Genomic DNA, 144,179 nt, shown 5'->3' with positions numbered 1-144,179 from the left:
AAGTGAGACCTACATGGAGGTTTTTGTTTCATGTTGCTACGACATTCCTATTGGAAGTTACAGGCAGTTTTGTCTGTGTTTTCTTCCTAGGGGGCGCTAGAGCGCAATTTTTAGTTTTGAGGTTAGTTTTTTTTTTAATTAAATCGCAATGTTTGCCAGTCCTGATGTTTGTGTCAAATTTGGTGAGTTGTGAAGCATATTAAGGGGGTCAAATTACAGATCAAAACTGCGGAATAATAATAAAGAAAGAAAGAAAGAATACAACGCTAGAAATTCAATAGGGTCCTCTGTCCCAAAAGGGACATTCGGTCCCTAATAATACTTGGTTAATATTTAAGTCACAAGATGCAAATTTAATATTGTTGGCAGTTTTGAGATGCTTTTTTTAGAGAGCTTTATGGGCAGAAAAGTGTACTCCCATTAGCTGGATTGTTAGCCACCTCATACTAACCATATTTTACGACTTAGAATGCATAAAAAAAAAGAGTAATATTTGTTGTTGTCTCACATGGGGATTTTAAATGATAGGCACAAATCCAAAAGGTGGACAGGTGGTTCAAAATAATTTTCAAAATATAAAACATTCTCATGCATTTTAATCCATCCATCCATTTTCTACCAAACATGTTCAATAAGTTGCGTTAATGGTAAGAAGTTATTTATTTATTATTGGTTAGTGTGGGGCTTGCCCTCCTGGGGGTTCTTCTGACCACCAAGCACCGACATGAGAGCCTGTTTCAGGGTTACAATATTGTTTTATTTTTCATTAAGTCTCTCAGTTGCTTTCCAGCAATTGTCTTTTTCTCTTTCGTTCTCGGTTGCGCTCTGAATCTAGCTCCAACCCCGTCTCTCCTCCTGGCTGCTGCTTATAACAAGGCCCAGGTGGGCCATCTACGCACCTGCCGCTGATTTCGAGGCTAGTCCTGGCACACCCCGCTTTGCTGCAGGCCTGAAGGCCACCCCCCCCCCCCCCACTTTACAGTTAGCTTCAGAATAACAATGTTATTACAAAGAATAAGATACCTATTATACTCTAGAAATGTTGGTCTTACTTAAAAATGCACGCGTTTAGTTGTGTTCAGTGCTAAAAAAATATATGGCTCTTAAGGAAATATCCATCCATTTTCTACCGCTTATTCCCTTTCGGGGTTGCGGGGGGGCGCTGGCGCCTATCTCAGCTACAATCGGGCGGAAGGCGGGGTACACCCTGGACAAGTCGCCACCTCATCGCAGGGCCAACACAGATAGACAGACAACATTCACACACTAGGGCCAATTTAGTGTTGCCAATCAACCTATCCCCAGGTGCATGTCTTTGGAAGTGGGAGGAAGCCGGAGTACCCGGAGGGAACCCACGCATTCACGGGGAGAACATGCAAACTCCACACAGGAAGATCCCGAGCCTGGATTTGAACCCAGGACTGCAGGAACTTCGTATTGTGAGGCAGACGCACTAACCCCTCTGCCACCGTGAAGCCTCTCACGGAAATACATTTTTAAATATTTGGCTTCTTGGCTCTCTCGGCCAAAAAGGTTCCGACCCCTGTGCTAGATCCTACTTTGAAGTTCTGTCTGACAAACCAAAACAAACAAAACAAACATTAACAGATCGATAAAAATCAGTAGCGAATAGCGAGCTGAATGTAGATAAATGGAGCGGAGTAGCGTTTCTTCTCTATAAATATACTCACGTAAAAGTAAAAGTATGTTGCATTAAAACTACTTTTAGAAGTACAATTTATCCCAAAATTGACTCAAGTAGATGTAACGGAGTAAATGTAGCGCATTACTACCCACCTCTGCCGAGCACCCACTGGCAGAAATGTGGGTGGGCACCTATGATGACAACTACACTTAGAAGACCTGCTTTCGGAGACCCTTGGACCCAACACCCAACATATGGATGCCACAGAGATCCATCCATCATCTTCCACTTATCCGAGGTCGGGTCGCGGGGGCAGCAGCCTAAGCAGGGAAGCCCAGACTTCCCTCTCCCCAGCCACTTCGTCTAGCTCTTCCCGGGGGATCCCGAGGCGTTCCCAGGCCAGCCGGGAGACATAGTCTTCCCAACGTGTCCTGGGTCTTCCCCGTGGCCTCCTACCAGCTGGACGTGCCCTAAACACATCCCTAGGGAGGCGTTCGGGTGGCATCCTGACCAGATGCCCGAACCACCTCATCTGGCTCCTCTCGATGTGGAGGAGCAGCGGCTTTAAGTTGAGCTCCTCCCGGATGGCAGAGCTTCTCACCCTATCTCTAAGGGAGAGCCAGGAAACTCATTTGGGCCGCTTGTACCCGTGATCTTATCCTTTCGGTCATGACCCAAAGCTCATGACCATAGGTGAGGATGGGAACGTAGATCAACCGGTAAATTGAGAGCTTTGCCTTCCGGCTCAGCTCCTTCTTCACCACAACGGATCGATACAACGTCCGCATTACTGAAGACGCCGCACCGATCCGCCTGTCGATCTCACGATCCACTCTTCCCTCACTCGTGAACAAGACTCCTAGGTACTTGAACTCCTCCACTTGGGGCAGGGTCTCCTCCCCAACCCACAGAGATACCATTTGTAAAACCATACGAAGAGAAAACAGTGGAACGCATCACCTCTTCTCCATTCTATCAGGAGGTTTTCTTTTTTTTTTTTGACGTGGACAGGAAAGTGGTAGCGGTGTGTGAAATGAGGTGCCGCTGCTCCGCTATGTGACATATTGGAGGCTGTCAGACGTCAGACAGGCAAAGTGACAGATTTGTGAATATGTGTCTGCAGTGGTGGCCTCTGGTTCCAAACAATCATTCCTTCCTGACTTACTTTATGGACATTGCATTTACTTCGCCCGCCTTCTGCATACGTGACAAAATGGCAGCGTGCTGATGCAAACATGTTAGAAGATCCATTTAGCAGCATGTTACTTCTTATCTAAGATCAGTCTAGCTTGGCACATCAATGCGATTTATGCTTTTTTTTTTTCTTTTCCAGCTACCCAGGCAAAATCATATTGTTGATGTAGCCTATATCGGCTGTACAAATTTACTTGACAAAAGTAAACTTTTTTTTTTTTCTACCGCTTGTCCCTTTCGGAGGTGGCGGGGGCTACTGGAGCCTCTCTCAGATCGTGTTGCCTTATTAGTATTTGACGTTGTTAAATGGATCTATATTATTTGGTGCGGTCGGGCCCGAGCAGGAGGGGATGGAAAGAGAAAAAGGAAGACCAAAGGGGAAATTGCGGGGACAAGACAGAGAGACAACAACGGCAAACAAAACAATAACAACATCAGCAAATAGGATATGTACAAATATGACGGTAAAGTGATAGCAAAAAAGCAGTTAGTGGACTAAATAATACAGAAATGACAATGAACATTATTACACTACAAATGGAGCGATATAAATACCAATAGAAATGGCACTATTGATAATGATAAATAATAACACTAAATACCTCTATTAACAACAAAGCAAGTGTTTCAAATGCAACAATACATATATGTAATTATAACTTGAAATGCAAAAGAAAGCAGATAAATGGAGATTGACGGAGACAAATATCTACATATATCCATATTTATAAGTTATTTATTTTCTTGAGTCATATTTAAAATAGCTAGTGTTACATCTTGTACTCTTTATCTCATGACCAATGGAACACTGTAGACTACTTTGAGCTTGGAATGCAGGAGTAGTAATACTCCTTCTTCCCATCTCTTTCTGTCTCCAGCTGAGGAAAACAATATTTATGTTTATTTGCACTGAAGGGTGGGGGCTATGGGCATATTGAAAAAGACAAGACTTCTGTAGTGCTGTTTTTAGGTTGGTCTCTCCAAAGCTTTGGAATAAATTGCAAAATACCTATTCTGTTCTGGGTTATCATTTAAAATACGCTTATTTGTCGTCAAAAGAACTTGGGATTGACCCGCAACTTAAATTCCCTTCGAGGAACATCTGGTCCAAACGCAACAAGGGGAAGAAAGATAAGCCAACTATATTAACCTTTTAGATTGTTATAGTAACAATAGGTTAAGCTTTGTCAGTGTGCCATGTGTTAACCAGTTTCACCCAATGGGAACAACGTTATTATATGTTTGATGAAACGTGATATCAATCATTCAATCAAAGTTTACTTTTATAGCCCTAAATCACAAGTGTCTGTATGTATGAGTGTATGTATATGTACATATATGTTTGTACAGTGAATGTATATGTACAGTATGTATGTATGTTTGTACAGTGAATGTATATGTACAGTATGTATGTATGTATGTATGTTTGTACAGTGAATGTGCACATGGATGTAGGAACTTTGAGTGTGTAGGTATGCACTTGTAGAGGGGGTCGTGGCCTGCGGGCCTGCAGTGGAACGGGGTGTGCCAGGACCGTCCTGGGAAGACAGTGACAGGTGCGTAGATGGCCCAGGTGGGCCTTGTCATCTAATCACCTGTCGCCCTTAATTAGCAGCAGCCAGAAGCTGAGAAGTAGGGGGAGCTGGAGTGAGAGGGAGTCTGACACAAAAGACAATTGCTGGAAAGCAACCCTTTAATTATTGCAAAATAAACGGGCTTTCATGTCAATGTTTGGTGGTCAAAAGAACCCCCTGGAATGCAACCTCCACAGTACTGTATTTGTGTATGTATATGGGAGCGTAGGTACCTATGTGTGCGCATATGTATGTGTGTATACCAGTAGAGGGGATACAGCTATTCTATATATTTAAGAGGAGACATATTATTGAAGACTACAGTCGTGGTCAAAAGTTTACATACACTTGTAAAGAACATAATGTCATGGCTGTGTAGAGTTTCCAATCATTTCTACAACTCTTATTTTTTTTGTGAGAGTGATTGGAGCACATAATTGTTGGTCACAAAAAACATTCATAAAGTTTGGTTCTTTTATGAATTTATTATGGGTCTACTGAAAATGTGAGCAAATCTGCTGGGTCAAAAGTATACATACAGCAATGTTAATATTTGCTTACATGTCTCACAGAACTTTCCTCCAGTAGGTATTATCTTTCTGCGATGAGGTGGCGACTTGTCCAGGGTGTACCCCGCCTTGCGCCAGATTGTAAATGAGTTAGGCACCAGCGCCCCCCCGCGACCCCAAAGGGAATAAGCGGTAGAAAATGGATGGATGGTATTATCTTTGTCCATGTGATGTCGGAAGAAACAGAAAATGAGCTGTTTGGCCACAATACCCAGCAATATGTTTGGAGGAGAAAAGGTGAGGCCTTTAATCCCGGGAACACCAGGCCTATTGTCAAGCATGGTGGTGGGAGTATTATATTCTGGGCCTGTCTTGCCAATGGAAGTGGTGCTTTACAGAGAGTAAATGGGACGATGAAAAAGGAGGATTACCTCCAAATTCTTCAGGACAACCTAAAATCATCAACACCGGAGTTTGGGTCTTGGGTGCAGTTGGGTGTTCCAGCAGGACAATTATCCCAAACACACATCAAAAGAGGTAAAGGAATGGCTAAATCAGGCAAGAATTAAGGTTTTAGAATGGCCATCCCAAAGTCTTGACTTAAACATGTGGACAATGCTGAAGAAACAAGTCCATGTCAGTAAACCGACATTTAGCTGAACTGTACCAATTTTGTCATGAGGAGTGGTCAAAAATTCAACCAGAAGCTTGTGGATGGCTAACAAAAGCACTTAATTGCAGTGAAACTTGTCAAGAAACATCCATCCATTTTCTACTGCTTGTCCCTTTTGGGTTACGGGGGGTGCTGGAGCCTATCTCAGCTGCATTTGGGCGGAAAACGGGGTACACCCTGGGCACAGGGGATAGTGCATGTTCCTCACAATATGAAGGTCCTGAGTAGTCCCGGGTTCAATCCCGGGTTCTGGATCTTTCTGTGTGGAATTCGCATGTTCTCCCCGTGAATGTGTGGGTTCCCTCCGGGTAATTAGGCTTCCTCCCGCCGCTAAAAACATGCCAAGGGACATGTAACCAAATATTAACATTGCTGTTAATATTGCATAGCTCGGTTGGTAGAGTGGCTGTGTCAGCAACTTGAGGGTTGCAGGTTCGATTCCCGCTTCCGCTATCCTAGTCACTGCCGTTGTGTCCTTGGGCAAGACACTTTACCCACCTGTTCCCAGTGCCCACCCACACTGGTTTAAATGTAACTTAGATATTGGGTTTCACTATGTAAAGCGCTTTGAGTCACTAGAGAAAAGCGCTATATAAATATAATTCACTTCACTTCACTTCACTGTAAGTCACATTTTCAGTAGACCCATAATAAATTCATAAAAGAACCAAACTTCATGAATGTTTTTTGTGACCAACAAGTATGTGCTCCAATCTCTCTTATCACAAAAAAATAAGAGTTGTAGAAATGATTGGAAACTCAAGACAGCCATGACATTATGTTCTTTACAAGTGTATGGAAACGTTTGACCACGACTGTATGTGGTGACTTGTCCAGGGTGTACTCTGCCTTCCGCAACAAGTGTAGCTTGAATTGGCTCGAACCCCCCCCCCCGCAAGCCCAAAACAGACAAGCGGTAGAAATTGGCTGGATGGATGGATGGACTTTTTAATTGCTTGTATACTAGTGGTGTAACAATAATCAGATTTGTCAAATACAGAGGTGTGCCCACATGTAACTTGGCATCTTTTCAGACACCCACAGCGCTTTACATCCATCCGTCCATTTTCTACCCCTTGTCCCGTTCGGGGTCGCTGGAACCTATCTCAGCTGCATTTGGGCGGGAGGTGGGTTGCGAGGCAGAGGCACTAACCCCTCTCCCGTCGTGCTGCCCAGTGCTTTACAAAGAAACCTATTGTTCTTCTACACACACTGGGGCTGGTAGACTACACCTGTAGCCACCGCTGCCCTGGATTTTAATGTTCCTGAGGTAACCATAAGGACTGTTATCAGTAAAAAAATAAATAAACGTTCAGTCCATTGTACAGCACCACATGTAATCTCTTCACTTTGTGCATTAGCACAGCATTGGCAAAAGTGAAAAGGAGGCACTTGCGGGCTTGTTTTCGCAGGTTTATCTGCTCTTAACCTTCGTCTTGTGTTAGGGTCGGCACCGACCCGTTTTAGTTTTTAAATGCATAAAAACACCACATACATTTATTTTTTTGCATCAAAGCTTTTTGACTTTGTCAGGAACCTCTTTGTCAACAAAATAAAACATTTTAATTTTTTTCAGTAAAATATAAAATGCTCTGGTAGAAATTATGCCCTTGGTGTTGTTAGGGTCGGTTTCGACCCGGTTACTTTGTCAGGAACCTCTTTGTCAACAAAATAAAACATTTTCATTTTTTTCACTAAATTATAAAATGCTCTGGTAGAAATTATGCCCTTGGTGTTGTTAGGGTCGGTTTCGACCCGGTTATAAAAATAAGATGATAAAGCCAAAACTGAACACACTGACAGCCAGCTCCTCTCCCAATCATGTGAGCTTTAGTGGATTCTCATTTTACCTTGTTATCCTGTACAAAAAGAAACAAAAGACGGACACTAAAAGTGTCACTTTTTGCCACTCTGATTTTGTTTTTTTATTAGTTTTGGAACTAGTAATCTATTTCTCTTGCTTTCATTTGCTTGATTGGTTGTTTGTTTGATGTTGGATTTCTGTTGCTGAAGAAAATATTTTTTAGCCTTTTTCTTGAAGTAAATATATATGGGTTGAAATTGACCCGTAACACCATAGATGTTACTATAGTTAAAATTCTTAAAATGAAAAAACAAACAAAACACATTTATTTAAGAGATGTGTTCTAATACCCCTTAGTAATAGTTAGGTAACACAACAACCTGTTTTTATTTATATGATTCTCTTGAGATTCGTTTTACCATTTTTAAAAATTTAAATTGAGGGGTATACTGACAAAATAAGGCCCAATGGCCCAAACCAAAAATATTAAAACCAATATTTTCAAGGATAAGGAAGCCTAACAAGGTAACCAAGAGATGAGAAACAAATTGGATGATAGGTAATTGTTTTTAGTGTACTTTACAGCTGATTTAAAACATGGGCCAAAACCGACCCGTTAACATAAGAGATGGTAACAGAAAGCTAACACAAGAGGAAGGTTAAGGGGATTTTATTAAAGTGCCTGTTACGCACACACACACACACACACACACACACACACACACACACACACACACATATATATTATTGTGTGTGCGTACGTACTGCAGACAAGAACGTAGACTGCAGTTCCGGTCAGCAGCTTGGGGCTGTGGGCCAACGAACTGACAAGTCCGAAAATCCAACCGAAGACCAGCAGCACCAAGCCAAGCGGCAATAGGATGACCACCGCCCTGTGCAGCTCTGCAAACACACATAAATCACAACAACACTGTAGGATTCCTATTTGTCGCCCGGTAGTGGACAAAACACACATGGAAATTACCAAATTAAAACACTGTAATAAACATGCCCAAAATGTGACTATAACTGTAATAATGGCTATTTGTTTGGGGTTTTATGGACACAGAACACAACGAGTAGACAGACCACAATATTGTGGAGCTGTGACAAACTCTTGAATTATGAGCTCAGGTCATGGCCAAAGATATAATTGTCTATTTATTGGACATGGATATATATATATATATATATATATATATATATATATACACACACATGTAGTCAATGTTGCACGTATGTGCACACACACGACATTCTTCAGTTCTTTGGTGTGTCGTCAGGGCCAGCAAGACCTTCTCTGCTGGCCTAACATAACCAGAAACCATGATCATAATTAAAGATAAAAAATGTTGATTTACTTTTCCTAAATATCTAAAAGTGATATTCTCTTCATGTCATATTATGCTCCTTCCAGGACTATTTTTTTTAGTTTGAGTTTGTATCCAATCAGAATTCAGCAAACTTATGTTGCCATGCTGTACTAAATCAGCCGGAGGCCTTCAGAATCTACAATGCGGGCGTCCGTGCACTGTAAGTGAATGGAGACATACAGTTGATAGACAATTGCGAAAGCCAATCAGATCACAAATTGTTGCCCACGTAGCCTGATGTTAAAGACCTACTGAAATGAGATTTTCTTATTTAAAACAGGGATAGCAGGTCCATTCTATGTGTCATACTTGATCATTTCGCAATATTGCCATATTTTTGCTGAAAGGATTTAGTAGAGAACATCGATGATAAAGTTCGCAACTTTTGGTCGCTAATTAGATTAGATTAGATAGTACTTTATTTATTCCGTCAGGAGAGTTCCTGCAGGAAAATTACAATTTTCAGCACAATCCCATTCAAGATCAGACAAACATTAAAGGGAGACAGAACAGGATCGCTGACGGGTCTGCCGGCTTCCAGCGCCCCTTACAAAAAAAAAAGATGAGATACAGGTAAACAAGGGGGGGAGAAAAAAAAAAGAAGATTAAAATAAAAAATAAAAAATCGGTCTTAGCCTGGGCCCTGGAGAGGGGGTGCAGACTGAGGCCAAGGGAAAAAAACAACAACTCATAGCCATAGTACACATCCCTCTTACATGTGTGTAAGAGGGAAACATCAAACATCAAAGAACACAGAGGACATTAAAGACATTAAAGCAGCAGATACAACCAGACACTTCTACATACAGCTATGAAAAAAAGTAAAAGAAACATATCCACTGTGGTGGCCTCTGCGCTGTTCCACGCCATCGTCCGCTGGGGTGGAGGGAGGATGGCCAGAGACAGGAGCAGACCCAACAAAGCAACCAAGACAGCCGACTCCACTCTCGGCCAGTGTCCAGTCCGCATGGATGAGTGATGATACGTCCAAGGAGACTGAGGTGTCCGACACCTAATAAAAAAGCCTTGCCTTTACCGGAAGTAGCGGACGATGTGCGCGTGACGTCACGGGTTGTAGGGCTCCTCACATCCTCACATTGTTTATAATCATAGCCTCCAGCAGCAAAAGCTATTCGGACCAAGAAAGCGACAATTTCCACATTAATTTGAGCAAGGATGAAAGATTTGTGGATGAGGAAAGTTAGAGTGAAGCACAAAAAAAAAAAAAAAAAAAAGGCGACTGCTCCAGGCGGCGGCAGTGGGACCGTTTCAGATGTAATTAGACATATTTGCTAGAATATTTCTGGAAGATCCCTTATCTAAGCAGATAAGGGATTCTACAGAAATATTTTAGCAAATATGTCTAATTACATACCTGCAAAGTCGGATGCCGTACACCCAGTGCTCAGAGAAGCCAAGCTCACAGCCCTTTTTTGAGCTGCAGGAGGAAGTCCCATAATCCACTGATGTCTCCGGTAAGACTTAATATCACAATTTTCCCATCCAAAAACATGCTGGTTTGATGTAGAGAAACATGTTCGCTTGACCGCTCTGTGTTAAAGCTTCACAACAAACAAAGAAACACAGACTGTGTCTCGGTGCTAAAGACAGCTGCAATACACCACTTTCCACCAACAGCATTGTTCTTTATATAGTCTCCATTATTAATTGAACAAATTGCAAAAGATTCAGCAACACAGATGTCCAAATTACTGTGTAATTACGCGATGAAAAGAGACGACTTTTAGCCGTAAGTGGTGCTGGGCTAATATGTCCCCAATAACGTCACAAACACGCATCATCATTCCGCGACGTTTTCAACAGGAAACTGCGGGAAATATAAAATTGCAATTTAGTAAACTAAAAGGGGCGTATTGGCATGTGTTGCAATGTTAATATTTCATCATTGATATATAAACTATCAGACTGCGTGGTCGCTAGTAGTGGGTTTCAGTAGGCCTTTAAGATTTACCATGGTCATCAAAAATGGTAATGAACAAACAGATTTAGTCTTTTCTTGACATGTTCAGCTAAAGACCATTATTAACCCATCAAACACTGCAATATGTTAGCATGGCCATTTTCAAAGGACATCTAAAGAGAAACTGCACCTTGTCAGATAATGCCGGCCAACCCTCCGAGACGAGGGCTACTACTGGCTTATACGGCGTTGAACAGTGAGTTGAAATATTTAATTTTTTCACTTTTAATGTGTTTTTTTTGCTATTTTGATTTTGACAGTACCACATAAGATATGTTGTAATTGCTGATGAGTTTTAATTTAATGCGCCAATAAATAACCCGTTTTGTACACTGTTGAGGTGATTCAAAGTACAGTATGGCGTAAATTAGAGATCTCCGATAATATCGGATTGCCAATATTATCGGGCGATAAATGCTCTAAAATGTAATATCGGAAATTATCGGTATCTGTTTCAAAAATCAAAATTAATGACTTTTTAAAACGCCGCTGTGTACACGGACGTAGGGAGAAGTACAGAGTGCCATCCATCCATCATCTTCCGCTTATCCGAGGTCGGGTCGCGGGGGCAGCAGCCTAAGCAGGGAAGCCCAGACTTCCCTATCTACAGCCACTTCGTCTAGCTCTTCCCGGGGGATCCCGAGGCGTTCCCAGGCCAGCCGGGAGACATAGTCTTCCCAACGTGTCCTGGGTCTTCCCCGTGGCCTCCTACCAGCTGGACGTGCCCTAAACACATCCCTAGGGAGGCGTTCGGGTGGCATCCTGACCAGATGCCCGAACCACCTCATCTGGCTCCTCTCGATGTGAAGGAGCAGCGGCTTTACTTTGAGTTCCTCCCGGATGGCAGAGCTTCTCACCCTATCTCTAAGGGAGAGCCAGGAAACTCATTTCGGCCGCTTGTACCCGTGATCTTATCCTTTCGGTCATGACCCAAAGCTCATGACCATAGGTGAGGATGGGAACGTAGATCGACCGGTAAATTGAGAGCTTTGCCTTCCGGCTCAGCTCCTTCTTCACCACAACGGATCGATACAACGTCCGCATTACTGAAGACGCCGCACAGAGTACAGTACAGAGTGCCAATACACCTTAAAAGGCACTGCCTTTGCGTGCCGGCCCAATCACATAATATCTACGGCTATTCACACACGCAAGTGAATGCAAGGCATACTTGGTCAACAGCCATACAGGTCACACTGCTTATTTCCATATAAACAACTTAAACACTGTTACAAATATGTGCCACACTGTGAACCCACACCAAACAAAACTGAAACATTTCGGGAGAACATCCGCATCGTAACACAATATAACAAATACCCAGGCCCCCTTGCAGCACTAACTCTTACGAGACACTAAAATATACAACCCCCGCCTCCCCCTTTATTTCGGAATCGGTAATTGGATTTTGATTTGATTTTTATTAAGAATCCCCATTAGTCGGTTGCCACAACAACCCACTAGTCTTTCTGGGGTCCACAACTCAACACAATTACAAGTAAAAGCATATAATTACAACAACACATCCATCCATCCATCCATTTTCTACAGCTTATTCCCTTTTTTGGGGTCGCGGGGGGCGCTGGCGCCTATCTCAGCTACAATCGGGCGGAAGGCGGGGTACACCCTGGACAAGTCGCCACCTCAACGCAGGGCCAACACAGGTAGACAGACAACATTCACACACTAGGGCCAATTTAGTGTTGCCAATCAACCTATCCCCAGGTGCATGTCTTTGGAAGTGGGAGGAAGCCGGAGTACCCGGAGGGAACCCACGCAGTCACGGGGAGAACATGCAAACTCCACACAGGAAGATCCCGAGCCTGGATTTGAACCCAGGACTGCAGGAACTTCGTATTGGGAGGCAGACGCACTAACCCCTCTGCCACCGTGAAGCCCTACAACACAATACAGACAAAAATAAAAAAAATAAAAGCATCAATAAGAAAACCGGCAAACAATTTACAGTCACAGAATAATAATTACCATATAAATATAACTAATTTAAAAGACTCAGATAAAATATGACTTTTGTTTTTAAAAAACTGTTTACTTTCAATGCCGGTAAGAATTAGAGGCAGGTTATTCTAGAGCGACACAGATCTATAAATAAAGATTTCCGCAAATCATTTTTCCTGGGACGAGGGAGTACAATATGCCTCTCACTGGACGCCCTGGTATTGTGATTAATAATACCAGGGCATCCAGTAATAATAATTAAGTTATTAAGAGTTGGACAATATTGTAATATCGGATATCGGCAAAAAAGCCATTATCTGACATCTCTAGCGAAAATATGTTTATGTATAGTATTTCTCCAGCAATGGTCATGTGATGACATCAATTAGGGTATTTTGAGAGGTAATTATTTAAGCCGGACATCCCTGAAGGCCTAGGTGGGAAACGCACGGCCCGCCACTCCATTTACATCAGGGGTCTCAAACTCAATTTACCTGGGAGCCTCTGGATGCAGAAACCGGGTGAGGCTGGGCCGCAAGAAAACATTTCTTAAAAAAATCTAACATGCACTTTTTAAATAATTCACCTTCTATGAATGGCTAGCATTGCTAGGGCGGGAAAGCCAACCCTCACGATTTTTCCGGGAGACTCCTGAATTTCAGTGCACCTCCCGACAATCTACCGGTGCAACCTATTTACCGAATTTGTCCCAATTTTCACCCGGCCGACATTATTAAGGGCTGCCGTGACTGCACTGCCTTTAACACGTCTTCTACACCAGTGGTTCTCAACCTTTTTTCAGTAATGTACCCCCTGTGAACATTTTTTTAATCCAAGTACCCCCTAATCAGAGCAAAGCATTTTTGTTTGGAAATAAAGAGATAAAGAAGTAAAATACAGCACTATGTCATCAGTTTTTGATTTATTAAATTGTATAACAGTGCAAAATATTGCTCATTTGTAGTGGTCTTTCTTGAACTATTTCGAAAAAAAGATATAAAAATAACTAGAAACTTGTTGAAAAATAAACAAGTGATTCAATTATAAATAAACATTTCTACACATAGAAGTAATCATCAACTTAAAGTGCCCTCTTTGGGGATTGTAATAGAGATCCATCTGGTTTCATGAAACATTTCTTCACAAAAAATAAATCTTTAACATCAATATTTATGGAACATGTCCACAAAAAAATCTAGCTGTCAACCGACGCAAGTAGGGAGGGTGGGGGCGTTGGTGGTAGCGGGGGGGGTGTGTATATTGTAGCCCGGAAGAGTTAGGGCTGCATGGGATTCTGGGTATTCGTTCTGTTGTGTTTATGTTGTATTACGGTGCGGATGTTCTCCTGAAGTGTGTTTGTCATTCTTGTTTGGTATGGGTTCACAGTCTGGCAAATATTTGTAACATTGTTAAAGTTTTTTTTTTACGGCCACCCTCAGTGTGACCTGTGTAGCTGTTGATCAAATATGTCTTGCAACATCACACGTGGGTACTGCACAGCCAGATGCAACAAATAAATGGGCTTGCACGCTGTCTGTATAGGATGTAGAGGCCGCTAAAAGCAGCGCCATTATGGCACCCCATGAGTATTATTGATTGGGTAAAAATCGGCAGGGTTTTCTAGAGAATGGATGCCTTGAAATTAAGGGGACTCCCGGGAAAATTGGGAACGTTGGCAAGTATGACGCTGTCAAGCTCTGTTCATATTAAACTCGTGGGCCGCACCTACATTAAATTGTCATATCAAAGTGCGGGCTGCAAAAAAACGTCTCGCCGGCCACAATTGGCCCACGGGCCGCATGTTTGAGACCCCTGAGTTACATAGAAATTTATAAAATCTTGGTGCTATTGTCCGGTCATTTTCTTTGTTTTTGTTAGATGAAATATGCGAAAACTACACGGAATCGTATCTGGTGGAGGGGCCGGCACAGACGCAACACAATAACGTTTTAAATGTTGGTGCTGATTCGAATGAAGACGCAGAATTATTGTCCATCGGGACCAAGTGGAAAATGAGCAATCTCTCAGCATTTGAAAACCATGCAGTGTGTCGCCAATGTCTTCATTTGAAATAAAAAACAAACAAACCACAAAAAAAAAACACCACCAAAGCAAAGCAAGGAAAAGCAAACAGATTTGTCAGCTATGACAATTCTTTGGCGTGGATTTGCCATCATTGGTCACGCTCATCACTGTCATCAGGATTGCCGTACGTTTCCAAGCACTAAATTAGTCTGCATGATTTCTCGTATAATTTGATTTCTTCTATTTTTACACAAACAGTTTCTGCTAGGGGTGTGGGAAAATAATATATTCGAATTTGAATCACGATTATTACGTTGTGCGATTCAGAATCGATTCTCATTTTGTAAAAAATTTACTTTTTTTTTTTTTTTTAATCAATCCAACAAAACAATACACAGCAATACCATAACAATGCGATCCAATTCCAAAACCAAACCTGACCCAGCAACACGCAGAACTGCAATAAACACAGCAATTGAGGAGACACAAACATGACACAGAACAAACCAAAGGTATTGATACAAAAATGAATATCATCAACAACAGTATCAATATTAGTTATAATTTCAGCATACCAGTTTTTAAAAATCCCTCATTGATATTATTAGACATTTATAAAAATAATAAAAAAGAACAATAGTGTCACAGTGGCTTACACTTGCATCGCATCTCATAAGTTTGACCACACACTGTGTCCAATATTTTCACAAAGATAAAATAAGTCATATTTTTGGTTCGTTTAATAGTTAAAACAAATTTACATTATTGCAATCAGTTGATAAAACATTGTCCTTTACAATTAAAAAAGCTTATTAAGAAAAATCTACTACTCTGCTAGCATGTCAGCAGACTGGGGTAGATCCTGCTGAAATCCTATGTATTGAATGAACAGAGAATCGTTTTGAATCGAGAATCGCGTTGAATCGAAAAAAAAAAAAAATCGACTTAAAATCGAATCGCGACCCCAAAAATCGATATTGAATCGAATCGTGAGACACCCAAAGATTCGCAGCCCTAGTTTCCATGCTGTGTCTCTAATGTGACTGTTGGCCACTAGGCGGCGATTGTGGACTTGCTTGTCTATGTCGTAAGTAGAAAAAGCTATGTAATAGCTGTAAAACTAAAAGTAAATATGCAGTAAATTATTTTCAATTTGCTGGTTCATATTCTAAATTGGCCCTAGTGTGTGAATGTGAGTGTGAATGTTGTCTGTCTATCTGTGTTGGCCCTGCGATGAGGTGGCGACTTGTCCAGGGTGTACCCCGCCTTCCGCCCGATTGTAGCTGAGATAGGCACCAGCGCCCCCCGCGACCCCAAAAGGGAATAAGCGGTAGAAAATGGATGGATGGATATTCTAATGTTTTCTGAATTGTTTAATAAACAGTACGAATAATGTTCTTGCTTGTGGATGATTTCAACAAATGAGATCAAAGCAAAAATGCTATTCTGATGTGGTCTACTACTATTTATTATTTTTATCTGATGATCATGATGATGGCGACTGATCTCTTCACTAGCTGATCAATGTAGTTGTCGTTCTCTGCAGGTGTTTTCTTGTTCTACTTTGTTGAACTGAGTTGGATATAATTTTACTTGGGACGGCGTGGCGCAGTGGGAGAGTGGCCGTGCGCAACCCGAAGGTCACTGGTTCAAATCCCACCTAGAACCAACCTCGTCATGTCTGTTGTGTCCTGAGCAAGACACTTCACCCTTGCTCCTGATGGGTGCTGGTTGGCGCCTTGCATGGCAGCTCCCTCCATCAGTGTGTGAATGTGTGTGTGAATGGGTAAATGTGGAAGTAGTGTCAAAGCGCTTTGAGTACCTTGAATGTAGAAAAGCGCTATACAAGTACAACCCATTTATTTATTTAACTGCTACACCAGACCTGGGCAAAGTAAGGCCCGGGGGCCACATGCGGCCTGTTGAGCTTTTAAATCCGGCCCGCCGGATATTCCCAAATATTTTTTTACATCTTTAAGATGGAAAGTGTAGCTGCCATTATGATGTGCAGTCATGTTTTCTAATGACCGTAAATCTTTAACTATACTAAGTATTTCAATGCTTGGAATCTGCGCTTAAGAATGATATACTAGTTACTATGTGTGGGGAGGCGCAGCCGACGGGCCGACGGCGGGGCACGCTGCAGCCCTGCCCAAGATGGCGGCGAGGAGGTGGAGAATGCGGATGAGCGGAGAGGCGGGGCGTGCCGGGAGCGACGCACAATCAAATTCAGGTGCGTAGATCACGCACCGGCACACAATTGACATTTCTCCTCTGGCTGTATAAAAGGGGAGAAGGAGGAGGGGTCATGGCAGAAGGAGTAGGAGAACCAGCAGCAGAACAAAGAAGTTGGGAAAAGCTATGCTGCGACAGAGATGGCAAGAATGTGTGGATATCCTGCGACACTCAAAGCAGATGCATTTCCAACGATAAAGTCAACGAAATCCCAAAGGTGACTTTTGTTGATGTTATTGACTTATGCGGAGTGTGCTAATCAGACATATTTGGTCACGGCATGACTGCAAGCTAATCGACGCTAACATGCTATTTAGGCTAGCTGTATGTACATATTGCATCATTATGCCTCATTTGTTGCTATATTTGCATCCAGCCTTTCCCTCCACCCACATTTAATGCCAAACAAACACATACAAATCGTTGGTTAGAAGGTGATCGCCGAATTCGTCCGCGCTTCCTCCAGTGCCGCTGTCTGTCGTGATATGACTCAACAGCTTCGGTTTCTACTTTAATTTTGTTGTCGGTACCTGCCTCCACACTCCAACCATCAGTTTAAATACATGCGTAATCTGTTGAATCGCTTGCGCCGCTGAAATCCGAGTCTGAATCCGAGCTACTATGCTATACCTTTCTGTACTATCCGCCATGTTTGTTTCTGGTGGCGTCACGCAGTGACGTCACAGGCAAATGGACGGGTGGCTATAGCGATGCTGTAAATCAGGCACTTTGAAGCCGTTTTTCGGGATATTGTGTGATGGGTAAAATTTTGGAAAAAAACTAGAAAAATAAAATAAGCCACTGGGAACTGATTTTTATTGGTTTTAACCCTTCAGAAATTGTGATAATGTTCCACTTTAAGGCCCACTTGTCTACTGATTAACACAATATAGACATATTTCCTTGCCCTTATGTGGGCCTACCAAGGATGTCGTAGTGGTTTGTGTTGTGGTTTGTGCAGCCCTTTGAGACACTAGTGATTTAGGGCTACATAAGTAAACTGATTGATTGATATAATTTCTACTCTGTATTATTTATATTGTGTATACAAGTGATTATCAAACTGGGGTACATGTACCACTAATGCGGGGGTCAGCAACCGGCGGCTCTAGAGCCACATGCAGCTCCATGGACCTTTTTTAGAGATGTGTGAAAATGGAAAAAGATGAAGAAAAATACATATTTCATGTTTCAATATATTTTCTGTAGTTGAACAAACATGACACAAACCTTCCTAATGGTTATAAATCCCACTGTTTGCTATACATGCTTCATTGATGAGAGTATTTGGACAGCCCCGTTTTGTCCTACTAATTTCAACGATCCTTGAACTCATCGTAGTTTCTTTACATGTACAACTTTCTCCGACGCTGCCACAGAAAGGCGTGTTTTATGCCACTCCTTTGTCTCAATTTGTCCATTACATGTTTTATGCTGTACGTGAATGCACAAATGTGAGCTTTATTGATTTTATTAATTCGAGTGCTTATCAGGCATATTTGATCAATCCATGACTGCAAGCTAATCGATGCTAGCATGCTATTTAGGCTAGCTGTATGTACATATTGCATCATTATGCCTCGTTTGTAGGTACAATATATTTTGATTGATTGAAACTTTTATTAGTAGATTGTACAATACAATACATACTCTGTACAATTGACCACTAAATGGTAACACCCGAAAAAGTTTTTCAACTTGTTTAAGTCGGGGTCCACGTAAATTAATTCATGGGAGCCCATTTAATTTCCTTTACTCATGTCCTCTGTGTACATACACAATATCTGTATGTACTATAGTTGTTTGTGTGTCACATTGTTCCAGACCACAGCAAACGTTACCCAGCCTGCAAACATTGTAATAAATCTATCAGAAGGCAGCCTGCCGTTTCCTTAAACTTGGAAACACACACATCTTTGGCCAGTCTGAGCCAATAATTTCCAGGAGTTATGGCATCCTGTGAGAAGCCTCCATTTTACTAATGTTTTCCAATGTTGCAAAAATGTGTACAATAAAAATTAAAATACAATATTCCTGTCGACGAAGATTTGCGTCAGCCTTTGATAGTAGGCTAATATAGACACTTATATTATAACACTTATACAAGGCTTTTAATTTTTTCCGGCTCCAGACAAGTTTTTGTTTTGTATTTTTGGTCCAATATGGCTCTTTCAAAATTTTGGCTTGCCGACCCCCCCCCCACTGATGGTATGCGGGCTCCATCTAGTGGTAAGGCATATAATTACTTGACTAAAGTACGGTGTTGTATTTTCCTATCTTCGAACACAGTGTTACTGTTCAAACTGTGTGTAATGTAACAGTGAATAAAAATATTAAAACATTAAATAAAACCTCTGCCTTGTTTTTAATTAATATTTAACCCTACTACGCTGCTGTATTTTAGTGTTTGTCATTATGGTGGTACTTGAAGAGTGACGGAGTTGGATATCAACATATATCCATATTCAAGAGTTATTTCTTTCTTTCTGTAGTCGTGTTTGAAAGCAGCTGAAGTGGTGGGCATGTGTACACCTTGGGCCTGGAATGTGACTATTAACCATAACACCCTTCTTATCTCAAATGTCCCAGGCTTAGGAGGGTGAGGATAGGGGGGCGAGTGGCGTAGTGTAAAAGGCAAGACTTCCGTAGTATTAGCAGATCAACTTGGGCAATGCGATTTAAAAGGTGTTGTGAAATAGATTGGTCTCTCAAAGCTTTGGAATAAAAGGTCAAAATAGCTATTCTGTCTGGGATTCGTTTAAAACCAGCTTATATGTCATCAAAAGAACCTAGGGGGTGACCAGTAGCTTAAATTTCCAATGAGAAGAGGAAGATCTGGTGGAAACGCAAAAAGAGCCAAGTGGTTTCCTAGGAAGTACTTGGTGAAAAAAGTTTCAGACCCACTGCTGTATACTAAAAAGTTGTATAATATATGTTTATAGATTCTATACAACTGCTGGGATGGGCTGGCGCCATGTCACGCATTTAAAGCATCTTCTTTGAGAACATCCTGACCCTTAGTAAACAGATATGTTTTCATTTCATCATAAGCTTTAAAAATATTGACTTATTTCAGCTTCTATATCTCTTAATTTGTATGCTTGTTGGCGCAAACAGCTCCCCACCCATCGACTTGTTCTTCTTTGCCTGTGAATAATGTAGCAAAGACTGCAGGCATCCCAGTCCTCCAAGGAGATTGGTGCACTGATAACTTACTACATGCCAGAGACAACTGCTTTATAATCGAGGTGCTTTCACCCAATGTTTCAGAAGCCAAAAGTATTTCCAATGGTGAGTGTTTTAATTTAGTGCATGGAAAGGTACTGGCTGATTGGCTGTAAAGTCAATCATTTTGTGTATGTGGTACAGGGATGGGGAATAAAACACTTGATTGTAAATGTTGATTAATGAGTGTCTGGAGTGCAGCACTTAGCTGCAGAAGCACTGTTGCTTCAGTCTCAACCGGTTTGATTGGTAGGTCGTGAGTTTAAACCCCGGCCGAGTCATACCAAAGACTATACAAAACGGGACCCATTGCCTCCCTGCTTGGTACTTAGCATCAAGGGTTGGAATTGGGGCTTAAAATCACCAAAATGATTCCTGAGCGCGGCCACTGCTGCTGCTCACTACTCCCCTCACCTCCCAGGGGGTGGAAAAAGGGGATGGGTTAAATGCAGAGTAATTTCACCCTACCTAGTGTATGTGTGCCTATCAGTGGTATTTTAAATTGTAGGTCAACATTATGAAAATCTTAGCTTTACAGTACAGTCAAAGTTCAACATAACACGGTCGTTGGGGTCGATGTAATACCGATTGTGTTATCTGGTACATCTACAATGGGGGAAAAAAGTATTTAGTCAGCCACCGATTGTGCAAGTTCTCCCACTTAAAATGATGACAGAGGTCTGTAATTTTTATCATAGGTACACTTCAACTGTGAGAGACAGAATGTGGAAAAATAATCCAGGAATTCACATTGTAGGAATTTTAAAGAATTTATTTGTAAATTATTGTGGAAAATAAGTATTTGGTCAAGCGTTCAAAGCTCTCACTGATGGAAGGAGGTTTTGGCTCAAAATCTCACGATACATGGCCCCATTCATTCTTTCCTTAACACGGATCAACGGTCCTGTCCCCTAAGCAGAAAAACAGCCCCAAAGCATGATGTTTCCACCCCCATGCTTCACAGTAGGTGTGGTGTTCTTGGGATGCAACTCAGTATTGTTCTTCCTCCAAAGACGACGAGTTGGGTTTGTACCAAAAAGTTCTATTTTGGTTTCATCTGACCACATGACATTCTCCCAATGCTCTGCTGTATCATACATGTATCCATTTTGGTATAAACTCAACTTGTCGGTCTGATAGCAGTTTTCTAAACAGGACTTTCAATCGAAGCAGGAGGTAATAAAGGAAGATCTCCATCGAGACAGAGGGACTTTTAAAACTGAAAAAAGATAAGGAAGACGTCTATAAACAAGTTATCAATGCTTTTGATCATAAGGGGCTGGCACGGACTTCAGTTATAAGTAAAGGTAAGACCATAATAACTTTTTTTTATTAAAAGGGAACATTATCACATTTTTGAAGGGTTAAAACCAATAAAAATCAGTTCCCAGTGGCTTATTTTATTTTTCAAAGTTTTTTTCAAAATTTTACCAATCATGGAATATCCCGAAAAAAGGCTTTAAAGTGCCCGATTTTTGCTATCTGTGAAGCCACCGTCCATTTTCCTGTGGCGTCATCCAGTGATGCCAATACAAACAAACATGGCGGATAGCACAGCAAGATATAGCGACATTAGCTCGGATTCAGACTCGGATTTCAGCGGCTTAAGCGATTCAACAGATTACGCATGTATTGAAACGGATGGATGGAGTATGGAGGCAGATAGCGAAAACAAAATTGAAGAAGAAACTGAAGCTATTGAGCGAATAGCTATTGACGGTATTCGGCGATCGCCTTCTAACCAACGATTGAGTGTCGCAGGATATCCATACATCTCTGTGCCATGTCTGCCTTAGCATCGCCGGTAAAATGTGCAGAAGCAACTTAAATCTGTCGCTTTGTAAGTGTTTGTTTGGCATTAAATGTGGGTGGAGGGAAAGGCTGGATGCAAATATAGCTACAAATGTACATACAGCTAGCCTAAATAGCATGTTAGCATCGATTAGCTGGCAGTCATGCCGCGACCAAATATGTCTGATTAGCACATAAGTCAATAACAACAAAACTCACCTTTGTGATTTCGTTGACTTTATCGTTGGAAACGCATCTGCAGGATATCCATACATCTCTGTGCCATGTCTGCCTTAGCATCGCCGGTAAAATGTGCAGACCAAACGATCGGGACATTCGCATTTTGTGACACTGGAGCAACTTAAATCAGTCGATTGGTAAGTGTTTGTTTGGCATTAAATGTGGGTGGAGGGAAAGGCTGGATGCAAATATAGCGACAAACGTACATACAGCTAGCCTAAATAGCATGTTAGCATCGATTAGCTGGCCGTCATGCCGCGACCAAAAATGTCTGATTAGCACATAAGTCAATAACATCAACAAAACTCACCTTTGTGATTTCGTTGACTTTATCGTTGGAAACGCATCTGCAGGATATCCATACATCTCTGTGCCATGTCTGGCTTAGCATCGCCGGTAAAATGTGCAGACCAAACGATCGGGACATTCGCATTTTGTGACACTGGAGCAACTTAAATCCTTCGATTGGTAAGTGTTTGTTTGGCATTAAATGTGGGTGGAGGGAAAGGCTGGATGCAAATATAGCTACAAATGTACATACAGCTAGTCTAAATAGCATGTTAGCATCGATTGTGCTAATCGATGCACATTCCACGTAAGACAACTTGAATCCGTCCCTGATCGTGGTGTTACACCCTCCGACAACACACCGACGCGGCATGATGTCTCCACGGTACGGAAAACAGTCGAAAAAATGGAAAATAACAGAGCTGATTTGACTTGGTGTTTGTAATGTGTTTGACAAAATGGCGGATTGACTACATATGGGACGTCACGAGTGCAAATAATAGAAAGTCGTTTAATTCGCCAAAATTCACCCATTTAGAGTTTGGAAATCGGTTTAGAAAATATATGGTCTTTTTTCTGCAACATCAAGGTAAATATTGACGCTTACATAGGTCTGGTGATAATGTTCCCCCTTAAATGTGCTTTTCGTGATAGTATCCTTACATCACACTCAAATTTTTACCGCGTGCCTTTGGTAAGCGCAGGAGTGAGAAGAGGTTTTAAATTAATTAGCGCCCCGACGGAAATTCAAGGAAATACGGTAATCTCTATTTTGCGTTAATTCATTTGTCGCGGTCACGTTTGGAACCAATTAACAGCGATAAATGAGAGACGACTATTATTTTGGGGCAAAGTCATCCTGGTTTATCATTATTTGGCTGACGGCTGTATTCCACTGACGCGGTTTTACTTTTTTTTTTTTTTTTAGCACTCAAACATCCAACAAGCTGGCGATACAAAACAAGCACTCACCAAGAAGGTGCCTCTCCGCCTTGGACAGGGCCGACATATTCGCCGTGAAAGACGGGATGACGGACGTCCTGTTTGCTGTTGGAATCATCAAAAGAAAAAAGGTTAAAAAGTCACGCACTTGTAGAATTTTAAAACAAAAATTAAAGCAGAAGGATGACATGCCGAACACCAATCAGCATTTTTATCCTCACTTCGAGAAGGATGAAAAGGTTGATTTTTAGTACTTTTATTGGATTGAAATGACATTCAAAGGTTACACCTGGCAGAAAAAAAAGGCTACCTTTAAGGCAAACTCTTTCCACTGAGGGCCGCACTCTGAAAAATCAAAGCAAGCGGGGGCCATTTTGATATTTTATTTTATTTTAAAAAACAACACAATATATGTATAAAAAAATATACATTTAGGCCTCCCCTCAGTCCCCATAGGATTTTGGTCAAAAAATATTAAAAATGTGTCATTATTCAGTATTATTATTTTTCAAGTTTTAAAAGGTTCTCAACCTTTTTTCAGTGATGTACCCCCTGTGAACATTTTTTTTTTTAATTCAAGTACCCCCTAATCAGAGAAAAGCATTTTTGGTTGAAAACAAAGACATAAAGAAGTAAAATACGTGTATGTCATCAGTTTCTCATTTATTAAATTGTATAACAGTGCACAATATTGCTCATTTGTAGTGGTCTTTCCTCAACTATTTGGAAAAAAAAGATATAAAAATAACTAAAAACTTGTTGAAAAATAAAAATGAGATTCAATTATAAACAAAGATTTCTACACATAGAAGTAATCATCAACTTAAAGTGCCCTCTTTCGGGATTGCATCAGAGATCCATCTGGATTCATGAACTTCATTCAAAACATTAAACATAAATTTTCATGGAACATTTCCACCCAAAAATCTAGCTGTCAACACTGAATATTGCATTGTTGCAATTTGATTTCACAGTTTATGACCTTATTCATATTTTGTTGAAGTATTATTCAATAAATAAATGTATAAAGTATTCTTGAATTGTTGTTATTCTTAGAATATTTAAAAAAAATCTCACGTACCCCTTGGCATACCTTCAAGAACCCCCAGGGGTACGCGTACCCCCAATTGAGAACCACTGCTCTAGATCAACATTAGGTCATTCTGTCAATATAACATTTTTAAAGATTGAAGTTGCATGCTCTTTTTGTCAAAGAAAATCCAGTTTTTTATGGAAAAAACACAAAATATGCAATATTTTCACCCAATAATATTTTCAAGTGGAATATTTGAGATTATATAAGAATTGGAGCTTTAAAAAGGTCAATTACTCATAACACCTGTTCTGCCCTCACTGTATGTGTTGAGGTTATTGAGCTTGGCAGACAACTTACAACAAATCCAGGACGTTCTAATAAAGTTCCAAAGCAGATGAATCCATTTAGGCTCTTTATTAGGGTCCTTGGCCCATGGCAAAGGACTCCACAGGAGTCCTTTGCCTTGGGCCAAGGACCCTATTGAAACTGCTGTGTTTTATTATTATTCCGCATCTACGCGCTGTAATTTGACCCCCTTAACATGCTTCAAAACTCACCAAATTTGACACACACGTCGGTATAGCAAACCTTCCCAACATATTAACCAACCAATCCCCCAAAATGAAAATTGCGCTCTAGCGCCCCCTAGGAAAAAATTACAGACAAAACTGCATGTAACTTGTGTTAGGAATGTCATAGCGACATGAAACAAAAACTCCTATGTAGGTATCTGACTTAGACCCAATTTTCATACACTCATTTCTTTCAGCAAAAATCTACAGGAAGTTGGCAAAAACCCCTTCAAAATAAAATTTTCGCAAAAAAAATGCAATTTTTGCCTCTTCGCGCTGTAATTTGACCCCTTTAAAATGCTTCAAAAGTCACCAAACTTGGCGCACACATAAGGACTGGCGAATATTGCGATCTAATGAAAAAACCAAACCCCAAAACTCAGAATTGCGCTCTAGCGCTATTTTTGAATTAAACACTGAAAAAACTGCTCCTAGGAAGAAAACACATACAAAATTGCTTGTAACTTCCGGTAAGAATCTCGGAGAGACATGAAACAAAAACCTCTATGTAGGTCTCGCTTAGACCTATATTTCATAGATTGACAACCCCCGACAAAAATCAACAGGAAGTTTGCAATCCCCCCTTCAAAACAAAAGTTTTGTAAAAACCGGTCACCTTTCTTCAAACATTATCTCCTCTGAGTACGTTTGTTGTTTTGGCTTCAAACTCGCACAGGAGAGAGATTGAACCCTTCTGATTAAAAGTAATGAACACAGTTTTGATAAGTTCTTAGGTTTTGATTTTACGCGCCTTCAAAGAACCCCTGTGCAAAGTCTCCTAAAAAATGTCATTTTTGCCTCTTTGAGCCGTTATTTGACCCCCTTAAAATGCTTCTAAACTCACCAAACTTGACACACACATCAGGTCTGGCAAAAATTGTGATCTGATGAAAAAAAAACCTAACCTCAAAACTCAAAATTGCGCTCTACCGCCCCCCTAGGAATACAACACGGACAAACTGCTCCTAGGAAGAAAACACAGACAAAACTGCTTGTAACTTCCAGTAGGAATGTCAGAGAGACATGAAACAAAAACCACTATGTAGGTCTGACTTAGACCGACATTTGAATAATTAACATACTTTGGCAAAAATCAACAGGAAGCTTGATATTTTCACTTCAATACAACAACTGCATTACTTTCACAATGCATTAAATAGTGGCAGCAAGGTGTCTGCTACCGTGGGGCCTGGGGGCAGCAGCCCAAGGCGCGCTCGCAGTTTCGCACCCTAATTTGACCCCCTTAACATGCTTCAAAACTCACCAAATTTGACACAGACATCGGTATGGAGCGGCAGACCAACTTAAGCAACCAAACCCCAAAAATGAAAATTGCGCGCTAGCGCCCCCTAGGAAGAGACAAAAAACAGACTGCTTGTAACTTCCGTTAAGAATGTCGTAGGGACATGAAACAAAAACCTCTATGTAGGTCTGACTTAGACCTACATTTCCAATGAAACACTTCTATACCTAAAATCAACAGGAAGTTGACAAAAACCCCTTCAAAACAAAATTTTTGCAAAAAATGCCTTTTTTGCCTCTTTGAACTGATATTTGACCCCCTTAAAATGCTTCAAAGTGCCAGTTAAAGCTATACTATGCCAAGCGAAAGCCATTTATCAACAACATCCAGAAACGCCAATCTGTAATTTGACCCCCTTAACATGCTTCAAAACTCACCTAATTTTACACACACATCAGGACTGGTGAAAATTGCCATCCAATAAAAAACCAAACCCCAAAAATGAAAATTGTGCTCTAGCTCCCCCTAGGAAAAAAAACTGACAAAAATGCTTGTAAATTCTGTTAGGAATGTCGTCACGTGATGAAACAAAAACTTCTATGTAGGTCTGACTAAGATCGGGACTCGGGACACGGCGGCAGCGGCCAAAGGCGGACCCGACCAACGCTGCTTGCAGCTTTAATTTATTATTATTATTGTAAAACTGAAATACACACAATGACAATGTATAAGCTGTATGATTCAATTAACAAACTGAAATGTAATGCACAATATGTAAACATTAGCTTTACACAAACATACAGCATTACTACAAACAAATACTGTTGAGTGTTGAAACTATTTCGATGGTGGAAATATGCGACCGGCAGCCATTTTAAATCCTCAAACATTCATTGAAATAGTGCACAAAAATCGTTTTTCAATACACATCTTACTATCAAATTTAGCCACTTTCCCCCTTAGTATTGAGTTACATAAACAAGTTAAACAGTTTACTTACAGACTCATCTTTACCAGGGCTTGTAAGAGTTAACATAACTCGTCTAATTCTCAATGTTTGTGAACTGAACTAACATCGTAAACCGGAAGTGCCTAAACTAAACCGGAAGTGCCAAACTAATGACACGCAGTATTTCCCATCGCCACAAGGTGTCAGTAATAGTCCACAATCAAACGGGCATAACACCATTGATTTTATTTTTATTTTTGGCAATGACACTTATAAACAAATCACTTTGACATTATTGGGATCCAAAAGGGTCCTACTCATTGAAGTGTTTAAAAAAATTAAATATATATTTTTTACTGTTTACTTTTAACACAATAATCTCGAGATCACCTTCAGATCTATCCGTCAATTATAAGTTGTATTGTTGTTTGTATATGGGAAACACAAAATTTCTCAAAGTGGAATATTTGATTTGAGCCTTGAATAGGTCAATAATTCATAATGGCATAGATTTTGATTCATTATTATGTTTTAAAGAAAGAAACAGCCTGCATGGCAGCTTTGTGTTATTAGAGTCAACATTGCAATATTTTCTTGTTACATTACACTTTTTATGTTTTAATTTTTTTTTTCCCAATCGTATTTTTGAACTGGGCCGTTAAAAAATTACCTGCGGGCCGCACTTTGGACACCCCTGCTTTAATGTTTGAAGGCCAATTCAGTCCTATATTTTCAGCACTGACAAGCACGATGACATGCTGTGTGTTCTCTGCAGCCAAAGCCTATAGATGCTCCTTCCAGATGATTTCACATGGACAATATTTTCTGCAGCCATCTGAGTGCACACTTGGATCGAAATTGGTTTCTCGATCGCAGATTAAACTCATCCCTGCTTAAAGGCCTACTGAAACCCACTACTACCGACCACGCAGTTTGATAGTTTATATATCAATGATGACATCTTAACATTGAAACACATGCCAATACTAAATTTACTAAATTGCAATTTTAAATTTCCCGCAAAGTATCCTCTTGAAAACGTCGCGGTATGATGTCCGCATGACATTTTGATCCAGCACCGATCACAGTTATAAGTCATCTGCTTTAATCGCATAATTACACAGTATTCCGGACATCTGTGTTGCTGAATCTTTTGCAATTTGTTCAATTAATAATGGAGACGTCAAAGAAGAATGACGTAGGTGGGAAGCGGTGTATTGCGGCCGCCTTTAGCAACACAAACACAGCCGGTGTTTCCTTGTTTACATTCGGCTCTTATCGGAGACATGAGCGGAGAGTTTGCGTCGTTCGTTCCTGCTGCAGCTGTGGACTCTCTTGCCACCGACCGTCGGATGCTTTTACTCCGTGCAGGGAAAAAAAAAAAAAAATCTCAGCCCTGCCGAGAAACGTGGCTTCCCTCTGAGACACTGGCGGTCACCACACCCCTCCGACTTTCAGGTACGACTATATAATCTCACTAAAACACTAGTAACACAATAAGCAGAGAAGGGATTTTCCAGAATTATCCTAGTAAATGTGTCTAATAACATCTGAATCGCTCCCACTGCCCTCGTCTTTTTATTTTCTTTTTTTCTAGTCCTTCACTGTCACTTTCCTCATCCACGAATCTTTCATCCTCGCTCAAATTAATGGGGAAATCGTCGCTTTCTTGGTCCGAATCGCTCTCGCTGCTGGTGGCCATGATTGTAAACAATGTGAGGATGTGAGGAGCTCCACAACCCGTGACGTCACGCGCACATCGTCTACTATTCCGGTACAGGCAAGGCTTTTTTTATTAGCGACCAAAAGTTGCGAACTTTATCGTCGATGTTCTCTACTAAAGCCTTTCAGCAAAAATATGGCAATATCGCGAAATGATCAAGTATGACACATAGAATGGACCTGCTATCCCTGTTTGAATAAGTCTGATAGTTTATATATCAATGATAAAATATTAACATTGCAACACATGCCAATACTAAATTTACTAAATTGCTATTTTAAATTTCCCGCAAAGTATCCTCTTGAAAACGTCGCGGTATGATGACGCGTATGACGAGTGCTCATGACATTTTGTTCGAGCACCGTTCCCAGCTATAAGTCGTCTCTTTTCATCGCATGAATCCACAGTATTATGGACGTCTGTGTTGCTGAATCTTTTGCAATTTGTTCAATTAACAATGGAGACGTCAAAGAAGAAAGACGTAGGTAGGAAGCGGTGTATTGCGGCCGCCTTTAGCAACACAAACACAGCCGGTGTTTCCTTGTTTACATTCGGCTCTTATTGGAGACATGAGCAGAGAGTTTGCGTCGTTCCTGCTGCAGCTGTGGACTCTCGTGCCACCGACCGTCGGATGCTTTTACTCCGTGCAGGGGAAAAAAAAATTAAATCTCAGCCCGGCTGCCTTGCCTCGCCGAGAAACGTGGCTTCCCTCTGAGACATTGGCGGTCACCAGACCCCTCCGACTTTCAGGTACGACTATATAATCTCACTAAAACACTAGTAACACAATAAGCAGATAAGGGATTTTCCAGAATTATCCTAGTAAATGTGTCTAATAAAATATGAATCGCTCCCACTGCCCTCGTCTTTTTTTCTAGTCCTTCACTGTCACTTTCCTCACCCACAAATCTTTCATCCTCGCCCAAATTAATGGGGAAATTGTCGCTTTTTCGGTCCGAATCGCTCTCGCTGCTGGTGGCCATGATTGTAAACAATGTTCAGATGTGAGGAGCTCCACAACCCGTGACGTCACGTGCACATCGTCTGCTACTTCCGGTACAGGCAAGGTTTTTTTTATTAGCGACCAAAAGTTGCGAACTTTATCGTCGATGTTCTCTACTGAATCCTTTCAGGAAAAATACGGCAATATCTCAAAATGATCAAGTATGACACATAGAATGGACCTGCTAGCCCTGTTTAAAAAAGTCTGATGGTTTATATATCAAGGATGAAATATTAACATTGCAACACATGCCAATACTAAATTGACTAAATTGCTATTTTAAATTTCCCGCAAAGTATCCTCTTGAAAACGTCGCGGTATGATGACGCGCGCTCATGACATTTTGATCCAGCACCGATCACAGCTATAAGTCGTCTGCTTTAATCGCATAATTACACAGTATTCCGGACATCTGTGTTGCTGAATCTTTTGCAATTTGTTCAATTAACAATGGAGACGTCAAAGAAGAAAGACGTAGGTAGGAAGCGGTGTATTGCGGCCGCCTTTAGCAACACAAACACAGCCGGTGTTTCCTTGTTTACATTCGGCTCTTATTGGAGACATGAGCAGAGAGTTTGCGTCGTTCCTGCTGCAGCTGTGGACTCTCGTGCCACCGACCGTCGGATGCTTTTACTCCGTGCAGGGGAAAAAAAAATTAAATCTCAGCCCGGCTGCCTTGCCTCGCCGAGAAACGTGGCTTCCCTCTGAGACATTGGCGGTCACCAGACCCCTCCGACTTTCAGGTACGACTATATAATCTCACTAAAACACTAGTAACACAATAAGCAGATAAGGGATTTTCCAGAATTATCCTAGTAAATGTGTCTAATAAAATATGAATCGCTCCCACTGCCCTCGTCTTTTTTTCTAGTCCTTCACTGTCACTTTCCTCACCCACAAATCTTTCATCCTCGCCCAAATTAATGGGGAAATTGTCGCTTTTTCGGTCCGAATCGCTCTCGCTGCTGGTGGCCATGATTGTAAACAATGTTCAGATGTGAGGAGCTCCACAACCCGTGACGTCACGTGCACATCGTCTGCTACTTCCGGTACAGGCAAGGTTTTTTTTATTAGCGACCAAAAGTTGCGAACTTTATCGTCGATGTTCTCTACTGAATCCTTTCAGGAAAAATACGGCAATATCTCAAAATGATCAAGTATGACACATAGAATGGACCTGCTAGCCCTGTTTAAAAAAGTCTGATGGTTTATATATCAAGGATGAAATATTAACATTGCAACACATGCCAATACTAAATTGACTAAATTGCTATTTTAAATTTCCCGCAAAGTATCCTCTTGAAAACGTCGCGGTATGATGTGCGCATGACATTTTGATCCAGCACCGATCACAGCTATAAGTCGTCTGCTTTAATCGCATAATTACACAGTATTCCGGACATCTGTGTTGCTGAATCTTTTGCAATTTGTTCAATTAATAATGGAGACGTCAAAGAAGAAAGATGTAGGTGGGAAGCGGTGTATTGCGGCCGCCTTTAGCAACACAAACACAGCCGGTGTTTCCTTGTTTACATTTGGCTCTTATCGGAGACATGAGCGGAGAGTTTGCGTCGTTCCTGCTGCAGCTGTGGACTCTCTTGCCACCGACCGTCGGATGCTTTTACTCCGTGCAGGGAAAAATAAAATAAAATCTCAGCCCGGCTGCCTTGCCTCGTCGAGAAACGTGGCTTCCCTCGGAGACACTGGCGGTCACCACACCCCTCCGACTTTCAGGTACGACTATATAATCTCACTAAAACAACAATCAGATAAGGGAGTTTCCAGAATTATCCTAGTAAATGTGTCTAATAAAATATGAATCGCTCCCACTGCCCTTGTCTTTTTTTTTCTTTTTTCTAGTTTTTCACTGTCACTTTCCTCATCCACAAATCTTTCATCCTCGCTCAAATCAATGGGGAAATCGTCGCTTTTTCGGTCCGAATCGCTCTCGCTGCTGGTGGCCATGATTGTAAAACAATGTGAGGATGTGAGCACAACCCGTGACGTCACGCGCACATCGTCTGCTATTCCGGTACAGGCAAGGCTTTTTTTATTAGCGACCAAAAGTTGCGAACTTTATCGTCGATGTTCTCTACTAAATCCTTTCAGCAAAAATATGGCAATATCGCGAAATGATCAAGTATGACACATAGAATGGACCTGCCAGCCCTGTTTAAATAAGAAAATCTCATTTCAGTAGGCCTTTAAGCTTTGAAGGCCAAGTCAGTCCTATATTGTCAGCACTGACACTCACAATGACATGCTGTGTGTTCTCTGCAGGCAAAGCCCATAGATGCTCCTTCCAGATGATTTCACATGAACAATATTTTCTGCAGCCATCTGAGTGCACACTTGGATCGAAATTAGTTTCTCAAGTGCGGATTAAACTCATGCATGCTTAATTTCAACTGGAACTAATCGCCCCCCTCTGAGCCCCTGGACCAGTTCAAAGTGGTGCATATGGGTGTGGGCAGCAATTGCAATGAAGATGCACAATGCCATGCAATTAATGTTGTTTGCATCTTAACAGCAACATGAATAAGTTCAATTAGAACGCACAAACCTTCATTGATCGTCCACAGTCCGGAGTGGGAACTCAGGTCCTGGGAGTTGGGCTTCTTCACGTCAATGATGTACCAGTAATCAGTTCCAATTGATACGGCGAGGAGGCAAAAGCTGAGCAAAGCTGTAAAGCCCGCAGAGAGAATCACCAAGCTGTAACTCATTATGCAAATCACTGTAATTGCCGTTATATTCCCAACATTTCCCTTTGGTAAATATAAGAAATGCAATTCTGCCCTCCACAAAGCCCTCACTTAAAAACACTCCGTTTGTGAAATTCTGAGTTAAAAAAAAAACACTTTTCCTCGCAAAATTAGAGAAAATAGAGGCGTCTGTGCTGCCGGCAGGTGACACACACACAGCAGGGTGAACAGCGCCTGTAAAGAAGGAGTGTCAAGCGCCGGGAAAGAAACAGCTACTTTTGCCGTTGTGCCCTTCAAAGTAAAAGCCCGATTATTAGCCGGAGTTTATTTTATAAACTCTGCTGACGGGTTCATGTGGTAAATTAATCTTCGTGTTTCTAAAGCAAGTGAATGTTTATTTCCACGCTTCAATCAAATATTCAATTTTCCTCGCAAAATTAGAGAAAATAGAGGCGTCTGTGCTGCCGGCAGGTGACACACACACAGCAGGGTGAACAGCGCCTGTAAAGAAGGAGTGTCAAGCGCCGGGAAAGAAACAGCTACTTTTGCCGTTGTGCCCTTCAAAGTAAAAGCCCGATTATTAGCCGGAGTTTATTTTGTAAACCCTGCCGGCGGGTTCATGGGGTAAATTAATCGTCGTGTTTCTAAAGCAAGTGAATGTTTATTTCTACGCTTCAATTAAACATTCAACTGACTATTTTCTTGTAGTTGAATGTACAGTACCTTGAATTGATTAACGTGGATTCTGACTTAAACAAGTTGAAAAACTTATTCGGGTGTTACCATAATTCAGTACCGGAATATGTACTGAAGTGTGTAATCTACTAATAAAAGTATCAATTAATCAAAATAGAGAATACTGTACATTAATGTACAGGGGGTCACCAACGCGGTGCCCGCTGGTCTGTTCTAAAAATAGCTCAAATAGCAGCACTTACCAGTGAGCTGCCTCAATTTTTTTTAATTGTATTAATTTACTAGCAAGCTGGTCTCGCTTTGCTCGACATTTTTAATTCTAAGAGAGACAAAACTCAAATAGAATTTGAAAATCCAAGAAAATATTTTAAAGACTTGGTCTTCACTTGTTTAAATAAATTCAGTTATTTTTTTTACTTTGCTTCTTATAACTTTCAGAAAGACAATTTTAGAGAAAAAATACAACCGTAAAAATGATTGTCGGATTTTTAAACACATATACCTTTTTACCTTTTAAATTCCTTTCTCTTCTTTCATGACAATTTAAATCAATGTTCAAGTATTTTTTTTTTTATTGTAAAGAATAATAAATACATTTTGATTTAATTCTTCATTTCAGCTCCTGTTTTTTCGACGAAGAATATTTGTGAAATATTTCTTCAAAATTATCATGAGTAAAATTCCCCAAAAATTATTCTGTCAAATCTAGAAAATCTGTAGAATCAAATTTAAATCTTATTTCAAAGTCTTTTGAATTTCTTTTAAAAATGTTGTTCTGGAAAATCTAGAAGAAATAATGATTTGTCTTTGTTAGAAATATAGCTTGGTCCAATTTGTTATATATTCTTACAAAGCGCATATTGGATTTTAACCTATTTAAAACATGTCATTAAAATTCTAAAATTAATCTTAATCAACAAAAATTACTAATGATGCTCCATTTTTTAAATTTATTATTATTTCAAAAAGATTCGAATTAACTAGTTTTTCTCTTCATTTTTTTCGGTTGAATTTTGAATTTTAAAGAGTCAAAATTAAAGATAAACTATGTTTCAATATTTAATTTTCATTTTTTTTCGTGTTTTCTCCTGTTTTAAACCGTTCAATTGAGTGTTTTTTTTTTCATCATTTATTCTCTTCAAAAATCATTCCGTAAAAGTAAAAAAAATGTACGACGGAATGACGGACAGAAATACCCATTTTTATATATATATATAGATTTATTTATTAAAGGTAAATCGAGCAATTTGGCAATTTCTGGCAATTTATTTAAGTGTGTATCAAACTGGTAGCCCTTTCCATTAATCAGTACCCAGGAAGTAGCTCTTGGTTTCAAAAAGGTTGGTGACCCCTGCTCTAAAGCAAGTGAATGTTTATTTCTACGCTTCAATTAAATATCCAACCGACTATTTTCTTGTAGTTTAACGTACAGTAAAGAATACTGTACACTAATGTACAGTATTCTCTTTTACACGTTTTTAGCTACCTGGCATACCGGACGTTAACTTACCGGCTTGCTATTAAATGCAAGTGAAGAATTTTTTTTTTTTTTGAAGGAGACACATGATTCCACTGCCCAAATGTCAGCCAGTTATGTCGTTTTACGTCAGTATTTTTGCGGGACTGGTGAGGTGAGTATCTTAACTTTGAATTAAAACTCGTAACATTACTGTATTAATGCATTCTTGCCAACCTTGAGACCTCCAATTTCGGGAGCTGGGGGGCGTGGTCAGGGGCGTGGTTAAAAGGGGAGGAGTATATTTACAGCTATATTCACCAAGTCAAGTATTTCATACAAATATATATATATATATATATATATATATATATATGTAGGTGTGGGAAAAATCACAAGACTACTTCATCTCTACAGAACTGTTTCATGAGGGGTTCCCTCAATCATCAGGAGGTTCTCAACGGGGGGTGCTTACAAACATCAGTCGTTTACCAAGCAAAGGTAACACGCAAGGACATTAGCACATCCGACAAGTACGTAGGATTAACCGAAGGAGCGTTTAAGGCCAGATGGAATAATCACAGGGCCTCCTTTAGAAACCAGACTTTGCGGAATTCTACAGCACTCAGCAAACACATTTGGAACCTCAAAGACAATAATGTTGAATATTCAATAACATGGCAAATTCTTGCATCCAGCACACATTACAACAGTGGTAATAAAAGATGCAACCTATGCTTAAAAGAGAAACTGTTTAATATATATCATCCAGACCTATCATCCCTCAACAAGCACGGTGAAATAATTTCAACATGCCGCCACAGACGGAAACACCTCCTAGGTAACACATGAGCCAATCACCACACCCTACGCCTGCCTGTACCCACCCACTCTGTGCCCTATACAAACCATTGTATGTGAATAGAGTTTTAGTCTGGATAATCCAATTAAAACATATATATATATATATATATATATATATATATATATATATATATATATATATATATATATATATATATATATACATATATATATATATATATATATATATATATATATATATATATATATAAGAAATACTTGACTTTCAGTGAATTCTAGCTTTTTATATATATATATATATATATATATATATATATATATATATATATATATATATATGGGCTTCACGGTGGGAGAGGGGTTAGTGCGTCTGCCTCACAATACGAAGGTCCTGCAGTCCTGGGTTCAAATCCAGGCTCGGGATCTTTCTGTGTGGAGTTTGCATGTTCTCCCCGTGAATGCGTGGGTTCCCTCCGGGTACTCCGGCTTCCTCCCACTTCCAAAGACATGCACCTGGGGATAGGTTGATTGGCAACACTAAATTGGCCCTAGTGTGTGAATGTTGTCTGTCTATCTGTGTTGGCCCTGCAATGAGGTGGCGACTTGTCCAGGGTGTACCCCGCCTTCCGCCCGATTGTAGCTGAGATAGGCGCCAGCGCCCCCCGCGACCCCGAAAGGGAATAAGCGGTAGAAGATGGATGGATATATATATATTCATATATTTATACATATTTATATTTCCGTGTTCATTTATTTACACATTTACACACACATAACACTCATCTACTCATTGAGTTAAGGGTTGAATTGTCCATCCTTGTTTTTCAAACCATATGCATGTACAGTAGATGGCAGTATTGTCTTGTCAAAGAGTGTCACAACATTGCTGTTTACGGCAGATAGACTGCTTTACGGTAGATGAAAACGGACTGCTGTTGTTATGTGTTGTTACCGCGCTGGGAGGACGTTAATGGAACTGCCTAACAATAAACCCACATAAGAAACCAAGAACTCGCCCTCGATCATTCTATAGTTATAACGTCATTGGGCAGACATGCTGTTTATATTGTGGGAAAACGGACATGAAAACAGGCTGTTGACACGTCACTCAGGTCCGTAAGTTACCCAAGCCATGGGCACTAATGCACCCCCATACCATCACAGATGCTGGCTTTTGAACTTTACGTCGAAAACTGTCTGGATGGTTCGCTTCCCCTTTGGTCCGGATGACACCATGTCAATTATTTCCAAAAACAATTTGAAATGTGGTCTCGTCAGACCACAGAACACAGAACACTTTTCCACTTTGCATCAGTCCATCTTAGATCATCTCGGGCCCAGAGTAGCCGGTGGCGTTTCTGGATGTTGTTGATAAATGGCTTTTGCTGTGCATCGTATAGATATAACTTGACCTTACAGATGTAGTGACGAACTGTATTTAGTGACAGTGGTTTTCTGAAGTGTTCCTGAGCCCATGTGGTGATATCCTTTAGAGATTGATGTCGGTTTTTAATACAGTGGGATACTGAGGGATCGAAGGTCACGGTCATTTAATGTTGGTTACGTGGAGTGATTTCTCCAGATTCTCTGAACCGTTTAATGATATTATGGACCGTAGATGTTGAAATCCCTAAATTTCTTGCAATTGCACTTTGAGAAACGTTGTTCTTAAACTGTTTGACTATTTGCTCGTGCAGTTGTGGACAAAGGGGTGTACCTCGCCCCATCTTTGTTTGTGAAAGACTGAGCATTTTTTGGGAAGCTGTTTTTATACCCAATCATGGCACCCACCTGTTCCCAATTAGCCTGCACACCTGTGGGATGTTCCAAATAAGTGTTTGATGAGCATTCCTCAACTTAATCAGTATTTATTGCCACCTTTCCCAACTTCTTTGTCACGTGTTGCTGGCATCAAATTCTAAAGGTAATGATTATTTGCACGAAAAAAATAATGTTGATCAGTTTGAACATCAAATATGTTGTCTTTTAGCAAATTCAACTAAATATGGGTTGAAAATGATTTGCAAATCATTGTATTCCGTTTATATTTACATCGAACACAATTTCCCAACTCATATGGAAACGGGGTTTGTACTACCATAATGACCAATATTAAAACACAATATAGTAGTAGGCTTAAGTATTCATTAAACACAAGGAGGATGTTTTATTTAACAAGTATTATTAATATTTTTTTTAGAATGGATCCTCACCTGACCTTTGAGGCTCACATAAAACAACTGTGCAAGACCTCCTTCTACCACCTCAGGAACATTTGCAAAACTCCGCCCCTCACTCACTCTGTCCGATGCCAAAGAAGCTCGTCCACACCTTTGTCCCCTCCAGGCTCGACTACTGCAACTCACTTCTTGTCGGGATCCCCAGCAAGAACATCCAGAAGCTGCAGTACTTAAAAAATAGTGCTGCTAGGTTCCCGATGAGAGTGAGGAAATACGACCGCATCACACCGGTTCTCAAATCCCTTCACTGTCTTCCTGTTCCACTCAGGAGTGAATACAAAGTCTTCCTACTAACTCACCGGTGCCTCCATGGAAGTGCCTCCCTCTACCTCAAAGAACTGCTCACTCCCAAATACTCCGCACCGGATAGGCTAACCTCCTACAAACTCAAGAGGACAAAGCTCCGAACTATGGGAGACTGGCTTTCTGCTCCGCCGCTCGCAGTTTGTGAAACGCTCTCCCTGACCACCTGAGGGCACCACAGACGGTGGACGATTTTAAAAAACGCTCGAAAACCCTTCTTTTCAATTAAGCCTTTTTTTTAAATATATGTGTGCTAGTTTTAGCTATTAGGCTGTTTTATTTTTTCGTTTTTTTACTATTTATTTTACTTGTTGAGGGCAGCTATTTGTGGTTCTAGCGTTGTTTTTTTAATGCACTGAGGCCCTTTGAGGTTGTCAAATTTGAGGTTGACAAGAAGTCCTTCATACTGACAGCCATCAGACTGTATAATGCATATGTTTTTCTTTTGACTGTACATGTGATGTAAATGTATAACATGTTTATATTATTCACACGTGAATAATGCTGCATAATAGATTGTTTTTTATATTATTCACATGTAAAAAATACCCAAGTGTTTATTGTGTATTGTGGGCGAACTGTGGTGCGGAATTTCCCTCAGGATTCTATTCTATTTGTTCAATGTGAAGTGCTTTTACCAATAAAATCTATTATTATTATTATTATTATTATTATTATTATTATTATTATTATTATTATTATTATTATTATTATTATTATTATTATTATTATTATTATTATTATTATTGTGGCAGTTTAGCTCGGTTGGTAGAGTGGCCGTGCCAGCAACTTGAGGGTTGCAGGTTCGATTCCCGCTTCCGCCATCCTAGTCACTGCCGTTGTGTCCTTGGGCAAGACACTTTACCCACCTGCTCCCAGTGTCACCCACACTGGTTTGAATGTAACTTAGATATTGGGTTTCACTATGTAAAGCGCTTTGAGTCACTAGAGAAAAAGCGCTATATAAATATAATTCACTTCACTTCACTGTAACTTTACACACAGTTTGAACAATGTCAATGTGTTTAAATATGGGAAAATAAAACACTGTACTTTAAACAAGTAATTTTTTGGGGCATACCACTACATATAGACGGTGTACCATACCACGGTTTGAAAGTTACTATATTATGGCAATCTTGAATCGCACAAAAAAAAAAACTATGATTGCAGTGCAAACACACAAAGAGCAGTACTGCAAACTAGTGTTTTCCCAATACCAATATTTTGGTATCGGTACCAATATGTATTTCGATACTTTTCTGTGCTTTTCTAAATAAAGGGGACCACCATAAGGTGCATTATTGGCTTTAGTTCAACTAAAAAATGTTTGTTTCTTATTGCAAGTTCGCCCTCAAATAAAATAGTGAACATATGGGGGTGGATCGGCACTTTTTAGAGGTGGTATAGTACTGAATATGATTAATTAGTATCGCGGTACTATATCAATACCGGTACACCGTACAACCCGACTGCAAACACACAATATGCAAAATAAAGAGCAACTTTCGTTAAGCAAGCACAAGTGCCTTAAAACTGTAAAATTATACAAACCCCGTTTCCATATGAGTTGAGAAATTGCGTTAGATGTAAATATAAACAGAAAACAATGATTTGCAAATCCTTTTCAACCCATATTCAGTTGAATATGCTACAAAGACAACATATTTGATTTTAAAACTGATAAAAAATATTAATTAAAAAAAAAAAATCAATTAACTTTAGAATTTGATGCCAGCAACACGTGACAAAGAAGTTGGGAAAGGTGGCAATAAATACTGATAAAGTTTAGGAATGCTCATCAAACACTTATTTGGAAAATCCCACAGGTGTGCAGGCTAATTGGGAACAGGTGGGTGCCATAATTGGGTATGAAAGCAGCTTCCATGAAATGCTAAGTAATTCACAAACAAGGATGAGGCGAGGGTCACAAATTGTTCTGGAACAACATTTCTCAACGAGCTATTGCAAGGAATTTAGGGATTTTACCATCTACGGTCCGTAAAATCATCAAAAGGTTCAGAGAATCTGGAGAAATCACTGAACGTAAGCGATGATGTTACGGACCTTTGACCCCTCGGGTGGTACTGCATCAAAAACAGACATCAGTGTGTAAAGGATATCACCACATGAGCTCAGGAACAATTCATAAAACCACTGTCAGTAACTACTGTTGGTCGCTACATTTGTAAGTGCAAGTTAAAACTCTTCTATGCAAAACGAAAGCCATTTATCAACAACACCCAGGAACGCCGCCGGCTTCGCTGGGCCCGAGCTCATCTAAGATGGACTGATGCAAAGTGGAAAAGTGTTCTGTGGTCTGACGAGTCCACATTTCAAATTATATTTGGAAACTGTGGACGTGGTGTCCTCCGGAACAAAGAGGAAAATAACCATCCGGATTGTTATAGGCGCAAAGTTCAAAATCCAGCATCTGTGATGGTATGGGGGTGTATTAGTGCCCAAGGCATGGGTAACTTACACATCTGTGAAGGCACCAGTATTGCTGAATGGTCCATACAGGTTTTGGAGCAACATATGTTGTCATCCAAGCCACGTTATCATGGACGCCCCTGCTTATTTTAGCAAAACAATGCCAAGCCACGTGTTACAACAGCGTGGCTTCGTAGTAAAAGAGTGTGGATACTTTCCTGGCCCGCCTGCAGTCCAGACTTGTCTCCCATCAAAAATGTGTGGTGCATTATGAAGCGTAAAATACGACAGCAGAGACCCCGGACTGTTGAACGACTAAAGTCTACATAAAACAAGAATGGGAACGAATTCCACTTTCAAAGCTTCAACAATTAGTTTCCTCAGTTCCCAAACATTTGAGTGTTGTTAAAAGAAAAGATGATGTAACACAGTGGTGAACATGCCCTTTCCCAACTACTTTGGCACGTGTTGCAGCCATGAAATTCTAAATTAATTATTATTTGCAAAAAAAAATAAAGTTTATGAGTTTGAACATCAAATATCTTGTCTTTGTTGCGCATTCAACTGAATATGGGTTGAAAAGGATTTGCAAATCAATGTATTCTGTTTATATTTACATCTAAGACAATTTCCCAACTCATATGGAAACGGGGTTTGTACAATTTTACATGTATAATGACTTCAGTATAATGACAAAGTAGGGGCAACACAATTTCTTAAAGTAGACCTTATGGCGAGTCTAATATATTTAAAACAGTAAATTGTGGTCCTGATCTGGGGTTCATAAACTTTTTTCACCAATAACTACTTCAGAAAACACTTGGCTGTCCAAGTACCACTATAGTGACCAACATTGAAATACAGTAGCGGACGGAGCAGGCCTAAATCATCAAAACAATGCAGAGGTTTTAGTTTACATATGTTTTATAGTTTTGGCCACTGTAACATTACACACAGTTTGAACAGTAACACTGTGTTTAAATACTAACTGTTGGAGCATCCGTACAGCTAGTGGTACGCTGTGGAGGGGGGCGTGGTCTGTGTGTGTAAGGACCGGCCTTGAGGCCAGCGGCTGGTGAGTGGATTGCCCAGCTGGGACTGGCTATCTAATCACCCGTCGCCTTTATTAGCAGCAGCCGGTCCCGATACACGTTTTTGGCAACGGACACGCACGAGACCATGGCGGGAGGAAGAGTGAACCAGAGAAGTTGAAATGTCGCGGCGCAGACTGTTGCTAGGTGCTTTCAAACCAAAAGACTGAAATTTTGTAGAGGGAAGTACGGTCCTGGCATGTGTGCGCACACAATAAAACTCCCGGGCTACTGTGAGGATCTGTCGGCATCAGGGGGGACCCACGAGAGAAAGATGTTCACATACGCGTGTGACAGTTGAGAATCACTGGTCTAGATAATATGTATTGGATATGCTTTGGTCTAAATTTAGCTACGGAGCCTGAAGCATGTACAGAGAATGTCATAACCATGTCTACCATGAATTGATTAACGTGGACCCCGACTTAAACAAGTTGAAAAACTTATTCGGGTGTTACCATTTAGTGGTGAATTGTACGGAATATGTACTGAACTGTGCAATCTACTAATAAAAGTATCAATCAATCAATCAATCAAAAAACAGGAAGACACGGGGAAACCCGTACATATCAAAGAGCAGCTCGATTTCAAAAAGAGCGATAAAACAAAAGTAGCAAACAAAAGGACAAATTGATTTAATAAATAACGTGACAAAGTCGGACAAGCAGAAGTGTTTGTTTACTGCTTCTTCTTCTTCTATTTCCGTTTACAATATGTGCTGCGCATGTTAAAATAAAGTAGTCCGATTTAAGGTGTAATGCATGAAAATGCATGTCATTATCGGATCTATTTTCTTCAGGGTCCATGTACACAGTAAGATTCTAATCCGATTTTTATGATTCATGTACACGTGACTACAATATTTATCAGTCAGAAAAGTGAAAATCCTCTTGTCCCCTTTAAGTGTTATTATGAGAACAAACCTTTTTGTCAAAGTGGAAGGAGGCAGTCGTTTGTTAGGAAACAAACATTGCCTAGTTGGCGTTTAGAAGGTGCTTTTCAGAGCTAATTTATTCAGCCATTAGGGCGGCTTGGACCCGCTTTCCGCTCTTACCTAAAGACTCATCTTGTTTGGACAATTAAAGATGCGTGGAGCAGGAAGCTGCAAAGATAAACATGTCCTAGATTAGCTCGAAGCTGCTGTATGTCGCCGGCCGAAAATTAATTTCTTTGAACCAAAACATTGAAGAATAACATGATGGACTGGCTTGTGTTATCATTAATGGTTTAAAGCAGGGGTGTCAAACTCAAATACAGAGTGGGCCGAAATTTTAAACGGAACGAAGCCGCGGGCCAAGGTTGAACAAATTAACCTTTTAATAGGGAACCAAAAAAGTTTTGCATTAAATATTGAACAAGCAAGGCTTATATAACTTTAGTGACATGCAAAATCCAGTTTCAAATAATAATAAAAATAATAATTAAAAGAATATCAATGGCATCCATCCATCCATCCATTTTCTACCGCTTAATCCCTTTTTGGGGTCGCGGAGGGCGCTGGCGCCTATATCAGCTACAATCGGGGGGAAGGCGGGGTGCACCCTGGACAAGTCGCCACCTCATTATCAATGGCATATCAAATCAAATGTCAATAAAAATGTTATGTCTTTTTTACCTATTTGCAATCTTCTGAGGTAAATATCATTTTTTTTCCACAGGCTACTAATAGATTTGAAAATAAAATAACAATAATGAATGAACCAAACATTCAAGCCCTGAAGTAGCAAGAGAAAATGCATGAATAAAACGTTAATTATTGGTCAGTTTGCTGGACGTTTCCAGAAAGAGTTAGTGCTGCAAGGGATTCTGGGTATTTCTTCTGTTGTGTTACGGTGTGGATGTTCACCCGAAATGTGTTAGTCGTTCTTGTTTGGTGTGGGTTCACAGTGTGGCGCATATTTGTAACAGTGCTAAAGTTGTTTATACGGCCACCCTCAGTGTGACCTGTATGGCTGTGGACCAAGTATGGCTTGCATTCACTTGTGCGTGTGTTTAAAAGCCACAAATATTATGTGACACGCTGTTAGTATGGAGGAAAAGCGGACGTGACGACAGGTTGTAGAGAACGCTAAAGGCAGTGCCTTAAATGCACGCCCCCAATATTGTTGTCCAGGTGGAAATTGGTAGAAATTCGGGAGAATGGTTGCCCCGGGAGATTTTCGGGAGGGGCACTGAACTTCGGGAGTCTACCGGGAAAATTAGGAGGGTTGGTAAGTATGAGTATTAGCGGTGAATGCGGTGTTACAGCAGCACCGACGCTGTATAACACCGGCGGGCCAGCTCTAATGCTAAATTGATATTGCCTCAAGGGCCAAATTAAATTACACAGCGGGCAAGAGTTTGACACCCATGGTTTAAAAGAACTCCAAAAATGTCTATATTTCTTACAAATAAAAATTGAATTGAATTACCATGATCAATCAGGCAGGACAAGGTGACTGGCGTTCATTCCTGTCACTCACACGTACATGCCGGGATAAAATGATTACAGCACGAACAAAGGTTAAGCTTAGATTATGCCAACCCCTTAAAGGGGAACATTATCAGCAGACCTATGTAAGCGTCAATATATACCTTGATGTTGCAGAAAAAAGACGATATGTTTTTTTAACCAATTTCTGAACTCTAAAAGGGTGAATTTGGCGATTGAAACGCCTTTCAATTGTTCCCGAATGACCTTTCACCCGTGACGTCACAAAAGGAAGCAATCCGCCATTTTCTCAAACACATTACACACACAAGTCAAATCAGTCCTGTTATTGTCCGTTTTTCTGACTGTTTTCCCGTACCTTGAGGACATCATGCCTCGTCGGTGTGTTGTCGGAGGGTGTAACAACACAAACAGGAACGGATTCAAGTTGACTTACGTGGGTTGTGCTAATCAAACATATCAATGGTCACGGCATGCTAATCGATGCTAACATGCTATTTAGGCTAGCTGTATCTACATATTACATCATTATGCCTCATTTGTAGCTATATTTGCATCCAGCCTTTCCCTCAACCCACATTTAATGCTAAACAAACACATACCAATCGACAGATTCAAGTTGCACCAGTGGTCAAAAGATGCGAAAGTCCCTCGTTTGTTCTGATCTGTCGTAGCATCGCTACCCGCGATAGCAAGGGACCCTCTTCAAAACACGATCTTTCAAAATGATCGCTGCATAATACACTGTACTTTGTGTGTGTGGTCCAATCCAACCGTGTTCGCTTGGCCGCTCGGTTCCATAGTAAAGTTTCACCGTCATCTTTCGGGAATGTAAACAATGAAACACCGGCTGTGTTTGTGTTGCTGAAGGTGGCCGCAATATACCGCTTCCCACTTGCGGCTTTCTTCCTTGACGTCTCCATTAATAATTCAACAAATTGCAAAAGATTCAGCAACACAGAGTCCATAATACCGTGGAATTATGCGATGAAAAGAGACGACTTATAGCTGGGAACGGTGCTGGAACAAAATGTCCTCTACAATGCGTGACGTCACGTGCACGCGTGATCATACCGCGACGTTTCAGCAGGATACTTCCACGCGAAATTTAAAATTACAATTTAGTAAACTAAAAAGGCCGTATCGGCATGTGTTGCAATGTTAATATTTCATCATTGATATATAAACTATCAGACTGCGTGGTCGCTAGTAGTGGCTTTCAGTAGGCCTTTAAGCCATTTTCAAACAACTGTAGGATACTTTGAAACCAACCACGTGCATTTTTATGGATTTGTTGATGCCGTCTTATGGGAGTATGAACACTCAGCAAATTTATTCTGCAGGCTACAGCTTTACAAAACAAATCTCCCAAAAAGTCCTAAATTCAACTGAATCTCATGAAGAGTGAGCTGTGTTCAAAATCTAGTGAGTAAATCTCGAAAGTAGCATTTTTAGTGTTGCTTATTGAGTTTCCTTTCTGCTCTCAGACTGCCAGTTTGTCCTTCAATGACAGTTCTGTTGAGGAAAAAAAAAAAAAGCCAACGGCATCTTGATTCTGGATTGTGCTTGACTTATTTTGCCTGTCGGGATAACGGCGGGGTAACGATTGCAGAAGCGGAATCAGCAGCACGGCCAATCACTCAAACGCGATCTGGTAAACAAGAGGTAACTGCTGTGCTGTGCGCTGCTGGAAAGAGAAACAGGATAGCCACGGTTCAACAAATCCGTCTTGTGGTGAAAGCAGAAAAATACGGTAAAGAGAGAGGATTTGGACTTCATCCCGATCCATAGTGATCTTTCTAAAATAAACAAGCCCCGTCTTAGCAGTTCAGGTCATGAAGAAGTCATCCAAAGCCAAGGCGACAACAACAACAATGTTTAATTTGGAAGCAATGCATGATTTATACCCCGCTTGGAGCCAGCTTTAGAACTCCTGGGTTTGGCCGAGCTTCGGATGCTTCAAGGCTTCAGAGAAATCACATGGTTGGTCTTGCTGTTTTAGCAATCAGATAACGGAGGGGGAAAAAACAGGCCGCTCACTGCAGCCGCTCTTGCTTTTGTTCAAGGCTGAATGAAATTAATTGAGTATATTTAGGAAGATATATAAAAAAAAAAAACCTTCATAAATGCAATCAGGTCCGACAGACTTTAACATTATTAACTCTATGAGAAAACTAAAATGAAGTACGACCGCTCAGTATTGACGAGGTAATGATTCGGATAAGTTATGTTGATGTTAATATACATGTTGTCAGGGTAGGGTTGTTCTAATTCTTTAGGGTTGTGTCAGGTTCAGACATTGATGACATCTATTAAACAAGACAAGAAGCAAGGAAATAAACAGAGACAAAATTAAATTTTGCTCAATTTGAGGAGAAACGTGTGGACCTGTAACCTTTTACAGTGTCACCCACGCTCTAAGGAAAAAAGGTTCATTTCTCCTCTTTTATTTGGATATTCCCTGTTTACATATCAACAGATGTTTCTAAAGGAATGGGGGGGGGGGGGGGGGAGGGTTTGTAATCAATAATTGTTTTCGGTCACATTAACACAAAGAAAATGATGCCTCGGGCTTGGGCTAGTCCTGGATCGAGCTTGGGCAAGCCACTGCAGCCTCTCTTGCTTTTGTTCAAGGCTGAATGAAATTAATTGAGTATAATTAAGAAGAAAAAAAAACCCTTCATAAATGCAATCAGTGCTGACAGGCTTTAACATTCTTAACTCTATGAGAAAAGTAAAGTGAAGTACGACTTCTCAGTATTGACGGGGTAATGATTCGGATAGTTTATGTTGATTTAATGTACATGTTGTCAGGGTAAGGTTGTTGTAATTTTTTAGGTTTGTGTCAGGTTCAAACATCGATGACATCTATTAAACAAGACAAGAAACAAGGAAATAAACAGAGACAGAATTAATTTTTGCTCAATTTGAGGAGAAACATGTGGACCTGTAACCTTTTACAGTGTCACCCATGCTCTAAGGAAAAAAGGTTCATGTCTCCTCTTTTATTTGGATATTCCCTGTTTACATATCAACAGATGTTTCTAAACAGCCATTGTTTTCGGGCATATTAACACAAAAGAAAAAGATGCCTCGGGTTTGGACTGATCCTGGATCGAGCTTGGACAAGTCACTGCAGCCTCTCTTGCTTTTGTTCAAGGCTGACTGAAATTAATTGAGCATATTTAACAAAAAACAAAAAAAACCTTCATAGATGCAATCAGGTCCGACAGGCTTTAACATTCTTAACTCTATGAGAAAATTAAAATGAAGTACGACCTCTCAGTATTGACGGGGTAATGATTCAGATAGGTTATGTTGATTTAAATGTACATGTTGTCAGGGTAAGGTTCTTCTAATTTTTTAGGTTTGTGTCAGGTACAAACATCGATGACATCTATTAAACAAGACAAGAAGCAAGGAAATAAACAGAGACAAAATTAAATTTTGCTCAATTTGAGGAGAAACGTGTGGACCTGAAACCTTTTACAGTGTCACCCACGCTCTAAGGAAAACAGGTTCATGACTCCTCTTTTATTTGGATATTCCCTGTTTAGATATCAACAGATGTTTCTAAAGGAATGGGGGGAGGGGGGGAGGTGTAAACAGGTAAACAGCCATTGTTTTCGGTCACATTAACACGAAAGAAAAAGATGCTTCGGGCTTGGACTAGTCCTGGATCGAGCTTGGCCAGGTCACTGCAGCCTCTCTTTCTTTTGTTCAAGGCTGAATGAAGTTAATTGAGTATATATTAACAAAAAACAAAAAAACGTTCATAGATGCAATCAGGTCCGACAGGCTTTAACATTCTTAACTCTATGAGAAAATTAAAATGAAGTACGACCTCTCAGTATTGACGGGGTAATGATTCGGATAATTTATGTTGATGTTAATATACATGTTGTCAGGGTAAGGTTGTTCTAATATTTTAGGTTTGTGTCAGGTTCAAACATCGATGACATCTATTAAACAAGACAAGAATCAATGAAATAAACAGAGCCAAAATTCAATTTGGCTCAATTTGAGGAGAAACGTGTGGACCTGTAACCTTTTACAGTGTCACCCACGCACTAAGGAAAAAAGGTTCATGTCTCCTCTTTTATTTGGATATTCCCTGTTTACATATCAACAGATGTTTCTAAAGGAATGAGGGGGGGGGGGGGGGGTATGTAATCAGTAATTGTTTTCGGTCACATTAACACAAAAGAAAAAGATGCCTCGGGTTTGGACTGATCCTGGATCGAGCTTGGGCAAGCCACTGCAGCCTCTCTTGCTTGTGTTCAAGGCTGATTGAAATTAATTTAGTATAATTAAGAAAAAAACAAAACCCTTAAAGGCTTTAACATTCTTAACTCTTAGCCATTGTTTTCGGTTACATCAACACAAAATAAAAAGATGCCTGGGGCTTAGACTGGTCCTGGATCGAGCTTGGGCGGGTCTTTGATCAAAATAGATAACCCCTCCTGTCTCCTCCCATCGTACACATTGGAATTTTACAAGCCTTTGGCGTGGTACAACAAAAACAGCCTCTTGTCTGTTCACTGGGAAGTTAGAGACTGGAAAGCTTTTTGATAATTTACATACAACTTTTCTGACAGTTATTTTATTATTTCTTCAGTCAACAAAATAAACAAACAGTTGTACATTCATGAATTGAAAATGTTGCAGACCGAAAGGGTGTAGGCTGAAGTTGAACACTTATTGCGCCTAACCCTATAAACCATGTCAAATACAAGATGAGCGTCCTAAAAATATGAAATTTCCTTTGCACAACATATTATAAAATAAACCGTTTACACAACATAAACACCGGTCAATTACATACACAGTAAAGACATGTGAAATATCCTTGTACACGTGTTATACCTTCGTACCAATTATATACATACAATACACAAACAATTATACTTACATTATTATTTATATCCCACATTTAGTTTTTGATTAGCATCGATCATAGTATTAACTACTGTGTTGATTCAAGAGTGATATATTTTTCCAAGACATTGTTCTTGGAGAGTTTTTTAAATGTGTGAAAGGAACTGGAACAATTTAAGGAATGATCCAAACTGTTCCACAGATGACAGAAGCAACTTTTTAAGATTGTTTGCTTTCTGAAAGCAAACATAACAATAATACTGTTCTCTCCCACCAAGATAACTTTTCCACTTATCAATTTCAAGGCAGCATGCAGTTGAAAAATTTAATACTAAACAAACAGAAGACGATAGCTAAAAAGTGCTCTAAAAGCACAGGGGAAGCTATACACAGAAAAAGACTCAACTTGACGGACTAAAGAGGAACCAAAAACAGAACGCTGGACATGAGCAAAAAAGTCATGAAGAATGTAGAGCAGATGGCGTCCACAAAGTACTTCCGTACTTGACCTCAGTATGGAGGGAATAATCAACATACTCAACGATAGCTATGTGCGCATGGATACATTAAATCGGATTAAAAGCCTAACTGGAATAAAAATTCTTCATCTAAACATGCCATTTGTAATTTTCTGACCCGATCCACGGACTAAAATTTAATTCCGGTTTATGCCGAAAGTCATTCGGATTGCAGCGCATGAAAATACATCTTCTGAAATTCAATCAATCAATGAACGTTTATTTATATAGCCCTAAATCACAAATGTCTCAAAGGACTGTACAAACCACTACGACGACGACATCCCCGGAAGAACCCACAAAAGGGCAGGGAGAATTCACATCCAGTGGGACGCCAGTGACAATGCTGACTATGAGAAACCTTGGAGAGAACCTCAGATGTGGGCAACCCCCCCCCCAGGGGACCGAAAGCAATGGATGTCGAGCGGGTCTAACATGATACTGTGAAAGTTCAATCCATAGTGGCTCCAACACAGCCGCGAGAGTTCAGTTCAAAGCGGATCCAAGACAGCAGCGAGAGTCCCGTCCACAAGAAACCATCCCAAGCGGAGGCGGATCAGCAGCGTAGAGATGTCCCCAACCGATACACAGGCGAGCGGTCCATCCTGGGTCCCGATGAGCGGTCCATCCTGGGTCTCGACTCTGGACAGCCAGTACTTCATCCATGGTCATCGGGCCAGACCCCCTTCACAAGGGAGGGAGGGACATAGGAGAAAAAAGAAAAGAAGCGGCAGATCAACTGGTCTAAAAAGGAGGTCTATTTAAAGGCTAGAGTATACAAATGAGTTTTAAGGTGAGACTTAAATGCTTCTACTGAGGTAGCATCTCGAACTGTTGCCGGGAGGGCATTCCAGAGTACTGGAGCCCGAACGGAAAACGCTCTATAGCCCGCAGACTTTTTTTGGGCTTTAGGAATCACTAATAAGCCGGAGTCTTTTGAACGCAGATTTCTTGCCGGGACATATGGTACAATACAATCGGCAAGATAGGCAGGAGCTAGACCGTGTAGTATTTTATACGTAAGTAGTAAAACCTTAAAGTCACATCTTAAGTGCACAGGAAGCCAGTGCAGGTGAGCCAGTACAGGCGTAATGTGATCAAACTTTCTTGTTCTTGTCAAAAGTCTAGCAGCCGCATTTTGTACCAACTGTAATCTTTTAATGCTAGACATGGGGAGACCCGAAAATAATACGTTACAGTAATCGAGACGAGACGTAACAAACGCATGGATAATGATCTCGGCGTCTTTAGTGGACAAAATGGAGCGAATTTTAGCGATATTACGGAGATGAAAGAAGGCCGTTTTAGTAACGCTTTTAATGTGTGACTCAAAGGAGAGAGTTGGGTCGAAGATAATACCCAGATTTTTTACCGAGTCACCTTGTTTTATTATTTGGTTGTCAAATGTTAAAGTTGTATTATTAAATAGAGGTCGGTGTCTAGCAGGACCGATAATCAGCATTTCCGTTTTTTTGGCGTTGAGTTGCAAAAAATTACGGTGAGAATTATCTTTACTGCGCATGTCTTTGACGTCAGCTATCATCATCAACATCTGAGGTCACTCGAACAAGTATCACAATCCTCCTGGTAGGAGGATGCCTGTGCGGGACTTTGTTTAAAGGCCTACTGAAACCCACTACTACCAACCACGCAGTCTGATAGTTTATATATCAATGATGAAATATTAACATTGCAACACATGCCAATACGGCCCTTTTTAGTTGACTAAATTACAATTTTAAATTTCCCGCGAAGTGTCGTGTTGACGCGTGCGTTTGACGTCTCGGGTTGTCGCGGACATTATTTTCCAGCCCGATCCAAGCTATAAGTAGTCTGCTTTAATCGCATAATTAAACAGTATTCTGGACATCTGTGTTGCTGAATCTTTTGCAAATTGTTCAATTAATAATAGAGACGTCAAAGTAGAAAGATGGAGGTGGGAAGCTTTTAGCCTTTAGCCACACAAACAGAGCCGGTGTTTCCTTGTTTAGAATTCCCGGAGGTGAAGCTTTACTATGGATCCGAGCGGTCAAGCGAACATGGATCCCGACTACATGTCAACCGGCAGTTTTTGGTGAGAAAATTGTGGTAATAAGTCTGCTCTTACCGGAGATTCAGCGGGGCTTCTGTCCTGCTGCAGCTTCGTGACATAATACAGAGACTCTGGCGTGGGGACGATGTGGCCCGAGGGTCCCTGGTTCAATCCCCACTTAGTACCAACCTCGTCATGTCCGTTGTGTCCTGAGCAAGACACTTCACCCTTGCTCCTGATGAGTGCTGGTTAGCGCCTTGCATTACAGCTCCCTCCATCAGTGTTTGAATGTGTGTGTGAATGGGTGAATGCGGAAGTAGTGTCAAAGTGCTTTGAGTACCTTGAAGGTAGAAAAGTACAAGTACAACCCATTTACCATTTAGACCCGCTCGACATCCATTGCTTTCGGTCCCCTAGAGGGGGGGGGTTGCCCACATCTGAGGTCCTCTCCAAGGTTTCTCATAGTCAGCATTGTCACTGGCGTCCCACTGGATGTGAATTCTCCCTGCCCACTGGGTGTGAGTTTTCCTTGCCCTTTTGTGGGTTCTTCCGAGGATGTCGTAGTCGTAATGATTTGTGCAGTCCTTTGAGACATTTGTGATTTGGGGCTATATAAATAAACATTGATTGATTGATTGATTTAACCTATTTATCAACACACCCGTGGCCACACCCCTCCGACTTTAAGGTACTATTTAACTAACTAAAACACTATCAACACAATAGCAGATAAGGGATTTCCCAGAATTATCCTAATAAATGTGTCTAAAAACATCTGAATCGCTTGATTGATTGATACTTTTATTAGTAGATTGCACAGTACAGTACATATTCCGTACAATTGACCTCTAAATGGTAACTAAATGGCTCTTACTGCCTTCCCTTTTTTCTTTTTTTCTCTATGTCTTCACTCTGAATTTCCTCATCCACGAATCTTTCATCTTTGCTCAAATTAATGAGGAAATTGTCGCTTTCTCGGTCCGAATAGCTCTAGCTGCTGCTGGCTATGATTATAAACAATGTGAGGATGTGAGGAGCTCCACAACCCGTGACGTCACACGCACATCTTCTGCTACCTCCGGTAAAGGCAAGGCTTTTTTTATTAGCGACCTAAAGTTGCGAACTTTATCGTCGATGTTCTCTACTAAATCCTTTCAGCAAAAATATGGCAATATTGCGAAATGATCAAGTATGACACATAGAATGGACCTGCTAGCCCCGTTTAAATAAGAACATCTCATTTCAGTAGGTGCACAGACAGTCACCACACGATCCTTGACGGAATCAGGTCAGGGTCCAGTGGCACGGAGTCCAAGACGACGGGGGACCCTTTTCTGCTGCAGCCTTCCTCCGCCATCGCAGCCGCCGTGGTAGTTCCTAAATCTACCGTCTTTCGCCTGCTCCACCATTGAGGTCTTCACCGTATCCCAAGACCCCATAGAGGAGTCTCAACTGCCGGATGCACTTTAGCGTCATGCCCAGGACGTCAGCTATACTTTGGTGGTGTAAGGGGGACTACATTTAACAGTCTTGGAGTGACGCGATTGCTGCCCCCCCCCCCCCCCCCCCCATTCAGCATAGACAGAAGTAGTGTTTGAGTTCGTTGCTTTAAAACATGGGTGTCAAACTCTGGCCCGCCGTGTAATTTAATTTGGCCCTTGAGGCAATATCAAATTAGCATTAGAGCTGGCCCGCCGGTGTTATACAGCGTCGGTGCCGCTGTAACACCGCATTCACCGCTAATACTCATACTTGCCAACCCTCCTAATTTTCCCGGTAGACTCCCGAAGTTCAGTGCCCCTCCCGAAAATCTCCCGTGCCAACCATTCTCCCGAATTTCTACCGATTTCCACCTGGACAACTATATTGGGGGCGTGCATTTAAGGCACTGCCTTTAGCGTTCTCTACAACCTGTCGTCACGTCCGCTTTTCCTCCAAACTAACAGCGTGTCACATAATATTTGTGGCTTTTACACACACGCACAAGTGAATGCAAGGCATACTTGGTCAACAGCCATACAGGTCACACTGAGGGTGGCCGTATAAACAACTTTGGCACTGTTACAAGTATGCGCCACACTGTGAACCCACACCAAACAAGAATGACTAACACATTTCGGGTGAACATCCGCACCGTAACACAACAGAAGAAATACCCAGAACCCCTTGCAGCACTAACTTTTTCAGGAAACTTCCAGCAAACTGACCAATAATTAACGTTTTATTCATGCATTTGCTCTTGCTACTTCAAGGCTTGAATGTTTGCTTCATTCATTATTGTTATTTTATTTTCAAATGTATTATTAGCCTGTGGAAAAAATTTGATATTTACCTCAGAAGATTGCAAATAGAAAAAAATACATTGAAATTGTATTTGATATGCCATTGATATTCTTTTAATTATTATTATTATTATTATTATTTGAAACTGGATTTTGCATGTCACTAAAGTTATATAAGCCTTGCTTGTTCAATATTTTAATGCAAAACTTGTTTGGGTCCCTATTAAAAGGTTAATTTGCGCTTTGAGTACCTTGAAGGTAGAAAAGCGCTATACAAGTGCAACCCATTTATTTATTTATAACCTTGGCCCGCGGCTTTGTTCCATTTAAAATTTTGCCCCACTCTGTATTTGAGTTTGACACCCCTGCTTTAAAACGAGACTAGCAAAAAAAAAAACGTATAATCACCAACCTCCGTTGGAAAATAAACGGCTCACTCATCACAGACAAACTGAATGCGACAAATTGCTTTAACAGACTTTACTCAACCATCGCTTCCGCGTTGGTAAACAAACTGCCCTCACATTCCGGCCTCTACGGTGAACAGCACATCCAAGACTTTTACAAAAAAAAAAAAACGGGGTACGCAAGGATGACTTGAAGTTTGTCAAGGTTAGAATTGATGATGCGTTAAATAAAGAAACTCAGCTGGCTGCAGCCAAAAAAAGCCACGGGACATGATAACAGTCGCCCTGCAATGAGGTGGCGACGTGTCCAGGGTGTACCCTGCCTTCCGCCCGATTGTAGCTGAGATAGGCGCCAGTGCCCCCCGCGACCCCGAAAGGGAATAAGCGGTAGAAAATGGATGGATGGATGGATGATAACAGTCCCGACCAGATTTCTCAGAGACGGAGCTGTCAAGATTGCCCCAAAACTGTTACGTCTGTTTGGCATCGTGGTGCCGGGTTTGATTCCCTCGTGGATGCGTCAACAAGTGAACACAGCAAAGGTAAGATATGAACAATTTATTTAACGAAAAGGATCTATGAAACAAAACACTGGTGCTAATAAAAAGGCAAACCAAAGACGCCAGCATAAAAGCTAGGATATACAACAATGAGAACTAAAACTGGCACGTAGGCACATAAAAGAGTAAAACAAAACATCTAGCATGAGAGCTGGAATGAACAAATGGCTTAGCGTGAAAAGCTAGCGAGAATGTACATATGTGAAAGCAAATTAGAGTCTCAGAAAGAATGAACAGAAGAGGCTGGCTTATAAGAATGAAAATCAGCACCTCCAAGTCCGAGTCCATGGTTCTCGCCCGGAAAAGGGTGGAGTGCCATCTCCGGGTTGGGGAGGAGACCCTGCCCCAAGTGGAGGAGTTCAAGTACCTAGGAGTCTTGTTCACGAGTGGGGGAAGAGTGGATCGTGAGATCGACAGGCGGATCGGTGCGGCGTCTTCAGTAATGCGGACGTTGTACCGATCCGTTGTGGTAAAGAAGGAGCTGAGCCGGAAGGCAAAGCTCTCAATTTACCGGTCGATCTACGTTCCCATCCTCACCTATGGTCATAAGCTTTGGGTCATGACCGAAAGGATAAGATCACGGGTACAAGCGGCCGAAATGAGTTTCCAGGTCTCTCCCTTAGAGATAGGGTGAGAAGCTCTGCCATCCGGGAGGAACTCAAAGTAAAGCCGCTGCTCCTTCACATCGAGAGGAGCCAGATGAGGTGGTTCGGGCATCTGGTCAGGATGCCACCCGAACGCCTCCCTAGGGAGGTGTTTAGGGCACGTCCAACCGGTAGGAGGCCACGGGGAAGACCCAGGACACGTTGGGAAGACTATGTCTCCCGGCTGGCCTGGGAACGCCTCGTGATCCCCCGGGAAGAGCTAGACGAAGTGGCTGGGGAGAGGGAAGTCTGGGTTTCCCTGCTTAGGCTGTTGCCCCCGCGACCCGACCTCGGATAAGCGGAAGATGATGGATGGATGGCTGGCTTATAAAGGGAAGGTGATTAGCAGAGAACAGGTAACAGCTGAAACTAATAAATAACCATGGTGATGGACTAAATGGGGAATAAACGGATCAAACGGAGAATGAGAACAAAGATGGGAAAATAAAAAGTAATATGTGAAGATCCGAGTCACGGATCTTAACAAAAACAAATTAGACCCCTGGCAACTACCGCCCTGTTTCCATCCTTTGCTCCAGCTCAAAGGTTACAGAGAGGGTTAATATATCAGCAAATAGATAAGCAGCGTTCAAATGGCGAGCTCCTATTCGAATTTCAATCAGGATTCAGAAAATCCCATTCCACCGATACATGACTACATCAGGCGAGATATAGACATGGGCAAGTACTGTTCGACACAGTTAACTTCCCAATACTGTTAAAGGCCTACTGAAATGAGATTTTCTTATTCAAACGGGGATAGCAGGTCCATTCTATGTGTCATACTTGATCATTTCGCGATATTGCCATGTTTTTGCTGAAATAATTTAATAGAGAACATCGACGATACATTTTGCAACTTTTGGTGCTGATAAAAAAAAGACTTGCCTGTACCGGAAGTAGCAGACGATGTGCGTGTGACGTCACGGGTTGTGGAGCTTCTCACATCCTCACATTGTTTACAATCATGGCCACCAGCAGCATGAGCGATTCGGACCGAGAAAGCAACGATTTCCCCATGAATTTGAATGAAAGATTTGTGGATGAGGAAAGCGAGAGTGAAGGACTAGAAAAAAAAAAAAAATAGACGGCAGAGCGATTCAGATGTTATTAGACACATTTTCTAGGATAATTCTGGAAAATCCCTTATCTGCTTATTGTGTTGCTAGTGTTTTAGGGAGATTATATGGTCGTACATGTACAACCTGAAGGTCGGAGGGGTGTGGCCACGAGTGAGGTGACCGCCAGTGTCTCCGAGGGAGGCCACGTTTCTCGACGAGGCGAAGGCCGGGCTGAGATTTTTTTGTTTTCCCTCCTCCACGGTGTAAGTAGCCTACGGTCGGGGGCGGCCGGGGTTGGAGGAGGCAAGAGAGTAGCAGCTGCCTCTTTGACAGGTGCAGGAAGAACGACACAAGCTCTCCGCTCATGTCTACGGTAAGAGCCGACTTATTACCACCATTTTCTCACCGGAAACCTGCCGGTTGACATGTGGTAGTGAACCATGTTCGCTTGACCGCTCGGTTCCACTACTGTGGATGTCGTAGTGGTTTGTGCAGCCCTTTGAGACACGAGTGATTAAGGGCTATATAATTATACATTGATTGATCGATTGATTGATAAAGCTTCACCGCCATCTTTCGGGAATGTAAACAACGAAACACCGGCTGTGTTGGTGTTGCTCCCCACCTACAGCTTTCTTCTTTGACGTCTCCATTATTCATTGAACATATTGCAAAAGATTCAGCGACACAGATGTCCAGAATACCGTGGAATTATGCGATGAAAACGGACGACTTATAGCTGGGAACGGTGCTGGAACAAAATGTCCTCTACAGTGCGTCATCATACCGCGACGTTTTAGCACGATACTTCCGCGAGAAATTTTAAATTGCAATTTAGTAAACTAAACCGTATTGGCATGTGTTGCAATGTTAATATTTCATCATTGATATATAAATATTCAGACTGCGTGGTCGGTAGTAGTGGCTTTCAGTAGGCCTTTAAACAGATGAGAGATGGAAAAGCAGTCTGTAACAAGGTATGACATTTTCACCACAATTAAATCGCCCCCCATGCTGTGGGTCAGTTGAATTTTCACACGTTCAAACATTTCTCCGAGCGGTTTCACATCACACCGAGGTTGAGTTATTCGTCTCACTTTCTTGTTCATTTTCTACGCCCCGGTGCTTAGGCTGTATCATTTGGGAAGTGTGCTGGAGTCTGAATTGTCTGTGCTGAGACTCCAGTTTTGTTAATGGACTTCATCCTTTGGGCCAGTTGCTATGGGTATGTGGTCCGCGCTGTGATGGCCCCACTGGCCTTAACGCTGTTTGAATCCAGATTGGAAAAGGGAATTGGTGTCTTCCCCCACCGCGTTGTGTTGTGCTCCTGCAGACTCAGACCTTAATATTTACCACCTTTTTTTTTCCCCCCCCACTTTGCCATCCTTCATCTTGTAAAGCATTTACTATTAAAAAAAAAAAAAATCCTCTTTCTGTAATCTCTAACACAGGGATGTCCAAAGTGCAGCCCTGAATGTTTTAACGGCCCAACGGCACATTCTAAAAATACGAATTAAAAAAAATACTAAACATAACAAGTGGTAAAAAAAAAAGCAAAGAGGTGAAATTTAACAGGAAAATGTTGCAATTTTGACTCTAATAACACAAAGCTGCCATGCAGGCTGTTTCTTTCTTTGTTTGGCAAAAAAAAAAAACTTGATTTGGACCTCCGACCCTGCAGTGTGAATGTAGCTTTTGTGCATAAAATGCACAAACTATCTGTGAAATAAAGCAACAGCGATTAAACATTTGCATGAAAACTGATATTGTGTACTAAATATATTGGTGCATTTTAAAAATAATTACTAATTATTTCGTGTTTTCAGCGTGTTGTGTGGTTGTTATGTCCAGAAGAAGTCACTAAGTGCGAGACTCTTTTTAACTTTTAATGCCAATTTTGTGGTAACAAAAGGTTCAAATTCGACACATATCCTTTATTGTGCACACACGTCTTTTTCTCTCACACAACATTTCCCCATTCTCTGACAATCATCTTTCATGTCCAGGGTGAACCCCGCCTTCCGCCCGTATGCAGCTGAGATAGGCGCCAGCGCCCCCCGCGACCCCGAAAGGGAATAAGCGGTAGAAAATGGATGGATGGATGGATGGACATATCCTTTATTGTGCACGACTTTTTCTCTCACACAACACTTCCCCATTCTCTGACAATCATCTTTCATGTCCAGGGTGTACCCCGCCTTCCGCCCGATTGTAGCTGAGATAGGCGCCAGCGCCCCCCGCGACCCCGAAAGGGAATAAGCGGTAGAAGATGGATGGATGGACATATCCTTTATTGTGCACGTCTTTTTCTCTCACACAACACTTCCCCATTCTCTGACAATCATCTTTCATGTCCAGGGTGTACCCCGCCTTCCGCCCGTATGCACCTGAGATAGGCTACAGCACCCCTCTTTCCCCGAAAAAAACAAGTGGTGGAAAATGGATGGATGGGTGTTCGCGAACATGGCAACTTTGAACCTCAATAACACATGACCATACAGATTAACACCTGCCTGTCATTAATTTCCAAGTTATTTAACATCAATCCATCCTTTTTCTGAGGAGAGAGATTTGAAACCTTCCAACCTGGCCAATGTTTGCAAAACGGTGCATTTTAAGGACAAAAGTATGCTTTTGTGTGAGGACAAGAGACCTAAACGCATTGAAAAGTAAGCGTTTATAAAATATTCGTCTTCATGTGGACCTGGCCTAGATCTGTCCAATCCAAGTCTATGAGCATGAACTGATATACTGCTGTACTCTGACGTCTTTTAGGGCAAACTATACACTCAATTTTTCAGTTGCATACGCTAAAAAATTGTAAACTGATTACTAATGTGGCGCCACACCTGGTCTATGTGTTTAGATCTATTCTCGTTTTTGGTCACGTATGTCAACGTAGCAAGAGCGTTAATATTTTCGCGGGCAACAGTGCCTCTTGCGCTGCTTTCAAGACAAAAACTACCAACTGATTTCGAGTTTTGCGTGATATCAAGTAGATGTTCCTATACTCGATTAATTTAAAGAATAATAGCTTACTCTTATCAACTAAGGTGGCTGCGACTGACATACCTGAATCGCTAACTTGTCAATTCAGACATCCGGTCGTATCGGTTTATCTTTCACAGCCCTACTCACTTGTGTTGCCAGCTATTTAACCCTTGTAATGTTCATATTGGTGTCACTCAGCCAGCGTTTGTGGGTGTGACTGACCCGTTTATTGGGATAAGGTAAACATCTGTTCAGTATTTTAACATAAAAGTATTTGTGAGGCGTTAAAAGCCACAAAATGCATAGGGTCCGTCAGACCCACAAACGCTGGCTGAGTAACAACAATATGAACATTGCACGGAAATTTTCTCTGCCAGTTTCTGCATCCCACAGGGATTCTTCTTTTGTTTTTCTGCACCTGCGGTTCCCACACAAGGTTGAAACATTGTTTGTCAACGCTGTCTGCTCTCATTTTCTCGCACATTTGACCCTCTCATCAGTGTACCTACACTCCGTCCTCCTCCTGTCTAGGCCTGCTGTCTGAGTGTGTGGTACACAGAACATCAATTTCTACACCTCTATTCGCCCCGGTTCCAGTGGACCCGGACATCTTATATGTAAAAGAAATGTGTAGGGAGGGTGTATGGTGTGTGGTCATTAAATATGTATTCTGATATATGTTCTTCACGAAAAATGAGCCAAATTCAGTGAGTCCAGTTTGAAAAATTTATTAATTGTATCACTTTTCTTTGAATAAAAAAATGAAAGCGGGTCCCACAGACCCAACACCACACAATTTTAGCTGTGTCTACGAATGTTCTCATTCATTCAGGTCATTGTAATCTCGGGGCAATTAATCGATCGCTAACTGGACTGTTTGGTTTGTCTTAGAAGACTTAGAAGTCTAAATCTAACCAATCTAAGTCGAAGACTAGATCTGACCCATCGCTAAGTCTACGAGCATGAACTGATAAAGCCTGCTGAGGTATTGGCACCAGCCGCTAGACTAGATCGGACCAACCTAAGTCCAAGACTGGATCTGACCGATCTAAGTCTATGAAGATGAACCGATGAAGTCTACTCAAATGAGAGGCAAAACGTCTTCTAAGGCAGTGGTCCTTAACCTGGGTTCGGTGAGTCGGCCTCAGGGGTTCGACGGAGCCAGTCAAGACACACCCGACTCATTCATACTTGCCAACCTTGGGACCTCCAAATTCGGGAGTGGGGGTTGAAGTGGAGGCGGGGAAGGCGTGGTTGAGGTGGGCGGGGTTTGGTGTATACTGTAGATTCCGGAAGAGTTAGTGCTGCAAAGGATGTTGCGTTATGTTACGGTGCGGATGTTCTCCCCAAATGTGTTTGTCATTCCTGTTTGGTGTGGGTTCACAGTGTGGTGTGAATTTGTAACACTGTTAAAAGTTAATAAAAAAATGAAAGCGGGTCCCACAGACCCAACACCACACAATTTTAGCTGCGTCTACGGATGTTCTCATTCATTCTGGTCATTGTAATATCGGGGCAATTAATCGATCGCAAACTGGACTGTTTGGTTTGTCTTAGAAGACTTAGAAGTCTAAATCGAAGACTAGATCTGACCCATCGCTAAGTCTACGAGCATGAACTGAGGTATTGGCACCTGCCGCTAGACTAGATCTGACCAACCTAAGTCCAAGACTGGATCTGACCGATCTAAGTCTATGAAGATGAACCGATGAAGTCTACTCAGATGAGAGGCAAAACGTCTTCTAAGACAGTGGTCCTTAACCTGGGTTCAATCGAACCCTAGGGGTTCGGTGAGTCGGCCTCAGGGGTTCGACGGAGCCAGTCAAGACACACCCGACCGACTCATTCATACTTGAAAACCTTGGGACCTCCGAATTCGGGAGATGGGGAGAGTGGGGGTTGAAGTGGAGGGGGGGAAGGCGTGGTTGAGGTGGGCGGGGTTTGGTGTATATTGTAGATTCCGGAAGAGTTAGTGCTGCAAAGGATGTTGCGTTATGTTACGCTGCGGATGTTCTCCCCAAATGTGTTTGTCATTCCTGTTTGGTGTTGGTTCACAGTGTGGTGTGAATTTGTAACACTGTTAAAAGTATGGCAAGTATGGACTCATCGTGTAAAATAAATACTTCTCCATATCGGCGTATCGTGGACTGCAGAAGTCACACTGATTTGCAGGTGTGTAATTTGATGGGAGTTCATGCACGGTTCATTTTGTACACCAGGAAAAAAAAAACATAACTTTGTCTTGAATTGGAAAAAAAATCAAATACAATTTTTCACAAAAGAAGGGTTCGGTGAATGCGTGTATGAAACTGGTGGGGTTCGGAAGCTCCAAGAAGGTTAAGAACCACTGTTCTAAGACAGTCCAGTTGCGATGGATTGTATGCCCTGAACATACTAGCTGTGTTTTTACTCATTTTCATTAGATGACCCAAGCTGTGCATTGACTAGTTTTTTATTTCTAAGCTAAGTGAGTACACTTTCTGTAGGTTGGATGGTTGTTGAAACGTGAGGGTCGTTCTCAGTTTTGTGGATTACTGCGATGGAAGGATAGTCTTTTTCAAGTCACGGCAAGCTAAGACCATTCTGTAAATCCATCCATCCATCCATCATCTTCCGCTTATCCGAGGTCGGGTCGCGGGGGCAACAGCCTAAGCAGGGAAACCCAGACTTCCCTCTCCCCAGCCACTTCGTCTAGCTCTTCCCGGGGGATCCCGAGGCGTTCCCAGGCCAGCCGGGAGACATAGTCTTCCCAACGTGTCCTGGGTCTTCCCCGTGGCCTCCTACCGGTTGGACGTGCCCTAAACACCTCCCTAGGGAGGCGTTCGGGTGGCATCCTGACCAGATGCCCGAACCACCTCATCTGGCTCCTCTCGATGTGAAGGAGCAGCGGCTTTACTTTGAGTTCCTCCTGGATGGCAGAGCTTCTCACCCTATCTCTAAGGGAGAGCCAGGAAACTCATTTCGGCCGCTTGTACCCGTGATCTTATCCTTTCGGTCATGACCCAAAGCTCATGACCATAGGTGAGGATGGGAACGTAGATCGACCGGTAAATTGAGAGCTTTGCCTTCCGGCTCAGCTCCTTCTTCACCACAACGGATCGGTACAACGTCCGCATTACTGAAGACGCCGCACCGATCCGCCTGTCGATCTCACGATCCACTCTTCCCTCACTCGTGAACAAGACTCCTAGGTACTTGAATTCCTCCACTTGGGGCAGGGTCTCCTCCCCAACCCGGAGATGGCACTCCACCCTTTTCCGGGCGAGAACCATGGACTCGGACTTGGAGGTGCTGATTCTCATTCCGGTCGCTTCACACTCGGCTGCGAACCGATCCAGTGAGAGCTGAAGATCCCGGTCAGATGAAGCCATCAGGACCACATCATCTGCAAAAAGCAGAGACCTAATCCTGCGGTCACCAAAGCCTTGACTGCGCCTAGAAATTCTGTCCATAAAAGTTATGAACAGAATCGGTGACAAAGGACAGCCTTGGCGGAGTCCAACCCTCACTGGAAATGTGTTCGACTTACTGCCGGCAATGCGGACCAAGCTCTGGCACTGATCCTACAGGGAGCGGACCGCCACAATAAGACAGTCCGATACCCCATACTCTCTGAGCACTCCCCACAGGACTTCCCGAGGGACACGGTCGAATGCCTTCTCCAAGTCCACAAAGCACATGTAGACTGGTTGGGCAAACTCCCATGCACCCTCAAGAACCCTGCCGAGAGTATAGAGCTGGTCCACAGTTCCACGACCAGGACGAAAACCACACTGTTCCTCCTGAATCCGAGGTTCGACTATCCGACGTAGCCTCCTCTCCAGTACACCTGAATAAACCTTACCGGGAAGGCTGAGGAGTGTGTATCTTGTAAATATCTTGTATTCTGTAAATCTTTTCTTTTAAATGGTAACATGCTAGCTGGTGGCGGTGTTTCCGAATGATACATTTTTTATTTATTTATTTATCTGATTTCAAGCCAGTGAAAAGCTCCAAGGCACAGCCATGGAAAATTGAAAAGTGTCACCAGGATTTCAGAGGAGAAGGCAATGAATGTGCTGGGAATCTAAAATAGGTTGACTTGATTGCCATGTGGGGTGTCACAGCAATTTGGATCCGGCTGTGTATGCAAATCATGGAGACTCAGCTACCGGAGGCAAACACTGCCACCTAATGGAAGCAATTGGAAAAAAAAAAAAAAAAAAAATTGGACGAGCTTGTTGATTCCACAATTTTCCTGACTAAAAAGATACTCGAGATCAGAAGACCAATGAAATAAGGAGGTAGGGGAAATAAAGTCAAGACGCCCTTGTTTCTTGGATTTTGTACTTTATATTGTCATAGAATTCAAGAACAGATCTTTTGTAAATACATGGACAACATTTCAGTTTATATGTTATCTTTGCAAGGCTCAACAATTCATTAGCCATCATGTCATCCACACCTTTCAACAACAACGGCCTGGATGGTCAATCATTGTCGGACTAATTAGAAAGCACAACCATCGACTACCATGGCAAAATTAACCTCAAAATGACCATTTTACTTTACTCATCTGAATGTTCTGATCTTCTCTTTCAATGCCAACAGTGTACCAGTTTTTTTTTTTGGGGGGGGAGGGGTATTTTTTATGTCTGTTCACCTGCAATGAGGTGGCGACTTGTCCAAGGTCTACCCCGCCATCCGCCCCAATGCAGTTTGACTAGGCTCGAGTTCAAGTTTATTCACATGTTACAATTACAACAGTAATGGATATACATTTAAGTGAAAGGGGTCCCCCAAATAAGCTAGAAGAAGCTTATGGCAGGGGGTCCAGAGGACAGTATAGACCAGGGGTCCCCAAACTACGGATCCGGCCCACCAGCGTCCAAAATCCGGCCCGCGGGAAGTCCAAAGTTAAAATATTTGAATTAGAATTTTATTCATGTATTTTAGGGACGGCGTGGCGCAGTGGAAGAGTGGCCGTGCGCAACCTGAGGGTCCCCTGGTTCAATCCCCACCTAGTACCAACCTCGTCACGTCCGTCGTGTCCTGAGCAAGACACTTCACCCTTGCTCCTGATGGGTGCTGGTTAGCGCCTTGCATGGCAGCTCCCTCCATCAGTGTGTGAATGTGTGTGTGAATGGGTAAATGTGGAAGTAGTGTCAAAGCGCTTTGAGTACCTTGAAGGTAGAAAAGCGCTATACAAGTACAACCCATTTATCATTTATTTATCATTTAATTTTTTTTTTTTTAATCTGTCCTTTTTTTATCAATTTTGTACTGCTTGTTACTCTCGGTGTCTCCGAGCCGACCAGGCAAATCATATTGTTTAAAAATGCATTTTCCCATTGGTAATGTGATATCATTGCGCTTGGAATATATATATCTTAATATATATATATATATATATATATATATATATACCGTGTTTCCTTGAATTGCCGCCGGGGCGCTAATTATTCTCACTCTTCTCACTCCGGCGCTTACCAAAGGCATGCGGTAAATTTAGGCCTGCGCTTATAAATTTGAATGTGATGTAAGGATACCATTATGAAAAGCACATTGAATAAAAAAACAAAACGTTATGGTCTTACATTTACTTATAAATGAAGTCCATGCGCAGCTCCTTCTGATCAAAAGCATCGATAACTTGTTTACATAAGTCTTCCTTATCTTTCTTCAGTTTTTAAAAGTCTGTCTCAATGGAGATCTTCCTTTATTACCTCCTGCTTCGATTGAACGTCCAGTTTAGAAAACTGTTTTATTTTAGATATGTAATCCATGTTAAAAGTGCAAGCGAGAGGAAAAAATAAACGATCACTGCTCACTCTTGCTGCTTGTTGTCACTTCTTCTGCAGCCGAGTTGTCGCAAAAAGGATCGCTAGCGCCCTCTACCACCAGGAGGCGAGAGTCATTAATGACTCGTATTTGACACACGCAGCTACGGTATATTAATAAAACACAGCTGCTTACTGTTCTTTTTAGCATATTCAATAGCTTGGACCTTAAATCCTACTGAATAGCTCTTAATCTTTTTCCCTTTATGCGATTTCAAATTATTGAAATCTGCCTCCTCCATTTTGAAAATGATGACGGGTGAAGTGTCACTCGTGACGTGACGAGTTTGACCCGGTGGAAATTCTAGGCATATGCTAATTATTTTGCGAAACGAGATTGACCCGGCGGAAATTCTAGACATGCGCTAATAAAAAATAATATTTTGCGAAACGAGTTTGACCCGGCGTTAATCCTGAGCTGGCGGTAATGCTAAGCATTCGCAAAATATTTTGCGAGACGAGTTTGACCCGGCAGTAATTCTAGGCAGGCGCATACAATTCAAGGAAATACGGTGTATATAAATATAAATATATATATATATATGTATACATAGTCAAGGTTACTGTGGTCAAAACCGGAATATACGTTAGATCAGGAAAAAACACAGAGCCTAATTCATCCCTACAAGCCTGTTTTGCAGGTTTCCCTGCTTTTCAGGGGATTTTATTACATATTTTATTATAAAATCCCCTGTTTTGCAGGTTTCCCTGCTTTTGAGAGGATTTTATTATATATGCATCTATTTTCTACCGTTCATCCCTTTCGGGGTCGCGGGGGGTGCTGGAGCCTGTGTCATTATAAAATCCCCTGAAGAGCAGGAAAACCTGCTAACCAGGCTTGTAGGGATGAAATAGCCTCCGTGTCTTTTCCTGACCTGATATATATTTGACAGCCCGGCCCCCGGCTAAATTTGTTTAACCCAACGTGGCCTCCGAGTCAAAAAGTTTGGGGACCCCTGGTATAGACAGAACAGAGGGTCTCTGCCACACCAGCGTCTGTTTGGAGAGACTGGAGGAGATGCGGATGAAAAGACAGGGCTGCGGGATGGACGGTGTCTTGGCTGAATGAGCGGGTATCGGACACCTCGGTCTCCTTAGAGGCGTCCTCGCTCATCCATGCAGACTGGACCACTGGCCGACAGCGATCTCTTGGTTGCTTTGTTGGGTCTGCTCCTGGCCATGCTCTGGCAGACGATATTGTGTGTTTTATGTTGATTTAATTTAAAAAAAAAATAATAATAATAATAAAAAATTATTCTGCGGCCCTGTGGTTGGGGACCACTGCACTAAAGCAAGCGTACATTCATTCAACCATGCACAACCCAACAGTAATCTACCCCACATGAGGCAGGTGGTCAATGGGTAAGACTTTAGTTTCTTTTCAGCCACTCCAGCTACCATGAGAGGGACAGGCTTTAGAGAATGAATGGATGGCATTCCAAACCACACATCCATCCATTTCCTACCGCTTGTCCCTTTTGGGGTTGGCTGGAGCCTATCTCAGCTGCATTCGGGCGAAAGGCGTTTACACCCTGGACAAGTCGCACCTGTTTACTAATATACACATGGGGTTTATTTCAGGGATACTTGCAAGTTTTTAGGTTTTTTTTGGCATTCTTTACTATTTCTCGGTATCATAACTATACTGTCCATTTTTGCAGGTCCACTTCATTTTCTCCATACAGTTTTATAGAAAGCTGTAAAAGTTCCAATAAAATAGATGAAAACCCCCACTGGCAATAGCCACTCGTCTCTTTAAAGACAATGGAAACCTTTGGCTGGGATATTTCAGGGGTGATCACAAAAATTCAAAAGTGTTTGATTAAATTGAAAGCTGTAAACGAAAATGGTTAATTTTTTATATTGCAATATGTAGCTACTTTGAACTGTTGTCATCGTTCATTGATTTTTATTTAGTGTACTTTTCTTGATTGGTTTTAGGATTTGGTTGGGTTAAAAGGAACTCTGATATCTTTGCTGTGATGGTATGGTTCTTTTGGTCAAGTTTGAATGTGATTATTTGGACCCTGCGGTACACCAAACAAGTCGGTGCTATTTTGGGTCACTTAAAGGGGATCTGCACTTCTTTTGGAATGTTCTGCTCATCATTCACAATCATTATGAACGACAATACGACAGATGTGTGTGTATATACAGTGGGGCAAAAATGTATTTAGTAAAATGATGACAGAGGTCTGTAATTTTCATCATAGGTACACTTCAACTGTGAGAGACAGAATGTGAAAAAAAAATCCAGGAATTCACATTGTAGGAATTTTAAAGAATTTATTTGTAAATTATGGTGGAAAATAAGTATTTGGTCAACCATTCAAAGCTGATGGAAGGAGGTTTTGGCTCAAAATCTCACCATACATGGCCCCATTCATTCTTTCCGTAACACGGATCAATCGTCCTGTCTCCTTAGCAGAAAAAAAGCCCCAAAGCATGATGTTTCCACCCCCATGCTTCACAGTAGTTATGGTGTTCTTGGGATGCAACTCAGTATTCTTCTTCCTCCAAACACGATGAGTTGAGTTTATACCAAAAAGTTCTATTTTGGTTTCATCCATGTATCCATTTTGGTATAAACTCAACTCGTCGTGTTTGGAGGAAGAAGAATACTGAGTTGCATCCCAAGAACACCAAACCTACTGAGAAGCATGGGGGTGGAAACATCATGCTTTGGGGCTGTTTTTCTGCTAAGGGGACAGGACGATTGATCCGTGTTAAGGAAAGAATGAATGGGGCCATGTATCGGGAGATTTTGAGCCAAAACCTCCTTCCATCAGTGAGAGCTTTGAATGGTTGACCAAATACTTATTTTACAAATAAAGTCTTTAAAATTCCAACAATGTGAATTCCTGGATTTTTTTTTCACATTCTGTCTCTCACAGTTGAAGTGTACCTATGATGAAAATTACAGACCTCTGTCATCATTTTAAGTGGGAGAACTCGCACAATCGCTGGCTGACTAAATACTTTTTTCGCCCCACTGTATATATATATATATATATATAAATATTATTTTTTGTATTCTCGCTTGTAAATAAATGTAAATTAAAATCAATAAATAACCATCCAAAAGCCGCTGACAATATTCCATTTACCGCATTTTTCGGAGTATAAGTCGCACCTGCCGAAAATGCATAATAAAGAAGGAAAAAAACATATATAAGTCGCACTGGAGTATAAGTCGCATTTTTGGGGGAAGTTTATTTGATAAAACCCAACACCTAGAATAGACATTTGAAAGGCAATTTAAAATAAATAAAGAATAGTGAACAACAGGCTGAATAAATGTACATTATCCATCCATCCATCCATTTTTCTACCGCTTATTCCCTTTCGGGGTTGCGGGGGGCGCTGGCACCTATCTCAGCTACAATCGTTATATGACGCGTAAATAACCAACTGAGACGGTGTCTTGCCTGTAAATCCTGGTTTATGTTTGATCATCCATCCATCCATCCATTTTCTACCGCTTATTCCCTTTCGGGGTCGCGGGGGGCGCTGGCGCCTATCTCAGCTACAATCGGGCGGAAGGCGGGGTACACCCTGGACAAGTCGCCACCTCATCGCAGGGCCAACACAGATAGACAGACAACATTCACACTCACATTCACACACTAGGGCCATGTTAGGTTTTTTTTTTTGTTGGACTCTTGTTTCCCGTTTTTGCACTTCCTGGTTTTGTTTGTTTCCATAGTTACTCATTAGTTTCCACCTGGTCTCCAAGTCACGCCCCCGTCCTCAGCCCCACACCTGTTTCTCATCATCATAGTCACTATTTAAGTCATTTGTTTTCTGTTCCTCGGCCTGGGAACTTTACTGGCTTGTGTACTTGCTACATGCTTTACCTACCGGACTTTGTATCGAACCCTCAAGACCACGCACCTACTTTTAATTGCCACACTGATTATTGTTTTGACCACGGCATGTAAGATCTTGTTTGTATTCATGCCTCTGTGCAAGTTTTTTTTTTTTTTTGTACCATTGATAGTGTCTTTTGTTGACACTATCAAGGAATAGTGGAATCAATAAAGTACTATCTATCTATCTATCTATCTATCTATCTATCATTGCTCCCATTAGCAGCATTACTCGCCACCTAGAAGAAGTAAATTTTTAAGTTAAAGTACCAATTACTGTCCCTTGTAGGTGAGGGGAGCAGTGAGCAGCAGCAGTGGCTGCGCCCCCGAATAATTTTCGGTAGAGACGTCCGATAATAATGTCTTTTTTTGCTGACACCGATATATACAGTCTTGGAATAACAAATATTTTGCCTCATTTTGTTGTGATGCCCCCCCTGTATGCATTGAACAATGTAGCAAGGTTTTCCGAAATAAATCAAATCAAGTTACGGGGAAAAAAAATGCCATATTTGTTATTGAAGTCACAAAGTGCATTATTTTTGTTTTTAACATGCCTCAAAATAGCAGCTTGGAATTTGGGACGTACTCTCCCTGAGAGAGAATGAGGAGGTTCGGGGCATTTGTTCTGTTGTGTTTATGTCGTGTTACGGTGCGGATGTTCTGCCGAAACATGTTTGTCATTCTTGTTTGATGTGGGTTCACAGTGTGGCGCATATTTTGTGAATTGCGAATTATATTTATATAGCGCTTTTCTCTAGTGACTCAAAGCGCTTTACATAGTGAAACCCAATATCTATGTTACATTTAAACCAGTGTGGGGGGCACTGGGAGCAGGCTTGGGATGGTTTCCTGCTGGCTCCGCTGTGAACGGGACTCTCGCTGCTGTGTTGGACCCGCTTTGGACTGGACTCTCGCGACTGTGTTGGATCCATTATGGATTGAACTTTCACAGTATCATGTTAGACCCGCTCGACATCCATTGCTTTCCTCCTCTCCAAGGTTCTCATAGTCATCATTGTCACCGACGTCCCACTGGGTGTGAGTTTTCCTTGCCCTTATGTGGGCCTACCGAGGATGTCGTAGTGGTTTGTGCAGCCCTTTGAGACACTGGTGATTTAGGGCTATATAAGTAAACATTGATTGATTGATTGATTGATTCAAGGACACAACGGCAGTGACTAGGGTGGCGGAAGAGGGAATCGAACCTGCAACCCTCAAGTTGCTGGCACGGCCACTCTACCAACCGAGCTATACCGCCCCAATAATATTTGTAACATTGTTAAAGTTGTTTACATGGCCACCCTCAGTGTGACCTGTATGGCTGTTGACCAAGTATGCATTGCATTCACTTGTGTGTGTGAAAAGCCGGAGATATGTGACTGGGCCGGCATGCAAAGGCAATGCCTTTAAGGTTTATTGGCGCTCTGGATTTCTCCCTAGGTCCGCATATACAACAGCGTTATAAGAAGTCATAAATTTTACTTTTTGAAACAGATACCGATAATTTCCGAAACTAAATTTTAAAGCATTTATCGGCCGATATTATTGAACATGTCTAATTTTTTGGTGATTCAACCCTCGATTATAACCCTTGATGCTGAGTGCGACGCAGGGAGGAAACGGGTCCCATTTTTTATAGTCTATGGCAGGGGTGCCCACACTTATTCTGCAGGCGAGCTACTTTTCAATTGACCAACTCGAGGGGATCTACCTCATTTATATATATCATTTATATTTATTTATTTATGAAAGAGACATTTTTGTAAACAAGTTAAATGTGTTTAATGATAATACAAGCATGTGTAACACATATAGATGTCTTTCTTTCACGAAGACAAGAATATAAGTTGGTGTATTACCTGATTCTGATGACTTGCATTGATTGGAATCAGACAGTAATGATGATAACGCCCACATTTTCAAATGGAGGAGAAAAAAAGTTGTCCTTTCTGTACAATACCACATGAAAGTGGTTGGTTTTTGGCATCTAATTCATCCAGCTTCCATACACTTTACAAGAAAAACATTGGCGGCAAATTCCGTAGCTTGCTTGATTGACATTCACGGCACCCGAGGGTCTTGTGAGATGACGCTGGCTGCTGCCAGTTCATTATTATGAAAAAATGACAGAGAGGAAGGCGAGAAACACTTTTTATTTCAACAGACTTTCGCGCCGTCCCTTCCGTCAAAACTCTAAAGGCCGACTGCACATTTCCTATCTTCACAATAAAAGCCCTGCTTCATGCTGCCTGCGCTAACAAAATAAGAGTCTCGGAACAAGTGATGTGCACGCCAGCTTTCTGAGGGATCGCTTGTGCACGCCAGTTTTCCGAGACTCTGTATTTAGTTAGCGCAGGCAGCATGAAGCAGGGCTTTTATTGTGAAGATAGGAAATGTGCAGTCGGCCTTTAGAGTTTTGACGGAAGGTACGGCGCGAGAGTCTGTTGAAATAAAAAGTGTTTCTGGCCTTCCTCTCGGTCATATTTTCATAATAATGATCTTGCAGCAGCCAGCGTCATCTCACAAGACCCTCCGGTACCGTGAATGTCATTTAAGTGACGTCTTGGTGAAGATTGATGATCACTCATTTTTAGGTCTATTTTTTTTAAAAGCCTGGCTGGAGATCGACTGACACACCCCCCGCGGTCGACTGGTAGCTCGCGATCGACGTAATGGGCACCCCTGGTCTATGGTATGACTCGGCCGGCGTTTGAACTCACAACCTATTAGAATGCAAAAAAACGGAATAACAAAAACATACTTCTTCTTGTTTGTCATCAGAATTGTGAACGTTAGGCAACATTCCCAAAAAAAAGTGCAGTTCCCATTCCCGTTGAAGTTCATAGTGTACGCAATATAGAGCAAGAATGACAGCAAAACACATGTGGAAGTTACAAAAAGCGTGAAGGACGTGTCGTCTCTCTGGTTTGGATGATCAAATGTATGTTTTGTTGTTTTGCCATTGGATTAATTAGCATACAGAACACGGTTCCACTAATGGCATTGATTGGAAAGGCATTTCAACTTAATAGGCAAGAACAGTTCATTTGTTCAGGTACTTCAGAAGCATGATGCTGTTCTGGTTTCCATATGAGTTGGGAAATTGTGTTCGATATAAATATAAACGGAATACAATGATTTGCAAATCATTTTCAACCCATATTTAGTTGGATGCACTACAAAGAAAAATTATTTGACGTTCGAACTCATAAACTTTATTCATTTTTTTTTTTGCAAATAGTTAATTTAGAATTTCATGGCTGCAACACGTGCCAAAGTATTTGTGAAAGGGCATGTTCACCACTGTGTTACATCACCTTTTTTTTTAACAACACTCAATAAATGTTTGGGAGCTGAGGAAACTAATTGTTGAAGCTGTCACGACAAATTTCTTCCCCCCGGAAGACATTTGGCGTGACAGCCCCTTTAATGCCTGAAGGACCCCAATGAGGGCGTGATAATACCAAGTTATATGACTCTTAAGGGTTACAGCTGCAAAATTAGCGAAGCAAAAATAGCTTGAAAGGTTAGCATGCTGGAATGCTAATATTTTTTCTTTACCGTTATTTTTCAACATTGACAATTAGCCAATTATAATGCTTTTAAAACAGGCAGCTGTGTGGGCTGCTTTAAGCAAGTTATATGACTCTTAAGGGTTACAGATACAAAATTAGCGAAGCAAAAATAGTTTGAAAAGTTGGCATGCCGGAATGCTAATATTTTTTCCTTACCGTTATTTTTCACCAATGACAATCAGCCAATTATAATGCTTTTAAAACAGGCAGCTGTGTGGGCTGCTTTAAGCAAGTTATATGACTCTTAAGGGTTACAGCTGCAAAATTAGTGAAGCAAAAATAGTTTGAAAGGTTAGCATGCTGGAATGCTAATATTTTTTCCTTACCGTTATTTTTCACCAATGACAATCAGCCAATTAGAATGCTTTTAAAACAGGCAGCTGTGTGGGCTGCTTTAAGCAAGTTATATGACTCTTAAGGATTACAGCTGCAAAATTAGCGAAGCAAAAATAGCTTGAAAGGTTAGCATGCTGGAATGCTAATATTTTTTCCTTACCGTTATTTTTCAACAATGACAATCAGCCAATTAGAATGCTTTTAAAACAGGCAGCTGTGTGGGCTGCTTTAAGCAAGTTATATGACTCTTAAGGGTTACAGCTGCAAAATTAGCGAAGCAAAAATAGTTTGAAAGGTTAGCATGCTGGAATGCTAATATTTTTTCCTTACCGTTATTTTTCACCAATGACAGTCAGCCAATTAGAATGCTTTTAAAACAGGCAGCTGTGTGGGCTGCTTTAAGCAAGTTATATGACTCTTAAGGGTTACAGCTGCAAAATTAGCGAAGCAAAAATAGTTTGAAAGGTTGGCATGCTGGAATGCTAAAATTTTTTCCTTACCGTTATTTTTCACCAATGACAATCAGCCAATTATAATGCTTTTAAAACAGGCAGCTGTGTGGGCTGCTTTAAGCAAGTTATATGACTCTTAAGGGTTACAGCTGCAAAATTAGCGAAGCAAAAATAGTTTGAAAGGTTAGCATGCTGGAATGCTAATATTTTTTCCTCACCGTTATTTTTCACCAATGACAATCAGCCAATTATAATGCTTTTAAAACAGGCAGCTGTGTGGGCTGCTTTAAGCAAGTTATATGACTCTTAAGGGTTACAGCTGCAAAATTAGCGAAGCAAAAATAGCTTGAAAGGTTAGCATGCTGGAATGCTAATATTTTTTCCTTACCGTTATTTTTCACCAATGACAATCAGCCAATTAGAATGCTTTTAAAACAGGCAGCTGTGTGGGCTGCTTTAAGCAAGTTATATGACTCTTAAGGGTTACAGATACAAAATTAGCGAAGCAAAAATAGTTTGAAAAGTTGGCATGCCGGAATGCTAATATTTTTTCCTTACCGTTATTTTTCACCAATGACAATCAGCCAATTATAATGCTTTTAAAACAGGCAGCTGTGTGGGCTGCTTTAATTAAGTTATATGACTCTTAAGGGTTACAGCTGCAAAATTAGCGAAGCAAAAAAAGCTTGAAAGGTTAGCATGCTGGAATGCTAACATTTTTTCCTTACCGTTATTTTTCACCAATGACAGTCAGCCAATTAGAATGCTTTTAAAACAGGCAGCTGTGTGGGCTGCTTTAAGCAAGTTATATGACTCTTAAGGGTTACAGCTGCAAAATTAGCGAAGCAAAAATAGCTTGAAAGGTTAGCATGCTGGAATGCTAATATTTTTTCTTTACCGTTATTTTTCACCAATGACAGTCAGCCAATTATAATGCTTTTAAAACAGGCAGCTGTGTGGGCTGCTTTAAGCAAGTTATATGACTCTTAAGGGTTACAGCTGCAAAATTAGCGAAGCAAAAATAGCTTGAAAGGTTAGCATGCTGGAATGCTAATATTTTTTCCTTACCGTTATTTTTCACCAATGACAATCAGCCAATTAGAATGCTTTTAAAACAGGCAGCTGTGTGGGCTGCTTTAAGCAAGTTATATGACTCTTAAAGGTTACAGCTGCAAAATTAGCGAAGCAAAAAAAGCTTGAAAGGTTAGCATGCTGGAATGCTAATATTTTTTCCTTACCGTTATTTTTCACCAATGACAATCAGCCAATTAGAATGCTTTTAAAACAGGCAGCTGTGTGGGCTGCTTTAAGCAAGTTATATGACTCTTAAGGGTTACAGCTGCAAAATTAGCGAAGCAAAAATAGCTTGAAAGGTTAGCATGCTGGAATGCTAATATTTTTTCCTTACCGTTATTTTTCACCAATGACAATCAGCCAATTATAATGCTTTTAAAACAGGCAGCTGTGTGGGCTGCTTTAAGCAAGTTATATGACTCTTAAGGGTTACAGCTGCAAAATTAGCGAAGCAAAAATAGCTTGAAAGGTTAGCATGCTGGAATGCTAATATTTTTTCTTTACCGTTATTTTTCAACAATGACAATCAGCCAATTAGAATGCTTTTAAAACAGGCAGCTGTGTGGGCTGCTTTAAGCAAGTTATATGACTCTTAAGGGTTACAGCTGCAAAATTAGCGAAGCAAAAATAGTTTGAAAGGTTAGCATGCTGGAATGCTAATATTTTTTCCTTACCGTTATTTTTCACCAATGACAGTCAGCCAATTAGAATGCTTTTAAAACAGGCAGCTGTGTGGGCTGCTTTAAGCAAGTTATATGACTCTTAAGGGTTACAGCTGCAAAATTAGCGAAGCAAAAATAGTTTGAAAGGTTGGCATGCTGGAATGCTAAAATGTTTTCCTCACCGTTATTTTTCACCAATGACAATCAGCCAATTATAATGCTTTTAAAACAGGCAGCTGTGTGGGCTGCTTTAAGCAAGTTATATGACTCTTAAGGGTTACAGCTGCAAAATTAGCGAAGCAAAAATAGTTAGAAAGGTTAGCATGCTGGAATGCTAATATTTTTTCCTTACATTTATTTTTCAACAATGACAATCAGCCAATTAGAATGTTTTTAAAACAGGCAGCTGTGTGGGCTGCTTTAAGCAAGTTATATGACTCTTAAGGGTTACAACTGCAAAATTAGCAAAGCTAAAATAGTTTGAAAGGTTAGCATGCTGGAATGCTAACATTTTTTCCTTACCGTTATTTTTCACCAATGACAGTCAGCCAATTAGAATGCTTTTAAAACAGGCAGCTGTGTGGGCTGCTTTAAGCAAGTTATATGACTCTTAAGGGTTACAACTGCAAAATTAGCAAAGCTAAAATAGTTTGAAAGGTTAGCATGCTGGAATGCTAACATTTTTTCCTTACCGTTATTTTTCACCAATGACAGTCAGCCAATTAGAATGCTTTTAAAACAGGCAGCTGTGTGGGCTGCTTTAAGCAAGTTATATGACTCTTAAGGGTTACAGCTGCAAAATTAGCGAAGCAAAAATAGCTTGAAAGGTTAGCATGCTGGAATGCTAATATTTTTTCTTTACCGTTATTTTTCAACATTGACAATTAGCCAATTATAATGCTTTTAAAACAGGCAGCTGTGTGGGCTGCTTTAAGCAAGTTATATGACTCTTAAGGGTTACAGATACAAAATTAGCGAAGCAAAAATAGTTTGAAAAGTTGGCATGCCGGAATGCTAATATTTTTTCCTTACCGTTATTTTTCACCAATGACAATCAGCCAATTATAATGCTTTTAAAACAGGCAGCTGTGTGGGCTGCTTTAATTAAGTTATATGACTCTTAAGGGTTACAGCTGCAAAATTAGCGAAGCAAAAAAAGCTTGAAAGGTTAGCATGCTGGAATGCTAATATTTTTTCCTTACCGTTATTTTTCACCAATGACAATCAGCCAATTAGAATGCTTTTAAAACAGGCAGCTGTGTGGGCTGCTTTAAGCAAGTTATATGACTCTTAAGGGTTACAGATACAAAATTAGCGAAGTAAAAATAGCTTGAAAGGTTAGCATGCTGGAATGCTAATATTTTTTCCTTACCGTTATTTTTCACCAATGACAGTCAGCCAATTATAATGCTTTTAAAACAGGCAGCTGTGTGGGCTGCTTTAAGGTCCTTCCACCCTCATTGGGGACGTTCAGGCATTAGAGGGTTTGTCACGCCAAATGTCTTCCGGGGGGAAGATTTTCGTAGGGGGGAAGAAATTTGGCGTGACAAAGCTTTGAAAGTGGAATTCTTTCCCATTCTTGTTTTATGTAGAGCTTCAGTCGTTCAACAGTCCGGGGTCTCCGCTGTCGTATTTTACGCTTCATAATCCGCCACACATTTTCGATGGGAGACAGGTCTGGACTGCAGGCGGGCCAGAAAAGTACCTGCACTCTTTTTTTTACAAAGCCACACTGGTGTAACATGTGCTGAATGGCTTGGGATAGTCTTGCTGAAATAAGCAGGGGCGTCCATGAAAAAGACGGCGCTGAGATGGCAGCATATGTTGTTCCAAAACCTGTATGTACCTTTTCAGCATTAATGGTGACTTTACAGATGTGTAAGTTACCCATGCCTTGGGCACTAATGCACCCCCATACCATCACAGATGCTGGCTTTTGAACTTTGCGTCGATAACAGTCTGGATGGTTCGCTTCCCCTTTGGTCCGGATGACACGATGTCGAATATTTCCCACAAACATTTGAAATGTGGACTCGTTATACCACAGAACACTTTTCCACTTCACATCAGTCCATCTTAGATGATTTCAGGCCCACAGAAGCCGGCGGCGTTTCTGGATGTTGTTGATAAATGGCTATCGCTTTGCATAGTGGAGCTTTAACTTGCACTTACAGATGTATGGACAAACTGTATTTAGTGACTGTGGTTTTCTGAAGTGTTCTTGAGCCCATGTGGTGATATCCTTTAGAGATTGATGTCGGTTTTTGATACAGTGTTGCTGAGGGATTGAAAGTCACGGTCATTCAATGTTGGTTTCCGACGTTGAGTGATTTCTCCAGATTATCTCAACCTTTTGATGATATTTTGGACCGTAGATGTTGAAATCCCTAAATTTCTTGCAATTGCACTTTGAGAAACGTTGTTCTTAAACTGTTTGACTATTTGCTCACGCAGTTGTGGACAAAGGGGTGTACCTCGCCCCATCCTTTCTTGTGAAAGACTGAGCATTTTTTGGGAAGCTGTTTTTATACCCAATCATGGCACCCACCTGTTCCCAATTAGCCTGCACACCTGTGGGATGTTCCAAATAAGTGTTCGATGAGCATTCCTCAACTTTATCAGTATCTATTACCACCTTTCCCAACTTCTTTGTCACGTGTTGCTGGCATCAAATTCTAATGTTAATGATTATTTGCAAACAAAAAAATGTTTATCAGTTTGAACATCAAATATGTTGTCTTTGTAGCATATTCAACTGAATATGGGTTGAAAAGGATTTGCAAATCATTGTATTCCGTTTATATTTACACAATTCCCCAACTCATATGGAAACAGGGTTCATACTGGATAATGTTTTTTTTTTTTTTTTTACTTTGTCTTGGACATGCTTTTAACATTTCGAAACATCACATGTTTACACTTACAACATTTAAACAGGACCAAAAAAAAAAAAAAAGAGTAAGGACAGGGCAGAGCTTATTTTTAATCCTACTCCTTCTCCACGGTTTACTGATCATTATTTTGAAACTTTAAAGATCAAGGTTTTTTTTAAAGGGGAACATTATCAGCAGACCTTTGTAAGCGAACAGGGATGGATTCAAGTTGACTTACTTGGAGCGTGCTAATCAGACATATCAATGGTCACGGCATGCTAATCGATGCTAACATGCTATTTAGGCTCGCTGTATGTACATATTGCATCATTATGCCTCATTTGTAGCTATATTTGCATCCAGCCTTTCCCTCCACCCACATTTAATGCCAAACAAACACATACCAATCGACGAATTCAAGTTGCACCAGTGGTCAAAAGATTCAATCGTTGGTTAGAAGGCGATCGCCAAATTCGTCCTCGTTGCCGCTGTCTGTCGTGACAAGGCTCAATAGCTTCAGTTTCTTCTTCAATTTCGTTTTCGCTATCTGCCTCCACACTCCAACCATCCGTTTCAATACATGCGTAATCTGTTGAATCCGAGTCTGAATCCGAGATACTATGCGATACCTTTCTGTGCTATCCGCCATATTTGTTTCTGGTGGCTTCACGCACTGACGTCACAGGACAATAGAAGGGTGGATATAACGACGGTTAAAATCAGGCAATTTGAAGCCGTTTTTCGGGATATCGCGTGATGGGTAAAATTTTGAGAAAAACTTCGAAAAATAAAATAAGCCACCGGGAACTGATTTTTATTGGTTTTAACCCTTTAGAAATCGTGATAATGTTCCCCTTTAATTATTATACTTAGCTATGAATTTTCCGAGCTTGGCAATGTTCATCTCAATTAAAAAAAAAACTTGACAGGGCGTTCTGGCTGTTGGTAGAAAAACAGGCAATAAAATGTTAAGCCGACCAATCCCACTCCGTGTGTGAGCTGACAGAAACAGCTATGTACATATTGCATCATTATGCCTCATTTGTAGCTATATTTGCATCCAGCCTTTCCCTCCACCCACATTTAACGCCAAACAAACACATACCAATCGACAAATTCAAGTTGCACCAGTGGTCAAAAGATTCAATCGTCGGTTAGAAGGCGATCGCCAAATCCGTCCTCGTTGCCGCTGTCTGTCGTGACATGGCTCAATAGCTTCAGTTTCTTCTTCAATTTCGTTTTCGCTATCTGCCTCCACACTCCAACCATCCGTTTCAATACATGCGTAATCTGTTGAATCCGAGTCTGAATCCGAGCTACTATGCGATACCTTTCTGTGCTATCCGCCATATTTGTTTCTGGTGGCTTCACGCAGTGACGTCACAGGACAATAGAAGGGTGGATATAACGACGGTTAAAATCAGGCAATTTGAAGCCGTTTTTCGGGATATTGCTTGATGGGTAAAATTTTGAGAAAAACTTCGAAAAATAAAATAAGCCACCGGGAACTGATTTTTATCGGTTTTAACCCTTCAGAAATTGTGATAATGTTCCCCTTTAATTATTATACTTAGCTATGAATTTTCCGAGCTTGGCAATGTTCATCTCAATTTAAAAAAAAACTTGACTGGGCGTTCTGGCTGTTGGTAGAAAAACAGGCAATAAAATGTTAAGCTGACCAATCCCCCTCCGTGTGTGAGCTGACAAAAACAGCTATGTACATATTGCATCATTATGCCTCATTTGTAGCTATATTTGCATCCAGCCTTTCCCTCCACCCACATTTAACGCCAAACAAACACATACCAATCGACGAATTCAAGTTGCACCAGTGGTCAAAAGATGCAATCGTCGGTTAGAAGGCGATCGCCAAATCCGTCCTCGTTGCCGCTGTCTGTCGTGACATGGCTCAATAGCTTCAGTTTCTTCTTCAATTTCGTTTTCGCTATCTGCCTCCACACTCCAACCGTCCGTTTCAATACATGCGTAATCTGTTGAATCCGAGTCTGAATCCGAGCTACTATGTGATACCTTTCTGTGCTATCCGCCATATTTGTTTCTGGTGGCTTCACGCAGTGACGTCACAGGACAATAGAAGGGTGGATATAACGACGGTTAAAATCAGGCAATTTGAAGCCGTTTTTCGGGATATTGCGTGATGGGTAAAATTTTGAGAAAAACTTCGAAAAATAAAATAAGCCACCGGGAACTGATTTGTATTGGTTTTAACCCTTTAGAAATCGTGATAATGTTCCCCTTTAATTATTATACTTAGCTACGAATTTTCCGAGCTTGGCAATGTTCATCTCGATTAAAAAAAAAACTTGACTGGGCGTTCTGGCTGTTGGTAGAAAAACAGGCAATAAAATGTTAAGCCGACCAATCCCACTCCGTGTGTGAGCTGACATAAACAGCTATGTACATATTGCATCATTATGCCTCAATTGTAGCTATATTTGCATCCAGCCTTTCCCTCCACCCACATTTAACGCCAAACAAACACATACCAATCGACAAATTCAAGTTGCACCAGTGGTCAAAAGATGCAATCCTTCACATCAATCAATCATCTTTTTGCACCATTTTTTTGCAAAAAAAAAAAAAAAAAGATTTTAGTACTCCCAAAGAGAGGATGCATCAACCGAAGTGCGATCTCCCATTAGTGTGCCTCCCTGGTCTCCTCGAAGGTACTTGCCATTCGAACACTTTACAGCAACGCGCCCGTGTTCCAGAAACTCCAGGAAAAAATCTTCGGGTTTTTCTCCATCCGAGCACACCAGGCCGCTGCTGGAGACGTACCAGAATTTTCCATTCACGCCTGCAGAAGCAAGTCGACAAAAAAAAAAAAAAAATGCTTGAATGCGGACATATTTATTTGAAAAATTCTGCGGCAGGCATGCAAACACCGACTCTTAATATTGTAGGCGCCGTCGTTGAAGATCAATGAGAAAATGTCGTAGACGGATCGATTGACGTCTAAGGTGTTGGAGTTCTTGTGGTGACACACAAAGCCGTTCTCGCCACGGAGGATCAGCATCGGTCGGTTGATAAGCTTCATCAGGAACAATTCATCCTCTCCTTTAGGACAAAACATGTGACTCATAGCTGTACTTTTTTTTTTTTTTTCAGAAAATCGGGTCAAATAACCAAGCACTTACTTACCTACTGCATCACTCACTGCTGAGAGCTGTCCGTTCTTCTTTGTGCATACATACTTTCCGTTGCTGGCTTTGAGGGCCACCCTTTGCCCCCGCCACTCGATGTCGAACATTGTATTGATCTCTCTGGAAGGAGAAAAATATACAAACCCCGGTGTAAATGGTGAATAAAAACAGAATACAATGATTTGCAAATCCTTTCCAACCTATATTCAATTGAATAGACTTCAAAGACAAGATACTCAATGTTCCAACCGGAAAACTTTGTTATTTTTGCAAATATTAGCTCATTCGGAATTTGCTGCCTGCAACAGGTTTTAAAAAAGCTGGCACAAGCGGCGAAAAAAAAGACTGAGAAAGTTGAGGAATGCTCATCAAATCCAATCCAATCCACTTTATTTATATAGCACATTTAAACAACAATAACGTTTCCAAAGTGCTGCACAGCTATGTTAAAAACAATAATAAAAAAAACTATATTATGCACCACCAATGACTGAATAAAAACAAAAAATAAATCAATATAAAACCAATATATCAAAAAAAACCAATGTAAAAACATAGCTCGCTTGGTAGAGCGCCCGTGCCAGCAACTCGAGGGTCGCAGGTTCGATTCCCGCTTCTGCCATCCTACTCACTACCGTTGTGTCCTTGGGCAAGACACTTTACCCACCTGCTCCCAGTGCCACCCACACTGGTTTAAATGTAACTGAGATATTGGGTTTCACTATGTAAAGCGCTTTGAGTCACTAGAGAAAAGCGCTATATAAATATAATTCACTTCACAAATATGATTAAAAACTATTTTAAAGGGTAAAATCAATGAAAACAGTAAAATAGAAATCAAAGTGTATAAAAAAAACAAAGAGGACAGAGGACCGAGGACCACACAACTCACGTAGTGTTAAAAGCCAAAGAATAAAAGTGGGTCTTAAGACGAGACTTAAAACACTCCGCTGTGGAAGCAGTTCGAACATGGAGGGGCAGAGTGTTCCAGAGCTTAGGGCCGACCACAGAGAAGGCCCCGTCCCCCCTGGTCTTAAGTCTGGTCTTGGGCACCACGAGCTGGAACTGGTGCCCATTACGTCGACCGCGGGGGGTGTGTCAGTCGATCTCGAGCCAGGCTTTTAAAAAAAATAGACCTAAAAATTAGTGATCATCAATCTTCACCAAGACGTCACTTAAATGACATTCACGGTACCGGAGGGTCTTGTGAGATGCAAGATCATTATTATTAAAATATGACCGAGAGGAAGGCGAGAAACACTTTTTATTTCAACAGACTCTCGCGCCGTACCTTCCGTCAAAACTCTAAAGGCCGACTGCACATTTCCTATCTTCACAATAAAAGCCCTGCTTCATGCTGCCTGCGCTAACTAAATACAGAGTCTCAGAAAACTGGCGTGCACAAGCGATCCCTCAGAAAGCTGGCGTGCACATCACTTGTTCCGAGACTCTTATTTTGTTAGCGCAGGCAGCATGAAGCAGGGCTTTTATTGTGAAGATAGGAAATGTGCAGTCGGCCTTTAGAGTTTTGACGGAAGGGACGGCGCGAAAGTCTGTTGAAATAAAAAGTGTTTCTCGCCTTCCTCTCTGTCATTTTTTCATAATAATGAACTGGCAGCAGCCAGCGTCATCTCACAAGACCCTCGGGTGCCGTGAATGTCAATCAAGCAAGCTACGGAATTTGCCGCCAATGTTTTTCTTGTAAAGTGTATGGAAGCTGGATGAATTAGATGCCAAAAAGCAACCACTTTCATGTGGTATTGTACAGAAAGGACAACTTTTTTTCTCCTCCATTTGAAAATGTGGGCGTTATCATCATTACTGTCTGATTCCAATCAATGCAAGTCATCAGAATCAGGTAATACACCAACTTATATTCTTGTCTTTGTGAAAGAAAGACATCTATATGTGTTACACATGCTTGTATTATCATTAAACACATTTAACTTGTTTACAAAAATGTCTCTTTCATAAATAAATAAATATAAATTATATATATAAATGAGGTAGATCCCCTCGAGTTGGTCAATTGAAAAGTAGCTCGCCTGCAGAAAAAGTGTGGGCACCCCTGATGTAAAGATTTAAAAACAAACAGCAATGTTTTAAAATCAATTCTAAAATGAACAGGGAGCCAGTGTAAACTCTGAAGAATTGGGGTTACATGCTGGAGTTTCCTGGCCCCTGTTATAAGTCGTGCTGCCGCGTTCTGGACTAACTGCAACCGGGAGAGAGCTTTTTGGCCAATGCCTGGTCTTAAGTCTGGTCTTGGGCACCACGAGCTGGAACTGGCTGGTGGTTTAAGAACTCACAGGTGCGTGAGTCCTAAACAAATCAGGTGCATGAGTCCAAATGAGGACAGGTGAACTAAATCGGTCGTCATGGTGACAAAACAACGGAGCGTAAACTGGAACTAAAAAGAGGCTTAAACCGACAGAACATAACGAAACAAAACGTGACCACGGAACATGATATTATTAGACCAGTTGATCTGCCGTTTCTTTTCTTTTCCTCCTATGTCCCACTCTCCCTTGTGGAGGGGGTCCGGTCCGATCCGGTGGCCATGTACTGCTTGCCTGCGTATCGGCTGGGGACATCTCTGCGCTGCTGATCCGCCTCCGCTTGGGATGGTTTCCTGCTGGCTCCGCTGTGAACGGGACTCTCGCTGCTGTGTTGGATCCGCTTTGGACTGGACTCTCGCGACTGTGTTGGATCCATTGTGGATTGAACTTTCACAGTATCATGTTAGACCCGCTCGACATCCATTGCTTTCCTCCTCTCCAAGGTTCTCATAGTCATCATCGTCACCGACGTCCCACTGGGTGTGAGTTTTCCTTGCCCTTATGTGGGCCTACCGAGGATGTCGTGGTGGTTTGTGCAGCCCTTTGAGACACTAGTGATTTAGAGCTATATAAGTAAACATTGATTGATTGATTGATTGATTGATTAGCAAGAATGTACTTATTAGAAGGTATTTATGGGTTCTTTGAGGTTAGCTAATTTGACTTGTTTTGGAAATTCTTGACAAGCCACATTTTCTCGTTCTATTGGCGGATCGTTTTGCTTATTTCAACTAAAATACCCCTCATTTTTTGTATTTTTTTATTCTTGTTTACAAACACTAACTTTTTGCAGTGTAAATGTGTTTTTTTTGTGTAGTATTTCCCCAGACATGGTCATGCTGTGACATAAATGGTATTTTGAGAGGTAATCAACAGAAGGCCTAGAAACGCACGGCCCGCCGCTGATGCAAATATAACTCATAACTTCACGGGTTCCACTAGATGTATGTAATTTAATCCACTCAGCTCCATACCCTGTGGAGAATTGTTTCTTCACAAGCATGTATATTGTGTTATTTCCTTGGGAACGCCAATTACATTCTAATCGACGCACATCAAAACCGAAAGGTGGTTATTTAATGTGTGAATTATTACCATTAAATCTAACCCATGATGATTCTGAATTTAAAACATTTGCTTGTGGTTTCGAATATATAATATGTAACGGAAATGCTTTGTTGCAAATTTTGGGACGTTTTACTCCACAGTCAAATTTTTTTAACCCTCGTTCTAATTCCTGAATGTCTGCCAACATTATTTTTGGTGGAAGGCTAATCAACCCGTCCACACCTCGCAAGCTCATTTATTATTTGAATGTATTCACGGCCCTGCACTCTTCAGCATCTACATGCTGCCGCTGGGTGACATCATACGCAAATACGGTATTAGCTTTCACTGCTATGCTGATGACACCCAACTCTACATGCCCCTAAAGCTGACCAACACGCCGGACTGTAGTCAGTTGGAAGCGTGTCTTAATGAAATTAAACAATGGATGTCCGCTAACTTTTTGCAACTTAATGCCAAAAAAACGGAAATGCTGATTATCGGTCCTGCTAGACACAGACCTCTATTTAATAATACAACTTTAACATTTGACAACCAAATAATAAAACAAGGTGACTCGGTAAAAAATCTGGGTATTATCTTCGACCCAACTCTCTCCTTTGAGTCACACATTAAAAGCGTTACTAAAACGGCCTTCTTTCATCTCCGTAATATCGCTAAAATTCGCTCCATTTTGTCCACTAAAGACGCCGAGATCATTATCCATGCGTTTGTTACGTCTTGCCTCGATTACTGTAACGTATTATTTTCGGGTCTCCCCATGTCTAGCATTAAAAGATTACAGTTGGTACAAAATGCGGCTGCTGGACTTTTGACAAGAACAAGAAAGTTTGATCACATTACGCCTGTACTGGCTCACCTGCACTGGCTTCCTGTGCACTTAAGATGTGACTTTAAGGTTTTACTACTTACGTATAAAATACTACACGGTCTAGCTCCATCCTATCTTGCCGATTGTATTGTACCATATGTCCCGGCAAGAAATCTGCGTTCAAAAGACTCCGGCTTATTAGTGATTCCTAGAGCCCAAAAAAAGTCTGCGGGCTATAGGGCGTTTTCCGTTCGGGCTCCAGTACTCTGGAATGCCCTCCCGGTAACAGTTCGAGATGCTACCTCAGTAGAAGCATTTAAGTCTCACCTTAAAACTCATCTGTATACTCTAGCCTTTAAATAGACCTCCTTTTTAGACCAGTTGATCTGCCGCTTCTTTTCTTTCTCCTATGTCCCCCCCTCCCTTGTGGAGGGGGTCCGGTCCGATGACCATGGATGAAGCACTGGCTGTCCAGAGTCGAGACCCAGGATGGACCGCTCGTCGGGACCCAGGATGGACCGCTCGCCTGTATCGGTTGGGGATATCTCTACGCTGCTGATCCGCCTCCGCTTGAGATGGTCTCCTGTGGACGGGACTCTCGCTGCTGTCTTGGATCCGCTTGAACTGAACTCTCGCGGCTGTGTTGGAGCCACTATGGATTGAACTTTCACAGTATCATGTTAGACCCGCTCGACATCCATTGCTTTCGGTCCCCTAGAGGAGGGGGGGGGGGGGGGGGTTGCCCACATCTGAGGTCCTCTCCAAGGTTTCTCATAGTCAGCATTGTCACTGGCGTCCCACTGGATGTGAATTCTCCCTGCCCACTGGGTGTGAGTTTTCCTTGCCCTTTTGTGGGTTCTTCCGAGGATGTTGTAGTCGTAATGATTTGTGCAGTCCTTTGAGACATTTGTGATTTGGGGCTATATAAATAAACATTGATTGATTGATTGATTGATTAAAAATGAAAAGTGTCAAAATACTAGTCCTGAAGACAAACATCACCGTTATTTTTATTTTTTTCGCCACGGTCTCAGCGAGGGGGTTATCAAAAATATCGATACGTTGATACCAAGTCGATCCACGCAAAAAGTTTGTTCTACAGGATATTTTCCTCTTGTGTTGTCCCAATACCAATATTTTGGCACCGGTGCCAAAATATTTTGGTACTTTTCTGTACTTTTTCTAAATAAAGATGACCACAAAAAATTGCATTATTGGCTTTATTATAACAAAAAATCTTAGGGTACATGAAATGTGTTTATTATTGCAAGTTTGTCCTCAAATAAAATAGTGAACATACAAGACAAATTGTCTTTTATTAGTAAATAAACACACAAAGGCTCCTAATTTAGCCTGCTGACACATGCAGTAACCTTGTGTCATTTTTCATTATTTTTTCTTGTCAACATTATTAAGTGAAGTGAATTATATTTATATAGCGCTTTTCTCTAGTGACTCAAAGCGCTTTACATAGTGAAACCCAATATCTAAGTTACATTTAAACCAGTGTGGGTGGCACTGGGAGCAGGAGGGTAAAGTGCCTTGCCCAAGGACACAACGGCAGTGACTAGGATGGCGGAAGCGGGAATCGAACCTGCAACCCTCAAGTTGCTGGCACGGCCACTCTACCAACCGAGCTATGCCGGACAAGTGGTAGAAAAGTAATCTACTTGTTCATTTACTGTTAATATTTGCTTACTTTCTCTTTTAACATGTTCTATCTACACTTCTGTTAAAATGCAAAAATCACAGTGGAGAGGCGCAGAGCTGGAGCCCTGCCCAAGATGGCGGCGAGGAGGCGGAGAATGCGGCTGAGCGGAGAGGCGGGTCCTGCCGGGAGCGACGCTACGAGCGAGAACAGGTGCGTGGCTCTCACACCGGGAAACAATTAACATTTCTCCTTACGCTGCATAAAAGGGGAGAAGGAGGACAGATCGGGGCAGAAGGAGTTGGAGAACCTGCGGCAGCAGATGAAGAGTGGAAACAAACAGCAGACCGGGAACGAGCAGTGGAGGAAGGAGCTGAAAAGTGATTCGAACTGCAGCCAAGCTTTATTGCAAAAATAAAGAAGTCAAAACCTGTGCAAAATAGATGTCCTTACTGGGTGGTCAGTGGAACCCGAGCGACGACGGCAAAAGTCATTCACAATCACTTATACTTTTTTTGATACTTTACATTAGTTTTGTATACCACAAATTCGGGCATCAACCCGATACCGAGTCGTTACAGGATCATACATTGGTCATATTTAAAGACCTCATGTGTCCAGAGACATATTTCCTAACTTTATAAACATTTTCATGAATTAAAAAAATATATATATTCTTGACGTAATGATAATAGCATCGACTAGATACGCTCCTGTACTTGGTATCATTACAGTGGATGTTAGTGTAACCCTAGTTGCGAACTAGTAATATCTTTAAATAAAACTTTAAAGTGCCTTATTTTCGCAATCTTCGAAACCACTATCAATTTCCCTGTGACGTCATACAGGGCTGCCAAAACAAACAACATGGCGGTTACCACAGCAAGATATAGCGACATTAGCTCGGATTCAGACTCGGATTTCAGCGGCTTAAGCGATTCAACAGATTACGCATGTATTGAAACAGATGGTCGGAGTATGGAGGCAGATAGCGAAAACGAAATTGAAGAAGAAATTGAAGCTATTGAGCGAATAGCTATTGACGCTATTGGGCCATAGCGTGGGTGTACCTAATGAAGTGGCCCATAGCATGGCTGCCGTATTAGCATCGCCGGTGAAATGTGCGGACCAAACGATCAGGACTTTCGGGAGCAACTTAAGTCCGTCGATTGGTAAGTGTTTGTTTCGCATTAAATGTGGTTATCTAGTTTCAAATGTACATACAGCTAGCGTAAATAGCATGTTAGCATCGATTAGCGTAGCATGTTAGCATCGATTAGCTGGCAGTCATGCCGTGACCAAATATGTCTGATTAGCACATAAGTCAACAACATCAACAAAACTCACCTTTGTGATTTCGTTGACTTTATTGTTGCAAATGCATCCGCAGGTTATCCATACATCTCTGTGTCATGTCTGTCTTAGCATCGCCGGTCAAATGTGAAGACACTCTGGCACATTCAATGGGGGTCTGGCGGCAGATTTCTTGCCAGTGGTGCAACTTGAATCCCTCCCTGTTAGTGTTGTTACACCCTCCGACAACACACCCACGAGGCATGATGTCTCCAAAGTTCCAAAAAATAGTCGTAAAAACGGAAAATAACAGAGCTGGGACCCGGTGTTTGTAATGTGAAAACGAATATGGCGGGTGTGTTACCTCGGTGACGTCACGTTCTGACGTCATCGCTAAAAGACCGATAAAAAGAAAGGCGTTTAATTTGCCAAAATTCACCCATTTAGAGTTCGGAAATCGGTTAAAAAATACATGGTCTTTTTTCTGCACCATCAAGGTATATATTGACGCTTACATAGGTTTGGTGATATAGTTCCCCTTTAACAGTTTCTACCCACAGGCCATCAGGCTTGAGAATGCTAACTTGTGAATGCTACCTTGACCACCCCCGAACTGTGAACCATCACTGTAGACACTTTTCACCTTTGATCACTAAAGACACTAACTGCTGCTGTGACCCAAAGTCACCTCCATATTTATACCTTTGACTGTCAATCAGAATGTGCAATTATGTTATGTTACTTACTGTGTAAGTAATTTATTTTTTAATTTATTTATTTTTTTATGTTTATTTTTAGCTAAGTACCGTGTGTTTTGTTGAAGGGTCGACTAGCAAAGTAAGATTTTCATTGTACGGCAAACTGTCTGTTTAACTGTGCATATGACAATAAACAATCTTGAATTTATAAAAAAAATATCAATAACGACAAATAAAAATAGAATACTATTAACCGCAACATGTAAGTGTAAAAAAAACACAAAAAAAACATTATAATTTGTACAATTTCATATTGTGCTTGTTCTATTTTTTAACAAAGACAACAATCTGAAGTCGTCTTTATTTTTAAGTGATCGTGCTGTGATTTTACCAGTCTGGCCCACTTGGGAGTAGATTTTTTTCTCCATGTGGTCCCCCCATCTAAAATGTTTTTGACCCCCCTATTGTAAATAAATGCAAAGTATGATTTTTGACAGCCACCAAATGGACGATACACTGTTTAATCAGGATACAATTACACAATTAATGAAAAGATTTTATGGAATAGTAAATGAACATCATACTAGACTTAAGAGACATATCATAAGATGATATTTGGAAAAATGGCAATAAGCCCTTTAGAAGCATTAAAAATGAGTCAATGAGTCAATTTCAGATCTTTCATAGATTGTATTTTACGTCCTCTGTCATGTTTTTTTATTTTTTTTTTATTTTATTTTAATCTTCCATTTTTTTCTCCCCCCCTTGTTTACCTGTATCTCATCTTATTTTGTAAGGGGCGCTGGAAGTCGGTAGACCCGTCAACGATCCTGTTCTGTCTCCCTTTAATGTTTGTCTGATCTTGAATGGGATTGTGCTGAAAATTGTAATTTTCCTGAAGGAGCTCTCCTGACGGAATAAATAAAGTACTATCTAATCTAATCTATCTAATCTAATGTCTGTGAGATCATTGTTTTGTTTTTTTGGACACTCAGTTCCTGTTTTTGCACTTCCTGGTTTGTTTTGTTACCATGACTACTCATTAGTTTTCACCTGTCACGCACCTGTCTCACGTTTCGCACGATCGTTTTCACTGATCACGTCACTGCTATTTAAGCCTTTCTGTTTCTGTTCATCGTCTTGGTAACATCACCTTCTACCACCATCTATCACCCTCGATTCCTCTACTCACGTCACAGTTCCATGCCAAATAACTTTTTGTTCATAGTTCATAGTTTCTGCCTTTGTGCAAGTCTTTGTTTTCATTAGCCAAGTTTGTTCTCCGCCATTGTGCGCGCCTTTTGTTTGTTCTTGTTTTTGTAGTTATAGTTTAAAAATAAAAACATGTTTCTTACATTCATGCCTTGCCCGCACCAACTTTCCTTTGCCTTCTGGAAAAACAAACCCCAAAGTCCACTCCAATCGCTTTGCACCTAAGTCCAAGCCCAAGTCTCAGTCTTGACACTCTCAGCAGTTTAAAATTGGTGCTGTACATAGAAAGTTATGTCTGACGTGTCGGGAACTCGTCAATGTCAGAGAATAAAAGAGTTATGGTTGAAAACAACAAAATAAGCAATCACAAACCTAAATATAGACATCCCAATGACACTGCAAACTTGTATTCTTGGTGATCTGCATCAATTTAGTAACGTGTCATTAGAGACTAAAAATGCATTTATTTCAATATACACCATAACAAAAAGGGTAATACTACAAACCCCGTTTCCATATGAGTTGGGAAATTGTGTTAGATGTAAATATAAACGGAATACAATGATTTGCAAATCATTTTCAACCCATATTCAGTTGAATATGCTACAAAAACAACATATTTGATGTTTAAACTGATAAAAAAAAATTGGGGGCAAATAATCATTAACTTTAGAATTTGATGCCAGCAACACGTGACAAAGAAGTTGGGAAAGGTGGCAATAAATACTGATAAAGTGGAGGAATGCTCATCAAACACTTATATGGAACATCCCACAGGTGTGCAGGCTAATTGGGAACAGGTGGGTGCCATGATTGGGTATAAAAGCAGCTTCCATGAAATGCTAAGTAATTCACAAACAAGGATGGGGCGAGAGTCACCGATTTGTAAGCAAATTGTCGAACAGTTTTAGAACATTTCTCAACGAGCTATTGCAAGGAAATTAGGGTTTTACCATCTATGGTCCGTGAAATCATCAAAAAGTTCAGAGAATCTAGAGAAATCACTGCACGTAAGCGATGACATTAAGGACTTTTGATCCCTCAGGCGGCTCTGCATCATTACCTGACATTAGTGTGTAAATGATATCACCACATGGGCTCAGGAACACTTCATCAAACCACTGTCAGTAACTACAGTTGGTCGCTACATCTGTAAGTGCAAGTTAAAACTCTACTATGCAAAGGCAAACCCACTTATCAACAATATCCTGAAACGCCGCCTAAGATGGACTGATGTAAAGTGGAAAAGTGTTCTGTGGTCTGACGAGTCCACATTTCAAATTATATTTGGAAACAGAGGACGTGGTGTCCTCCAGAACAAAGAGGAATATAAGCATTTGGTTTGTTTTAGGCACCAAGTTGAAAAGCCAGCATCTGTGATGGTATGGGGGTGTATTAGTGCCCAAGGCATGGGTAACTTACACATCTGTGAAGGCACCATTAATGCTGAAAGGTCCATACAGGTTTTGGAGCAACATATGTTGTCATCCAAGCAACGTTTTCATGGACGCCCCTGCTTATTTCAGTAAGACAAGTGTTACAACAGCGTGGCTTCGTAAAAAAAAAAAAAGAGTGCGGGTACTTTCCTGGCCTGCCTGCAGTCCAGACCTGCCTTCCATCAAAAATGTGGGGCGCATTATGAAGCGTAAAATACGACAACAAGACCCCGGACTGTTGAACGACTGAAGCTCTACATAAAACAAGAATGGGAAAGAATTCCACTTTCAAAGCTTCAACAATTAGTTTCCTCAGTTCCCAAACGTTTATTGAGTGTTGTTAAAAGAAAAGGTGATGTAACACAGTGGTGAACATGCCCTTTCCCAACTACTTTGGCACGTGTTGCAGCCATGAAATTCTAAGTTAATGATTATTTGCAAAAAAAAAAAAAAGTTTATGAGTTTGAACATCAAATATGTTGTCTTTGTAGTGCATTCAACTGAATATGGGTTGAAAAGGATTTGCAAATCATTGTATTCCGTTTATATTTACATCTAACGCAATTTCCCAACTCATATGGAAACGGGGTTTGTATAAAAAATGGATATATGTGCATAGTCCAACTCGTACTGAGTGGTATACACAAGCCATGGATAGGATATCAGTAGAAAAAAAAAAGTGTTTAGTTGAGATAATGAGTCACATATTGGAATATGGGATTCATTAGTGAAATTTGTTTAACTATTAAATGAGCCTAAAATATGCCTTTTTTTCATCCTTGTGGTAAATTTTGGACACAATGTGTTGTCAAGCTTATGAAATGCGATGCAAGTGTAAGCCACTGTGACACTATTGTTCTTTTTTTTTACATAAATGGCTGTGATGACAATGTAAAATGGGAATTTTTTTAAATAACTATCGGATATTATTAATTTTGTGGCTACTTTGGATTATTTTGTGTAATTGCTCTGTTTGATTGCTATTCCGAATGTTGCTGGGCCTGGTTTGGAATTGGAATTGTATTATTTTGTTGGACTCATTTAAAATAATAAAACAAAATAATAATACAAGTTGTCACAAAAGTATTTGCCGCACAGGTGGAAGGGTAGAACCTCCACCACAAGCCTAGGCAGTGTGTGCAAATTCTCGAGAAGCGTGCAAACTAATCTTTATCTTTTTTATTAGTGATAAACAACAACAACAAAAAACAGCTTCCAACACTCCTTTGCTATTTGGCAACACTTCAAATACCACTGGTTTAGTTTTTTTCAACAGGAAGGGTGGCCTGGGGGCCATTTGCTGCATGCAGCACTTTATTTATGGGTTTTTGGCACATTGTAGAAATGAAATAAAATAAAGAAATAAAAAAAACAGCAAAAATGGATAAAACAACAAAATGGCATGACATAAGGAGAAAAGGCTGAAATCTAAATACTCATAATGAATAAATACACAAAAATGTGTCTTTAAATATGATTTAACTTTTTTATTAGCCTATGTCATTACAAATTACATCAGGGGTGTCCAAAGTGCGGCCCGGGGGCCATTTGGGGCCCGCGAGTCATTTTTTTAACGGCCCCATGGCACATTTTAAAAATACTATGGAAAAAAATTTAAAACATAGATAGATAGATAGATAGATAGATAGTTAGTACTTTATTGATTCCTTCAGGAGAGTTCCTTCAGGAAAATTAAAATTCCAACAGCAGTGTACAGAGTTGAGATCAATTTAAAAAAAAAATAATAAATAAAAAAAAAAAAAACATAAAAAGTGGTATAGAAGAGCAAACAGGTGAAATGTAACAAGAACATGTTGCAATTTTTACTCTAAAAACACAAAGCTGCCATGCAGGCTGTTTTAAAAAAAATAAAAAATAAATAATAATAATAATAATGAATCAAAATCAATTATGAATTATTGACTAATTCAAGGCTCCAATTACGTCACATTAAAAATTCCACTTTGAGATATTTTTTGGGGGCAAATGTTGGATATTTTGTGTTTGCCGTATTAAAAAACTGAGCTGTTTTTTTTTTTTTTTTTTAAAGAATGGCCTAAAACGAACAAACAAAAAACATAAACAAAAAAAAAAAAACCTTTTAATTGACGGATGGATCTGAAGTTGATCTCGAGACCATTGTGTTAAAAGTAAACAGTAAAAAAAAAAATTATAATTTATTTTTTAACACTTTTTAAGTGTCATTGCACAAAAAATAATAGTGAATTAAAATCAATGGTGTTTTGAATTATTATATAATCTCAAACATTCTCCTTAAAAATTTTACCGGGTGAAAATGTTGCATATTTTGTTGTTGTTTTTTTTAAATTAAAAACATGGTTTTCTTTGACAAAAAGAGCATACAACTTAAATATTTAAAAACGTCATATTGACAGATAGACCTAATGTTGATCTACAGATTTAAAACTTGAATAATAATTAAAAAAATAATACTGAATAATGACATATTTTTAACATTTTTTTTTACCAAAACCCTTTGGGGTCCCCAGGATCAAGCCTGAGTGGAAGCCTAAATGTATAATTTTTATACATATATTGTATTGTTTTTAAAATAAATGACCCCTGCTTGCTTTGATTATTCAGTGTGCGGCCCTCAGTGGAAAAAGTTTGGACACCCCTGAATTACATGATGTCACGCTATCATCATATTGAAAGAATATTAAGAACACTTTTGTTGGTTTTATATACTTTCAAGCTCAATGGCACTTCTGTTCTTTTTAGACTGGGCCGGACATGGCGTGAAGGGAATGACATATTTTAATATTAACTCGAAAGTACTACAAAAACAAAGGGTATAAACAAAAGGCGCTCACAGCAGAGGTTCAAAACATGGCTAAGAAAACAAAAACTACCACAAAGGCCAAACTATGGACATAAAACAAAACTTGCAAACTATGGCATGAATAAAGAAAACTTACTTGGAACGAGAAAAGAGCAGCATGGATCATTAGCGTGAATAATAAGGTTGACTGCCTGGCAGCTACAGGCTTAAATAGAGGTGACGTGATTAACAACTGGTGCGTGAATCGGGTGCGTGACATGGGGACAGGTGAAAACTAATGGGTTGTCATGGAAACAAAGCAGGGAGTGTAAAAACAGGAGCTGACAGTGCAAAAACCAAACAGAACATAGCCAAACAAAACATGATCGCCAAGACATGACAGAATCTTAAATACGTGACAGTTTGAATCAGTAACAGTAAAAATTACATTTATAAAATATTTTTATCGTAGTGTCGAGTAAGTATTGAGAATTGTGGAAATTCATAGATATCATGACTGAAATTTTTGACCCTAGTCATGACATTAGGAACACCTGCAAGCTCGGATGGACAAGAGCCACCTCACCAAAAAGCTGCATTTACCAGCATTTATCTCACTGAATGTCACATATCGGTTTTTTTTAATAGTCGCATGCCACGGTTAGTAATGTTCAATTGTCTGATTGGTCGATTGAAACTTTTATTAGTAGAATGCACAGTACAGTACTTATTCCGTACAATTGACCACTAAATGGTAACACCAGAAAAAGTGGAGATTATTATCCTGGGTGTACCCCTTCTTCTGCCTGAATGCAGCTGAGATAGGCTCCAGCACCCCCCCCCCCCCCTGCCCCCCAAAGAGGGCTCTTTAAGTTGATGATTACTTCTATGTGTAGAAATCTTTATTTGTGAATTATATTTATGTGAATTATATTTATATAGCGCTTTTTCTCAAGTGACTCAAAGCGCTTTACATAGTGAAACCCAATATTTAAGTTACATTCAAACCAGTGTGGGTGGCACTGGAAGCAGGTGGGTAAAGTGTCTTGCCCAAGGACACAACGGCAGTGACTAGGTTGGCAGAAGCGGGAATCGAACCTGCAACCCTCAAATTGCTGGCACGGCCACTCTACCAACCGAGCTAAATTGAATCACTTGTTTTTCAACAAGTTTTTAGTTATTTGTATATCCCATTCCATTTTCTACCACTTATTCCCTTTTGGGGTCGCTGGCGCCTTTCTCAGCTACAATCGGGCGGAAGGCGGGGTACACCCTGGACAAGTCGCCACCTCATCGAAGGGCCAACACAGATAGACAGACAGCATTCACACTCACATTCACACACTAGGGCCAATTTAGTGTTGCCAATCAACCTATCCCCAGGTGCATGTCTTTGGAAGTGGGAGGAAGCCGGAGTACCCGGAGGGAACCCACGCATTCACGGGGAGAACATGCAAACTCCACACAGAAAGATCCCGAGCCTGGATTTGAACCCAGGACTGCAGGAACTTCGTATTGTGAGGCAGACGCACTAACCCCTCTCCCACCGTGAAGCCTATTTGTATATCTTTTTTTTCCAAATAGTTCAAGAAAGATCACAACAAATGAGCAATATTTTGCACTTTTATACAATTTAATAAATCAGAAACTGATGACATAATATTTTACTTCTTTATCGCTTTTTTTCACCCAAAAATGCTTTGCTCTGATTAAGGGGTACTTGAATTAAAAAAAATGTTCACAGGGGGTACATCACTGGAAAAAAGGTTGAGAACCACTGATTTAGAGGGCTGTATGAGCAGAATAGAGAACCCACCATTAACTCCATCGTAATCAGACTTTTATTTACGAGTTAAAATGAATTAATCTATACACATATAAACCTGTCTTCTTGTCTCTCATAATGATTGTGAATGATAAGCAAAATTCCCCCCAAAAAAAAGGGCGGATCCCTTTTAAGAAAGAATGGTTCCAACACCAGACGATTAAACGTCAACTATGAGAACCACTACTCTGCCATGGGCAATGTTTTAATTAAATTTGAGTTAAAACATTCTCTGTCGATGTGTCCTCAAGTTACCTCTCCTGACTGCATTTTCTTTCATCTCATCTACTTAGTCCAGTATATATGACTTGGAAAGGCTACTCACATTTCCGATGCAGTCGACTGAATCTCTCCGTGAGTCACAAGTGTCCAGTAGGACCCCCCGTTGGTCCTAAAAATGGACTTTTTGCTCTTTTTGTCAATCTCCATCTGGAATGTCTCCATGTCCGTGTCCACGTCTTGATTGGCTGAAATACTTACGCCTGGAATCAAGACAATACATTACACATCACAAACAAAAATAACAAAAAGACATCATACATGACCAACACGTTTACAGGCTTGTCAGACAGGTTGGGCCATCCAGAATTTGATAGTTCTGTACCTGCGCCCTGATGGTAGTGGGATGATGTACAGTGGGGCAAAAAAGTATTTAGTCAGCCACCGATTGTGCAAGTTCTCCCACTTAAAATGATGACAGAGGTCTGGAATTTTCATCATAGGTACACTTCAACTGTGAGAGACAGAATGTGAAAAGAAAATCCAGGAGTTCACATTGTAGGAATTTTAAATAATTTATTTGTAAATTATGGTGGAAAATAAGTATTTGGTCAACCATTCAAAGCTCTCACTGATGGAAGGAGGTTTTACCATGAACAGGCTGAAAAACTTATTGGGGTGTTACCATTTAGTGGTCAATTGTACGGAATATGTACTGAACTGTGCGATCTACTAATAAAAGTATCAATCAATCAATCAAGATTGGCTCATAATCTCACGATATATGGCCCCGTTCATTCTTTCCTTAACACGGATCTATCATGCTGTCCCTTTAGCCGAAAAACAGCCCCAAAGCATGATGTTTCCACCCCCATGCTTCACAGTAGGTGTGGTGTTCTTGGGATGCAACTCAGTTTTCTTCTTCCTCCAAACACAACGAGTTGAGTTTGTCCCAAAAAAGTTCTATTTTGGTTTCATCTGACCACATGACATTCTCCCATGTGCTCTCTGGCAAACTTCAGACGGGCCTTGACATGCACTGGCTTAAGCACGGGGACACGTCTGGCACTGCAGGGTTACTGATGGTAACCTTTGTTACTTTGGTTCCAGCTTTCTGCAGGTCATTAGCAGAAAAACAGCCCCAAAGCATGATGTTTCCACCCCCATGCTTCACAGTAGGTGTGGTGTTCATGGGATGCAACTCAGTATTCTTCTTCCTCCAAACACAACAAGTTGAGTTTGTACCAAAAAAGTTCTATTTTGGTTTCATCTGACCACATGACATTCTCCCATGTGTTCTCTGGCAAACTTCAGACGGGCCTGGACATGCACTGGCTTAAGCAAGGGGACACGTCTGGCACTGCAGGATTACTGATGGTAACCTTTGTTACTTTGGTTCCAGCTTTCTGCAGGTCATTAGCAGAAAAACAGCCCCAAAGCATGATGTTTCCACCCCCATGCTTCACAGTAGGTATGGTGTTCATGGGATGCAACTCAGTATTCTTCTTCCTCCAAACACAACAAGTTGAGTTTGTCCCAAAAAAGTTCTATTTTGGTTTCATCTGACCACATGACATTCTCCCATGTGCTCTCGGGCAAACTTCAGACGGGCCTGGACATGCACTGGCTTAAGCAAGGGGACATGTCTGGCACTGCAGGATTACTGATGGTAACCTTTGTTACTTTGGTTCCAGCTTTCTGCAGGTCACTAGCAGAAAAACAGCCCCAAAGCATGATGTTCCCACCCCCATGCTTCACAGTAGGTTTGGTGTTCTTGGGATGCAACTCAGTTTTCTTCTTCCTCCAAACACAACAAGTTGAGTTTGTCCCAAAAAAGTTCTATTTTGGTTTCATCTGACTACATGATATTCTCCCATGTGCTCTCTGGCAAACTTCAGACGGGCCTGGACATGCACTGGCTTAAGCAAGGGGACACGTCTGGCACTGCAGGATTACTGATGGTAACCTTTGTTACTTTGGTTCCAGCTTTCTGCAAGTCATTAGCAGAAAAACAGCCCCAAAGCATGATGTTCCCAACCCCATGCTTCACAGTAGGTATGGTGTTCTTGGGATGCAACTCAGTATTCTTCTTCCTCCAAACACAACAAGTTGAGTTTGTACCAAAAAAGTTCTATTTTGGTTTCATCTGACCACATGACATTCTCCCATGTGTTCTCTGGCAAACTTCAGACGGGCCTTGACATGCACTGGCTTAAGCACGGGGACACGTCTGGCACTGCTGGATTACTGATGGTAACCTTTGTTACTTTGGTTCCAGCTTTCTGCAGGTCATTAGCAGAAAAACAGCCCCAAAGCGTGATGTTTCCACCCCCATGCTTCACAGTAGGTATGGTGTTCGTGGGATGCAACTCAGTATTCTTCTTCCTCCAAACACAACAAGTTGAGTTTGTCCCAAAAAAGTTCTATTTTGATTTCATCTGACCACATGACATTCTCCCATGTGCTCTCTGGCAAACTTCAGACGGGCCAGGACATGCACTGGCTTAAGCACGGGGACACGTCTGGCACTGCAGGATTACTGATGGTAACCTTTGTTACTTTGGTTCCAGCTTTCTGCAGGTCATTAGCAGAAAAACAGCCCCGAAGCATGATGTTACCAACCCCATGCTTCACAGTAGGTATGGTGTTCTTGGGATGCAACTCAGTATTCTTCTTCCTCCAAACACAACAAGTTGAGTTTGTACCAAAAAAGTTATATTTTGGTTTCATCTGACCACATGACATTCTCCCATGTGTTCTCTGGCAAACTTCAGACGGGCCTGGACATGCACTGGCTTAAGCAAGGGGACACGTCTGGCACTGCAGGATTACTGATGGTAACCTTTGTTACTTTGGTTCCAGCTTTCTGCAGGTCATTAGCAGAAAAACAGCCCCGAAGCATGATGTTTCCACCCCCATGCTTCACAGTAGGTATGGTGTTCTTGGGATGCAACTCAGTTTTCTTCTTCCTCCAAACACAACGAGTTGAGTTTGTACCAAAAAAGTTCTATTTTGGTTTCATCTGACCACATGACATTCTCCCATGTGCTCTCTGGCAAACTTCAGAGGGGCCTGAACATGCACTGGCTTAAGCAAGGGGACACGTCTGGCACTGCAGGATTACTGATGGTAACCTTTGTTACTTTGGTTCCAGCTTTCTGCAGGTCATTCACCAGGTCCCACCGTGTGGTTCTGGGATTTTTGCTCACCATTCTCATGATAATTTTGACCCCACCGAATTAGATCTTGCGTGGAGCCCCAGATCGAGGGAGATTATCATTGGTCTTGTATGTCTTCCATTTCCTGATAATTGCTCCCAGAGTTGATTTTTTTTCACACCCAAGCTGCTTGCCTATTGTATATTCACTCTTCCCAGTCTGGTGCAGGTCTACAATTCTTTTCCTGGTGTCCTTCGACAGCTCTCTGGTCTTGGCCATATTGGAGTTTGGAGTCTGACTGTTTGAGGCTGTGGACAAGTGTCTTTTATACAGATAACGAGTTCAAACAGGTTCCATTAATGCAGGTAACGAGTGGAGGACAGAAAAGCTTCTTAAAGAAAAAGTTACAGGGATCTTCCTTGTTTGAAGTGACCAAATACTTATTTTCCACCATAATTTACAAATAAATTATTTAAAATTCCTACAATGTGAATTCCTAGATTTTTTTTTCACATTCTGTCTCTCACAGTTGAAGTGTACCTATGATGAAAATTACAGACCTCTGTCATCATTTTAAGTGGGAGAACTTGCACAATTGGTGGCTGACTAAATACTTTTTACCCCACTGTATTGGTGTAGTGCACGGGTGTCAAACTCTGGCCCGCGGGCCAAATTTGGCCCGCCGTGTAATGTCATTTGGCCCTTGAGGCAATATCAAATTAACTTTAGAGCTGGCCCGTCGGTACTATACAGCGGCGATTCCGCGCATTCACTGCTAGTATTCATACTTGCCAACCCTCCCGATTTTCACGGGCGACTCCCAAAGTCCAGTGCCCCTACCGAAAACCTCTCAGGGCAACCATTCCTTTGAATTTCCAGGACAATATTGTGGGCGTGCCTTTAGCTCTTTCTCCAACCTGTCATAACATCCGCTTTTCCTCCATACAAACAGCGTGCCGGCTAAGTCACATAATGTAAGCGGCTTGTACACACACGAATGAATGCAAGGCATACTTGGTCAACAGCCACTGAGGGTGGCCGTATAAACAACTTCAACACTGTTACAAAAATACGCCACACTGTGAACCCACACCAAACACAGAGAACAACCGCACCGTAACACAACATAAACACAACAGAACAAATACCCAGTACCCCTTGCAGCACTAACTCTTCCGGGACGCTACAATATACTACCACCAAACCCGGCATCCCCTAACCCCGCCCACCTTAGTTATTTTTTTTCAAATGTATGGAATAAGTTAATGTTGATATTTACCTCAGAATGCTGCAAATAGAAAAGAAGCATTAAATTTTTCATGTAAATTGTATTTAAGCTATGGGCGGCATAGCTCGGTTGGTAGAGCGGCCGTGCCAGCAACTTGACGGTTGCAGGTTCGATTCCCGCTTGCGCCATCCTAGTCACTGCTTTTGTGTCCTTGGGCAAGACACTTTACCCACCTGCTCCCAGTGCCACCCACACTGGTTTAAATGTAACTTAGATATTGGGTTTCACTATGTAAAGCGCTTTGAGTCACTAGAGAAAAGCGCTATATAAATATAATTCACAATATACCTTTGAGGTTTTTTCGTTGTTTTTTTTATTTTATTTTATTTTTGCACTATTAAGTTGTATAAGCGTTGCTTGTTCCATATTCAGAGCTAAAGCAAACTGAGCAATAATGAACGTTTTATTCATGCACTTTCTTTTCAAGGCTTGAACGTTTGATTCATTCATTGTTGTTATTTTATTTTCAAATGTGTTATTAGCTTGTGGGAAACGTTTATTTTGATATTTTCCTCAGAAGGCTGCAAATAGAAACGAGGCATTCAATTTTATTTGCCATTGGTAATTTTTTATCATTATTATTATTTAAAACTCGATTTTGCATGTCACTATAAAGTTATATAAGCCTTGCTTGTTCAATATTCAATGCAAAACTTGTTTGGGTCCCTATTAAAAGGTTCATTTCATCTCCGTAATATCGCTAAAATTCGCTCCATTTTGTCCACTAAAGACGCTGAGATCATTATCCATGCGTTTGTTACGCCTCGTCTCGATTACTGTAACGTATTATTTTCGGGTCTCCCCATGTCTAGCATTAAAAGATTACAGTTGGTACAAAATGCGGCTGCTAGACTTTTGACAAGAACAAGAAAGTTTGATCACATTACGCCTGTACTGGCTCACCTGCACTGGCTTCCTGTGCACTTAAGATGTGACTTTAAGGTTTTACTACTTACATATAAAATACTACACGGTCTAGCTCCATCATATCTTGCCGATTGTCTTGTACCATATGTCCCGGCAAGAAATCTGCGTTCAAAGGACTCCGGCTTATTAGTGATTCCCAAAGCCCAAAAAAAAGTCTGCGGGCTATAGAGCGTTTTCATTTCGGGCTCCAGTACTCTGGAATGCCCTCCCGGTAAAAGTTTGAGATGTTACCTCAGTAGAAGCATTTAAGACTCACCTTAAAACTCATTTGTATACTCTAGCCTTTAAATAGACTCCCTTTTTAGACCAGTTGATCTGCCGTTTCTTTTCTTTTTCTCCTATGTCCCACTCTCCCTTGTGGAGGGGGTCCGGTCCGATCCGGTGGCCATGTACTGCTTGCCTGTGTATCGGCTGGGGACATCTCTGCGCTGCTTATCCGCCTCCGCTTGGGATGGTTTCCTGCTGGCTCCGCTTTGGACTGGACTCTCGCGACTGTGTTGGATCCATTATGGATTGAACTCTCACAGTATCATGTTAGACCCGCTCGACATCCATTGCTTTCCTCCTCTCCAAGGTTCTCATAGTCATCATTGTCACCGACGTCCCACTGGGTGTGAGTTTTTCCTCGCCCTTATGTGGGCCTACCAAGGATGTCGTAGTGGTTTGTGCAGCCCTTTGAGACACTAGTGATTTAGGGCTATATAAGTAAACATTGATTGATTGATTGATTGATAATTTGTTCAACCTTGGCCCGCGGCTTTGTTCAGTTTTAAATGTTGGCCCACTCTGTATTTGAGTTCGACACCCCTGGTGTAGTGGGTGAGTCATATTCTGGATCTTGCTCAAGGACAACAGACGTGATAAGGTTGGTAGAAAGCGGGGATCGAACCAGGTACTCTCAGATTGCTGGCAACTGCGCCACACGGTACCCACTATCTCTGTTTCGTAGTGGATAAGAATTGCATTTCTGGGTCGCACCATTTTTTTTTATATTAAGTTTTCCGTCCTCATTTTACGTCTCGGTCAAATCTCATGCAATTAGGTTGTAACTAACGTTGTATCTTGAACAACAAAGCACTTTAGCTGAGGAAAATCATAAATCATGTCGCCGTTTGCTCATTTACTTTGCAAGAGACAAAGTCTTGGCAGAGGTCTTCATTCTCTTCTCACTTGTCTTGAGGTGCAGAGACCAACGTGTTAACATTGCCAGCATGACATGTGAGAGTGTTGCAGCATTCCACCTGTTATGTACTTCGGTTTTTAGATGGACATCTAATTTGGGATCTTGTCCATTTTATGACATACAGTATTGTTAGAATCAGAATCAGACTCAGAAATACTTTAATAATCCTAGAGGGCAAATCCAGATTTTCAGCACAATCCCTTTCAAGAGCAAACAAACATTACAGGGAGACGGAACAGGATCGCTGACAGGTCTGCATAATCAGTCTAAGCCTGGGCCCCTGGAGAGGGGGTCCAGACTGAGGCCAAGGGGGAAAAAAACTCTCATAGCATAGCACACTTAAACATGTGAGTAAGAAGGAAATATCAAAGGAAACATCAAAGGAAACATCAAAAGAGCCCAGCTGTTGCAACCAGCCACTTCTACACATAGCCACAAAAGTAAAACAACAAATAAAACCCAAAAACATATACACCAGGGGTCACCAACGCGGTGCCCGCGGGCACCAGGTAGCCCGTAAGAACCAGATGAGTAGCCAGCTGGCCTGTTAAATAAATAAATGGGGTGTACTTGTATAGCGTTTTTCTACCTTCAATGTACTCAAAGCGCTTTGACACTACTTCCACCTTTACCCATTCACACACTGATGGAGGGAGCTGCCATGCAAGGCGCTAACCAGCACCCATCAGGAGCAAGGGTGAAGTGTCTTGCTCAGGACACAACGGACGTGACGAGGTTGGTACTTGGTGGGGATTGAACCAGGGACCCTCGGGTTGCACACGGCCACTCTTCTCCACTGCGCCACGCCGGCCCTAAAAAATAGCTCAAATAGCAGCACTTACCAGTGAGCTGCCTCTATTTTTTAAATTGTATTTATTCACTAGGTCTCGATTAGCTTGATATTTTTAATTCTAAGAGAGACAAAATTCAAATAGAATTGGAAAATCCAAGAAAATATTTTAAAGACTTGGTCTTCACTTGTTTAAATAAATTCATTTATTTTTTCCTTTGCTTCTTATAACTTTCAGAAAGACAATTTTAGAGAAAAAATACAACCTTGAAAATTATTTTTGGATTTTTAAACACATATACCTTTTTACCTTTTAAATTCCTTCCTCTTCTTTCATGACAATTTAAATCAACGTTCAAGTAATTTTTTGTTTTTTTTATTGTAAAGAAGAATAAATACATTTTAATTTAATTCTTCATTTTAGTTTCTGTTTTTTCGACGAAGAATATTTGTGAAATATTCCTTCAAACTTATTATGATTAAAATTTAAAAAATATATTCTGGCAAATCTAGAAAATCTGTATAATCAAATTTAAATCTTATTTCAAAATCTTTTGAATTTATTTTCAAATGTTTGTTCAGGAAAATCTAGAAAAATTTAGCTTGGTCCAATTTGTTATATATTCTAACAAAGTACAGACTGGATATGAACCTATTTAAAACATGTCATCAAAATTCTAAAATTTATCTTAATCAGGAAAAATTACTAATGATGTTCCATATTTTTTTTTTTTTTTTTTTTTTTTAATATTCGAATTAGCTAGTTTTTCTCTTCATTTTTTTCGGTTGAATTTTGATTTTTAAAGAGTCAAAATTGAAGATATACTGTTTAAAAATTTTATTTTATTTTTGTTCGTGTTTTCTCCTCTTTTAAACCGTTCAATTAAATGTTTTTTTCATCATTTATTCTCTACAAAAAACCCTCCGTAAAAGATAAAAAAAATGTATGACGGAATGACAGACAAAAATACCCATTTATATATTTATATATATATATATATAGAGAGAGAGAGAGACAGAGAGACAGAGAGAGAGAGAGAGAGAGATTTATTAAAGTTAAATTGAGCAAATTGGCTATTTCTGGAAATGTACTTAAGTGTGTATCAAACTGGTAGCCCTTCGCATTAATCAGTACCCAAGAAGCAGCTCTTGGTTTCAAAAATGTTGGTGACCCCTGCTGTAGCCAGTTCAGTTTTAGTTTCGTTCTGCATAGCCTTCCCTAAGCTTCAATGCCTTTTCTTATACGGAAACGGGGTTCGTACTATTTATCTATCTATTGTGAGGCACATGCACTAACCCCTGTACCACCGTGCTGTCCAGAAACAAAACCCATCCATCCATCCCTTTTCTACCGCTTATTCCCCTTTGGGGTCGCGGGTGGCGCCTATCTCAGCTACAATCTGGCGGAAGGCGGTGTACACCCTGGACAAGTCGCCACCTCACCGCAGGGCCAACACAGATAGACAGACAACATTCACACTCGCATTCACACACTAGGGCCAATTTAGTGTTGCCAATCAACCTATCCCCAGGTGCATGTCTTTGGAAGTGGGAGGAAGCCGGAGTACCCGGAGGGAACCCACGCATTCACGGGGAGAACATGCAAACTCCACACAGAAAGATCCCGAGCCTGGGATTGAACCCAGGACTGCAGGACCTTCGTATTGTGAGGCAGATGCACTAACCCCTGTCCCACCGTGCTGCCCAGAAACAAAACCATTACCGTAATTATTATTCTAAATAATTATGTACGATACCAACTTTAAAGGGGAACATTATCACAATTTCAAAAGGGTTAAAAACAATAAAAAATCAGTTCCCAGTGGTTTGTTGTATTTTTTGAAGTTTTTTTCAAAATTTTACCGGTTCCGGAATATCCCTAAATAAAGCTTTAAAGGGGAACATTATCACCAGACCTATGCAAGCGTCAATATATACCTTGATGTTGCGGAAAAAAGACCATATGTTTTTTTACCGATTTCCGAACTCTAAATGGGTGAATTTTGGCAAATTAAACGCCTTTCTGTTTATCGGTCTTTTAGCGATGACGTCAGAACGTGACGTCACCGAGGTAACACAGCCGCCATATTCATTTTCACATTACAAACACCAGGTCTCAGCTCTGTTATTTTCCGTTTTTTCGACTATTTTTTGGAACTTCGGAGACATCATGCCTCGTGGGTGTGTTGTCGGAGGGTGTAACAACACTAACAGGGAGGGATTCAAGTTGCACCACTGGCAAGAAATCTGCCGCCAGACCCCCATTGAATGTACCAGAGTGTCTTCACATTTGACCGGCGATGCTAAGACAGACATGGCACAGAGATGTATGGATAACCTGCGGATGCATTTGCAAAGATTAAGTCAACGAAATCACAAAGGTGAGTTGTGTTGATGTTGTTGACTTATGTGCTAATCAGACATATTTGGTCACGGCATGACTGCCAGCTAATCGATGCTAACATGCTACGCTAATCGATGCTAACATGCTATTTACGCTAGCTGTATGTACATTTGAAACTAGATACCCACATTTAATGCGAAACAAACACTTACCAATCGACGGACTTAAGTTGCTCCCGAAAGTCCTGATCGTTTGGTCCGCACATTTTACCGGCGATGCTAATAAGGCAGCCATGCTATGGGCCACTTCATTAGGTACACCCACGCTATGGCCGAATAGCGCCAATAGCTATTCGCTCAATAGCTTCAATTTCTTCTTCAATTTCGGTTTCGCTAATCTGCCTCCATACTCCGACCATCTGTTTCAATACATGCGTAATCTGTTGAATCGCTTAAGCCGCTGAAATCCGAGTCTGAATCCGAGCCAATGTCGCTATATCTTGCTGTGGTAACCGCCATGTTGTCTGTATTGGCAGCACTGTATGACGTCACAGGGAAATGGATAGTGGTTTCGAAGATAGCGAAAATAAGGCACTTTAAAGCTTTATTTAGGGATATTCCAAGAGGTGTAAAATTTAGAAAAAAACTTTGAAAAATAAAACAAGCCACGGGGAACTGATTTTTATTGTTTTTAACCCTTTTGAAATTGTGATAATGTTCCCCTTTAAAGTGCCTTATTTTCGCTATCTTCGAAACCACTATCCATTTCCCTGTGAGGTCATACAGGGCTGCCAATACAAACAACATGGCGGTTACCACAGCAAGATATAGCGACATTAGCGCTCGGATTCAGACTCGGATTTCAGCGGCTTAAGCGATTCAACAGATTACGCATGTATTGGAATAGATGGTCGGAGTATGGAGGCATATAGCGAAAACGAAATTGAAGAAGAAATTGAAGCTATTGAGCGAATAGCTATTGACGCTATTCGGCCATAGCGTGGGTGTACCTAATGTGCGTACCAAACGATCAGGACTTTCGCATCTTGTGACAATGGAGCAACTTAAATCCGTTGATTGGTAAGTGTTTGTTTCGCATTAAATGTGGGTATCTAGTTTCAAATGTATATACAGCTAGCGTAAATAGCATGTTAGCAACGATTAGCATAGCATGTTAGCATCGATTAGCTGGCAGTCATGCCGTGACCAAATATTTCTGATTAGCACATAAGTCAGCAACATCAACAAAACTCACCTTTGTGATTTCGTTGACTCAATCGTTGCAAATGCATCTGCAGGTTATCCATACATCTCTGTGCCATGTCTGTCTTAGCATCGCCGGTCAAATGTGAAGACACTCTGGTACATTCAATGGGGGTCTGGCGGCAGATTTCTTGCCAGTGGTGCAACTTGAATCCCTCCCTGTTAGTGTTGTTACACCCTCCAAGGTTCCAAAAAATAGTCGAAAAAACGGAAAATAACAGAGCTGAGACCCGGTGTTTGTAATGTGAAATTGAATATGGCGGGTGTGTTACCTCGGTGACGTCACGTTCTGACATCATCGCTGAAAGACCGATAAACAGAAAGGCGTTTAATTTGCCAAAATTCACCCATTTAGAGTTCGGAAATCGGTTAAAAAAAATACATGGTCTTTTTTTCTGCAACATCAAGGTATATATTGACGCTTGCATAGGTTTGGTGATAATGTTCCCCTTTAACTTTCTCGGGGTGGGGGGGGGGTCGGCAACTCGCTTACAGCCAATCCAGTGTTCTATACTTGATCCGCTTGAATTAGCACTGTCTGGTTGCTTGTGTCAGGTGGCGAGGAATGCCCTCGCAGACGCGTATAACTGAACCGTGTCTGCTGCAGGTCAAATTAGATGCCACAGAAATATCCTCCAACCTCTCTCTTAAGCCTGTTACAACCCTAATCCCCCCGCAGTCACCCCCCCCAACCCCCTCCACCCTTCGCTTGCTGTAATTCCCTGAGTGGTGAAATGCAAATCTTCACTGCAGGGCCCGCTAAGCAGCTTTCGCCAGCCCTGTTCTTAAAAAACATGAAACCGCCACCGGGCCCCCTGCACACTCCACTTTAAAATGTTATTCCTCGCTACACAGATGAGCGTCGCGGAAACATGACGCGTTATTGACTGCAGTCCAGACGCGTGTCGCGATTGACCTTGCCCGAGAGCGCGTCTTTTTCGTATTACTCGCACGAGTAGTTTTACAGGACCCAGCAGATCAGTTTTTATTTCACAAGGACGAGCTCTATTAGTCATTGCGAACCCGGCAGATTCCGTGCGGAGAACTGAGAACCATATTTCAATGGATGACGGTAAAGAGCGAAAACTGTAGAATCAAGGCGTCATGGTGTTTATTGACCCGTACCGGATAACCGGAGTCATTTTCTTGCCATGTTATCTTAAATGGGGATACAGTTGAAGTGCCAAAGCCCATTACCACAATTACCTCCACAGCGGGGCTGACGACCATTCAGGCCCAAGCACACAAGATAAACACAGCTATTCCTCACTAAGACCCAGAAATAGTACTGGCTTGCTTTTCAACGACTTTATTCATCTGTGATGGTGCTGAAGTATCATATTTGTCTGGCCAGCAGGGCAGCTTGTCTATCAGTTTACAAACTACCGTATTTCCTTGAATTGCCGCCGGGGCGCTAATTAATTTAAAGGGGAACGTGTCCAACTACTTCCTTAATGACCGCCATAGTACTGGCTTGCTTTTCAACGACTTTATTCATCTGTGATGGTGCTGAAGTATCATATTTGGCTGGCCAGCAGGGTAGCTTGTCTATCAGATTACAAACTACCGTATTTCCTTTATTTGCCGCCGGGGCGCTAATTAATTTAAAGGGGAACATGTCCAACTACTTCCTTAATGACCGCCATAGTACTGGCTTGCTTTTCAACGACTTTATTCATCTGTGATGGTGCTGAAGTATCATATTTGTCTGGCCAGCAGGGCAGCTTGTCTATCAGTTGACAAACTACCGTATTTCCTTGAATTGCCGCCGGGGCGCTAATTAATTTAAAGGGGAACATGTCCAACTACTTCCTTAATGACCGCCATAGTACTGGCTTGCTTTTCAACGACTTTATTCATCTGTGATGGTGCTGAAGTATCATATTTGTCTGGCCAGCAGGGCAGCTTGTCTATCAGTTTACAAACTACCGTATTTCCTTGAATTGCCGCCGGGGCGCTAATTAATTTAAAGGGGAACATGTCCAACTACTTCCTTAACGTAAATGACCGCCATAACCACAGCACCAGGGGGAGCTCCACAAACCACGTTAAACCCAGATTTCGATCTAACAAAGGTCTTAACTCTTAATTCTATGTCCCACTCTCCCTTGTGGAGGGGGTTCGGTCCGATCCGGTGGCCATGTACTGCTCGCCTGTGTATCGGCTGGGGACATCTCTGCGCTGCTGATCCGCCTCCGCTTGGGATGGTTTCCTGCTGGCTCCGCTGTGAACGGGACTCTCGCTGCTGTGTTGGATCCGCTTTGGACTGGACTCTCGCGACTGTGTTGGACCCATTGTGGATTGAACTTTCACAGTATCATGTTAGACCCGCTCGACATCCATTGCTTTCCTCCTCTCCAAGGTTCTCATAGTCATCATTGTCACCGACGTCCCACTGGGTCATTATTGTCACCGATGTCCCACTGGGTGTGAGTTTTCCTTGCCCTTATGTGGGCCTACCGAGGATGTCGTGGTGGTTTGTGCAGCCCTTTGAGACACTAGTGATTTAAGGCTATATAAGTAAACATTGATTGATTGATTGATTAACTCATTCTCTTTCTATGCCACATCAATGTGGAATGCACTCCCAACAGGTATAAAAGTAAGTGCATCTCTATATTCCTTCAAAACCGCTCTAAAACAACACCTCCAGGCAACTTCAACACTTTACTAATACCCTCCTCCATTCACATCCCATCTCCCCGGATTATAAACAACTCAAATGTACTTCTAATGTATATACTTGTTCTTATGCTATCTGAACTCACTGGCTGTACATATCCTACTAAATAAGACCTACACTGTTTCAATGTCCACATTTCTCTGTTGATGCAATTGTTGATGACTGAAGTTCTGATATCAACCAAAGCTCCTCATCCCACCCCCCGGATTGTAAATAATGTAAATAATTCAATGTATATACTATGATGATTAACTTGTGTGATGACTGTATTATGTTGATAGTATATATTTGTACCATGAATTGATTAACGTGGACCCCGACTTAAACAAGTTGAAAAACTTATTGGGGTGTTACCATTTAGTGGTCAATTGTACGGAATATGTACTGTACTGTGCAATCTACTAATAAAAGTATCAATCAATCAATCAATCAAACATTATCACAATTTCAAAAGGGTTAAAAACAACAAAAATCCGTTCCCAGTGGCTTGTTGTATTGTTTTAAGTTTTTTTCAAAATGTCACCGGTCTCGGAATATCCCTAAATAAAGCTTTAAAGTGCCTTATTTTCCCTCTCTGCGAAGACCCTGGCCATTTCCCTGTGACGTCACACAGTGCTGCCAATGTAAACAAACAATGGGAATACCACAGCAAGATATAGTGACATTAGCTCGGATTCAAACTCGGATTTCAGCGACTTAACCTTCGTCTTGTGTTAGGGTCGGCACCGACCCGTTTTAGTTTTTAAATGCATAAAAACACCACATACATTTATTTTTTTGCATCAAAGCTTTTTGACTTTGTCAGGAACCTCTTTGTCAACAAAATAAAACATTTTAATTTTTTTCACTAAATTATAAAATGCTCTGGTAGAAATTATGCCCTTGGTGTTGTTAGGGTCGGTTTCGACCCGGTTATAAAAATAAGATGATAAAGCAACGATAAGAGCCAAAACTGAACACACTGACAGCCAGCTCCTCTCCCAATCATGTGAGCTTTAGTGGATTCTCATTTTACCTTGTTATCCTGTACAAAAAGAAACAAAAGACGGACACTAAAAGTGTCACTTTTTGCCACTCTGATTTTGTTTTTTTATTAGTTTTGGAACTAGTAATCTATTTCTCTTGGTTTCATTTGCTTGATTGGTTGTTTGTTTGATGTTGGATTTCTGTTGCTGAAAAAAATACTTTTTAGCCTTTTTCTTGAAGTAAATATATATGGGTCGAAATTGACCCGTAACACCATAGATGTTACTATAGTTAAAATTCTTAAAATGAAAAAATAAACAAAACACATTTATTTAAGAGATGTGTTCTAATACCCCTTAGTAATAGTTAGGTAACACAACAACCTTTTTTTATTTATATGACTCTCTTGAGGTTCGTTTTACCATTTTTAAAAATTGAAATGGAGGGGTATACTGACAAAATAAGGCCCAATGGCCCAAACCAAAAATATTAAAACCAATATTTTCAAGGATAAGGAAGCCTAACAAGGTAACCAAGAGATGAGAAACAAATTGGATGATGGATAATTGTTTTTAGTGTATTTTACAGCTGATTTAAAACATGGGTCAAAACCGACCCGTTAACATAAGAGATGGTAACAGAAAGCTAACACAAGAGGAAGGTTAAGGGATTCAACAGATTACGCATGTATTGAAACAGATGGTTGGAGTATGAAAGTATTGAAGAAGAAACTGAAGCTATTGAGCGAATAACTATTGACGCTATTCATAACCATAGGATGGCCGAATAGCTGCGTTAGCATAGCCGGTAAAATGTGCGGACCAAACGATCAGGACATTCGCATCTCGTGACACTGGAGCAACTTAAATCCGTCGATTGGTAAGTGTTTTTTTCGCATTAAATGTGTGTGGAAGGAAACGTAATATAGTTGCAAATGCATCTGCAGGTTATCCATACATCTCTGTGCCATGTCTGCTTTAGCACCGCCGGTAAATAGCATGTTAGCATCGATTAGCGTAGCATGTTAGCATCGATTAGCTGGCAGTCAACATCAACAAAACTCACCTTTGTGATTTCGTTGACTATCGTTCCAAATGCATCTGCAGGTTATCCATACATCTCTGTGGTGAACTGAATTTTTCATGTTTTTCTGTGTTAGTTTGTTCACATACATCTGTTTACGACTTGTCTCTCACTCTCGTTTTCGCTAGCTCTCACGCTAAGCTTTATTTTATTCCTAGCTTTCACGCTAGTTGTTTTGTGTTTCCTTTTGTGTGCCTTTGTGCTTCGGTTTGTTTGTCCTAGCTTTCCATGCTAGCGCTTTTATTTGCCTTTTCTATTTGTATCAGTGTTTTTGTTCAAAGCTCCTTTTGTTTAATAAATCCCGTAGTTCTTACCTTTTTGCTGTGTTCTTGCTGACGCATCCACGGAGGACCGAATCCGGCATTACAATGCCACACAAGCGTAACACATCTGCCTTAGCATCGCCGGTAAAATGTGGAGACACTCCGGTACATTCAACGGGGGTCTGGCAGCAGATTTCTTGCCACTTTCGCATCTTCGGGCCAGTGGTGCAACTTGAATCCCTCCCTGTTGGTGTTGTTACACCCTCTGACAACACACCGACGAGGCATGATGTCTCCAAGGTTCCAAAAAATAGTAAAAAAAACGGAAAATAACAGAGCGGAGACCCGGTGTTTGTAATGTGTTGAAAATGAAAATGGCGGCTGTATTACCTCGGCGACGTCACATTCTGACGTCATCGCCTCCAGCGCGATAAACAGAAAGGCGTTTAATTCGCCAAAATTCACCCATTTAGAGTTCGGAAATCGGTTAAAAAAATATATGGTCTTTTTTCTGCACCATCAAGGTATATATTGACGCTTACATAGGTCTGGTGATAATGTTCCCCTTTAAAGCCTCTTCTCACTCCGGCACTTACCAAAGGCATGCGGTAAAAGTTTTAGTGTGATGTAAGCTTGGACCTTAAATCCTACTGAATAGCCTCTTAATCTTCTTCCCTTTTATGCGATTTCAAATGACCGGTATTGAAATCAGCCCCCTCCATTTTGAAAATGATGACAGGGGAAGTGTCACTCGTGACTACTAAGCATGCGCTAATTATTTTGCGAAGCAAGTTTGACCCGGCAGTAATTCAAGGCAGGCGCATACTATATGCCCTGCGGCAATTCAAGGACATACGGTACTCTTCTATTAGTGACAATTGCTGTAGAACAGCTCAATGAAAGCGGTGACAGGGAATGTGGCAGGACTACTACCACTATTTAGACAACAATGAACCACCTCCTATATCAGGGCCAGATGTGGCTCTATGATGACTGCATCTGGCTCTCGGATAAATCTGAGCTGACACTGCGTAACACGATAAGTAATGAATAATTCCACTTGTAATCAAAAAAATAACGTTCAAAATATAAAACACGCTCATGCATTTGAATCCATCCATCCTTTTTCTACCGCACTTGTTCAAGAAATTGCATTAAGGGTAAGAAGTGATTTATTTATTATTGGTTAGTTTAGGGCTTGCCCTCCCGGGGGTTCTTCCGACCACCAAGCACCGACATGAGAGCCTGTTTCAGGGTTGCAATATTTTTTTATTTTTCAATAAGTCTCTCCGTTGCTTTCCAGCAATTGTCTTTTTCTCTTTCGTTCTCGCTCGCACTCTGGCTCCAGCTCCAACCCTGTCTCTCCTCCTGGCTGCTGCTTATAACAGGGCGACGGGTGATTAGATAACAAGGCCCAGGTGGGCCATCTACGCACCTGTCGCTGATTTCGAGGCCGGTCCTGGCAACACCCCGCTTCGCTGCAGGCCCGCATACCACACCCCCTCCATAGTTAACTTCAGAATAACAATGTTATTACAAATAATAAGAGACTTATTATGCTGTAGGAATTGGTCTCACTTAAAAATGCACGCGTTTATTTGTGTTCAGTGTTGAAAAAAATATTATATGGCTCTTGCGGAAATATATTCTAAAATATTTGGAATTTTTGGCTCTCTCAGCCAAAAAGGATCCCGACCCCTGTACTATATGAAATAGTCTAACAATGAAGGTAAGTAAAAAACTGAAAGAAGGAGAGCTAGGCTTAACCGAGCATCAGTGACGTGCGGTCAGGGGAGGCAGGGGAGGCAGTGCCTCACCTGGGATCGTTCAAAGAAAATAAAATATATAATGATAAAATAATCGTAATTGTTAGTTTTTAATTTTCATTTCATGGTGGAAAGTCCGAAGCTTACACTGCAAACCAAATGGTTTTAGTTCAAAAGTTTTATTTACCCATTAATCAAAAGTTACAGGTTGGATTAAATTGCCCATGCAGACAGACATCGTCCTCCAGAGGATCCAGAATCAAACGAAAACATGCAAATCATATCAAATGTTTTTTTTATATGATTCCCTCATGTGTCAAGGTCCCGTTGTTTTGGATCTTTTTGTTCCACGACATCCCTGAGTCCCTTAGTCATAATATACAATCAAAACATTTTCTAGACTGGTTGGCGCGACCCCAAATTCAACTTTCCCTTACATTCGCTCTTCCAGTGATTCAGAATAGGCTTTTCGATAGACTTTCTTTCTCGGACTTCAACAGACAATAAATATGGTGTAAAGGTCAGAAATTCCACTACAATTTAGCTTCGGCAATTTGGATTATTTTTTCTTTAAAAATCGCTGAATTTTCGCAATCCCTCGTGAACTTCTATGTCTGCCGTGCGTTCTTGTCTGGTGTGTCGTTGAGCGTTCAAAACGGCAGAGAAAAAAGTCTGAGGTGAGGCATACAGTTCTCGCGTCTCCCGTTAGGGGCGCTCATGATCAGAGATTTACGGTGGCGTACGCGAGTCAAGTGCCGCAGCGAGTAATATGTTTTGTGTGTTGCTTGAGCCACCAAATTAACATTAGAAATGGCCCCGATTTTCCAAGGAGACTCCCAAATTTCAGTGCCTCCACGAAAATCACAGGGGGCAACCATTCTCCCAAATTTCTCCCGATTCCCACCTGGACAACAATATTGGAGGCGTGCCTCAAGCGTCCTCTAAAAACCTTTCGTCACGTCCGCTTTTCCTGCGTAGAAACAGCGTGCCGGCCTAGTAACATGATATATGTGGCTTTTACACAGACAACTTTAAGACTGTTACAAATATGCGCCACACTGTGAACCAACACTAAACGAGAATGACAAGCAAATTTCGGGAGAACAGCCGCACTGTAACACAACATAAATACAACAGAACAAATACACAGAAACCCTTGCAGCACTATCTCTTCCTGGATGCTACAATATAAAAATGTATTATTAGCCTGTGGGAAAAGTTCATTTTGATATTTACCTGAGAAGGCTGCAAACAGAAAAGAGGCATTCAATTTCTATTAAAATTTGATTTGATATGCCATTGCTATTTTTAAATTATTAGTGTTATTTGAAACTGGATTTTGCATGTCACTATAAAGTTATATAAGTCTCGCTTGTTCAATATTGAATGCAAAACTTGTTTGGGTCCCTATAAAAGGTTAATTTTTTCAACCTTGGCCCACTCTGTATTTGAGTTTGACACCCCTGTTTTATAAGGTAAGACGGCGATATTATTATTTTTGTTTCGTTTTTAATGAAATGCACATTTTGTGGGCGACAGTTTGTATGTTTAAAGAATGCAAAAATGAAACATACCATATTTCCTTGAATAGCCGCCAGGCAGGTAATATGCAATATGCGCCTGCCTTGAACTACTGCCGGGTCCAACTCGATCCCCAAATTTATTAGCGCACGCTTACTTTTACAAATTCGTAACGTCACGAGTGACGCTTTCCCTGTCGTCATTTTCAAAACGGCGGAGGAGTTTTTATTTTGCTTTTACTATGTGTAAACCAGGGGACTTGTTCCACAGCCATACAGATCACACTGATGGTTGTGATATAAAACAACTTTAACACTCTTACAGATATGCGCCACACTCTGTGAACCCACACCAAACAAGAATAACAAACACATTTCGGGAGAACGTCGACTCTGTAACACATTATAAACGCAACATAATTACCCAGAATGCCACGCATCCATGACTCTTGGCTATATTCTACACCCCGCTATGTAGCCAGAGTCACGGATGCATGGCATTCTGGGTTATTCTTATGTGTTACAGAGCCGATATTCTCCAGAAATGTGTTTGTTATTCTTGTTTGGTGTGGGTTTCAGAGAGTGTGGCGCATATTAGTAAGAGTGTTAAAGTTGTTTATATCACAACCTTTAGTGTAAACGGTATGGCTGTTGAGCAAGTATGCATTGCAATCTCGTATGAGAAGCAGCGAAATGCATGCGTCCGACACGTTGTAGAGCAGAGGTCCCCAACCACCGGGCCGCGGCCGCAGAATAGTATATTTTTTAAAACATTTTTAATCACACTCAATTTTTTACTGCATGCCGTTGGTAAGCGCAGGGGGGAGTAGAGGTTTTAAAACTATTAGCGCCTGCTTACTTTTACCGCACGTCTTGAATAAGCGCAGGAGTGAGAAGAGGTTTTAAATTAATTCAAGGAAATACGGCAACCCGTAAACTGCTGCTAATCAAATGGCAAATAATCTGTGCAGAGCGCATAATGTATATTTGTAAATCTGATTCTGATTACATCAGTGCTTCACCAGCTATAAACCTCACCGCACGTCACTGCAGAGCATATATAATATTTTTTTACCTTTATCCAGAAAATATAAAAAGGTATTGGACAGACTGATCATAATAATTAACACAGTGGACCCTCTGGGACAAGGCTTGCAAATTAGCCTGTGGCTAAAAGTCCTATGTAATTTGACATCGGCTACCTGTGGGTATCAATGTTTTATTGTACTGTCCCCGTCAAATAAATACATAAATAAAATATGGTCAAATAACTCTTTGTGAAATGTAATCATCACCCATGTTTTTCTGATTTTGGAACAAATTTTCCCTATAAAAGGTCTGTAAAACTGAGTCAGTCTTTTACCATCATGACATTTAACAGTTAACTTCAGTTGATGTAAAGATCCATCCATCCATTTCCTACCGCTTATTCCCTTCGGAGTCGCTGGTGCCTATCTCAGCTACAATCGGGAGGAAGGTGGTGTACACACCGGACAAGTCGCCACCTCAACACAGATAGACGAACAACATTCACACACTAGGGCCAATTCAGTGTTGCCAATCAACCTATCCCCAGGTGCATGTCTTTGGAGGTGGGAGGAAGCCGGAACCCACGCAGTCACGGGGAGGACATGCATACCCCACACAGAAAGATCCCGAGCGCAGGATTGAACCCAGGACCTTTGTATTGGGAGACAGGCGCACTAACCCCTGTCCCACCTTGCTGCCCCAGAAAAGTTAAATCCCTGTCTTAAACCGGTAGCAAATTACAAAGTAGTCTTGCAAGGGATCGCATCCTAAGTATTTTAAAATATGTATTTAAGTATACCGTATTTCCTTGAATTACTGCCGGGTCAAACTCGTTTGGCAAAATAATTAGCGCATGCTTAGCATTAATGCCGGGTCAAACCAGTTTCGCAAAATATTATTTTTATTAGCGCATGTCTAGAATTTCCGTCGGGTCAAACTCGTTTCACTAAATAGTTAGCATATGCCTAGAATTTCCGCAGGGTCAAACTCGTCACGTCACGAGTGACACTTCGTCTGTCATCCTTTTCAAAATGGAGGAGGCTGATTTCAAATATTTGAAATCGCATAAAGGGAAGAAGATTAAGAGCTATTCAGTAGGATTTAAAGTCCAACCAATTAAATACCGGTATGCTAAAAAGAACCGTAAGCAGCTATGTTTTATAAATATATACCGTAGCTGCGTGTGTCAAATATGAGTCATTAAATGACTACCGCCTCCTGGTGGTGGAGGGCGCTAGTGATCCTTCTTGCGACTACTTGGCTGCAGAAGAAGTCACAACGAGTGACTACTCCTATGCTGGCTATGTAATCAACCGGGCTGAAATAAAGCATGCTCCAGCCCTAAATACCCAGTGTACTATTTATACAATAACACTTCATGGTGGCAGTGGAGGAGCCGAGCCAACTGATAGCAGCGGTCTGATAGCGGTTTTCTAAACTGGACTTTCAATCGAAGCAGGAGGTAATAAACGAAGATCTCCATCGAGACAGAGAGACTTTGAAAACTGAAGAAAGATAAGGAAGACTTCTATAAACAAGTTATCGATGCTTTTGATCAGAAGGAGCTGGCATGGACTTCATTCATCAGTAAAAGGTAAGACCATAATAACGTTTTTTTTTTTTATTAAATGTGCTTTTCATGATGGTATCCTTACATCACACTCAATTTTTTACTGCATGCCTTTGGTAAGTGCCGGCGTGAGAAGAGGTTTTAAAATAATCAGCGCCCCGGCGGCAAATAAAGGAAATATGGCATATTTCACTTTCCCAACTGAAATGTGTTGTGAAAGCGTAAAAAGACTTGGAAAACCGATTTAGTGATTCAGGATTGTTACTCTCAATAAAACAGGAACACTTCACTGGTATATTTTCATGTACATTTGCATTCATAGATCCACCTTTTTACATTACAAGGTTTATTAGGGTCCTTGGCCCATGGCAAAGGACTCCACAGGAGTCCTTTGCCATGGGCCAAGGACCCTATTGAAACTGCTGTGTTTTATTATTATTCCGCACCTACGCGCTGTAATTTGACCCCCTCAACATGCTTCAAAACTCACCAAATTTGACACACACGTCGGTATAGCAAACCTTCCCAACATATTAAGCAACCAATCCCCCAAAATGCAAATTGCGCTCTAGCGCCCCCTAGGAAAAAATTACAGACAAAACTGCATGTTCTGTTAGGAATGTCATAGTGACATGAAACAAAAACTCCTATGTAGGTCTGACTTAGACTCAATTTTCATACACTCACTTCTTTCAGCAAAAATCTACAGGAAGTTGGCAAAAACCCTTCAAAATAAAATGTTTGCAAAAAAGGCCATTTTTGCCTCTTTGCGCTGTAATTTGACCCCTTTAAAATGCTTCAAAAGTCACTAAACTTGGCGCACACATAAGGACTGGCGAATATTGCGATATAATGAAAAAACCAAAACTCAAAATTGCACTCTAGCGCTATTTTTGAATAAAACACTGAAAAAACTGCTCCTAGGAAGAAAACACAGACAAAATTGCTTGTAACTTCCGGTAAGAATGTCGGAGAGACATGAAACAAAAACCTCTATGTAGGTCTCGCTTAGACCTACATTTCATAGATTGACAACCCCCAACAAAAATCAACAGGAAGTTGGCAATCCCCCCTTCAAAACAAAAGTTTTGTAAAAACCGGTCACCTTTCTTCAAACATTATCTCCTCTGAGTGCGTTTGTTGTTTTGGCTTCAAACTCGCACAGGAGAGAGATTGAACCCTTCTGATTAAAAGTATAGAACAGAGTTTTGATAAGTTCTCAGGTTTTGATTTTACGCGCCTTCAAAGAACCCCTGTGCAAAGTCTCCTAAAAAATGTCATTTTTGCCTCTTTGAGCCGTTATTTGACCACCTTAAAATGCTTCTAAACTCGCCAAACTTGACACACACATCAGGTCTGGCAAAAATTGCGATCTGATGAAAAAACCTAACCCCACCCCCCTAGGAATACAACACGGACAAAATACTCCTAGGAAGAAAACACAGCCAAAACTGCTTGTAACTTCCGGTAGGAATGTCAGAGAGACATGAAACAAAAAACATTATGTAGGTCTCACTTAGACCTACATTTTAATTATTAACATACTTTGGCAAAAATCAACAGGAAGTTTGATATTTTCACTTCAATACAACAACTGCATTACTTTCACAATGCATTAGATTCTCAAAATAGTGGCTCCAAGGCGTCTTCTAACGCTTATCCGGCCATGGGTCTCAGGGGCACCAGCCAAAGGCGGACCCGACCAACGCTGCTTGCAGCTTTAATATTTTAATTAATTTTAATGTGCTGCATGTGAGTAATTAGAGTAATTGGAAATGAGCTTCTCGATGCGTAAACTCAACATACACAAACTCAACCTGGCATACGCTGATATTTATTGAGATACTTTTAGACCTGTTGGTATTAGAGAGAAAAATCACAATAACCAAGAAGATATGTGTGTTCCCAGAAGATTCCTGTTGTGTATTTCAAGATAACAATGAACCTTGGTTCTACCACGAATTGGAACATCAACGTTGAAAAATGTATTCGGGTGTTACCATTTAGTGGTCAATTGTACGGAATATGTACTGTACTGTGCAATCTACTAATAAAAGCTTCAATCAATCAATCAATCAATCAAAAAGTTTCATTGTTATTATGGTTTATGTGGACCATGTAGCGATTTGTACTGCTTACATCTGCAGTTCTTGAATAGTGTAGACTTCTGCAAGCCAGAAACATAGCAGGACTCTGGACTTTTGTTTTTGAGATTGTGCCTAATTGCAACTGTAGCAGGCACGTAAATAGCAATATTTTTTGTGAAAGCAAGGATTCTTTCATAACTGAACCTTGCGACATTTTGTTTATTAAATGCTAGCCTAACACGGATTGTAGAAACATGAGTATACAGTATGTGGTTCGAAGTTAAAGTTAAAGTTAAAGTACCACTAATAGTCTCACACACACACTAGGTGTGGTGAAATTACCCTTTGCATTTAACCCATCCCCTTGTTCCACCCCCTGGGAGGCGAGGGGAGCAGTGAGCAGCAGCGGTGGCCACGCTCGGGAAACATTTTGGTGACTTAACCCCCAAATTCCAACCCTTGACAGTAAAGAATCTCCGAAGTGGTATCCTTTATATATGATGGTACGTTAAAGAAGTAGACATTTTAAAACCAAGTATATTCAAAACTTCTCCACCCATATTAAAACAAATAGAATACTTTCAGGGTTTTTTTCACATTTACAGTAGAAGAAATATGGAATTCGACATGTATAATTTGCAGATTAAGGCATGGTAATGGTAAGTCATGGTTTCGAGTAAAGAACATCTTAGGTAATTTAAATTCGGAGGAGAAAAGTACAATTTACGGGGATATTGATTTTTGAAATATGTAAAGTAAAAACGACTATAAAATACAAACGTATTTCCGTTTTAGGAGTTAAATGGTGTAACAAGCTCAGTGATGAGTTGAAGACATGTATTTCTTTGATCAGGTTTAAGAAAGCTTTAAAAGGTGAAATAATTGAAAATGATAAAATATAGTAACAATTACTTTCATCCCATTGATTTTTTTTTTTCAACATTGATGTTCCAGGCAATCTTATTTTCAGCGAAGGTATAGGTGTGTATGATTGTGTTTTAGTAGGGTGTATGAGAGTGTTTCAGTAGTGTGTATGAGAGTTTCAGTAGCGTGTATGAGTGTTTCCATAGTGTGTATGAAAGTGTTTCAGTAGTGTGTGTGATAGTGTTTCAGTAGTGTGTTATGAGAGTGCTTCAGTTGTGTATGAGAGAGTTATAGTAGTGTGTGAGAGTGTTTCAGTAGTGTGTATGATAGTGTTTTAGTACTGTCTATGAGAGTGTTTCAGTAGTGTGTATAAGTGTTTCAGTAGTGTGTATTCAGTAGTGTGTATGAGAGGGCTTCAGTAGTGTTTATGAGAGTGTTTCAGTAGTGTGTATGATAGTGTTTCAGTAGTGTCTATGAGAGTGTTTCAGTAGTGTGTATAAGAGTTTTTCAGTAGTGTGTATGAGAGTATTTCTGTAGTGTGTGTGTGAGAGTGTTTCAGTAGTGTGTTATGAGAGTGTTTCAGTAGTGTTTATGATAGTGTTTCAGTAGTGTCTATGAGAGTGTTTCAGAAGTGTGTATAAGAGTTTTTCAGTAGTGTGTATGAGAGTATTTCTGTAGTGTGTGTGTGAGAGTGTTTCAGTAGTGTGTTATGAGAGTGTTTCAGTAGTGTGTATGATAGTGTTTCAGTACTGTCTATGAGAGTGTTTCAGTAGTGTGTATAAGAGTGTTTCAGTAGTGTGTATTCAGTAGTGTGTATGAGAGGGCTTCAGTGGTGTTTATGAGAGTGTTTCAGTAGTGTGTATGATAGTGTTTCAGTAGTGTCTATGAGAGTGTTTCAGTAGTGTGTATGACAGTGTTTCAGTAGGGTGTATGAGAGTGTTTCAGTAGTGTGTATGAGTGTTTCAGTAGTGTGTATGAGAGTTTTTCAGAAGTGTGTGTGATAGTGTTTCAGTAGTGTGTGTGAGAGTGTTTCAGTAGTGTGTTATGAGAGTGCTTCAGTTGTGTATGAGAGTGTTATAGTAGTGTGTGAGAGTGTTTCAGTAGTGTGAATGATAGTGTTTCAGTACTGTCTATGAGAGTGTTTCAGTAGTGTGTATAAGAGTGTTTCAGTAGTGTGTATTCAGTAGTGTCTTTGAGAGGGCTTCAGTAGTGTTTATGAGAGTGTTTCAGTCGTGTGTATGATAGTGTTTCAGTAGTGTCTATGAGAGTGTTTCAGTAGTGTGTATGAGAGTGTTTCAGTAGGGTGTATGAGAGTGTTTCAGTAGTGTGTATGAGTGTTTCAGTAGTGTGTGTGAGAGTGTTTCAGTAGTGTGTATGAGAGTGTTTCAGTAGTGTGTATGAGAGTGTTTCAGTAGTGTGTATGAGAGGGGTTCAGTAGCTCATTCTTTTTCTTTTCTTTTGTGTTTGTATGTGTACAATTGTTAATATGTATAACCTGTACTGTTAAACTGATCACACCATGACCCATGAATTGATTAACGTGGACCCCGACTTAAACGAGTTGAAAAACTTATTCGGGTGTTACCAATTAGTGGTCAATTGTACGGAATATGTACTGAACTGTGCAATCTACTAATACACGTTTCAATCAATCAAAGAAAACACAAAAAGGTTGTTTGATTATATGACTGAAATAAACTTATTTAATTTAATTTCATTTAATGGTCCTTTACCTTAGCCACGGATGGTTCCCTGAAAGGTGGCACAGGATGATGCTATGTGGCCAGGGGTCAGGTCAATGCATACGTCATTGCAAAGATGAGTGAGGAGACTTTGATGTGCTCGCTGGCAATTTTCCCTTTGAAATACACCGTTTAGATCAGGGGTGTCAAACTCCTTTTCGATGGGGGGCCACATGGACAAAAAGCTATTCCCAAGTGGGCCGGACTGGCAAAATCACACCGGCGTGATAACTTAAAAATAAAGGCAACTTCAGATCGTTTTCTATGTTTAAAAATGGAAACGGTACAAATCTTATTGTTGTTGTTTTTTTCTACACTTAAATGTTGCGGATAAAAGTATTCTATCTATATTTGTATTTTCTGAATAAATTATCTAATAATGTTCATCATTATAATTTTCAATCCATCAAAATAAAAAAAATATCAAAATCAAATTACAGGATGTTATTTATGTAGATTGATCATTTTCCTCGACTGACTACTAACACAGGGGTCGGGATCGTTTTTGGCCGAGAGAACCAAAAATTCCAAATGTTTTAGAATATATTTCCGCAAGAGCCATATAATATTTTTTTCAACACTGAACACAAATAAACGCGTGCATTTTCAAGTGAGACCAATTCCTACAGTATAATAAGTCTCCTATTCTTTTTAATAACATTGTTATTCTGAAGTTAACTATGGAGGGGGCGTGGTATGCGGGCCTGCAGCGAAGCGGGGTGTGCCAGGGCCGGCCTCGAAATCAGCGACAGGTGCGTAGATGGCCCACCTGGGCCTTGTTATCTAATCACCCGTCGCCCTGTTATAAGCAGCAGCCAGGAAGAGAGACAGGGTTGGGGCTGGAGCCGGAGCGCGAGCGAGAACGAAAGAGAAAAAGACAATTGCTGGAAAGCAACGGAGAGACTTATTGAAAAATGAAAAATATTGCAACCCTGAAACAGGCTCTCATGTCGGTGCTTGGTGGTCGGAAGAACCCCCGGGAGGGCAAACCCTAAACTAACCAATAATAAATAAATCACTTCTTAACCTTAATGCGACTTCTTGAACAAGTGCGGTAGAAAAAGGATGGATGGATTCAAATGCATGAGCGTGTTTTAAGTTTTGAACGTTATTTTTTTTATTACAAGTGGAATTAATCATTACTTATCGTGTTACGCAGTGTCAGCTCAGATTTATCCGAGAGCCAGATGCTCGCGAGCCATAGGTTCCCTACCCCTATACTGGTTGATGTTTTGTACTTATGTAGCATCATCTACAAAGATACAAATAATTGCTATTGCGACATCCAGTGGACGCATTTAGAACTGCTGTTTCTTTCATTCAAAATTTCAGGTTCATTTTTATACTTAGCAAACCCATCCAGGCCGGATAAAACCTGTTCACGGGCCTGATCCGGCCCTCGGGCCGTACGTTTGACACCCCTGGTTTCGATAATACTATTACCAAGTTTTAACCAAAAAGTTACGTGTATTTAAGTAAAAAACTGCAAAAACTGTTTGCAATGCAAGCGAGTATCTTACTGCGATTGACTGTGATTCATCAAAATTCAAATAACGCTTACCAAAACCAAACCCCAAAACTCAAAATTGCACTCTAGCGCTATTTTTGAATAAAACACTGAAAAAACTGCTCCTAGGAAGAAAACACAGACAAAATTGCTTGTAACTTCCGGTAAGAATGTCGGAGAGACATGAAACAAAAACCTCTATGTAGGTCCCGCTTAGACCTACATTTCATAGATTGACAACCCCCAACAAAAATCAACAGGAAGTTGGCAATCCCCCCTTCAAAACAAAAGTTTTGTAAAAACCGGTCACCTTTCTTCAAACATTATCTCCTCTGAGTGCGTTTGTTGTTTTGGCTTCAAACTCGCACAGGAGAGAGATTGAACCCTTCTGATTAAAAGTATAGAACAGAGTTTTGATAAGTTCTCAGGTTTTGATTTTACGCGCCTTCAAAGAACCCCTGTGCAAAGTCTCCTAAAAAATGTCATTTTTGCCTCTTTGAGCTGTTATTTGACCCCCTTAAAATGCTTCTAAACTCGCCAAACTTGACACACACATCAGGTCTGGCAAAAATTGCGATCTGATGAAAAAACCTAACCTCAAAACTCAAAATTGCGCTCTACCGCCCCCTAGGAATACAACACGGACAAACTGCTCCTAGGAAGAAAACACAGACAAAACTGCTTGTAACTTTCGGTAGGAATGTCAGAGAGACATGAAACAAAAAACACTATGTAGGTCTCACTTAGACCTACATTTTAATTATTAACATACTTTGGCAAAAATCAAGAGAGAGTGAGAGTGTTTCAGTAGTGTGTGTGATAGTGTTTCAGTAGTGTGTGTGTGAGAGTGTTTCAGTAGTGTGTTATGAGAGTGCTTCAGTAGTGTGTGTGAGAGTGCTTCAGTAGTGTGTATGATAGTGTTTCAGTAGTGTCTATAAGAGTGTTTCAGTAGTGTGTATTCAGTAGTGTGTATGAGAGGGCTTCAGTAGTGTGTATGAGTGTTTGTGTGAGAGTGCTTCAGTAGTGTTATGAGAGTGCTTCAGTAGTGTGTATGATAGTGTTTCAGTAGTGTCTATGAGAGTGTTTCAGTAGTGTGTATAAGAGTGTTTCAGTAGTGTGTATTCAGTAGTGTGTATGAGAGGGCTTCAGTAGTGTGTATGAGTGTTTCAGTAGTGTGTATGAGAGTGTTTCAGTAGTGTGTATGAGAGTGTTTCAGTAGTGTGTATGAGAGTGTTTCAGTAGTGTCATCAAAATTCAAATAATGCTTAATGTGAGTTTTATTATCAAGTATGAATTATTTGGGAAAGAAAAGTCAGGTCTTGTGTCGCTTTACCTTGCTTGACGGAGACAAATCTTTTATTGGCTGCTTGAAAAATTACTTGTGGATGACTTTCTTCGAGGTCAAAGAGCTCATCTTTCCCCGGCTTGGAGCACCGTCCCGAGCGCAGCGTACCCGTTGGACCCACCGGGGTCAGATATTTGCCGTCACAGTCCTTAAATGCCAGCTTGCCCGATTTCAGCTCCAGGGTGAAGCTGGTGGTGTTGGTGTTCTCCTTCACCAGTTTGCCGTCGTTACTGAGGAAGCGGCTGTCGCAGGTTTTCAGGCTGTACTTGCCGTCCTGGTACACTAAGGTGACTAGAGAGTCCACCCCCCAGGGAATGTTGCTGTCGACCGAGATCTCTCCGTCGGAAGCAGACAGATGGGCGTAACGTTTCCGTGCGACGCTGAACAGACTTGCTTGGGGGTGCAGAGCCAAATGGACAGCCCAGAGCTCTTGCTCCGCAATCACCTGGGCGAAGCAGGACAGGTAGTCGGCCGAGCCTCCAAAGTAACGCAGGTAAGGCTCCGACTGCAGCGCCCAGCGGCCATCAGACTGGGGGACGATCAGGAACCGACACTCCGGATCGGGGTCTTCGGCCCCGCATGTGATCTTCCCGTCTTTGTCGGAAGCCAGGTAGCGTCCGAGGTGGCTGCGGAGGAACACCACCTGGCCATCGTTCTCGTCCTGCTCCAAGGTCCAGATCTGCTTCTTCTTCATGCTGGTCCCCGAGGCGTTAACTTTGAAGCCGAAAGCCTCCGCCGTAAGGTAGCGGTTTTCATAGTTGATGAGTCCAAACTGGAGCTTCAGGGCTCTATTAACTCCGTTTGTGGGCATGCTTGACCAAAGTAAAGAGGTTTAGGACCAGAATGTAAAGACGTCTCTCTCCTTTTTGTGTCTTCAAGTCATAAATAAGCTCTTCTTACCTCCCTTGATGGGTTGTTTAGCACTTCTTCCGCCCGGCCACTTTCTCTCCACCAGAGCGCTTGTGCAGACACTTGCTCGCGGTTCCTTAATGAGTTGGGATTAAATCAACAGGACAAAGCACCTCAATCCAACAAGCCGCTGACGTCACATACCGGTGCACCAACTACAAATCTCCCCTCCTCGTTCTTCCGTTCCAGGATAACACACTCCAAGCTCTTTACCTTTTATTTACTCACATCTCATCTCTAATTTTTTGTCCTTTTCTTTTATTCTCATCAGCTGTCTCACGGGCACGGTTAAAGGCGGTCCCCTGCTTCTTTAGGGTCTCGCTGGCATTGTCGATCCTCCGACGACATAACCCCCCTCTTGGATTATCCTTGCTTAGATCTGTTGGTTAGCCACAGTCTAATTGGAAAATGTCCAGTGGGGAGAGGTGCTTCTTTTCTACTGTGATCATTCCAGAGATTCTTTGGATTAGATTGGTCGGTGTATTGTATTTGGTTTGCTCGCGCTCCCTAAAGACCCGCATGCACAGAACAAAGGTTTCTTTATATGAGTTGCCACTTGCTCTTTCAGCAAAACCTATATGTGAATGCCGAGATTTTTCAGATTGTGAGTTTAGCCCAGAAGAATTCGCACACGTTTGCTTTCACCTTGGTGGATTGTCAACTTTATTTCACAAATCCTCCCAAATCCCTTCATCTGCTTTTCGGTCAGCCTACAGTTGATAATAAAAGATGCGACTCCATGCGGGGATGACTTTTGTCCCAGTGCACACCAAGGACAGCCTTTGTGAGAGTATAATCAGCCTTTGTTACTCTTTGCTGTTCTTAATTATTTTTCCATACAAGCTTCTTAAGTACAATTTAAAGGTCACCTATTATGCAAAAAGTGACTGTTTGAATAGATTTTAAAGAGCCATGTGAGTCCTTTGAGGCTGTTTGAGAGCACCAAACCTGGGGAAAAATCTCATCTCCCAAAGGTTTGCTTTTGAAGTTAGATTAGATTAGATTAGATAGTACTTTATTTATTATTTATAAAGTGGGTCAACCTTCTTATTAGGGCATTGCTAGACGGTGAAATTGTATTCCGAAAATGATCATGGCCTGAATACGCTTTTTTTGTCAGCAGCTCCTTAAAAAACAGCAAAGCAGTCCTGTCATATAAAAATATCTTTGATTCACTTTTTTGCGATTTGCTTGACTCTTTGAGCTTGTGCATGCAATGTTCCCAAGAGGGCAACCTGATCAAGAGCTGTTTCTCTCTGTGGTCATTAAGCCCTCTCGTAGGCACCAAAAAACACTTGAACACTTTGCATCAGTCCATCCTAGATGAGCTCAGGCCCCAGCGAAGCCGGCGGTGTTTCTGGGTGTTGTTGATAAATGGCTTTGGCTTTGCATAAATACAGTTTTAACTTGCACTTACAGATGTAGCGACAAACTGTAGATAGATAGATAGATAGATAGATAGATGGATAGATAGTTAGATAGATAGTACTTTATTTATTCCGTCAGGAGAGTTCCTTCAGGAAAATTACAATTTTCAGCACAATCCCATTCAAGATCAGACAAACATTAAAGGGAGACAGAACAGGATCGCTGACGGGTCTGCCGGCTTCCAGCGCCCCTTACAAAAAAAAGATGAGATACAGGTATACAAGGGTGTATACAAGTTGTGGGTTTTTTGGCAGGTTTGTACCTGACAGTATGGTCATGTTTTAGTTTTTCCTCTGTGTTAGTCTTATTTCCTGTCAGCACTCTTTTTTTGTCTTTATTTCCTGCTGTTATCCCTGTGTGCTTTTTCCCCTCAGCTGTGGCCGATTGGCACCGGGCCACACCTGGTGTCAATCAGCCAGATGCTATTTAGACCTGCTTGTTCCTCCACTCTGGGCTGGATTATTATCATTACGACTTGTAGCTTCGACCGTTTGTACCTGAACTTGTAGCTGTTCCTCGTCTTCTAGTTCCTGTTCCTGGCATCCTGTTTCCTGTCCCCGTGTTCCTGGTTTGTTTTTTGCCTTAATTTTTTTAACATTAAATTATGTTTTCCTGCTCAATGCCTGCCGTCATCTCTGCATCTTGGGGTTCGTCACCAACACAATATGACATTTTTCATGACGTCATGAAGGAAAAACCTCTTTCTTCATGGACATGATACCGCCTCTGACCTGGCCCTAGCTCAACGGACATGTCTATGTTCAGCCACTACTTTGTGAATTAAGAAAGAAAACTACAGTTTAAATTCTAGCTTGTACCATGAATTGATTTACGTGGACCCCGACTTAAACAAGTTGAAAAACTTATTCGGGTGTTACCATTTAGTAGTCAATTGTACGGAATATGTACTGAACTGTGCAATCTACTAATAAAAGTTTCAATCAATCAATCAAAGCACTGCCAACAGTCAGTCAGTTAGCTAAGGATGTAAGAGCTGTACGTTTTATATTATAAGATACCCCAGCATGATTTCACTGTTAACATGAAGCTCCTGAGTAGTCTTGGGTTCAATCCCGGGCTGGGGATCTTTCTGTGTGGGGTTTGCATGTCCTCCCCGGATGAGGGCGTAATTCGACAAGTTGGTACACTTTGACAGCCAATTTAAACGCTAGAAGGGCGAAAAAAATATGAAACAATGCTTTTCTTCTATTTATTTGTCATTTAAACGGTACTATATCAACATTGTATCAGTCAACATCCTCGCAGACATTGTACAGTAGGTGATGTTTTATTATGTTTGTTGGCTCTCATGAAGTCTGCAGGGCGTAATGATGTTTTTTAATTTAAAAACAACCCCTGATGCGTTTTTTTTATTATGCCCCCAAAGCTGACCAACACGCCGGACTGTAGTCAGTTGGAAGCGTGTCTTAATGAAATTAAACAATGGATGTCCGCTAACTTTTTGCAACTTAACGCCAAAAAAACGGAAATGCTGATTATCGGTCCTGCTAGACACCGACCTCTATTTAATAATACAACTTTAACATTTGACAACCAAATGACTCGGTAAAAAATCTGGGTATTATCTTCGACCCAACTCTCTCCTTTGAGTCACACATTAAAAGCGTTACTAAAACGGCCTTCTTTCATCTCCGTAATACTCGCTAAAATTCGCTCCATTTTGTCCACTAAAGACGCCGAGATCATTATCCATGCGTTTGTTACGTCTCGTCTCGATTACTGTAACGTATTATTTTCGGGTCTCCCCATGTCTAGCATTAAAAGATTACAGTTGGTACAAAATGCGGCTGCTAGACTTTTGACAAGAACAAGAAAGTTTGATCACATTACGCCTGTACTGGCTCACCTGCACTGGCTTCCTGTGCACTTAAGATGTGACTTTAAGGTTTTACTACTTACGTATAAAATACTACACGGTCTAGCTCCATCCTATCTTGCCGATTGTATTGTACCATATGTCCCGGCAAGAAATCTGCGTTCAAAAGACTCCGGCTTATTAGTGATTCCTAAAGCCCAAAAAAAGTCTGCGGGCTATGGAGCGTTTTCCGTTCGGGCTCCAGTACTCTGGAATGCCCTCCCGGTAAAAGTTCGAGATGCCACCTCAGTAGAAGCATTTAAGTCTCACCTTAAAACTCATTTGTATACTCTAGCCTTTAAATAGACTCCCTTTTTAGACCAGTTGATCTGCCGTTTCTTTTCTTTTTCTCCTATGTCCCACTCTCCCTTGTAGAGGGGGTCCGGTCCGATGGCCATGGATGACGTACTAGCTGTCCAGAGTCTGGACCCAGGATGGACCGCTCGTCCAAAGTCGGGACCCAGGATGGACCGCTTGCCTGTGTATCGGCTGGGGACATCCCTGCGCTGCTGATCCGCCTCCGCTTGGGATGGTTTCCTGCTGGCTCCGCTGTGAACGGGACTCTCGCTGCTGTGTTGGATCCGCTTTGGACTGGACTCTCGCGGCCGTGTTGGACCCATTATGGATTGAACTTTCAGAGTATCATGTTAGACACGCTCGACATCCATTGCTTTCTTCCTCTCCAAGGTTCTCATAGTCATCATTGTCACCCACGTCCCACTGGGTGTGAGTTTTCCTTGCCCTTATGTGGGCCTACCGAGGATGTCGTAGTGGTTTGTGTTGTGGTTTGTGCAGCCCTTTGAGACACTAGTGATTTGGGGCTATATAAGTAAACATTGATTGATTGATGATTGATATATTGAACTAGTAGTTTTATATCCATAAGAGAGTCCCATATTTGATAATAGTTTACGTGTTTTATACCCATAAAATTGTTACATATGACAAAAACAAGAAAGTTTGATCATACCACGCCTAAACTGTATATATTGATATATATATACATACATATATACCTATACTGGCTCACCTGCACTGGCTTCCTGTGCACTTAAGATGTGACTTTAAGGTTTTACTACTTACGTATAAAATACTACACGGTCTAGCTCCAGCCTATCTTGCCGATCGTCTTGTACCATATTTTCCATTAAGGGTTCTGCGCTCAAAGAACTCCGGCTTATTAGTGATTCCCAGAGCCCAAAAAAAGTCTGCAGGCTATAGAACGTTATCTATTCGGGCTCCAGTACTCTGGAATGCCCTCCCGGTAACAGTTAACCTTCCTCTTGTGTTAGGTTTCTGTTACCATCTCTTATGTTAACGGGTCGGTTTTGACCCATGTTTTAAATCAGCTGTAAAATACACTAAAAACAATTATCTATCATCCAATTTGTTTCTCATCTCTTGGTTACCTTGTTAAGCTTCCTTATCCTTGAAAATATTGGTTTTAATATTTTTGGTTTGGGCCATTGGGCCTTTTTTTGTCAGTATACCCCTCCATTTCAATTTTTAAAAATGGTAAAACGAACCTCAAGAGAATCATATAAATAAAAAAAGGTTGTTGTGTTACCTAACTATTACTAAGGGGTATTAGAACACATCTCTTAAATAAATGTGTTTTGTTTATTTTTTTCATTTTAAGAATTTTAACTATAGTAACATATATGGTGTTACGGGTCAATTTCGACCCATATATATTTACTTCAAGAAAAAGGCTAAAAAGTATTTTTTTCAGCAACAGAAATCCAACATCAAACAAACAACCAATCAAGCAAATGAAACCAAGAGAAACAGATTACTAGTTCCAAAACTAATAAAAAAACAAAATCAGAGTGGCAAAAAGTGACACTTTTAGTGTCCGTCTTTTGTTTGTTTTTGTACAGGATAACAAGGTAAAATGAGAATCCACTAAAGCTCACATGATTGGGAGAGGAGCTGGCTGTCAGTGTGTTCAGTTTTGGCTCTTATCGTTGCTTTATCATCTTATTTTTATAACCGGGTCGAAACAACACCCTAACAACACCAAGGGCATAATTTCTACCAGAGCATTATATAATTTAGTGAAAAAAATTTAAATGTTTTATTTTGTTGACAAAGAGGTTCCTGACAAAGTCAAAAAGCTTTGATGCAAAAAAAATAAATGTATGTGGTGTTTTTATGCATTTAAAAACTAAAACGGGTCGAAGGTTAAAGATGCTATCTTAGTAGAAGCATTTAAGTCCCATCTTAAAACTTTTTTATATACTCTAGCGCAGGGGTCGGGAACCTTTTTTGGCTGAGAGAGCAAGTTTTTCCATGAGAGCCATATACTATTTTTTAACACTGAATACAACTAAATGTGTGCATTTTTTAAGTAAGACCAACTTTTAAGAGTATGATAAGTATATTCTTCTTTTTAATAACATTGTTATTCTGAAGCTAACCAATAATGAATAAAACAGTTCTTACCATTAATGCGATTTCTTGAACAGGTGCGGTAGAAAACGGATGGATGGCTTAAAATGCATGAGAATATGTTGTATTTCGAACGGAATTATTCTTTACTTATCGCTGTGTTTTTCAACCACTGTGCCGCGGCCCACTACAGTGCCGTGAGATACAGTCCGGTGTCCCATGTAATTTCACATAATTGGGTTAAAAATATTTTTTTTGCAAACCGGTAATTATAATCCGCAAATGTGCCGTTGTTGACTGTGTGTTCTGTCTAGAGCTCGGCAGAGTAGCCGTGTAATACTTTTCCATATCAGTAGGTGGCAGCAGGTAGCTAATTGCTTTGTAGATGTCGGAAACATGATTTGTCGTAATCAGAATATGCGGGAGGCAGCGTGTAGGTAAAAAAGTATCCAACACTTCAACCAAAAATAAACGAAAGGCGAGTGCCGCTAAAAAAAGGCAATAGAGAGGCGGAGTAGGCGAACGAGCAGCGGGGCAGGGCACGCTGGAGCCCTGCCCAAGATGGCGGCGACGAGACGAAGATGACGGCCGAGCGGAGAGGCGGCGTGTGCCGGGAGCGACGCCGCAATCAGATTCAGGTGCGTGGATCGCACACCGAGACACGAATAATGTATCTCCTCACACTGCATAAAAGGGGAGAAGGAGGAGGAATCGAGGCAGAAGGAGTTTGAGTGTCCGCAGCAATGGCTGAAGAGGAACAGGAAACAAGACACGAGAGACGAGGAGCGAGAGAGTGAGAGCGACGACGGTGAAAAAGACATCTATTATTGAAAAATAAAAGAGTCAAACCTGCTAGAGAGATGTCCTTCCTGGGTGGTCAGTGGAACCCGAGGGGCGACAGGGAAAGTCGTCCACAAAGGCATTGAAGCAAAACGAAACTAAAATTGAACTGGCTGCAAAGTAAACAAAAACAGAATGCTGGACGACAGCAAAGACTTGCAGCCTGCGGAGCAGACGGCGTCCACAAAGTGCATCCGTACACGGCATGACAATCGACAACGTCCCCAGAAAGAAGGAGTGTGTCCGCACAACTTAAATAGTCTTGCTTGCGAAAACAAAGCAGGTGCGGGGAATAATAGCATTCAAGGAACACATGAAACTGCTACAGGAAAATACCAACAAAGGAGGAAAAGCCACCAAAATAGGAGCGGAAGACACAGAGGAAAAAGCCCAAAAACTCAAAATAAGTTACAGTATGATGAGACAGGTGGTGACAGTACACCTACGTTGAGACAAGAGCTATAGCGATGCATGATTGGTTATGGTTTGAATTCATATCCAACAATTGCGAGAAGGAGTTTGTATTGTCAGTATCGGCTTCTGAGTTTCATTTTTTTATTTTTTCTGTTGGTGGTGTGCCTCAAAAATTTTTCAATGAAAAAAAAAAGGGCCTTGACTCAGAAAAGGTTGAAAATCACTGACTTATCGTGTTAAGCAATGCCAGCTAAGATTTATCTGAGAGTCAAATGCAGTCATCTAAAGAGCCAGAGGTTCCCTACCCCTGCTTTAGCCTTTAAATAGACCCCTCTTTTAGACCAGTTGATCTGCCGTTTCTTTGCCAGGTTTGGTGGCCATGGATGAAGTGCTGGCTGTCCAGAGTCGGGACCCAGGGTGGACCGCTCGCCTGTGCATCGGTTGGGGACATCTCTGCGCTGCTGACCCGTCTCCACTCAGAATGGTCTCCTGCTTGCCCCGCTATGGACTGGACTCTCACTATTATGTTAGATCCACTATGGACTGGACTCTCACTATTATGTTAGATCCACTATGGACGGGACTCTCACTATTATGTTGGATCCACTATGGACTGGACTCTCACTATTATGTTAGATCCACTATGGACTGGACTCTCACTATTATGTTAGATCCACTATGGACGGGACTCTCACTATTATGTTAGATCCACTATGGACTGGACTCTCACTATTATGTTAGATCCACTATGGACTGGACTCTCACTATTATGTTAGATCCACTATGGACTGGACTCTCACTATTATGTTAGATCCACTATGGACTGGACTCTCACTATTATGTTAGATCCACTATGGACTGGACTCTCACTATTATGTTAGATCCACTATGGACTGGACTCTCACTATTATGTTAGATCCACTATGGACTGGACTATCACTATTATGTTAGATCCACTATGGACTGGACTCTCACTATTATGTTAGATCCACTATGGACTGGACTCTCACTATTATGTTAGATCCACTATGGACTAGACTCTCACAATATTATGCTAGACCCACTCAACGTCCATTGCACCGGTCACCCACATCTGCGGTCCTCTCCAAGGTTTCTCATTGTCATCCCATTGGGTTGAGTTTTTCCTTGCTCTAATGTGGGATCTGAACCGAGGATGTCGTTGCGGCTCGTGCAGCCCTTTGAGACACTTGTGATTTAGGGCTATATAAATAAACATTGATTGATTGACATATATAAACCTACAGTACTCTCTTTACATTTTGAAGTACCCTTTGAAGGCCTACTGAAATGAGATTTTTTTATTTAAACAGGGATAGAAGATCCATTCTATGTGTCATACTTGATCATTTCGCGATATTACCATTTTTTTGCTGAAAGGATTGAGTAGAGAACATCGACAATAAAGTTCGCAACTTTTGGTCGCTAATAAAAAAGCCTTGCCTTTACCCGAAGTAGCAGACGATGTGCGCGTAACGTCACGGGTTGTAGGGCTCCTCACACCCTCACATTGTTTACAATCATGGCCACTAGCAGCAAGAGCGATTCGGACCGAGAAAGCGACGATTTCCCCATTACTTTGAGCGAGGATGAAAGATTTGTGGATGAGGAAAGTTAGAGTAAAGGACTAGAAAAAAAATAATAACATTTTTTTTTTAAAAGGCGACTGCACTGGGAAAGATTCAGATGTTATTAGAAACATTGTCTAGGATAATTCTGGAAAATCCCGTGTGTGCTTATAGTTTTACTATTGTTTTAGTGAGATTTTATGGTACCTGAAAGTCGGAGGGCTGCAGTGACCGCCGGTGTCTCTGAGGGAGGCCATATGGAGTGAAGTGAAATGAATTATATTTATATAGCCTTTTTCTCTAGTGACTCAAAGCGCTTTACATAGTGAAACCCAATATCTAAGTTACATTCAAACCAGTGTGGGTGGCACTGGGAGCAGGTGGGTAAAGTGTCTTGCCCAAGGACACAACAGCAGTGACTAGGATGGCGGAAGCGGGAATCGAACCTGCAACCCCCCAAGTTGCTGGCACGGCCACTCTACCAACCGAGCTAAACCGCCCCAAAATTGGAGGGAGCCAAGAAAGTCACAGCCGCCTCTTTGACAGCTGCTGCAGGAGGATGCAAGCTCCGCTCATGTCTCCGGTAAGAGCCGACTTAATATCACAATTTTCTCACCCAAACCTGCCGGTTGACATGTGGTAGAGAAACATGTTCGCTTGACCGCTCTGTTCCATATTAAAGCTTCACAACAAACAAAAAAACACCGACTGTGTTTTGGTTGCTAAAGGCAGCTGCAATCCACCAACAGCATTCTTCTTTGACGTCTCCATTATTAATTGAACAAATTGCAAAAGATTCAGCAACACTGGTCTCCAAAATACTGTGTAATTATGCGATTAAAGCAGACGACTTTTAGCCGTGAGTGGTGCTGGGCTAAAATGTCCGCTCCAACCAATAACGTCACAAACACGTGTCATTATTCCGTGACGTTTTCAACAGGATACCTCACAGGAAATTTAAAATTGTAATTTAGTAAACTAAAAAGGCCGCATGTGTTGCAATGTTAATATTTCATCTTTGATGTATAAACTATCAGACTGCGTGGTCGGTAGTAGTGGCTTTCAGTAGGCCACGAATCGTTCATCCTCGCTCAAATTAATGGGGAAATCGTCGCTTTCTCGGTCCGAATCGCTCTAGCTGCTGGTGGCCATGATTGTAAACAATGTTCAGATGTGAGGAGCTCCACAACCCGTGACGTCACGCGCACATCGTCTGCTACTTGCGGTACAGGCAAGGCTTTATTATCAGCACCAAAAGTTGTGAACTTTATCGTGGATGTTCTCTACTAAATCCTTTCAGCAAAAATATGGCAATATCGCGAAATGATCAAGTATGACACATAGAATGGACCTGCTATCCCCGTTTGAATAAGAAAATCTCATTTCAGTTGGCCTTCGAACAGAAATGTTTCCAAAGTGCTGCACAGCGATATTAAAAACAATAGTCAAATTTAATCCTTAGCTCCACCAATGACTGAATAAAACCACAACATAAATATAAAACCAATACAAAAAAATTTAACAAATAAATGATTAAAAACGACTTTAAAAAGCGTAAACCCAATTAAAATAATAAATAGAAATCACATTTTTAAAAACACAGAACTATAAAACTCACGTAGCGTTAAAAGCCAAATAATTAAATGTGGGTCTTAAGACGATTCCCATGTTTTGTCACTAGAGGGAGACATTGCACACATTACACATTTTAGGTAGCTTTGCATCAATTAGTATAGTTGGCTGTATTTGGTCATAGAACGAGGTGCAATGTATCTTTTTGTAGTTTTTCCTTGCAAATATAATTAAAAGTGAGTTTGTATTGAAAAAAAAATCAAACTGAGTTTGGAGGTTCAAGATATGTTGGCCAAAAAGCTTGCAGGGTGATTAAAAAAGTGTCACAAAGAGTAGAAATATTGAATTCAGGTGATCTAATTTTTAAATGTATTCCCTTTTTGAAATGTGCATAAATTAAACTATTAAATCTAAATTGTTAGGTGGGGGGGAAAAAGGAATTTTACAATGTAGTTCTGAAAAATCTCCACTAGAGGTCAGTGTGGCATCTGTGGTGTGTTGGCAACTTTGCAAAGGGGAAAGAAGCCTGATTTGGATGAGAACCAAGAACAATGAAGTTGTGTGTTTGAGTGAACTGGTAGCTTTGAGAGGAAAATATAAATAATAATAAATAAATGTTAATCATTATACTTAATGTTCTGTAGGGAAATTATTAGTTTTATATGTGTGGCTTTTTGATTTTAAGGAATCATTTGGTTACTTTTAAGAAATAAATAGTGGCGATCCTTTCACTCATCTTGCTGGCAAAGTCGTTATTGTAGCATTTATTGCAGGGGCCTGTTCTAAAAAATAGCTCAAATAGCAGCACTTACCAGTGAGCTGCCTCTATTTTTTAAATTGTATTTATTTACTAGCAAGCTGGTCTCGCTTTGCTTGACATTTTTAATTCTAAGAGAGACAAAACTCAAATAGAATTTGAAAATCCAAGAAAATATTTTAAAGACTTGGTCTTCACTTGTTTGAATAAATACATTTATTTTTTTACTTTGCTTCTTATAACATTCAGAAAGACAATTTTAGGGGAAAAATCCAACCTTAAAAATGATTTTAGGATTTGTAAACACATATAGCTTTTTAGCTTTTAAATTCCTTCTTCTTCTTTCCTGACAATTTAAATTAATGATTAAGTTTTTTTTTTATTGTAAAGAATAATGAATACATTTTAATTTAATTCTTCATTTTAGCTTGTTTTTTTGACAAATATTTTTTTGAAATATTTCTTCAAAATTATGATTAAAATTCAAAAACATTATTCTGGCAAATCTAGAAAATCTGTAGAATCAAATTTTGATCTTATTTCAAAGCCTTTTGAATTTCTTTTAAATTTTTTGTTCTGCAAAATCTAAAAGAAATAAGGAATTGTCTGTTAGAAATATAGCTTGGTCCAATTTGTTATATATTCTAACAAAGTGCAGATTGGATTTCAACCTATTTAAAACATGTCATCAAAATTCTAAAATTAATCTTAATCAGGAAAAATTACTAATGATGTTCCATAAATTCTTTATTACATTTTTTTTTCAAAAAGATTTGAATTAGCTAGTTTTTCTCTTCTTTTTTTTGGGTAGAATTTTGAATTTTAAAGAGTCGAAATTGAAGATAAACTATGTTTCAAAATTTTATTTTCATTTTTTTCCTGTTTTCTCCTCTTTTAAACCGTTCAATTAAGTGTTTTTTTCATCATTTATTCTCCACAAAAAAAACTTCCGTAAAAGGAAAAAAAAAATGTACGACGGAATGACGGACTGAAATACAATTTATTTATGTGTGTATCAAACTGGTAGCCCTTTGCATTAATCAGTACCCAAGAATAGCTCTTGGTTTTAAAAAGGTTGGTGACACAGGTCAGATTTTTGTTCTCTACAAAGGATAAATATTCACCGTGTGGTGCATGTATTTGTAAATGGGTAACACTTTTGTTGCAGAAACGTGTGTGAACTTTTGTTGCTACTTCAAAAGTTCCTTCAGGAGGTTTTGGACAAATAAGGTAAACATCTCTTAAAACTCAAAAATTGCATCTATTTATTATTCAACTTCAACTTCTTCTTCTTCTCCATATTTTTCATCCGGTTCGAGCTGTTCTAACATCAAACTGTTCAGCCTATTCGGGAATCGCGGGGTTTGCCTTGACAAATAAATAAAAAAATCCCAGATTTCCCAGAATTCCCGGTTTTCCTGGACATTTTTCCCTTTCAAAATGAATTGGCAATTTTTCAAACTTTGACTATTTTCACATTTTTCAACCTACTCGTACCATTTAAATGTAACTTAGATATTGGGTTTCACTATGTAAAGCGCTTTGAGTCACTAGAGAAAAGCACTATATAAATATAATTCACAATTCACAATTTAACTTTCAACACATTCCACCATCCTGGAAATTCAAACTACCTTTTTTTCCAAGTTCAAAAAAATTTCCAGGATTTTCACAGAATTCCTGGTTTTCCAAAGCCTTATTTTCACTCCTTTTTTCTGGCAACTGCTCCTCCCACATTTTTCAACCCACTTTTCAACCATTCCCGTGTCAAAAAATTCCTCTTAATTAGGACAAAAACATTTTTTGAAATGGAAAAATTCCCGGTTTTCCCGAAATTCCATAATACCATTTCTCAATTCAACATGTTACTGCTTCAACATTTCTCGACCGAATCGAACAATTTCAACACCAACCATTTCAACTCATTCAGACCATTCAAGTTTTTTACCATTTTCAAAAAAAAAAATCCACTTTTCCCGAAGTTACCCAATTTTTTTTTAATTTTTTTTCAAAGTTGCAACACTCTCACATTTTTCATCTAACTCAAACTGTTCCAAAATATTCAGCCTGTTTTGGAATTGTGTGCTGAACTTCAACAATTGTAAAATAAATTACCGTATTTCCCGTAATTCCTTTTATTGTTAGCATTTTTCCCATTTAAAATGAATTGGCCATTTTTCAAACTTTCACCATTTCTTAACCTCTTCATACCATTCCACCTTCAACACATTCCACCATTCTGGAAATTCAAACTATCTTTCTTCTAAGTTGAAAAATAAATAAAAAAATCCGGGACTTTGTCAGAATCCCTGGTTTTCCTAAGCCCTATTTCCACCCTTTTTTTCTGGCGACTACTCCTCCAACATTTTTCAACCCACTTTTCAACCATTCCCTTGTCAAAAAATTCCTCTTAATTAGGACAAAAACATTTTTTGAAATGAAAAAATTCCTGGTTTTCCCGGTTTTCCAGGAATTCCAAGATACCATTTCTCAACTCAACATGTTACTGCTTCAACATTTTTCGACCGAATCGAACAATTTCAACACCAACCATTTCAACTCATTCAGACCATTCAAGTTTTTTACCATTTTCAAAAAAAAAAATCCACTTTTCCCGAAGTTACCCAATTTTTTTAATTTTTTTTTCAAAGTTGCAACACTCTCACATTTTTCATCTAACTCAAACTGTTCCAAAATATTCAGCCTGTTTTGGAATTGTGTGCTGAACTTCAACAATTGTAAAATAAATTACCGTATTTCCCGTAATTCCTTTTATTGTTAGCATTTTTCCCATTTAAAATGAATTGGCCATTTTTTAAACTTCGACTATTTCTTAACCTCTTCATACCATTCCACCTTCAACACATTCCACCATTCTGGAAATTCAAACTATATTTCTTCCCAGTTAAAAAAAAAAAATCCAGGACTTTCTCAGAATTCCTGGTTTTCCAAAGCCCTATTTCCACCCTTTTTTTCTGGCGACTACTCCTCCAACATTTTTCAACTCACCACAACCGTTCCACTGTCAAAAAATTCCTTAGTTAGGACAAATCAATGGGACATTCTTCAAAGTTCCACAACTTCCACATTTTTCATCTGATTCAAACTCTTTCCAACTTCTAAATATTCAGCCTGTTCAGGAATGTCGTGCTCTTCTTCAAATCTTCTAAACAAAAATTCAGTATTTTCCATAATTCTTTTTTTTTTTTTTTTTTGCATTTTCCCCATTCAAAATTAATTGGCCATTTTTCAAACTTCCACCATTTCCACATTTTTCAACCTATTCAAACTATTCCACCTTCAGCACATTCCACCATTCTGGAAATTCAATCCTCCCATTTTCCGGGAGACTCACGAAATTCAGTGGCTCTGCCGAAAACCTCCCGGGACAAATTTTCTCCCGGGATCTGGAGGCCACGCCCCCTCCAGCTCCATGCGGACCTGAGTGACGCGTCGACAGCCTTTTTTCATGTCCGCTTTCCCACAATATAAACAGCGTGCCTGCCAAATGACGTTATAACTGTCGAATGATCGAGGGCAAATTCTTGGTTTCTTATGTGGGTTTATTTTTAGGCAGTTTCATTAACGTCCTCCCAGCGCGGTAACAACACACAACAACAGCAGTCACGTTTTTGTCTACCGTAAAGCAGTCCGTCTGCCGTAATCAGCAATGTTGTGACACTCTTAAACGGGACAATACTGCCATCTACTCTACGTTTTGGGCCATGCTAGGGAGAGATGGAAGATTCCAGACTCTAATGCATTTGATGAAAGCACTTTTGTACGTGCCACAAAGCAATGCATCATCAGAGAGGGTGTTCAGCATGGTTAGAAAACTAGTGACAGAGAATAGAACAAGGATGGACAATTCAACCCTTAACTCAACAATGAGTAGATGAGTGTTATGTGTGTGTATATGTGTAAATAAATGAACACTGAAATTCAAGTATTTTTCTTATATATATATATATATATATATATATATATATATATATATATGTATAGAATAAAATACAATAACTATATACATATATATAGCTAGAATTCGCTGAAAGTCAAGTATTTCTTATATATATATGTATATATGAAATATTTGACTTGGTAAATTCAAGCTGTAAATATACTCCTCCCCTCTTAACCACGCCCTCGACCACGCCCCCCACCACCCGAAATCGGAGGTCTCAAGGTTGGCAAGTATGTCTTTGCCGCACTGTCATTCGGGACAAGTCCAAGTTAGAATGTTTTGTATACGAATGAAAGTAAAATTTGCTTCTCACTCTAAATTGTCTATGATTGGTCCTTAAAAACCTGCAGGGCAGGCAGTCCAATGTTATCAAAGTGTCCACAGTTCTTCCCGCATCCTCCAATCATTCGTGGCAGTTCTGGGGTACTTTGAAGACTGCCAACAAAAACTTCCAATTGGTCGACAAACCAGGGCAACGCTTACTCCAATCAGAATTGAGCAAAGTAGAGATGTCCGATAAGGGCTTTTTTTTATTCCGATATTGTCCGTCGTGTGTCCAGCAACAACCGCTCCGTCACGACAAGCAGGTTCTGTCACGACTAGGACTTGTACGTGGATTGTTTTTCCCGAGGTGCAAAGCGAATGGAGTGGAATCGGCGTGAGGGTAAAGACATATTTTTATTTTAACACCATAAGTAAAAAGAACAGGAAAAAAAAAACGGCGCGCACAATGGCGGAGAACGAACTTGATTAATGAAAACAAAGATTTTCACAAAGGCAGAAACTATGAACAAAAACTTACTTGGGATGGAACTGTGAATCATGACATGAAACAGAGTGGAGGTAACACGGCATGACGTGAGTAGAGGTATCGAGGGTGATAGAAGGTGGTAGACGGCGTTGTTGCCAGGACAAAGAACAGAAACAGACCGCTTAAATAGCAGTGACATAAAAACAGGAACCGAGTGTCCAAAAAACAAAAAGAACATGACTGGAACAAACAAAAGGCGCGCACAATGGCGGAGAACGAACTTGATTAATGAAAACAAAGATTTGCACAAAGGCAGAAACTATGAACAAAAACTTACTTGGCATGGAACTGTGAATCATGAAATGAAACAGAGTGGAGGTGACATGGCATGACGTGAGTAGAGGTATCGACGGTGATAGCTGGTGGTAGAAGGTGGTAGACGGCGTTGTTGCCCGGACGAAGAACAGAAACAGACCGCTTAAATAGCAGTGACATAATCAGTGAAAACAGGTGTGAGACATGAGCACAGGAGAAAACTAATGAGTTGCTATGGTAACAAAAGAAAACAGGAAGTGCAAAAACAGGAACAGAGTGTCCAAAAACAAAAAGAACATGACTGGAACAAACAAAAGGCGCGCACAATGGCGGAGAACGAACTTGATTAATGAAAACAAAGATTTGCACAAAGGCAGAAACTATGAACAAAAACTTACTTGGCATGGAACGGTGAATCATGACATGAAACAGAGTGGAGGTGACACGGCATGACGTGAGTAGAAGTATTTAGGGTGATAGCTGGTGGTAGAAGGTGGTAGACGGCGTTGTTGCCAGGACGAACAACAGAAACAGACCGCTTAAATAGCATTGACATACTCAGTAAAAACAGGTGTGAGACATGAGCACAGGAGAAAACAAATGAGTTGCTATGGAAACAAAACAAATCAGGAAGTGCAAAAACAGGAACCTAGTGTCCAAAAAACAAAAAGAACATGACTGGAACAAACAAAAGGCACGCACAATGGCGGACAACGAACTTGATTAATGAAAACAAAGATTTGCACAAAGGCAGAAACTATGAACAAAAACTTACTTGGCATGGAACTGTGAATCATGACATGAAACAGAGTGGAGACGACATGGCATGACGTGAGTAGAGGTATCGAGGGTGATAGCTGGTGGTAGAAGGCGTTGTTGCCAGGACGAAGAACAGAAACAGACCGCTTAAATAGCAGTGACATAATCAGTGAAAACAGGTGTGAAACATGAGCACAGGAGAAAACTAATGAGTTGCTATGGTAACAAAACAAATCAGGAAGTGCAAAAACAGGAACTGAGTGTCCAAAAAACAAAAAGAACATGACTGGAACAAACAAAAGGCGCGCACAATGGCGGAGAACAAACTTGATTAATGAAAACAAATATTTGCACAAAGGCAGAAACTATGAACAAAAACTTACTTGGCATGGAACTGTGAATCATGACATGAAACAGAGTGGAGGTAACACGGCATGACGTGAGTAGAGGTATCGAGGGTGATAGTTGGTGGTAGACGGCGTTGTTGCCAGGACGAAGAACAGAAACAGACCGCTTAAATAGCAGTGACGTAATCAGTGAAAACA

At 40.8% G+C, this 144,179-nt stretch overlaps 2 protein-coding genes across 2 annotated transcripts in view; both read right to left on the bottom strand.

Moving 5' to 3' along the window:
- The window catches only part of LOC133541531 (transmembrane protein 235-like), a 41,831-nt gene extending 8,683 nt beyond the window's left edge, over positions 1–33,148 (bottom strand). Inside the window, exons 1-3 of the mRNA XM_061884983.1 lie at positions 32,548–33,148; positions 23,489–23,563; positions 8,165–8,302 (exon numbers count right to left, since the gene is read on the bottom strand). Of these exons, the coding sequence (XP_061740967.1) occupies positions 8,165–8,302; positions 23,489–23,563; positions 32,548–32,710 (376 nt within the window). The 5' untranslated portion in view covers positions 32,711–33,148. The remainder of the gene's footprint in view (positions 1–8,164; positions 8,303–23,488; positions 23,564–32,547) is intronic.
- A 42,361-nt stretch (positions 33,149–75,509) lies between these two features.
- LOC133541529 (fascin-2-like) lies at positions 75,510–127,129 on the bottom strand. The gene is made up of 5 exons (XM_061884981.1): positions 126,061–127,129; positions 96,802–96,958; positions 81,363–81,484; positions 81,111–81,278; positions 75,510–81,018 (listed from the first exon to the last, which is right to left on the bottom strand). Exons 1-5 carry the CDS (start codon positions 126,881–126,883, stop codon positions 80,813–80,815), a joined length of 1,476 nt encoding a protein of 491 aa, XP_061740965.1. The 5' UTR covers positions 126,884–127,129; the 3' UTR covers positions 75,510–80,812.
- Positions 127,130–144,179: the final 17,050 nt, after the last annotated feature.

The sequence above is a fragment of the Nerophis ophidion genome, linkage group LG23, assembly GCF_033978795.1.
Source record: "Nerophis ophidion isolate RoL-2023_Sa linkage group LG23, RoL_Noph_v1.0, whole genome shotgun sequence".
NCBI classification, from domain to species: Eukaryota; Metazoa; Chordata; class Actinopteri; order Syngnathiformes; family Syngnathidae; genus Nerophis; species Nerophis ophidion.
This window is presented reverse-complemented; position numbering and strand designations above follow the sequence as displayed.

Bases quoted from the DNA above. Each gene is read 5' to 3' on its own strand.
- LOC133541529 (XM_061884981.1), bottom strand. From the start codon at position 126,883: ATGCCCACAAACGGAGTTAATAGAGCCCTGAAGCTCCAGTTTGGACTC. The intron at 96,959-126,060 runs GTAAAGCGACAC...TCTTGATTCCAG, and splicing joins ATTTGTCTCCGTCAAGCAAG to GCGTAAGTATTTCAGCCAAT. The intron at 81,279-81,362 runs GTAAGTAAGTGC...TTTGTCCTAAAG, and splicing joins AGCAGTGAGTGATGCAGTAG to GAGAGGATGAATTGTTCCTG.